General features: G+C 34.5%; 10 protein-coding genes and 1 long non-coding RNA gene across 18 annotated transcripts; 9 read left to right on the top strand and 2 right to left on the bottom strand.

Moving 5' to 3' along the window:
- The first annotated feature begins 3,360 nt into the window (after positions 1-3,360).
- On the top strand, positions 3,361-6,793 carry LOC126709140 (ABC transporter G family member 14). Its single transcript, XM_050409247.1, has 5 exons — positions 3,361-3,645; positions 3,872-4,661; positions 5,129-5,299; positions 5,492-5,679; positions 5,966-6,793. Exons 1-5 carry the CDS (start codon positions 3,361-3,363, stop codon positions 6,614-6,616), a joined length of 2,085 nt encoding a protein of 694 aa, XP_050265204.1. The 3' UTR covers positions 6,617-6,793.
- An 11,883-nt stretch (positions 6,794-18,676) lies between these two features.
- Positions 18,677-27,551, bottom strand: LOC126709672 (uncharacterized). Its single transcript, XM_050409993.1, has 11 exons — positions 27,382-27,551; positions 27,239-27,301; positions 26,353-26,487; positions 25,544-25,646; positions 23,671-23,741; positions 23,467-23,571; positions 23,103-23,136; positions 20,121-20,221; positions 19,606-19,665; positions 19,346-19,549; positions 18,677-18,981 (listed from the first exon to the last, which is right to left on the bottom strand). The coding sequence occupies exons 1-11, from the start codon at positions 27,487-27,489 to the stop codon at positions 18,892-18,894; spliced, it is 1,074 nt and encodes a 357-aa protein (XP_050265950.1). The 5' UTR covers positions 27,490-27,551; the 3' UTR covers positions 18,677-18,891.
- Positions 27,552-31,876: 4,325 nt separating this feature from the next.
- On the top strand, positions 31,877-41,385 carry LOC126708786 (uncharacterized zinc finger CCHC domain-containing protein At4g19190). Its single transcript, XM_050408720.1, has 6 exons — positions 31,877-32,182; positions 32,272-32,334; positions 32,565-32,809; positions 36,475-36,676; positions 39,795-39,909; positions 40,008-41,385. The coding sequence occupies exons 1-6, from the start codon at positions 31,964-31,966 to the stop codon at positions 40,913-40,915; spliced, it is 1,752 nt and encodes a 583-aa protein (XP_050264677.1). The 5' UTR covers positions 31,877-31,963; the 3' UTR covers positions 40,916-41,385.
- Positions 41,386-42,336: 951 nt separating this feature from the next.
- LOC126708934 (uncharacterized) lies at positions 42,337-49,566 on the top strand. Its single transcript, XM_050408951.1, has 2 exons — positions 42,337-42,665; positions 49,047-49,566. Exons 1-2 carry the CDS (start codon positions 42,411-42,413, stop codon positions 49,245-49,247), a joined length of 456 nt encoding a protein of 151 aa, XP_050264908.1. The 5' UTR covers positions 42,337-42,410; the 3' UTR covers positions 49,248-49,566.
- A 2,030-nt stretch (positions 49,567-51,596) lies between these two features.
- Positions 51,597-52,825, top strand: LOC126709880 (protein TRI1-like). The gene is made up of 2 exons (XM_050410244.1): positions 51,597-51,924; positions 52,455-52,825. Exons 1-2 carry the CDS (start codon positions 51,691-51,693, stop codon positions 52,578-52,580), a joined length of 360 nt encoding a protein of 119 aa, XP_050266201.1. The 5' UTR covers positions 51,597-51,690; the 3' UTR covers positions 52,581-52,825.
- Positions 52,826-56,106: 3,281 nt separating this feature from the next.
- On the top strand, positions 56,107-100,273 carry LOC126707910 (F-box protein SKIP31). 6 transcript variants are annotated; one of them, XR_007649162.1, is made up of 10 exons: positions 56,122-56,389; positions 56,471-56,668; positions 56,761-56,834; positions 58,212-58,287; positions 58,406-58,516; positions 59,040-59,214; positions 59,336-59,454; positions 60,025-60,250; positions 61,955-62,021; positions 62,128-62,207. XR_007649162.1 is itself a non-coding variant. In XM_050407648.1 (9 exons), the coding sequence occupies exons 1-9, from the start codon at positions 56,288-56,290 to the stop codon at positions 82,779-82,781; spliced, it is 942 nt and encodes a 313-aa protein (XP_050263605.1). In that variant the 5' UTR covers positions 56,124-56,287; the 3' UTR covers positions 82,782-82,937. The 6 variants fall into 6 exon arrangements, 5 of the variants coding, with proteins under 5 accessions (XP_050263608.1, XP_050263606.1, XP_050263607.1 ...); XM_050407648.1 differs by lacking the exons at positions 60,025-60,250; positions 62,128-62,207 and adding an exon at positions 82,762-82,937 and having other exon boundaries at positions 56,124-56,389; XM_050407647.1 differs by lacking the exon at positions 60,025-60,250 and having other exon boundaries at positions 56,126-56,389; positions 62,128-62,482.
- Positions 74,794-75,723, top strand: LOC126707913 (protein P21-like). Its single transcript, XM_050407653.1, has one exon. It carries the CDS (start codon positions 74,839-74,841, stop codon positions 75,514-75,516), a length of 678 nt encoding a protein of 225 aa, XP_050263610.1. The 5' UTR covers positions 74,794-74,838; the 3' UTR covers positions 75,517-75,723.
- On the top strand, positions 92,890-97,005 carry LOC126707914 (uncharacterized). The gene is made up of 3 exons (XR_007649163.1): positions 92,890-93,180; positions 93,951-94,023; positions 96,299-97,005. It is a non-coding gene; the product is annotated as an uncharacterized LOC126707914 (long non-coding RNA).
- An 8,086-nt stretch (positions 100,274-108,359) lies between the features above and the next one.
- Positions 108,360-109,314, bottom strand: LOC126707911 (protein P21-like). Its single transcript, XM_050407652.1, has one exon. The coding sequence runs from the start codon at positions 109,272-109,274 to the stop codon at positions 108,597-108,599; it is 678 nt and encodes a 225-aa protein (XP_050263609.1). The 5' UTR covers positions 109,275-109,314; the 3' UTR covers positions 108,360-108,596.
- A 5,999-nt stretch (positions 109,315-115,313) lies between these two features.
- On the top strand, positions 115,314-126,528 carry LOC126710382 (ethylene receptor). Of its 3 annotated transcripts, none has more exons than XM_050410806.1 (9): positions 115,314-115,435; positions 115,536-115,697; positions 115,998-116,076; positions 118,451-119,398; positions 122,174-122,542; positions 122,658-122,924; positions 123,013-123,140; positions 123,326-123,523; positions 125,910-126,528. In XM_050410806.1, the coding sequence occupies exons 4-9, from the start codon at positions 118,493-118,495 to the stop codon at positions 126,265-126,267; spliced, it is 2,226 nt and encodes a 741-aa protein (XP_050266763.1). In that variant the 5' UTR covers positions 115,314-115,435; positions 115,536-115,697; positions 115,998-116,076; positions 118,451-118,492; the 3' UTR covers positions 126,268-126,528. The 3 variants fall into 3 exon arrangements, with proteins under 3 accessions (XP_050266763.1, XP_050266764.1, XP_050266762.1); XM_050410807.1 differs by having other exon boundaries at positions 115,325-115,435; positions 115,539-115,697; XM_050410805.1 differs by lacking the exons at positions 115,314-115,435; positions 115,998-116,076 and having other exon boundaries at positions 115,475-115,697.
- Positions 126,529-132,356: 5,828 nt separating this feature from the next.
- Positions 132,357-134,592, top strand: LOC126708641 (glycine-rich protein A3-like). The gene is made up of 3 exons (XM_050408473.1): positions 132,357-132,521; positions 133,200-133,541; positions 134,241-134,592. The coding sequence occupies exons 2-3, from the start codon at positions 133,229-133,231 to the stop codon at positions 134,480-134,482; spliced, it is 555 nt and encodes a 184-aa protein (XP_050264430.1). The 5' UTR covers positions 132,357-132,521; positions 133,200-133,228; the 3' UTR covers positions 134,483-134,592.
- The last annotated feature ends 9,587 nt before the right edge of the window (positions 134,593-144,179 follow it).

Raw genomic sequence — 144,179 nt, 5'->3', positions numbered from 1 at the left:
TAATTTAATAGTAGATTTGTCAAAATTCACCTCTAATAAAAAGATATTGAATAAAATTGTAACCTTAGGCTACAACCAATTTTGTAGCTAAATTTTGTCCAAAACAAATTCCTTCTCCTTTTATTAATTTATGAAAAACAATGGCATTAGGTCCCTAATTTACATTAATATAAAATATAAGTTAAAATATTTTTTTGGTCTATAAACTTTACTAAAAGCTTTTTTTGGGTCCCTAAACTTTAAAAGGCTTTTTTTTCATCCTCAAACCGCGTAAAGAGGTTTATTCAATAGTTTATAAACAAAATAGGGATAAAAAAGAATTTTTCTAATAATTTTTTTAGAAAAACTTTTTTTTAATAGTTTAATGATGAAAAATAAGATTATTTTGAAGCTCAAGGGCATAAAATGAAACATTTATAATAGTTTAAGAACGAAAAATAAACGAAGTGGTAAAATTTAAGGAACATAATATTATTTTAGCCTAATATATATATATATATATATATATATATATTACAAGTTGGGATTGAAAGGAGTGCACTCAAATGTTATGCGCACCCAGCTTCAAGTAGCTGTAGCTCAAGACTCCTAGTCTTGGAGGAAGAAAGGCTGTCTCCACCTGGACCCATTTGCTCTTGTCTCAGTGCTTTCCCAAAAGAAGAAAAAAAAATTATTTTCATGGATAGAAATTGGAATCCGATTGATGGGTTCTCTCTTTAATCATTCCTCTCTCTCTCTCTCTTATTCAGCTTATATTTAAGAAAGAAAAAAAATAATGGGAGAGAGAGAATATTAGGGGGTGGTGACTTTAATTGTTAGCATCTTCTAACTTGGGGACCTTACTTTAAATGAATATTAGTGATTTTTTTTTTTTTTTTTTTATGGGAATGAATATTAGTGATTTAATCACATGCAATTATACGATATGAACAGTCATATGAAAGTTTGGAGATGATACGAATTTTGAAAACTACAGTGGAAAATCAATACCAACATTAGAAAGAATATAAGAATCAGTTTTCTTTACAAGGAAAAGCCATTGCTTTTAACTTTTGTTCACTTGGAAATCTATAGACAAAATCAACTCAGTTTAGCTATCTCTTCCAATTCAGGCTACCTTTTCTGCTTCCTTATATTCTTTTGAACTTATTCTTGCTTAATAAAAAGAGAGGGTTAAAATTCTCACTGTGAGGTTGGAGAGATAACACAGTAGTAATAGCATCATTTGTGGTACCCATATGTTAAAAAAATAAAATTCTCCCTATAGATATTCTTGTCCTTCATAAATGTAGAGGCAACAACCGCTCCCTCTGGATGATATTCTATTCTAGTTTTTGACTTTAAGAGGGTCTGAGGACTTGACTATAAGTATAATAAACTGACTTTGGTGATTTGTATATATAAAGAATGTGGAAATATGAAGAAAAAAAAACCTCAACTAACTAACTAACATTTTGATGGATAGTTACCCATTACACATGCTAAAAAGAAGGCAAAGAATATGGGGATACTTTACAGAACTTTCACTTCATGTCCTAGGTCTAATTACATTGAATACAGAGGCATATATAGTGTCATTGTCCTTAGAAATTCTGAAAAGTAAGTGTGAAGTCACAAAAATTTTCATTTTTTTTCTAATTTTAAATTGCTTTTGTTATTAGTTTAGTATGAGGTTTAAAATCAATCAAATTTCCCATCCCTCAGATTAAGAAAGAAATGCTTTAATAATATTAGCATGTGCTCCATAGAGAATCATTAGTACACACCATGTTACTAAATTTTATAATGACAGACATAAAAACTATAGATGTTAGGGCCCAATTAAAAAGACCAAAAAAAAAAAAAAAAAAACTGTGCTTCACTTGATTCTTTATTGATGTTGTAACATATAGTATGTTTGCTTTTTCCCCCAAAAAAATAGAAGTAAGCAACCTCTTTCTTTCACACACACGCATCCCTTAAGGTCATAAGACCCTAATGTACAAAGCTTCCACTTTTGCGGTATTTGGGAGAAGTAATTGTTAGGCAATCTTATCCCCAAATTTTTTTCTTTTTTTTTAGAGGCTAATTTCCTGACTAGAAGATGATAAATTAAGAGGTTCCATAAAATTGATAAAATAATAACTAACAAATTCTTGAATACCCTCTTCTATATTAGTATTCATATATCTAACTATTAGTAGTTAGAGGTATTACACCTTCTGTTGTGTATTTCCTGCAAATCCAGCTCTTAAGCGAATTGAATGAACATATAATGATATTTGGCTCTAAAATTTAGAGCAAAAGTATTCACAAGCAAACCAAGAGTTTGAAATTATATGCAGTTTTTTCCCACTTCCAAGGAATAGTATTGATGAGATTCAAATCTTATGAAAGAATTCTTAGGAGCAAAGGTGAAATACATCTTCTCAATGTTTGCAACTAGACTTTTCCTAAGCTTGGTCTATAACAAGCAGGGAATATGAAAATTAACCCAAGTAAATAACAGATTTAAAGTAAAATGAAGATGAAAGTGAGAACTTAGATGTTAGTTTGCAATGCAGTAACATATTAGTGGCGTACATGTTCAGAAAGACTATGAAGAGTGAATATAACTTGCGTGCTTGGGTAAAAAACTGGCAAGCGCCACTATTCATCACTAGACAGTATTCAAATATTCAACTCTTTCTATTTTCTAATGCACATAGAAAAGTATACAGTGTATAACTCTGAAGAGATTATAAGATGAAAATAATAAATCCTGCAAGAATGGCTTATGATAGTCATCAAGTCCAAGGATTAGCAAGAAGCACTAGAATTCTCTACTAGGTAGTAACCAACAATTTACTTTCTTTTTCCCAATTTTACAAGCACAAAACATATTGTCGTATTGATAGTATGTGCATCATTAATACTTAATAAACAAGAACACTATTCATTTAAAACAAAAAAACAAAACAAGAACAATGATTCAGAAAATATAGCTTTTTTAGCCCCAAAATAGTGGAGTGCTGTATTTGGCACTTTGGTACTTCATTTGCTTTGTGATATTTTTAGTGCACTGATGAGAGTTTTTTTTTTCCACACCACTGCAATATGGCTTTATCTGTAGCATATCCCATTTTCCAACTACCCTATTCTTATGTTAGCGACATGAACATCTATGCACCCATGGTCACCCTAAAAAGATGAAGCAAAGAGAGATGCTAATTAAGGGAAACTTAGGAAGAAGATTTCTATAAATAATGGCTATAAGAATTAGTGTTAGAATAATTATAAGATAAAAGAAGGTGGATCCCACCATGGAGGCTAGGGCTACATCATAGAACAATGACACACAGGGGACATCCTCGTTTATGCATCTCTCTCTGCTATATATTTATGTGCTCTCCAGTTCACTTTGGGAAGCAAGTTAAAAGGAACTCCTTAACTTCTCCCTTTCCTCAATCATCACCACCATCAACACCAACACCAAAAAGCAGTAACAACATAATTTTAGCCGTGCCCTTCAACTGCATGGAGCCAAAACCAGAAAACGGTGGCAGTGATCCTATGGAAACTCTGCCTGAGATGTCCGACCCCCAGAACACAGCTGTCCTTGCCTACCCTGTACAAGCCAATTCTCAATCTGTTTATCAACGCACCTTGTATCCTATAACTTTAAAGGTCATAATCTCTCTCTCTCCCTCTCTCTTAAAGCAAGAACATATATTGTCTGCATAATATATAGTAGTAATACAGTAGTTGCATAAACAATAAAGAATCATATTTTGTTTACTCTTAAATTACATTACCAAATATTTTCCAGCATAACAATTGTCATATATTTAACATAATGAAGAAGAATCTTTATGCTAATTTCCTGCTTTCTTTTCTATGTTTCTCTGTACAGTTTGAGGAGGTGGTGTATAAAGTGAATTTGGACCGGAAAGAATCCTGTTGGGGTAGTTGGACCAGCAGAGAAAAAACCATATTGAATGGGATAACAGGTATTGTTTCTCCAGGAGAGATACTAGCAATGTTAGGTCCATCTGGGAGTGGCAAAACCACCCTCCTTACAGCTCTCGGAGGCCGTCTAAATGGTAAATTGTCTGGAAAGATCACATACAATGGTCAGCCTTTTTCTGGTACCATAAAAAGAAGAACAGGATTTGTTGCTCAGGATGATGTTCTATATCCACATCTCACTGTGACCGAAACTCTTTTTTTCACCGCACTCTTGAGGCTACCCAACAGCTTGACTCAGGAGGAAAAAGCACAGCATGTGGAAAATGTTATCACTGAGCTGGGATTGACTAGGTGCCGGAACAGCATGATAGGGGGGCCACTCTTTAGAGGAATATCAGGTGGAGAAAAGAAGAGGGTGAGCATAGGTCAGGAAATGCTAATTAATCCAAGCCTACTATTGCTAGATGAGCCAACCTCGGGCTTGGACTCAACCACAGCTCAACGCATCCTGAACACAGTCAAAAAGCTTGCCAGTGGGGGTAGAACTGTGGTCACCACCATTCACCAGCCCTCAAGCAGGCTGTACCACATGTTTGATAAGGTAGTCTTACTCTCTGAGGGGTCCCCCATCTATTATGGTCCTGCTTCTACGGCCTTGGAATATTTTTCCTCAATCAACTTTTCCACTTCTATGACCGTCAATCCAGCTGATCTCTTACTTGATCTTGCTAACGGTAATTTCAACTTCTTTAAGCATCTAGGCTTAAATAAAAAGACTTTTTTATTTCCTTCAAAATAAAAATGCTAGTAAGAGCTAAACGGAGACGACAGCATCTGCTTTTTTATCCAACCTCAATTGATTTTTTCTCATGAGCTGGAGATGTCACTTGGCCTACTTTTGAAAGTGGAGCTATAATTTGTCTGTTTATTTAATGAAACATAAGTAATCTTCAACCTCCCATTGTGCTTAACTAATAATTATTAGTAAAAAAGTTGAGTTTTAACACACACACACACACACATCTTCACTCGCGCACGTACTCACGTGCTTCAAAGATACTAATCAAATTTTCACTTCAAACAGTAGCTCATACTGTAAGATCTAACATATCTCAAGTTTACTGTGCTGTATTTAAATTAATCTGGACGGAGAAAAAATGTATGCAATGTCATGACCATTGTGGGAAATTCAAAATTTCAGGAATCGCCCCTGATTCCAAGCAAGCAACTGAGCAAGGTGAGAATGCAGAACGAGAACAGAAGTTGGTCAAGGAAACCCTGATTTCAGCCTATGACAAGAACATTTCTACAAGGTTGAAAGCCGAGCTTTGCGATGCCAACAACTACAATTATGCAAGAGATGGTTCTAAAAGTAAATCTTCTCTCTCCTCCCTGTGATTGCTGTAACCATTAATTTATCCACTCTCAACCAGTCAACTTCATGCAGGAGCAACCCCCCACCCCCCTCCCCCTTTTCCTTTGGCTTCAAATGATCACTGTTTTTCTTTTCTTCTGAACTTTAGTTTCAACTGATATGAAGTACTGAAATTACTGAGCAATGCAGGACATGACATGAAATCAGAGCAATGGTGTACAAGCTGGTGGCATCAGTTCAAGGTACTGCTCCAGAGGGGCCTGAGGGAGAGGAGGTTTGAAGCCTTCAACAGGCTCAGGATTTTCCAAGTTATAAGTGTTGCCGTACTTGGTGGACTCTTATGGTGGCACACCCCAACATCTCACATTGAAGACCGCGTAAGAATCACTCCTAATTTAAAATTATAAATAAATTATATGATACAAGAACAACTTTTATATCATAAATCTGGTAGTAGTAACGCTAAGGTTCTACATACAAATGACTTTTGAAGTTTGTGTCGACTCTATTTCATGTCAAAAAAATATTTCTAATCTCCTATTATATCATTTCAAAATTTTGGCAGAAATGTGGAATTTGAACAGGAGTGGAGTTACTTTTGATATGAAATTTGTATCCTTAATTTCTTATATGTGCTAAACAAGGTTTGCATTGTGAATGCAGATTGCATTGCTCTTCTTCTTCTCTGTATTCTGGGGATTTTACCCACTCTACAATGCAGTTTTCACATTTCCCCAAGAAAGAAGAATGCTAATCAAGGAACGATCATCAGGAATGTATCACCTGTCTTCCTACTTCCTAGCCAGAACAGTTGGAGACCTGCCACTGGAGCTTGCGCTCCCAACTGCGTTTGTTTGCATTATCTATTGGATGGGTGGACTTAAACCCGAACCAGCGACTTTTATTTTTTCACTACTAGTTGTTCTCTACGCAGTCCTTGTCTCCCAAAGTCTTGGCTTAGCCATTGGTGCAATTCTTATGGACATAAAACAAGCCACTACTTTAGCTTCTGTGACAACCCTTGTTTTCCTCATAGCAGGAGGATACTATGTTCAACAAATTCCTCCTTTCATAGTCTGGCTCAAGTACTTAAGCTATAGCTACTACTGTTACAAGCTTCTTCTTGGGGTTCAATACAATGAGGATGACTATTATGAGTGCTCAAAAGGAGTGATGTGCCGAGTTGGAGATTTCCCTGCAGTCAAATCTATGGGTCTGAACCATTTATGGGTAGACGTGGCCATCATGGGCCTAATGTTGGTGGGTTATCGACTTGTTGCTTATTTAGCACTGCATCGAGTGCGGTTGAGATAAATTCCATAAGAGTCCCATGTCATCAACACAAGAGAGATCCAAGAGTTTTCTCCTTCTTCAACTGAGGAATAATGAATCAATGATAAATGCTTAGGTTTTAGATGGTGACCAAGTTGTGAAATTTTGATGAATTCCCCTCTGAGTTGGATGCAAAATGTTTTAGCGTTTTTGTTACAACTTTTAGAGCAATACTAACTCAGCAGCTTTAATTTGAGAATAAAAAAATTTATAACTTTCTCAATAAAGTAAATAAGCTACTTCATATGACAAGTGACAGGAAATGAACCATGCAAGATATGCATATCAATTTATAGGAAAGGTAAAAGATGTCATCCAGATCTTGAAGCTCAGTATTCTTGCGCAGAACTGAATTTTAAATCTTTGAGTGGCTTTCTAACCAAAAGAAAACTTTTGTTTAATAGATTCCTCAACAAAAAGAGAGAACACTCAGCCAGGGAGAAAAGAAAAGAATAACTAAGGTTAACACCTTACAGCCATAGACAAGAAGGATTCAAACGGGCCAGAATGAAGCTCTATTGTCACTTTTTATCTTGTTATTTCCCCTTCCTCTATTGGACTAAAAGATTTTGAATTTTTTACACATTTAAAGTTTAATCTTCCAGTCCAAAATTTGGAGGCCTTGCAGCAAGTGAGACAATTGTTAACGTCTTTGTTGAAACTGAACCAATTACGTGAAATTCTAGGTCCAATAATTTTGATTAAAAAAAAAAAAAAAAAAGCAAACAAAAGTTATGATTATTGAGATTATCAAGGAGAAGGAAAAAACTGGCACTCCAATTCATTGAGTATTTAGCTGAGTAATTAGACATAAGACCCAAACTAACACAATCTTATTTTTTCTTTTTAAAAAAAAAAAATTGTTAAGCTTCACATGCACTTAGTAGGTCTTAAACCCATGACCTCACCCTCCACGGTCCACCTAGCACTTGCAAGGGGAGAAGGTGCTGGTTGAACTCGAACTCATTGGGTTCAAACTAACGTAATCCATAGCAGAAAGAAATTTCTTTTTTAGTTAAGATTTTGATTAGATCCCATTTCCTTATAAAGCTAGAAGTGATGCTGAGTAGACCATGGAAGACTTGACAACCAAAATCACATAATTATCACCATCATAGTTCCAATAGGTAAAGTTAATGACTTATTCAGAAACAGTGACAGATTGTCTGAAAGAATTGGCCAGAGAAAACAATGAGAAGAGGAGGCCCACGTGGTGTGGACACACAAAAAGGTCACTGAAGTTTGGGTGGGGGCTCATGCAAAGAAGAAGTGACAGCCAAAATCCTTGTCATTTCCTACTTGAATGAGCACAATGCACTATCCACGCCAAACAAAATTGATCACCTGAAATCATAGAAAAGGACAAGGATCTGCATACTGGCTAGCTTCACCCTCAGCCTGTCCTTTTCTTTCCTTTATAGAATTAGAAGTTGTGGCTTTCATTCAAGAATTTAAAAGTGGTAGCCTCATTACGGTCATAGCTTCAAATGATGAAACTAAAAGAAATGAAGCACAGGAGAAGTCAAAATTATGAAGCAACTATCAACAAAAATATTGGATCTAGAAACTTACTCCACTGTACAAGCCAACTGCCAAAGCTTCCTTTTGGAGCATTTAAAGTTCAACATGGTACTTTTTTTCCTTTTCCTTTTTTAGAGATTTAAACATATGATGTCTGCTCCATAATAATATTTATTTATCATTAGATCAAGACAATAATTAATTTTTGGTGCACGCAAAATCCTATCATGATCTCTTATTCAATAAAAAGAAATTTTACCGATTAAGCTAACTAGAACCAGTACTTTTTATATGAATAACGCAAGAAAAGAAAAGCCCATAATCACACGAATGGTTGAGCAAATGAGTGAAGCCAATGCATGTCTCAGTGAGTTATAGATTTAAGCTTCTTTAGCATTAGCAGAAAAAAAGGGTATAATGAATAATGAGTAGAGTCGCCTCCTTCAGCAATGCAACCCCTTTTCTAAGTTTTCTTTTCTCTTTAATAAGTTCAACAGTCGCATATATAAAACTTAAAGATTTTCACAAGGATGATGATGATGAAGAAATAAAATAAATTACATTATACATTTCTTACCAGGAAAAAAAAAATGACAGGACCTTTGAGCAAACAGCTTTGGTGGATATATATAAATATATGTGTGTCAAAATTTCTTTCGCAAGAGTTTTCCTCTTACCATTGTAACTTCGGCATTCATGCTGTTCTTAATCTCATCCTGAGCTTGTAATAAGAGCGTGTTCATGCAAAAGTCACAAAATAAACTGTTTTATTTTTTATTTTTGGAAGGCCACAAAGTAAAATGTCGACCTATCAAGCAATGCTGCATATTAATTAGAAAGATTTACCTTTAACCATAACATTTCTCCTGTATGTAATAGATTCTGTAAGTGGTCAAAAACGAGCTAAGGAAATGTTGGGAATGTGTAGTGTGGGTAAAAGATAGAAAGCTCTAGCTGAAGCACGTAAATAAAATAAACCTTCATTCTTTGAATGTCCGCTTGGAAAGTCACCGTGAGAGAGAGAGAGAGAGAGAGAGAGATAAAAGGAGAGTAGTGTTCAGAAAAGAGAGAGAGTCTGTTTGACTTTTAAGGTGGGTTGTTGAAAATATATATATATATATATATATATAAAATGATTATTTAAAGAAAAAAATGTATAATAAATGATCCGATATAAATGTTGTATTGTTGTAGTAGCGTAAAATATAAAAAGTGGGTTCTTATACTAAAATAAATAGAAAATTTTGCATAGGATGCAATTGCTCTAAAGGTAACTGTATGGTGTGCGGCCACAAGCCCATTGTTGTTGGGCCTCAAGTTGTACGGTGTGCGGTCATAGGCCCATCACTGCTGAGACCAATGGGTATGGATTGCACGGTGGGCATGGCATAGGCTCATTCAGTCTCAGTGTCGTTATTGCTCGGATGCACCTCAGAATACATCCGCAGTATCTTGGGGATATCGTCGCCGAGCACTATTCGACATCTAACCATGGTTTTAAAAACCGGTACGGTGAAAGAACCGGAAAAGGGACTGGATATTGGTTTTCTAGTCGGACCGAGGTCCGACCGATGGTCGAACTGATGAGTCATAAATAATTTAATTAATAATTATAAAAATAAATAGATAAATAATTTTATAACCGGTCATTTTACTAAAAAATTAAATAATAACCCACAAGTCCGCTATAAAATATTTTAATTATTTTTTAACCTTTCTAATGGTAAAAAGTAAGTGCACCGATGGGTAGTAATATCATTGCCCACTTGATCTTTTTTTCCCTCCAAACATTCTACTAAGTGCACCGATGGGTAGTAATATCATTGCCCACTTGATCTTTTTTTCCCTCCAAACATTCTACTAAGTGCACCAATGGGTAACAATATCATTGCCCACTTGATATTTTTTTTTCCCTCCACACATTCTACACGTTAATATCCCGATTACTACAATATTTTCTCAATACTTTTACAACAAATCATATGTGACTATTTTTTATTAGTTCTAATTTCAACTTACCACTAAAATAACTTTTTTGCCTCCCCAATAAAAACTCATAACATTCTAAAACTTAAAACTTAAAACTTAAAACTTGTTGTGAAAGCGTTGTAAAAATAGTTTGAAGATTTTTTTTGCTACACGTATCTCAATTTTCAACCACCCTCTATCAACAAATTGTTTTTAATAACTCACTTTTTTTTACTTCCACTCATGCTCTTTTACTTTTACAATTTATCTTTCTTTATTTTTATCTTGATTTTATCTCCTCCACATGTTTACCTCCACTGAGTCTTATCTCATTGCAAATTTCAAAAAGCTTATCTTATCTCCTTCCCTTTGGTCAGTAGTCATCACATGGGCACCCAAAGCAAAACTCTTTGAGAAACAGTAAAGACATAAAAAAGCGAAGAAGATTAGAGGAACACAGACATTGCAAAGTCCACAAAGAAAAATGAAAAGCTTGGCAAAAAAGAGACCGAGATACAAGAGAGATGCATCAGATCATGAAATTTGTTGAGAAATTATCTCAGGTGAATGAAAAATTACAAAGAAATTTGTGTACTGTTTGTTCGGTTTAACCACACCGGTTTCTGGTTATGCCGGTTGAACCAGCGGTTTGTACTATTTATCTGGTTTATCTTTCATTTTCCGTTTTAACTAATAACCGGACCGGATTAGGGTCCGGTTCTCGGTTGAACCCATTGAATCGGCCGGTCCAGTCCAATTTTTAAAACCATGCGTCTAACACTAGTTCCAATATCCAAGCTCCTGTTTCTAAGGCAGGGTCCACTACTGTCAGGAATAATCCAAACGGGCCCCACCCACACGAGGATTATCAAAAAACAATCATTGCTGACCCACTAAAGGGAGGCTATAAATAGAGGAAAGGTAAGGGGGAAAGGGGTTAGACACTTGATAGAGAAACACGAAGAAGAGAGAGAAAGGGAGGACACTCAAGAGGGAAGGTGTTCGATCAGTTTGATCAACTATTTTTGTGGGCTTGAATCTTCGTCTTAGGGAACTTCCCATTGTAGGATATTCATTAACCCACAAGAAGAAGTAAGTTGTGAGCCCAACTACACGGTAGGCCCAATAGTCGCTAACTGGGCGCGCACATTAACAAACTCTCATGAGATGCATTGTCCTACACTTGGTCATCATTTGAAGATTTGGAACTCGAGTTTGTGAAGATCGAGTTTTACATGTAACTCGAGTTCCATAAACTTGAGTTATGTGCTGACTTGGCATTTTTTTAAATTAAAAAGTCCACGTGGAAATCGAGTTTGAAAAACTCAAGTTGTTTGCAATGTGGAAATCAAGCTTTGTACAATCGAGTTCTGTGAAAATTTGAACAGGGAAATAAAACTCAAGTTCCACCTATGAAACCCAACAATTATGCACTTAGTCCTCAATCAGTGCAGCTAGTTGACAAGGAACTTTCTTTCCCAAATTGGAGTCATCCACATTGGCAAGGAACTTTCTAGTACGGATCAAAACAAGAAGTCAGTAGAAACTAAACTGTATAGCATTAGTTAATGCTTTTCGAAAAACAAGAAGTTCGTGAACTCTCTACCATTACCCCTCAACTGTCAGAAACACCTGCTGCCCTGTACAACTAGTCACTATAGCATTGGTACTCTCCTGCAATTATTTTGATCTACCACTTGCACTCTCAAACTTCAATTTATTTCTATGATACAAGAAGTCCCACAAAGCATAAAATTCTTTTACATAACAAGAGCATAAAGAGCTCGAGTTTTATTTACAAGGAACTCACGTTCTCCAAACTCGAGTTCCATATGGAGTTTTTTAATTAAAAAATTCCAAGTCAGTTAGCACCATTATAGAACTCGAGTTACATGTCAAACTCGAGTTTCACAAATTCGAATTTTAAAAAAGTGGTAGATTGCTAAATATTTCTCAAATAGTGGTAGATTGTTAATAATTTTGGCCAAAGATGGTATTTCTCCATTTTGGCCTAGAAAAATTATACTTATTAGTTCTTATACTGCCCATCTCATGCATTTATGCATTTGTGCTGCCAAGTATAAGACGCAGTCAATCGCAATATGTTATGTTATGAACATTCCCCAGATTAGATATTTGGACTATACGATGAATTAGTTGGGTCATTTGGGGCAATTTGGTTGACTCAATCCCCATCTCGTTACTTTATATGCCTCTAAAGAAATGCAATTAACCCTCAGAACATGCAAAGTGATTTTAAATTTTACAAAGCTATAGGAAGGTTGGTTTTGACAATTATACAAAGTCAAATGCATTTGGACTTCATGCAATAGTGGCTCAATTAATTAGAAGCCAAATATTATGAAACTCGATTTTATAGCCTTGATTTGCCTTTCACTGCAAATAAAAAATCACTCTCAATAAGCTGCAAATACCATACTAAATCTTAATGCCCTTACTTAAAAAAAAAAAAAAAAAAAAAAAAATCTTCTTTGGCATTGCATAAAATTTAGCAAATATGATAAAATTGTCATAATTTGAGCATAGCAAAAGGCTTTATATATTGTCTACTACAAGAACCATGTTGATGCTTGCCATTAATGCAAAATCCATGCCTGCTTTTCTTTTTCTTTTTCTTTTTTTTTCTTTTTTTTAAGAGAGTTCAACCTATAACATCTACTTCTGATGATAGCTCTTTATCATCAGACCAAGATACCAATAAGTTTTTTATATAGGTGGTGATTGAACCTCAAATCTCTTATACAATTATTAGAGACTTTACCAATTGAACTAATTGGAACCTGCTTATCTAGACCACCCTGCTAATTAATGGACGACCATTGACTGAAGTTATGCAGGATAACTATTAATATCCAATTATGGTACCGTAACATTGAAAACTATAAAGTAGTTCTGCCAGATTAACATCAAGTAGTTAATAATTGTTGCTTCAAGAATCATTAAATAGTGGATGCTTGGTACCATTAAGGCATTAAATGTAACATTCAACATTTACTTTAGAGAATACGAATCTTCAGCTAAATTGAACTGGTTTATTACTCTCAGTAAATTAAGAATATTTGCATGTTATTCCAAAGCAAGCATTTCATTTCAACCCCTTTTTTGTTTTATCTTTTCCACTGGATGCATTTGATTATCAGTTACAAACAAAGTTTTAGCTTTAATATTCCAGCTCATTATAGTTCTATCAAGTATCGGCTACTAAGTTGAATTTCATTCGCCAGAGAGAAAATTTGCATCAATAGCCAAATAAAATAAGGGAAGTGCTAAATTGCTAATGAATGCCCTTAGGGCTATGGATGGCAATTTTTCCCCGACCCGCAGGTACCCGGCCCAGCCCGACCCTAATGGGCCGAGTTTTACCCGGTCCAATTAGGAATAGGGTCGGGTATGGGTTTTAAAAAAAAAAACCCAAAGCGGGTCCGGGTCAAGTCTGGGTTTTATCAAAAAAACCCGAGACCCGACCCGAAACCCGGCCCATTTAAAAACCCGGTACCCTAAATTACAAAAATACCCTATATATATATATATATATAATCTAACCCTAATCCCTCATTTCTTCAGCCTCCCTCCCTCAGTCCGACACTCTCCCTGTCTCTCTCATTTCTCTGCCTCTTTTTTGCCCATAATTTCCGATCACTCTCCTCTCTCCCATCTCAGCGGCGTAGATAAGTCTCCCTCGATGGTGATGGCAACAGCAAAGCAACGGCAACTGAAGGAGGCGGCGGCGGCTTAAACCTTGCTCATTTCTGGGTTTTGCTCGCGTGGGTCTTGGGTTTAGATCAATGGTTGTTTCTAGGTTTTTGAACACGGCAAAGGCAATGGCTCAACCCAGCCCTTTAATCTGTCCTCTTTGCACACACACTCTCTTTCTCTCTCCTAATACAGAACCTAGATTTGCTCTCTCATTTCACCCGAACCTAGCCAAGCACACTAACCCATTTCCTCCTCTTTGTTCTCATCTCAGAACTAAAGGTTATGTTGGGTGTTTGTTATTTGGTGATGGTGGTGTTTGATTGGCAGTGGTGGCTGGTGATTTGGCAGTGGGTATGGATCTTGGTGATTGTTTGTGGCTCGGTGTGTATGGAAATTTTGTTGAAGTTTTTGGGTTTGTGGTGTGTCAATGTTGTAGTGGTGGTGGTTGGTGATTTATGGGTTGTTGTGGTTCAGCAGTGGTGGTGATGGTGGTGGCTGGTGCTATTTTTTTTTTCCCCCCGATTCTGTTGTGTTTCAGTGGTGGTGGCGGTTTAGATGGATGGCTTTGGGTGGTTGGGCTGAGTTTCATTGATAGGTGGTTGCTGGCTTTGGTGGGTTGCTAGAGGTGGTGATAATTGTTGTCGGTAATTTCTTAGCCTTTTTAATCTTAATACAAAAAAATCTTAATGGGCTTGAATGGCTTGAATGGGCTTGAATTGGCTGCCATATATGGCTTGAATAGGCTTGAATCTGGCAAAAAAAATCTTAATGGGCTTAAAAAAAAAAATTTGATTGGGCCAGATTTGGGCCCACGGGGCTAAACGGGGCTCGTGGGACCCGGCGGGGCGGGTCTGGGCCCCGAAAAAAAAAAACTCGATTAATAATCTGGTCGGGTCTGGGTTGCAAGTCTTGGCCCGCGGGTCAGGTTCGGGTATGCAAAAACCCGGCCCGAACCCGACCCATTGCCATTCCTACTTAGGGCATTAGTTAATAATCCATTTAGAGAAAGTTTTTATGGGAAAATTAAAAAAAAAAATTAATGTTTTGATAGCTTTTTTCATTTTCCATAAAAGTGGTGTCAAAACTTTCCTAAAATTAACTGTTAACTAATAGTCTAAAGGCACTCGTTAGAGAATACGAATCTTCAACTAAATTGAACTTGTTTATTACTCTCAGTAAATTAAGAATGTTTGCATGTTATTCCAAAGCAAGCATTTAATTACAACCCCTTTTTGGTTTTATCTTTTCCACTAGATGCATTTGATTATCAGTTACAAACAAAGTTTTAGCTTTAATATTCCAGCTCGTTATAGTTCTATCGGCTACCAAGTTGAATTTCGTTCGCCAGAGAGAAAATTTGCATCAATAGCCAAATAAAATAAGGGAAATACTAAATTGCTAACGAATGCCCTTAAGGCATTGGTTAATAATCCATTTAAAGAAAGTTTTTATAGGAAAAGGAAAAAAAAATTAATGTTTTGACAGCTTTTTTTATTTTCCATAAAAGTGGTGTCAAAACTTTCCTAAAATGGATTGTTAACCAATAGTCTATGGGCACTCGTTAGTATGATCCATAAAATAAAGGTTTTATTATATGTTCTTTTGCATTCTAGTAGCTATTCAGATAGCAATATAACACTTTTTCTTTCTAGCATTGTATATCATCATACCACTTATATAGCAAGTAATTTATTTCATAGTAATCTACATATATCATAGCATTTATTGTTGTTAACCTCTTATTACGCCACCTCATTTCCACGTCATTGGCCACATAATTGTTATTATTATTTTTTATTTTTTAACAAAAAAATATAAATAGATTGTTGAATTTACACACTCATTTTGGGCGGTTTTAACATTACATATAATTTTACCTTTACATATTCCTCTACTTTAATTTAGATGTTTATAACTAAATTAGTCGCTAACCCGTGCGATGCACGGGAAAGCTATTGAGTATGACTTATTATTTTATATGAATGTTTTACAAATATAACTTTTGTAACCTCTTTGGTCACATATTAAGATTCCAATCTTAAAAATTCAATATGAAACATTAAATTACTAACTTTCTTTTTGTTTTAGCATTAATGTTTTCTTGGAAAATATCAATCAAACAAAAAATTAAAAATAAAAATTAGTATTCAATAATCCAATAAATGTTGCAATGTAATTTTTTTTTTTTTTTTTTTGAAAATACCAAGTATTTTAACACACACACGGGAAGAGAGGAATAGGTCTTAAAGCAACTTACAATAGTGTATATTCAAAATGGCTTAACTCTTAGATAAACAGCATAATAGTCATATATCCAAAAGTTATATATATTACTTATATATGACTATTATTAAGCCAAATGATATAGTTTAATGAATTTTATTTATTATAATATTTCAAAAAAGAAAATCATAATAAAATGATTAGATTGGTTATTGAGGAAAAAATAATTCACATTTTGGGTTTTCTTGTAAATAAACAAATATATTAGTATATTTGTAATTTTATAAATCATAAAACTTCTCCACTCCCAAGTCTAGCAACCTACCCACGTGATACCACATTCCAATGCTTTTGCCTTTTTATATTTCCAAGTCTCATTTTTAGTCATCTCACTATACCAGTTTGAAAACTCTACAGAATTACAAAGTACAAATGCAAGCCTTCAAGAACCAAGAGGAATGCTTCTTTGTCCATCCCAACCCATGGTTGAATTCTTTCTTCTACTTTTTTTTTCCTCACAAATCATTTAGTAGCAAATCTGAAGTTTTATGTTTGATCATTGATGTGAGGAAAAAGAAACACGGAACGAAATTAAGAACATTGATTTGAAAACACGAAGTGTCTCACTACTGCCACTACGTCATCAAGGTAGAGTTGAGGAAGAAGGAGACGATAAAGTTTGAGGAGCAAAGGAGTTGGACTTTCTTTTTAAAACAAATTGGAGGAAGCTGATGTAGAGAATCGTGTTTGAAGGAAGAAAAAGGGTAGAGAAGAGAGAGTAGAGAAGATTTTCAGAATTGAGGAAAAAATTTTGAGGAGTGTTGGGTTGGGGGAGCTGGTAAAAGAAGCTTAAGGTCTGCATTTTGGAGAAAGAGAAGGCAGAGCGTACATCGGGGTCGGGTTTATGTTTTTTTTTTTTTAATATTGTGCTGATGTGGAAAATTATAGAAGTTTCAGAAGTTTCGGTTTTATATATATATTGATAATGAAAACAATGAAGATTCAAAAACCAAAAACAATGTCTATACATATCTATGCTATATATAATAATGTAAGTTTTGTAATAAATTTTATAAAACTCTTCATGCACTACATCTTTAGCATCTTTTCTTATTTTTTGCTTTTTGTTTTGTTTTGTTTTGTTTTTTTTTTTTTTTTTTTTTTTTTTTTTTTTTTTTTTTTGGCAATTCTTACTTTGTTCAACTTTTCATCTTCTTTAACCATTGTCTTTTTAGTTCAATCTTTCATTCTTTCTGGTAATTTTTTTTTTTTTTTTTAAATCTTCATTCGATTCCCTTTAGATTTTTAGATATTTTTTTTCTTTTATATTTTCTTAAATTCTATAGTTCATTTTATTCAACCTTTCATCTACTTCCACCATTCCTCTTTCATCTTAATTTTCATATAAATTTCTTCTTACTTCATTTCCACCTCTCTCCCTTATTCCTCCTAAGTTTTTCAATACAAAAAAGTCAATACTCTCTCTTTCTCCAATTTTGTTTCTCTTTTGGTGGATTTTTTTTTATTGTTTCAACCACTTTTTTTCTACTACTAATAGTTCTTTTTGTTATTGTTGATTTAATTGTCATATCACATTTGTTTATCTTTTTGAAAAATTTGTGTCTACTTTTATGCATATTTAGGTAATTTGATATTTCAATTTCCGTTCACAAGTTCTTTTTCCTTATTCCATTGGTTTGATTTGATTTGAGTTAATAATTAGTTATTTTGTAAGTTAGAATTTTATTTTTTATGGTGATCAATTTAGATGTTAAACTACAAAACTTTACTAATTTTTGTTTATTTTTTAATCATTTTGAGTGAACAAAGTACTCTTAATAGTTGTATTATAAATACTCTATATACCATTTATTCAGAGAAAAGCAAAGGTTAGTCAAACGAAAATAATTAGATGAGTAACATATTTTAGTTTTTGCAATTATATTTTAATTATTATTATTATTTTATAACAATGCATATATAGAAATTTAATTCTTAGATTTTGATAATATATTTTGGGTGGGTGAAAATATAATTTCTGCAAAAAAAAAAAAAATCTTAAAAGATTATCAATAACAAATTGTTTTCCTAATTGGTCCAATTAATCATTTTTAAATTTTATTAATTATCTAGTTAAGTTTTTCTATGTTTTGGATTGTAGGGCAGAAAAAATAGGGTTTGAGAAAATTTGTTTAAAACTAAAAGAATAATTTTCAAATTTTATATTCTTTTTAATGATTCACAAAATGCTATAAATAACGTTTATTAAAAAAATGCATATTTTTGTTAACTAGCCTTTTGAATTTCTCAGAAATTTTTTATTATTTTCATTTTAGTATAACAAAATTTGTATTTATGATTTATGATTGTTCCTATAATTAAATAAAAATATGATTGTTCAAATTTATATTTATGATTTATTATTGGTCCTATGTTACATTTATGATTGTTCCAATAATAAATAAAAATATAATTATGAAATATATTACTCTTTATTAAATTAGTCCAAATTGTAAAAATAAATTTAATGAGACCACTCTAAAAAATATATCACACGCAACGCGCAGGTTTGCGGCTAGTAATATAATAAACTCAGAACAGAACAAGACAAAATAAGCTCTAAGAAAGGTTCCAATATAGCCATTGTTTAAACAAAATTAATGATTTCCTGCGGAGGAAATTTTTTGGTTAGTTGAAAATGAATTGAAAAGAATGGACAATAGCACAAACACACAAAATGACAGAGAAATGATTATACACCACAAATTTTCCTAACCTAAACCTCAACCAAAATCTTAAATGCCACCTGCAAAAAAATGATCCCTCTGTCATAACTTTTTCACCTTTTGACCTCGCAAGCCATTCCAAAAGGCAGCTGCACTAATCACCTTCTTCCCAGGAAGTTGAACTTCCAAAACCTGGAGTTATCAATGAGCCAAAATCAGGAAGTCATAACACATGCAGGTAGGCATTTGTCATATTGAAGGTCTCAACTGTGAGAAGGTTGCCCATACCCATTGGCTGTAATGGAAGACTTATAATGTATCTAAATGTTCCAAATATTAGCTTTTAAGGGCAACTGGAAAGTTAACTCTAAATGCATGGAGCAGAACAAAACACATCACCCAACAACACATTATACCCCAAATAGTATTTAATAGGAAAAAGAAAATTAGAAGAAAACATGTTCTCATAATAGACTCATATATCTATCATCGAAACAGCCAAATATATATTGAACAGAAACTTAAATTATAGGGTTATAGAAGTTATGAAGCACACCTCAAGTGTCGTGCACCCTGCACATGGAAATGCCAAGGCATCCTTGACAAAAGTAACATCATCGACTTCATTTCCCTGAACATTGTTATGGCTGCAAACTCTTGTAGTTATAATTTTAAGCTCTAAAATATTGTGGTGACCATTTTTATTGTCAATAACTACAACTTTAGCTCGAGTTCCTGGCCATCCTGCAAATGCACGAACCTAGAAAAATTTTATGTCATGACTGCATGGTTGGAATCAAAGAAGAAAATGCTTACCTTATTATGTAGAACTAAAGCTTCTTTATCAAAATATAGCCAGGATTCTTCAGGAGTTATCTGCATAAAGCAGGAAAACTTAGATGTCATGAAACATAAAATATTAAAGCAACTTGATATACAGAAGAAATACATCATGTAGATAATTTAGAAACATGTATGGCATAGTTTCTCTAAAGTTCCACCGTGTTACTTGAATATTCAAATTATTTGGATGGGGTTTGCAGATATGCTGTATACTATATCCTACAAAGTTACCAAATCCCATTTCACAGGTGGATATCGATATAAGGAACAAGACTACCTCCTGGACAGAAAAATGGGGTTTGAACAAAATGAAAAATATGAATGCACACGTACACATTGTAACCATGTTCTGCGTAACATTAAGTTAAATCATCAGCACCCAAAACAACGAAGACACCACAGCTTCATCCAATGCATGTTACACCTCAAAGTATCTCTTAAAAATGTTACAAGACAGTACACCTAGTCCTATTTCTAGTATGATGTACCTTTGGAGCTGAGGTAGCTTTAGAGTCATCTTGAGGTTTTGCTTTCACCTTAGCTGATCCATCCAATATAGACGGAAGTTCACGGATTAGAAGTTCAGATCCTGAAAGAGACAATTCAATAAATTAACCAAAACAAAACATATATTCATATGTAAAATAAAATTTTATATATATAATTATTTGCTCATTAACTTATGCTGGACAAAGGTACTCGGTCACAAATTTAATATAAATACTGGATTTCTATCACTTATCCCAAAAAAAATATATATATATTGGATTACTATCAACCAAAGCTATTGCAATCTTCATCTAGTAAACTGTAAACTTCATAATTATTAGACAAGTTTGAGGCTCACTTAACGGCAACATGGCCTTAGAATATTACCCCAAGACTTGTAAGATAAAGAATGGATCTATTTAGGCATGGAGGTGAAATTTCATTACCATTTAAACACTTTGATTCATGAGGTATAAGTCTTATCTAGCCTACTCCCTTTCCTTGATGGTGCAAAGTAACTAATTATGCCCTTAATTATTTATGGTCTAAAAGAACATCTAAATTTGGTAGGCCTGCATGTGAGAGTGGATGTTAAAGAAAGGTGTGCAACATATAAATTTTCTATTTAGTCTGTCATGTCCTTGATATACATTGTTCACTTCACCTGCTAACAATTTAAGCTTTTGAGGCTATAAGTTCACCAACAATTATGATCACCTAAAATGCCCAATAGCCATAAATTTACTATTCTATAAGTTACTTATTTTATATATAAAGAGAGAGAGAGAGAGAGAGAGATGCATCTTGATAACCCGCAGTTCACTCATAAGGGAGTAAAAATACCATCCATAACATTTTTGCTTTCAAAAAGATTTTTTAGTATTATGTTCATTTTTTTTCATTACATTAAAAGGTCTTAAATCTTCCTTAAATTCTCAGTTGTACCCCTCTTCAAACATTTCCAAAAGAATCTTTTTGCTACTTAATATAATTACACTTTTCTTACTATTAAGGTAAAGTGTTTTAATCACTAGAGCTCAAATTTTGAAAAGCTAAAGCCACAATTCCTTGAGGCAACTCCCATTAGAGATCTATTAAGAATCTCCCATTCTTGCTTCGATGAAGTTGCATTTGCAACTTTTTCAAACATGGTTTCATCCAAGCCTTGATATATTAAGGTCAAGGCTTGTTGATTTCCTTTTCATTTGGAGTAAAAGACGCTTCATCTTGTGACTCCTCATAAGCTCTCTCCATAATCTCCCATGCATCTTAGGATCCAAGTAATGTCTTCATTTGGATACTCCAATTATCAAATTTTTTTTCGTAAGTTGGGAAAATTGGAATGACACCATCTCATTGGTAATAGCCATTCTCACCATGAATTGATTGACTTTGATACCTTTTTGTTGGAAAAATTGGTGGGCCTTTCCTTACTTGCACTCCCAAACACTCACAAACCACCCAAAGAAAGTGTTTCACACACACAAAGGGAGAGAAAGTGCACTTGGAAGAGTAAGAGAACTCTTTAATACTTGTATTTCTCTTCTTCACTCTTGCCTTGAAATTGACGGATGGATGGGATATATATATTCCACATGCAACCATAACTTTCCTTGTATTATGAAATAACTCCAAAATAAAAAAATAAAAAAATAAAAAAAAAAACTCTAACATGTATTCATTACATAGAATTCCCTCAGTAACTCTTCTACTAACTCATTTCATAAATAAACTAAAGTTTATGAAATTAGTTATTTGAAGTGTCAAAAATAATGAGGGAAGTTTATGTAATATACACAAGGAAAGTTATGGTCGCATGTGGAGTATATATATCCCATGCATTCGTCAATTTCAAAGAAAGAGTGAAGAAGAGAAATACAAGTAAGCATGGGAAATTCTTAATAACTATCTAAGGGGAGTTGATAAGGTGAAGAAAGTTCACCTTCAAACATTGATAGGCAAATTTGAAAGCTTGCACATGAAAGAATCCGAATCTATTTCGAATTATTTTTCAAGGTTGTTGGCTATTACAAATCAATGAAGAAAATATAGTGAGAACTTGGATGATGCCCGTGTGGTAGAGAAAATAATTTGGCCATTAACCTCCAAGTTTGACTATATTGTTGTGGCAATTGAGGAATCAAAAAACTTGGGAGTCAATAACCATTAACTAGCTCATTGGATCTTTACAAGCCCATGAAGAAAGGTTCAACAAGAAGAAGCAAGAACCATTGGAGCAATTTCTACAATCTAAGCTCACCTTGAATGACAAAGGGTGGCATGAAAGTAGCCAAAGAGGCTGAGGACATGGACTTGGTCGAGGAAGAGGAAGAGGATTTGGAGGAAGGAACGGTCACAACTCTCCCAATTATGAAGAGAGAAGTCAAAGTTCACAATCCATAGAAGAGAGAGTGGAGATGGAAGAGTAAGACAACTCTTTAGTATTTATTTCTCTTCTTCACTCTTGCTTTGAACTTGACGGATGCAATAGGGTATATATAATCGACATGCAACCATAACGTGTGTTTATTACATGATTCCAAAAAACCTCATACATGCATTCATAACATAAACTTCCCTCATTATTTTTAATTCTTCTACTAACTCATTTCATAAATAAACTACAGTTTCATATCATAAATTAAGTTTAACCTTCAACATGACACATACATACAAACTAGCAATTTTTATTTATTTTTTCATGAACACAAACTAAACTAGCAATTCAAGTAAATTGTGTGTGAACAATTTCTATGGCACATGCAGAAAGTTAATTGGCTAAAGAACCCCTATTGATCAGGCACAACTATATCATTATCGGATTACACAAGCTCAGGCATAGATACAAAGTCACATTATACAGCAAAAGAAAAAAGATACAAAGACAAATTAGCCAAAGTAAATAATTGCATGCATATTTGACATATTAATACTAAAAGTGGAAATAACAATAAACAAAAACAAAAACAAAAATAACCAACCTTTAGAAAATAGAAACTCAAGTAAATCAGGGGCCTGTGAGCAAAGCATTTTGAGGTTAGTCAGATAATGCTTAGAAAGCACAAAGCAGTTATTGCCTTTCAAGGCTGATCAGGAGAACATTATAATCTTCATCCAGAGAGTAACAAATAATTTATAAAATGAACTCTCATAGTGCCTGAGCTAACAATGCAAGCTAAGACTAAAGCTAAATTCAGATACAGCAAATGTGTGTTAACAACTAATTGTTTTAGATCAATCCATGACACTTTGGCTAGGGCTTTGCAAACCTAAAGACTAGCTGAATCCTAAAACTTAAGCATATATATGATCCGTAACTAATGTAGTAATTCCAGAGAAGCATACCTTAATTTGATCATCAACTTCCAATCTTTCACAGGCAATGACAGGTCCAGCATCAAGTGCACGCACAGTGAATGCCAATGATACTCCTGTTTCTTTAACTCCATCCTAACGCAGAGATGTATAGGTGTCATTACAATAACTTTATAAAGAAGAACTGTAAAGTATTCAGCGCAATGAATGGTTAAACCTAAAAATAAAATGAACCTGTAATGCTCTTTGAACAGGAGCAGCACCACGGTACAGCGGCAGCAGACTAGGGTGTATATTCACTGTCCCTGAGAAAATTAAAATATGAACTTGAGAAATGTTTGTATTACATTTTTTCAGGCTTTATATTAATTTTATTATCATTACTATAATTATTGGTAAGTTACACGTGCACCCAATGAATCTTGAACCCACAACCTTACCCTCCATCCCATTATGATGGGTGAAGGAAGTGCCTGTTGAATCATGAATGCTATCATTTGAAATTTAGCATCTAGTCAGTTTTCAACTCATCATTTAAAAGTTAAAACTAGTAGGTACACATTTCAAATTAAACTTGGATGTCCAAAATTTATGTTTATATTTGAGATGCCAATAAGCTTTTGTTCAAATGGTAGTTCTTCCTCTTGTAATAATGAGATGGAGAGTGAGGTCATTGTTTCAAGATCCTTTAGGTGCATGTATAACTCACCAATAAAAAATAAAATTATATTAGCAATATGCAGCAAAAGGTTGAACGAGATACAAACTTAGCAACAATAGATAAATTCACAGATGCCAAACTGAATTCAAAATTTACCGCAACAGGATGGTATCATGAAACATAAATAATACATCTTCAAAGACAATCATAGATCACAAATACTTATCCCCCAAAAGAAAAATTCATCGATAACAAAACTGGCACGAAATTGTTTAAGATGCATGCATGCATATCCACCTCCTTGAAGCATGCCTTAAAATAACACAAGAAACATGTCACAAGATCCAAATTAAAGGAACGGGAAAGTTTTTCACCAGGTATGCTAAATGTCACAAGCCAAACATGAGAAGGGCCTTTGTGCTTGCCCATGGCCTCTAGCCTTGGCTTCCAAACACCTTTTGTAACACTCTTGTACATATTCTCAACATTGTAATTGTTCTCTTTATATGAATACAAGAAGAAACCAACCATACTATTTTGATTCTGCATTGATTTACTCTTCTAGATTCTCTTGCTTACATCATGTGGGTGCTTGTGCCTTGTGAGATACTCCTTGGCTTACTTGCTACTTGCTTGAGGATGCAAACACCACATGGTGAGCTAGCCTCTAGCTAGGACCATGGCAACAAATTTACTAGAACCCCATATGACTAAAGCATGAAATAGGGTTTCTTTACTAAGATCAAACACACACACACACAGATTTTTAAACTCAGTGCTCAGAATTAATTCTAAGACTTAACCATTCATATTGAGTGATAACAAATTGCTATCACCTAGTGGAAGATTTCCTCATGATTCCAAATAAACCTAATGCCTCTGCCACAAATAATTAAATAATGAAGGTTTATTTCTTTTTTCCATATCAGTTATCGAAGAAAAATAAATTCTTGTTTCCATATCTCCCATGTGAAGGTTAAACCTATCCGCATGACCATTTGTTCATGGGCACACAAAGGAAATACAAATTTACATTAATAAAGATATATAGTCATGCATAGATGTAAATACATATAAGGCACAAAAATTTGATGCTTGCACCTCTAACTTAAGGTCTACAGCTCACATAATCCCATATACCTTTTCCTATGATGAGTAAAGATTTTGAAATCATTTTCAAGGATCATGGATGCAATTCAGGGCATCTGTGATACCAAACCAATTGACCATATGGGAAACACTCCAATCCATAAGCAAGATATGTTATTATTCTAATATTCTCTTGCATTACTAGAGTATGTGAAAGTAATTGGGTATGCTCAAAAATTGCAAATGGCAAATTCATGTGACAAAAAAAAAATGTGGTCTCATTCATGCCCATACCATGCTTAACTCAGAATCATGCCCAATATTCTCAATTTTGTTCAAAAATAAAATGTGACTAACCCAATGGTGGAATATTGAGAAACTTTCTGGGTAAAATATTTCCGTATGCTGCTGTAATGCAGAGTTCCGGCTGTAAAGCTTTCAAATTTGACAAGAACATGTCCTGCATATAGAAAGAAAACTCAATTCTCTTCATGTGGTCTACCATTTATTCTTCATAAACATGGGGTGCCTAAATTAGGACAAAACTTTTAATGTGTTGGCATTTTATGTACGGGGCAAGTGCCAAAAGTAGGAGCAGAAATGAGTTTGGAATTTGGGTGGCAAGAGAAGAGAAGCTCTAGCCGTTAAGAACCACTTATGGTTTGGGGTATGTAAAACACACACTCACAAACATAATAAGCTTTCCTAAATTTTACAATTACAATTGATGTTCCCATTCTAGTTAAGTAAAAATGACATTTTCTAAGTGCAATATGAATGTACGATCACAACCCCCCCCCCCCCCCCCCAAAACAAAAAACAAAACAAAAAACAAATACATATAACTATTTGGACACTTACATTGTTTTGCAAAAGAATTTATGTAGTCTAAAAATTGTATTAATAAAAAAGAATTCGCCTTTTACTATAGGTTCAGTTAATGATTTGAAAACTTTAGCTAGAAAGCAAATATTATTTTCTTAAGTAGAAGTTTGTAATGCCCAGTAAAAGTTTATAACACTTCACCTTCCACCCCATGTTTATAGGATATAGGGGAAGGAAATTCCATTTGGTCAAAAATCCACTGGCTTCTATGTTGTCAAAAAACAATCATTAATTTTAACTTTTCCTTAAAGATAAGTTCAGGAGGAGAAACCATTAATTACCTCTCCAGCCTTCTCAGGTGTGAAAATGAGATCAGAAGAGAAGCCTCTGTCGAGAGCATACTGTGCCACTGGAGAAGGCATCACCTTTTTCCCCCTATCCCTTCTAGAAGGTGGTTGAGTAACAATTGCTGCAACCTAAATTGTGCCAAGTTAGTAATCCATAACCACAACTTCTCACTTTATATAACTAAAAATAATCGCGGAAACAATCTGAATGTTAAGTGGGCCTATAACCTTTTTTGCTAGCAACAAAAAATCAACTTTTACTCAAGACCATGTGCACAATGTTGCTGTAAGACCATCCCTTCAAAGACAGGTTCATGATTATCTGCAGTGTTTCTGTGTACTAGAAACAGATTTTTCAAAAGAGCTCAACTTACATGTTTATTGGATCTTAAGCCATGTCAAAATGATGTAAGGACCATGACCCACTAATCTATTTGTCATCAGCTTTTTCATTTAGCTTTTTTAGCTTATTTATTATGTATAGCCTTTTAAAGCCTTACATTTTCTAGGTACAAGTACAACCATACTTTAACCAACTTTCAACAAAAAACCAAATAAGCGGATGCCCAATGGACAATTCAATTTAAGTCCACATTTTAGTTTTTATTTTAAACATTCAATTTGAACACTGGCCATAAAATTAATCTTCGCATGGTAAGACTATAAGACTAATTAAAGGCTTAATTGTTTTTTAAGGTAAGAATCCCAATGAAATAAACCTCTAGTAACCCCAACCAAACAGATAATAATAATAATAATAATATATATATATATATATATAAATATATTTATAAATCCAAGTAGTGTAACTATATTAGATAAGAAAGTGAAAGAGAAAATTGAATTGAAGATAATGTAATGGGAGTTTAAGGTCCAATACCTGAAATAAGGAGTCTGGAGCAGTAGATACATTGAAAAGGGCATCAAGGACTGTTGTAGAGACCTACAATACAATACAATACAAGAATACCCATTTCATTACACACCCAAATACCAAAAGAAAACGAGAGAGAGAGAGAGTACCTGAGGAGAGCCCAAGAAGACAAGGGGCTTCTTCTTTGAAGAGGAGTTGAGAGAAGAAGAAGAAGTATTGAAACAGCAAAAACGACGAAGCATCAGCGAGGAATTCATTCCTCGCTCAGTCTCTCTTTCTCTTTTCAACGGCTACTCAGGCTCTTGTTTTTGCTTTGCGTTGCTGGAACCATCTTTATATGACGTGGGGTTATCTCTTTTTTTTTCTTTTTCTTTTTTTTTAATGCGTTTCTTCAAAGCTTTCAACAATAAACTAATCACAGCAAAATTTGGTATTTAGACTGTTTTCAGAAATTTTTTTTGTGAACAGCATGCACGTCAAACTATTTAGCTAGTCGGACTAATTTTGGAACTCGAGTTTGGCAAACTCGAGTTCCGACCCAAAATTCAAACTATAGTGGCGTTTTTTTTAGTGGCGTTTGTCAAAAACGCCACTATATGTATCCTATGGTGGTGTTTTCTATAAACGCTGCTATAGGAACTAAAAAAACGCCACTATAGAATTTGCTTTCCAGCCCAAAATCGAGTTTGGCAAACTCGAGTTCCAAAAACAATCCAACTAACTAATTAGTTTGACGCGCATGCTATTCTCCAAAAAAATTTCTAAATTCAGTCTAAATAGCAAATTTTGCCAACTAATCACTGGTCGCAATAGATAGGTCCATAGTGAGGCAAATCACTGACTCAGGGAATTTTTTCAAAGTGTTGTTGCCCAGACTTGAACTAGAGAGCTCCTAGTCAAACCCAAGATAACCACTTTGAGACTGAATGCCCAACCACTCAACCAACCCCATTGGGTTGGATTATCTCATATCTGCTACTACTTCTACCGCTTTATTCGGTGAAATTTACTGAATAGCACAATTTTACCAATATTTTAGGAAAAAAGTATACAAAATTATTTACTTATATTTATACTCAAATTTGACAAGTATACAAAATTATTTACTTATATTTATACTCAAATTTGACAAACTCCAATTCTAAGTAATAAGGAGCTCCACAATATGGGGCTCCACTGCTTGGCGGGCTTCGTGATGCTTGAAATTCGAGTTTCAATTAAATCTCTACTTTGTTAAACTCGAGTTCCAATAATGTGCTATTAAAATTTGTGCTATTTGGCAAATTTAGCCGCTTTATGTTAGGAGTACTTTAAATCACCTGGGTTTTAAGGAGGAGGAGGACAAGGACAGATCGAGGTATGTAGGATAAGGAGAGAGAGGGGAGAGGCAAGCCAAGGGGGGTTGTCGGTGGGGTGGAGAATAAGAAGGACGAGGAGGAGGGAGATGGTCAGAGTGAGGGGGTGAGGGGGTGAGGCGGCGGAGATGAGGGAGAGCCGATGAAGAGGGAGGGTGGGGCTTGCCAGTGGTGAGGTGAGGGAAAGCTAATGAAGAGGGAGGTAGGGCTTGGCAGCGGCGATGTGAGGGAGGTCCAAAACGGTGGTGATGAGTTGAGGGAGGTCCGGCGATGGCGGCAAGGTGAGGGAGGGAGAGAGAACAGCAAGGGATTGAGAAGATAAGATAAGATTATCCTAAGATTAAAGTAGTGCTACTGCTGCCTGCAATTGGAGGGTAGAATATTTTATCAACAATTTTACAATAAAGCCTAAGAACATTCACATTGGGAATGGCATATGCCATATATAGAGAAAATATAGCATAAAAACCCAAACCCCCCTACATTCGAACTTGTAAAAGTCAACTATTACAAAAAAATTTGTAATAATGTTACAGTGTGGTTCTAAATGTAGAACCGCACTGTAGCAATATTACAAAACCAAAAATATTATTTTATTCTTTTTCTCTCTCCATTCTATCTCCCTGACTCTCCCACTCTCTCAAGTTTGTCTCCCACGCCTCTCTCTCTCTTAGATTTCTCCCTCTCCCTTTGCTCTCTCTCAATGATTTCTTCCTCTCCCTTTGCTTTCCCTTAGGGCACCATCGCCCAACAACGCCAAGCCTAAACCACGTCTCACCCAACGACGCACAAGCCCAGGCCGTTGTTGGCCACTGTCTCACCTGGCATGGTCTGATAGGTCTCTCACGGCGTGGGCTAGTTTAATGGGTCTTTCCAACCCTAAACTCTTAGCCTCTCTCTTCGATCTAGTGGGTTTGTGGTGGAGATTGTGGCGGATCAGTGGTGGGTTTCTTTGGAGGTGTGGGTTTCTTTGGCGGCGTGGTTCAGGTGGTGGGTGTGGTGGCTGTTGTTGGCTCCGATTGGTTTGATGGTTTGTGTGTGTGTGGCTCTATTAATGGTTTGTGTTTGTGTGTGTGTGGTTATGTGTATGTAGTGATGGGTTTGGATAGGTGGATCGGTGTATCATGGGTCTATGTGTGTGTGTGGCTCTATGTGTTCAACTGGTGCTAAAGGTTGAGGGAGAGAGAGGAAAAGGAAGAGAAAAAGAGAAATAGTAAAAAAGGGAATTGTACGGTACTGGGTTATCCAGGCCCATTTGGGCCTTGAGCTCCAACCCGATAGTATGGCCTATACCGCCCTTAGGCCCAGGCCTCAGGCCACCTTAAAGCCCATTGGGCAAATGATCTTCATCAGTACATACCATGCTACGTCACTTGGATCACGCCTGGTGAACCACTTCCCAAGCAAAGAGACAACTGCCCAGGGGTACCATCTCTCGGCTGCCCGGTAATGCCTTAGGGCATATCGCTGCCGAGTAACTCTCCGGAGGTGGGAATCAGTTCTAAGGCCACTTGTACCACACCCCACTCCTACCAAAACACCCACTTAGGGTTAGCGACATTGGACCTCCCTTGCCATTAACCATGAAAGTAATCATAACTCCCCACTACTTATTAGGCTATAAATATGAGAAGCTAAAGAGGAAAAAAGGGGGAAAAAAGGAAAGAGGCTCATAAGGAAACTAAGAATAGAGAGAGAGTAAGAAAGAATAAAGCCAATGCAGTAGTAGGATAGAGAGAGGAAAGCAGTTCAAAGGGAAAGGTAGCTCCGTTGGGTCTCTGTACTGAGAAAGATTCAAAATAGGAAATCCTAAACCCACTTCACGAATAAGTTGTGAGCCCAAGTGAGGTCCAGCTCATTAGCCTCATTCTTGGTGCACATAAGAATAAAATAGAATATTTAAATAAAATGGGGAAAAAAAAATAGAATTTTGGGATCTTGGGTGTATTGTAAAATAGTATGATATAATTGATAAAGTAGCTTTTTAGGATGGTAAAATAGAATGTGATAGAATTTTGAGATGTGAATACTCTAAGTGTAAGCTGTTATTGATTCTCGTTTAGAAAACTGTTTTTTTTATTTACAAGATAGAAATTATACTTTAATTTAATTTAAATGTATAGACATGTGTAGTTATCTATATATATATATATATATATATATATATATATAAAACCGAAGCCTCCAAAACTCCCACAATTTTCCACGTCACCACTTTTTATTTTATTTTAGATTCTTTTTATTTTAGGTTTTATATCTTATATATTTATTATTTCTCTTCAACCTGTAATGTTACAATAGTTTAGTTTAAATAAAACTCTACTAGATATATGTTTTAAGAGCTTGAAAATTCTACTTCAACTAAAATTCTATAACAAAAATTTCAACAAATATATAATATAAAATCATTATCTATATATATATATATATATATATTAAACCATATGGATCTTGTGTAAAGTCAAGTTGCTCAGGCTTTTACGACATTTGGATATTGTTGAAATTAAGCGCATCATGTTGCTAATGATGACTTGACTTGTGAGCATCACCAGTTTTTTCTTTATCATATGCTACGTGCATTGAAATATATGCATACAGGTAATTTTCTTAATATCTTATCTTTTTTTTTTTTTGTGTTTTTCTTTAGTTTTAGTTTTTGTTTAGCTCCCGTGAAATTTGTGGTACAAAGTATATAGCATCATAGGTAATACTTAGCCTCTAATTCAAATTTGAGAGAGTCTTCAATGTCAGTTTTGATTATTTTTATTATCAAGTTGAGATTTTAATTGGTTTATCAAGCATGGGTTAGTTGAGAAATCCGATCCTCATATGCAATTGACAGATGATTAATAAGAGAGACAATAACTTATTATAAATAGAGGTTGAGGAGTTTAACAAGGTTTTGGGGCGTGTGGAAAGCATGGCTTAATGAGTAGCAACATGAGAGAAGTCGATGGAGGGGAGGAGACTGGAGAGTTTTTGGACTCTTTTTTTTTTTGGTGAGAATTTTGTAGTGTATTATTTAACATTTGTTAATTATCCCGTGCATCGCACGGGTTAGCGACTAGTTTTTTATAAACTTGAATTACAGCTCTTGTCCCTCACACCCTACAACTACTCATATTTGTGGAGTGACCGCACTAAGAGCGCGAAACCATTAACATTTTTTTTATCAACCATTAAAAAAAAAAAAAAAAAAAAAGTAAAGGAGGTGGATGGTTGGGCTGGGCTGGGGTCTAAGATGAAGGCCCAATAAGGAGAGAGAAGATGGGTGTGTTTAGTTGAGAGTCAGAGAGTGTAGAGAGAGAATCTGGGTAGGGAGGAGAGAGGAGAGAGGAGAGAGGAGAGAAGGTGTAAGAAAGAAAAAGGAGGAGAAATGGAAGGAGAAGAGGGAGGAATAAGGCTGAGCAAGAGATTTTCAGATAAAGACAAAGGTGAAGTTGATTACAAGACGAAAGCAGGAACAGCGTGGAGCCACTCTTACCTAAACCAAAAGCCATGGCATCCTCTCTCTTATCCCAACCAACGCCGCAAGTGGATCGCCGAACAGACCCACGCCAACCGCGAGCGCCGTGCCGAAGAAGTCGCTCGCGAGGCATTCATTCATCAATCCCTCCTTCCTTCTTTGGATTCAGTGTTTTTGGCCATTTTTTGTTAATTTGGGTAATGTTTCAAAACGTGCAGTATGCTCAGGAGCAGGAATTCTTTCGCCAAACTGCTCTCATCTCCAAGAAAGAAAAAGAAAAGGTCTCTTTCCTCTCTTTCTATTATTTTCCATATTTACATTACTTTTTCTTATATGATTAGAAATGGGTTTTCGTAGTTTCGGTTAGCTTAACTGTTAAAGTTTCTGATGATTGAATAAGAAATTGGGTTCAATCTTTGTCTATACCAAAAACTGAACGGTGACACCATAGGTTGAAATGGGGTTTTATAATTAATTAATTAATTATTTGAATCCAATCAAATCATCACAGGTGGAGATGATGAAAGCTGTTAGCTTCATGTATGTTCGGCCACCCGGTTACAACCCAGAAAGTGCCAAAGCTGCAGAGCTTGCTGATGCTGATGCTGATGATAACAAAACCCAACACCACCCACCTGAATCTGTGCCCATTAGAGACCGTTCTGGGGAAGAAAAGAAGAAACCGAGGCCAAAGGATGTTTTTGGCCGGCATTTACCAACTGAAGAGGAATTTGAAGTTTTGAAAAATGCTCCGCGGTATGTTTCATTGTGCCTCCTCATTCATGACATTAACTGACATGATGTTGTTTGCCGTTACGTCAACACGTGTTTTGCTATTTCATCCAGTGATGTGATGTGCTTTTTTGCTGCTTACAGTCATGAACTTGTGTCAATATAAGTGGAATTAACTTAACTACCATTGTTTCAGTGTTATAGTATGAGATAGAATTGACTTTATGCATAAATTGTAGTGATAGGAGTTTAAATCAGTATTGCAGGATTATTTGATGTTCTTAGTTGAATGAGTGGTGGTGTATAATGATTTCTCTAGATATTAGGATCTTTTGACTGAAAAGTTTGATTGGAAGTGTTTATAAGCTCTTAACAAAGGTTTTGGGAATATATTAAAAAGGGTTCCAGGGAAATTGGTGTCAGATTCTCATAATGCTTTTATTGGACAGTGACAGAATTTTTATTATTTAGTTCTCATAGCTAATGAGTGCCTCAATTGTAGGATTAATGGTTAAGCACTAGTTTGGAAACTAGATACTAAGAAATCTTATGACCATGTGAACTGGGACTGTATAATCTATATGCAGGGTAGATTTAGTTTCGGCTAGAATTGGAAAAAAATGATATTTTTTTCCCCCTATCTTGCATTTCAATGGTTAGATTTTCATTTTTGGCTGAGGGCACTCCATTTGGCTTTAGTAGCTCTAGAGGGTTTGCAGCAAGGAGTTTTTGTGTTTTTTTTTTTTTTAAGTAAAGTAATTCTTATTAATATAAACAATAGTCACCCAAGTAAGGAGAACTTCTTTCACCATGATTATTTAGAGCCTGTTTGGATGAGGGTGTTTTTGGATCATATCACTCAATTTTCACAACTGAGTTCTCAAAACATGTGGGTCCCACAAAAAAATTCTTGTTTGGCTTGGTTTTCAACCCTTGTTTCCATCACTCAAAACTCAAAAATTTGAGTTAGAGTGATGGAAATAGGAAACAACAAATGGGTGTTTTCAAAAACTGAGATAAGAAACTCAATGGCACCAACGTAAATATTTGGACTCTGTGGGGCCCATAACTTGTGTGTTGTCATGTCAGTTCAAAGCCTGCTTGGTATTACCGTTGCAAGCACCACTACAACAAACCCAGTGCCGCCAAAAATCACTGTGAAATTGAAACTCAGCCACTGCCAGAACACCAAAATCAACCCACAAAACCAACCGCCGATCCACACCACCGAAACACAAAACCAGCCCCAACTGATTTAACCTAGCCCCAACCGATTCAAGCCACGCCTCCACCACTCTCCATATCGACCACCATTGGAACTGAAATACAAGAACTGAGATCGAGAAACAACTGAAACCCAAAAACCCAATCTCAAACTTGATCTCCACCGTTACCCATAACCCAATCTCCATCGTGACTTAAACTAGATCTCTACCGTGAAACCTAGCCAACACCCAAATGACCACCACCGAAACCCACCATCACCAATCCGAACCTAGCAACCACTGAAACAACCCACCACTTTAAACCCAATAACCACCGATTTAAACCAACCAAAAACAGCTGAGAAAGAAACAAAGAAGAGAAAAAAAAAAAAAAATCAAATACAGATTGAAGAGGGGAGATACAGAGAAAATTGAGGGTACGAAACTGAAACTGAAACTGAAATTGAAAAAAGAAAGAAGATCAAACAGAAGAAGAGAACCTGTTGTGCGTGTGCGTTGATGTGAGAGGCGAGGGAAGAACGGCATGGTTTTCACTGCTTTGTGCTCACTGCCCCTGACCACAATCCCAGTTTAGCAGAGGGTTTTGGCGTAAAATCATGGTTTAGAAAGAGTTGTGTTAAATGGGTATTGTGGGTAAGAAACTGAAATTGAAAAAATGAAGGAAGATCAAAAAGAAGAAGGGGCCATGTTCTGTTGTGCTTGTGCGTTGATGTGGGAGGCGAGAGAAGAAGAATGTGGTTTTCTGATGGGTTAAAATGAGGGAGAGGAAAAAAAGAAAAGAAGAAAAGCATGTTCATGTGGGTAGGAAACAGTTTCACCACTGTGTAATGTTAGTGGGTGGGGTCCACAACTTTGGCAAAAGTTGAGTTAAAAAGATGAGATATGTGATTGAGTTTTTAAGCCAAACAGGAGTTTTGGGGTTTTTCAGTGAAAGTGGGATTTGAGTTATGATTGATGAATTTTGAAAATTGAGTTAAGAAAACTGAGTGATGGGAAAACCAAACGGGCCCTTATTCTTGTTACGGAGATCATAAATAGAGTGTGAACTAAATCTGTAGAGGGTGGTTTTCTTTCTAGTTTTTGAGTTGGGAGCGATTCTAGAGGAATTGTGACAGTCTCCCATTTGTTGTTTGCGGATGACACTGTTATTTTTGGTGATGCTGATGCTGAACTCCTTTCTTATATCTGGTCTGTTATTTTGTACTTCAAAGCGGTGTTGTGTTTGAGAGTGAATTTGTTCCAGTGGGATGTTGGAGAGACTGAGGAGCTGACAGGTCTTTCTGTTGTAAAGTAGGGTTCACCATGAACAATTTGGGCATGTATTACAAAAGTATACATACTTTTGTAATTCTTCCATGTTTTGGGAACTTTCCTACAGGCTTTTTAGAAATATGGAGAGTAGTTCTCTATAATTTTATATATGTAAGTACTAAAGTTTATTAAAAGAAAGAAAAGTGTGAGCCTTATTTCACGGGAAGTATACAAGAGCTACACAACAGCTTAAATCCTAAAGTTACAAAGATTAAAACCTCCAAAAAAGAAAAAACAATTATCTTCTCTAACAGCAATCTAAGAAAAAATAACAATTGGAGCAATGAAGATTCAACCCCTTCAAAGACCTAGAATTACTCCTTTTTTTTTTTTTTATATATATGAAAGAATAATTTTATTAAAAGAAGAATACTTCCTGCAGAGGGGGCAGGAAGTAGCCAAAGAACCTAGAATTGCACTCCTTCTAAATGCACCACATAAGACAAAGGGGAATAGTGTTCCATACCTTCATGCTTTGATGGCCCTTGAACCCACCTCTTCAACAAGCTAGAAGACTTTTCTTTGAGTAAGGAATGACTCTAGAAAAACCAAATAAGGAGAAAAACATAGACCATAGGTCCCTTGCAATAGCTCAATGTAAAATATAACAATACACAAATAATGTTGTGCAACTTTTAAAGTTTGGCACAATTGCAGCATGCAGCATGGATTTCTCTACAATTGAGTTTTCTGTGGTGTAACTGGTAAGTAATCATAAACTTCTATGTTGATTTTTAACTCCGCAGTTTTTAAAGATTTTCTGATTTTGATTCCCCTCCACATGAAATCGAGTATTTTTACATGGTTGAAAGGAGTCCTTAGCTTATATTTAGTTGCTTTATTTAAAAGGGAGGCTTGAATATGTAGTCGTCTATTTTGAGTGTGTTGAAAGTGCTTGTGGTAGGTATATTATACATTACAACTTTTAGGTCATAATATTATAAGCCTTCTTCAGGCTTCTGTTGTTCATCCTTTAGAAATGAAATATCAAGCGAAATGAACTCTTACTTGGTGCTCCCCTCTGGTTATGTACAAACAAGTCGTCTTTGAATTGCTATTATTTTTGCAGTTGTTTTTAGTATAGCATATATGCTGTTGTGATTGGTGAACACTGATTTAGATGTCAATTTTATCCATGATTAATTTTTCCAGGTTGGAAACTGGAGTTGCTGGAAGGGTGAAACCATTTGGAGTTGAAGTGCGCAATGTGAAATGTCTAAGATGTGGAACTTATGGTCATCAAAGTGGCGATCGTGAATGTCCATTGAAAGATGCTATAATGCCTAACGAAGAGAGTCGATTGAAAAGAGATGACCCCTTAAATGCCATCATTGCCCAAACAGATCCCAGTGAGGTCAGTCATATTATCCCATTGCTAGTCTTGAAACTCTGATTAGCGATTGTTAGGAGTCAATTTTTCCTTGTTGCTTACAGAAGTCTACTTATCATTGTTTACTTGGTCAGTGAATGTGTAAGATTCTGTTGGTTGTTTAGGCATTTTTTCTTTTTACTTGATTCGTGTATGACCTTTTCTAGGTATCAATGTTATGACTAGGGACACATTAGCCATGTCTGCATGATATCTCAAAAGGACATGTAACAATTAGGATTCCCATACCCACTTTTATGTTTAAATCAATTTAGTTGACACCTAATGTGGAACTTAGCATATGCTCACCATGATGGGGTGTGAAGGATTCATAAATGAAATTCCTAGATCTATGTGATGCAAAAATAGAGAAAAATGTGTTAGAAAATAATCACACAAGACAATATTTACATGGTTCGGAAATTTTCCTATGACAATGATTTCATTTTTCAGGGAAAAATACAAGATGCGGCAGTATAAATTTTTTTCTCTCAAAACAACACACCAAACCCTAATTTGACAAACATCGGTATTTACATCTTGCACTGCGAATTCAGAATGGGCCAAGCCTTCGCTCCATGAACTAAGCCTTAGAAAATCTCCCATTTAAAACATTAGCACTTTTATATCAGGTCGGGTCATAATCTAGATCAAACACAACTAGGCTTTACATAGCCCAACAGGGTAACACAATCTACACATTTATATATAGTGCATCTTTGCTCTCTTACCTTTTCCTATTATGCTAACCTATCTTGATATATGCTACCTTCGCATATTCGTAATCCATCATTTTTTTTTTAATTTTTTTTTAATGATATCCCTCACCAATCCCCTTTGTTGGATATAGACTCGACTAACTAAACCTTAATCCCAATTTGTTTGGATAGCTAATTGGATCCTTTTTCAACAAGGGTTGGCAATGATAATGGGATTTAACTCAAATGGCACTACCTCCTCTTGTGAGTGCAAGGTGGAGGTGAGGTTGTTGGTTCAAGGCCCATCAGGTGTGTGTAATTATCAAGAAAAAAAGAAAAAATAGGTTTGGTCACATGTACCTTTTTTTTCCCCCTAGAGTTATTTTGCTCTATTTAAGGTCATACTCTCTGTCACCTCTCTATCTATGATATCCTTCTTCTTAACTTTATTCCAAGTAATTTTTAACCTCATAGACCTTTTCACTCAAAGTTTATTTAAATAAACTTTATTTACTGGTAAATTTCATTGGCCTTCAAGCCACATATGAAATCATTTTAGATTACTCAGTGAACAAAGTTTGGCTTCAAACTTAGCCTACTCCTTTGAAGTAATTATACCCGGAATTGTTTGCATGTGTTGTGGTTAAGGAAGCTCTGATTTTTGACATGTTAATCTTTGCACCAGACGGGGGAGGTAGGAGTTGGAACTTTCGTTTCCGACGTAATTTTACTGAAGGGGAGTTGAGGAGGTTTTATTCTTTCTATGGGCTTGTTTCTGCCAGGATTCCTGGTGGGGAGGGGGAGGACATTTTGATCTGGCAATTGAATCGTAATGGTGTTTTTGATGTGCGATCCTTTTATATTGCTTTATTGAAAGCCCCTTCTGTTTCTTTCCCTTGGCAGAGCATTTGGTGTGTAAAGGTACCTAAAATGGTCTCTTTCTTTTTATGGACTGCTGCTAGGGGTGGGATTCTCACTATTGATAATCTGGTTAAGAAGACCTTGCCCCTTGTCAACTGGTGTTGTTTATGTAGGTGTGATGAGGAGACTGTGGATCACCTTTTGATCCATTGTAAGTTTGCATCTGCTTTGTGGAGTGAGGTCCATAGTATGTTTGGGGTTCAGTGGGTGATGCCGGACACTATTGTTTCTCTTCTTTTTGCTTGGAGGAATTGGTTGGGAACTTACTCTTCAAAGGTTTGGAATTTGGTACCAGCTTGCCTTATGTGGTTAGTATGGAAGGAACGCAATGCTCGAACTTTTAAGGACGTTGAGAGTCCTATAGATAAGTTGAAAACCTTGCTTGCTAGGACTTTGTTTGAGTGGTCTCGTATTTGGAGGCTTACGCATTGTAGTGCCTTGTTTGATTTCCTTAACTCTATTAGTCTTTCCTTATGATTTGACTGTATCTGTTTCAAGGGCAGCGTGTTTACAATCGTAAACAGATTGTTCTTTTTCATCAATAAAACTCTTATTATCTATAAAAAAAAAAAAAACTAACGATAGGAAGATGACATGTGTCCCTGATGCAGGATAACCAGAACAAAATTGAAACAACAATAAAATAAAGGCATATGACCTAGTAGTCAGCACCTAGGCCTTAGTTGGAGTTAGCATCAAGTGGGGAAATCACTAGGAGTCAACACCTAGGGTAGACCTAGAGTCAACACCAGACCAAAGAAAGACCAAACGGCCATTTTTTTTCATTCATCAAAATATCAATTATCTCTCAAGGAGTACAATAGGTTGCTTATAAAGGATTGCTAAACCCTAGTTCTAATTGGTCAAGAAATCCTAATTGCCTTATTACAAAAATAACCTTACTTCTAAATTAAAATACTAAAAGCCCAATAAACTAATAGGACCTAAAACATAAAAATACAATTGACTTGCAAACATAAATAATACTAAATAATAATCTTCTTGCATCTCCCACATCAATCCCTCTCATGTGCAATGCACATAACTTACAAAACCACACTTGAGTGATTGTAATCATTTTAAATGAGTCATGTGCATTGCACATGATAGAGACACATATCATCTTCCTATTATTGGTTGTAGCCTTAGGCTACAATGAAGTTTGTAGCCAAATTTTGTCCCTACTTAATTTGTTTATTTTATTTATTTTTTCCTCATGGGTGCCACTACCACCCTTGAATATAAATCTTCATTCCTTGTTTTGGTGAGAGATGTCCTCATTTTGCACCTGTAATTATTGTTTGCAAAATTATATATTGTTTCAGAATCAAATCAGTAAAGGTCATTTTGAATCTTTTTTTACTTAAGACTTTTGTCTGAAATGATCACCCTGGAAGCAGGCATCCTTATTCACTTGCTTTGTAAAAATGTCTTGCGGTCAGAGCTAACATCAATTGTCTCCTGTTCTTTGGCTTATATCACAGCCTCTAAAGTGGGAGCTCAAGCAAAAACCGGGAATTAGTCCTCCTCGCGGAGGATTTAAACCAGATGATCCTAACCAGCAAATAGTTGCTGAGGACATATTTGATGAGTATGGAGGTATATGGTTTTTCTATTCCAGTAATTTCTATGACAATTTTTACCTTTTGTATATTTGGATGCTGGTGTGATGACTGTCATCCCCATCCATTTTGTAGGGTTCCTCGGTGGGGGTGATATCCCCAAGTTGCTGTCAAACTTCTCTAGCAAACCCAAGAAGTCCAAAAAGAAGCATAAGCAAAAAAAGCAGCAGTCACCATCTGGTAGAGAATCGAAGGACCCATATGAAAATGAGTTTTCTGAGGATGTGGAGAGGACAAAGAATAAAAAACATAGGGTGAAGGAAAAAAAGCGAAATAATTCTGAATCAAGTTCATCAGACAGTTCAGAGTTTGATAGACCTAAACAGAGCAGACACAAGCATTCTTATTTATCTGAAGATTCGGATGCTGACAGAAATTGTAGAAGTAAAAAGAGCAGAGACAAGCATCCTTACTCATCTGAAGATTCTGACTTTGATAGGCGTCATAGAAGTGACAAGAGTAGACATGAGCGTTCTTGTTTATCTGAGAGGCATCATAGAAATGACAAGAGCATACACAAGGGTTCATATTTATCTGAAGATTCTGACTTTGAGAGGCATCATGGAATTGACAAGAGCAGACACAAGCATTCCTATTCATCTGATGATGCTGACCCAGAGAAGCATCATAGAGGTGACAAGAGTAGACACAAGCTTACGCATTCATCTAAAGATTCTGATTCTGAGAGGCATCATAGAAGTAAAAGGAGCAGGCAAAAGCAGTCTTATTCATCTGAAGATTCTTACCCTGAGAAGCATCGTAGAAGCAAAAGGAGTGGGCAAAAGCAGTCTTATTCGTCCGAAGATTCTGACCCTAGGAAGCATTGTAGAAGTAAAAGGAGCAGGCAAAAGCAATCATATTCATCCGAAGATTCTGACCCTAGGAGACATCATAGAATTGACAAGAGCAGAAACAAGAGTTCTCTTTCACATTCAATTGAAGATTCTGATAAAGGGCATCGTAGAAGTAAATATCATCGTTAATAGCAGCACGATCACTGTCATCAGTCTAATCCTTCAGCAGAATGAGATTCCAAAATTCCTTTATATAATGAGCGGGCTGGATTAGTTTTATCTCATTGCAAATTAACAATCTTTGCCATCAAAAGCAAAAACTATTGTAAAGGAATAGATTCTCTTGGGTTGTTTTGTATGGAATGAGCAGGCTGGATAAGTTCGGATGGGGGGAGATAAGAGAGGAGAGGGGAAGGGTGGCAGAATACTATCTCTGCTGGAAACATATTGTAAAGGAATCAACTCTCTTGGGTTGTTTTTGTATGGATCAAGGATGCTGATTATTTATGTTACTATAAGATGCTTGGTTCCTGTCAAACCTTGTTGTCTTACATTTGGATTGTTAAATCCATTAGTCATGTTGCCCTCATTGTAGAAACATCAGTTCATCATTTACCTAGTGTTCCACATTAGTAATAATACTTGAATGAGCTTCTTTTTGTGTGTGTGTGTGTGTGTGTGTGTGTGTGTTGCTTGGGATTTCTTCATGGATTGTAAATGGGGCTAGGTTTGGCTTGTGAATGTGTAGACCTTAATTTCATACGTGTAGAGAATGAGTGCTTGAATGAGGTAATTTTGACTTTTGAGTATCTTGACATGTTCTTTTCAATTAGTTCTGTGTCTCTATTTGCTATTTTAGTTTTCCTTATTTGTGATTTTAGTTTTTCATAATACCATCATTCTTGTTGGTAATTTTGATGAGAGAGAGAATTGGAGAAAAAAATTACAATGTATTTTAAGTTTAATTAAAATTACGTTGTTTTCTTTCTCCAAAAAAAAAAAAAAACAAAACAAAACAAAACGTTGTTTTGAGTTAAATAATACTTTAAGTTATTTATGGAAATAGAGAGGATTATATTGAAAACAATTTTAATATTTATGGAAATAAAGAGGATTATATTGAAAACGATATTTAATATTAGGAGCTAAAATAAAAACATTCCAAACATTAAGTTGGTTAAATTTTAATCTTAAAAGAAAAGAAAAAAAAAAGACTAGAGTATTCTTTTTTGGCCTTTAAAGTTTGATTTTTTTTTTTTTTTTGGCTTTTATGTTTTCAAAAATTTCTTTTTTGCTCTTCATGCTTAATTCTATTTTAGTATTGGTCATGTCATCCTTTTTTGTTAGTAATTTGACAATTAAGTACTATTCAATTTTAACTATTTTATAAAATATAACTAAAATACTGTAAAATTCCCGAGAAAAAAAAATGAATAAAACAGGATTAGGCTAAAATAAAAATTTTGAAACGTAAATGATTAAATTAAAAATAATCATAAACTTTAAGACCCAAAATGCATTTTAATATTTAAAAATAAAAAAATAAAAAATTTGACTAAAGATAATAAAGAATAGGAAAAAAAAAAAATTTCTCTAGAGGAGTAATGGTACAGAGTAGAGACACGTCAAAGGGGCGTGAATCGTGAGTGTGAACAAGTAAAGTAGGTGGTGAAAACGAAAAAGGATGGGCAAGGCGATGGCTATGGCTATGGCGATGAGGAGCGTGGGTACAGCCTTTAGAATAGTAGGAAGCAGAAGCATGAGCACCAAAGTCCCTCATTCTCACTATTCCAATCGTCCCATTCCCAAAGGGGTACTCAAAGCCATCAGACCTTCTTCTTCTTCTTCTGAGTTCCGCAAGTTCCTCAACATTCCCGGCACCTCTCGCTCTGAAAACGCCTTGTTGATCTCCAAGTTCCTCAAGCTCTACACTGCCCAGGTCTCTCTCTCTCTCTCTGGAACAATGATTTTTCTGTTAGTAATTTGATTTTTCTTCATATGCCTTGCAACTGTTCGATGAAATTCCCCTTACAAACCGTCTGCAATAATTTATTCACAATTCATTAAGTGTCATTTAAATTAACGCCCATTTTCATTTTTCTTACTCTCCTCCATTCAAATGAATTGGGTTTTCCATTGAGTATAGTAATTTAAATTTTCTTCATATGCCTTGCAACTGTTTGATGAGATTTCCCTTACAAACTGTCCGCAATCATTCACTCACAATTCATTAATTACCGTTCAATATTCTTTTTTCTTTACTCTTCTCCATTGAAATGAATTGGGTTTTTTTTAGTTTTCATAAATGATGTCACTTTTGTGTTAGTGCTGCCTATGTTTATGTCCTATGTTATGGTTGTGCAACCAGGTTGCACAGCGTTTGTGTGTTAAACAATTAAGCATGTGGGAATTAACTAGTTGGTCAGAGGGTTGGTAGTTAGTTAGCCAAGTTGTTAGCCAATCTTGGCCTTTGTGTGTCAAGGTACTCGACTAGTATAAAAAGCTGGAATGTAATTGTAATCATTCATTCAGAATGTTAACCAAATTATTTTCCTAACTCTTTTCTTTTCTCTCAGTTCTCCCTCTCTTCTCCTGGAGATCTGGCTACCTTGAATTAGTCATACAAATTTCTAACCACAAGCAATTAGGTTCTTAACAACTGATATTAGAGCAGTGAGATTATGCCATGGCTGAAGGAACTCAAGTTGCACAGATGAATGAAGCCATCATTGACCTGAGACAAACTCAGGATCATCATACTAGAACCCTGAAGGTCCTAACTCAGCAAGTAGGCCAGATCAATGAGGCCATGAAGAGTCTAATTGAAGCACAAGAAAGGAGACAAGAACCAGCTTGAGGGCAAGGACCTGCAATGGATGTATATATACTCCCTCCGCCCCAAATATTTAGTCATCTATTCTGTTGTTAATAAATAAATTTCCTAACTTTCCCTTTATTTTAATTAACAAAAACCTAATGCCCCTCTTTTATTAGAGTTGAATTCAATTAGGCTAGTTTTGGAATCTCGTACCTTTTTATTTAAAAGACACTGCATTAATGATATTCCTTTAAAAATTTGGATTTTCTATAAGTGACAAATAATCTGGGACGGAAGGAGTATATATATATATACACACACTAATATTTTAAAGCTAGAGTAGTCATAATTTATAAGTAAATTATGAACAAAATTATTTACTTGGTGTATATATAGAACTTATCAATTTTTAAATTCCAAAAGTTATCTAATTTGATTCTAGACATGTCCCAAAAAAAATGGTGCACTGCCTATTTGTGTGAGACCTTATAGGTATCCATATTATTAGAAGAATGAGATCAAAATAAATGTGAAGCTATTGTTAGATGCAGGGTCCATTAGAGCTAGTCAAAGTCCATTCTCCTCACCTGTTCTTTTGGTTAGGAAGGATGATGGTAGCTGGAGAATGTGTGCGGATCATAGGGCTTTGAAAAAAGAGAATAAAAGGTATATATCCAATTCTTGTAGTAGATAAGTTGGAGGGGGCAAGGATCTTCTCCAAACTTGACTTGAGGTCAGGTTATTATTAAATAAGGATGAGCAAGGAGGACATTCCAAAGAGAGAACTTAGGATTCATGACTGACACTAAAAAAAGGGCAGGGTCTTCTTTCTGAGGACACTATGAGTTCCTAGTGATGCCCTTTGGATTAACAAATGCCCCATCAACCATTCAAGCCCTTTTGAAGAAGGTTTTTTCTTGTGTTTCTATGACATAATTGTGTTTAGCAAGACCCTTGCAGAGCATTCGAAGCACTTAAGAGTTGTCATGGAGGTCATGCAAAAGAATTAGCTTTATGCCAAGAAGTCTAAGTGTAAATTTAGGTGCCAAGAAGTTAAGTATCTTGGCTAGATTTTCTTAGGGCAGGGAGTGAAGGCAGATCCCAATAATTTAACAAGTGTTTAGTTAAGTATTTGTGTTGTTAACAGGTGTTGTATGTGTAAAATGATTGGGAATGGGTGGGCCACCTGCTAACTCTCTGTCCTTTTGCCTCTGATTTATGGTCCTTTTTATTTAGCTTGTTTGGAATTTCCTGGGTTATGCCTAAACAAGTGTTTGAGCTGCTTGCTTGTTGGTTTAGAGGTGTTGGGTGACATAGGTCAGCATCTGCTTGGGATGTTATTCCGCATTTTATTATGTAGAACATATGGTGAGAACGGAATAACAGAATCTTCAAAGGGGAGGAGCGTTCTATCATCGAGTTGAAGCACATTTTCCTTATTTCTTGTTTGAATGGAGGACTGCTTTGAGTGGTCTTGACATGCCTCTGTTTTAGATTTTGTAGATTTATGTAATTTTGGGTAGACTTTTGCTTTCCTTGTACACATCTGCTTGGGATGTTATTCCGCATTTTATTATGTAGAACATATGGTGAGAACGGAATAACAGAATCTTCAAAGGGGAGGAGCGTTCTATCATCGAGTTGAAGCACATTTTCCTTATTTCTTGTTTGAATGGAGGACTGCTTTGAGTGGTCTTGACATGCCTCTGTTTTAGATTTTGTAGATTTATGTAATTTTGGGTAGACTTTTGCTTTCCTTGTACACATCCTGTGTACCAAGGAATTTGATTCTTTTCTTGTTTTTTTCAATAAAGTTTTTATTTACCGATCAAAAAAAAAAAGTTCCTTGAAGGCCTTGAGGAGCTTTTTAGGTCTCATAGGATACTATAGGAAATTCGTAAGAGGTTTTGGGCAAATTGTAGCCCCATTGACAGCTCTACTAAAGAAGAATGCTTCCATGTGGAGAGATCAAGCATAAGAGCCCTTCAACAAACTCAAGGAAGTTGTGTCTATTACTCCTGCTTGCCTTGCTATATTTCATCAAGGCATTCACCATTGAGTGTGATGCCTATGGCCAAGGGCTTGGAGCAGCCTTCATGCAGGAGCAGAGGCTTATAGCTCCTTGAAGATTGGGTGTACTCTAGGTTTCAGCCTTACAGGCAAAAATCTTTGGGCCTAAGAGGGCATTTGAATTTGTCCCCTAGGTTCTTTGGTTCTTTCTAGGTAATCCAAAGAATTGGAGAGGTAGCCTACAAGTTGGATCTGCCCCCCAATTCACGGATTCATCTTGTGTTTCATTTTTTCTTTTTTGATAGGTAAGAATAATTTTATTGAAAAGAGACTACTTCATGACGAAAGATGTGAAGTACCCTTAAGAATTACAATCGGAAAAAATATTTACATATGAATTGACTTTATGAAATTTTGAACAAAAATAAGACCCAAAGCAAAGGACCACTCATAAAGAGAACTAATGAAAGATGCTAACAATTGAGTTGATGTGGAGTGACATTCACTCCACATCTTCAAAGTATGTTGATTTGTTTCCCTCTAGATAGTCCATAAGCCATAGCACACATAAAGGAACAAGGTTCCAAACAGCTGAAAAAAGATTAGATCCCCTAATCCGCCATCCACATAATGAATCAAGAACCTTCTCCGGTAATACCCATTGAATCCCAAACATTTGAAAAACATGACTCCATAAGTCAAAAGCCACACTACAATGTATCAAAAGGTGGACCTCAGTCTTCCCATTGCATCGACACATACAACACCAACTGACCATTGCATAACCCCTCTTAATAAGGTTATCACAAGTAAGAATTTTCCCCTAAGCCGCTGTCCACACAACAAAAGGAAACTCTACGAGGAGCCTTAACCCTCCATATGGCTTTCCAAGGGAAAGACATAGAAGATGAACCCCGAAGGTCTCATAAAAAGATCTCACAGTGAAATCCCCATTTCTCCTTAGTTTACATCTCATCTGATCTTCCCCTTCCCTAGTGGGAATATAAGATTCTAGCAAATGGAGGAATGAATCCACCCCATAAATCTCCCAGTCATTAATATTTCTCATGAATCCCGCACTCAAATTCCTCTTCCCCCACCTCCTGTCTCTCCAACAAAGATTCCACAGATGCATCCTTATCCAATGCAGTTTCAAATAGCACCTCCCGTGTTTCATGTGTCATGCCTCAAGCCTGAGTTGGGCCAACACAACCCCATACCCACACTGCCTCCTGTTGACAAAGAAGGAGATCTGTCAACTGAGCTTATTGCCATCTTGCAAAGGAGAATGATCAAGCTTGGAAAAGAGGCTGCAATTGAGGTGTTAGTTCAATGGCAAGGTGTTTCTAAAGAAGATGATACCTAGGAATTGCTCCACAGATTGGGGCTTTAATTCCCTCACCTTGTGGGCTAGGTGCTTGGAAGGGGAGGGGTATGTTAAGCATCTAGAGCAAGACTAACACATGTGCTGCTTATGTCCTAGTTACGTTGTGCAACCGGGTTGTTTTATAAGAGCATGTGTGCGAAGAGATTAGCTATGCCAAGCATAAAAATTCTAGCATGTGATTAAATAATTATGCATGTGTTTTAAACAATTAAGCATGTGTAAATTAACTAGTTGGTTAAGGGCTGCTAGTTACTGCTTAGTTGGCAATTAGTTAGCCAAGTTGCTAGCCAGTCTTGGCCCTTGTGTGTCAAGACACTTGACTAAGCCTTAGTATAAAAGCTGGAATGTAATTGTAATCATTCATTCAGAATATTAAGCAAAGTCTTTTCCTAACTTCTTATCTTTCTCTCAATTCTTCCTCTTTTCTCTTGTAAGCCTGGCTACCTTGAATTAGCCACACAAATTTCTAACTACAAGCAATTAGGTCCTTAACATTATGCCTGTGTGACGTAGGACAAGGGGGAACAAACAAAATCTGATTTAGAACTGTTGGGGCAGATCTGGTAGCACTTGAGCTTTGAGGGTTTAGGGTTAGGTTTTGGTGGGGAAAAGGCTGGAAAATAAGAGGGATAATAGGGTTTCCAAAGGGTACAAGGATTAGTAGGGTTTGGGAATGAAACAAAGGAGAGCTGTGAACAGAGATACGTGAACTGTAAATCACACCTAGACTCCTAAGCATCACACCTAGGGTTCCTTGGCATCACACCTCGGAGAAGGTTGCATCACACAAACCACAAAGAAAGCTTCATATCTCTTAAATTCTGAAAACATTAATCTTCTCAATAGAAAGCATTACAACTCTTTAAATAGAAGTCTAATATCTATTCCTAATTGAACTAGGATTTCTTAAAACGCTACTAAGACTTGAACTGTTTGCTACTAAGCCCAACTAAATAGCCAAACTTAAATAAAACACAAAAGAAGTTCTAATGAACTGTTTGCACAGCCCATTCTAAAATATTATGAAATTACAAAATTGCCCTTGATACATAAAATCAAATAAAATATAATGAATATGTTTTCCCATTGCCTCCTGCATCACTATGTTATCATAAAACTTTAACACTTCGTATTTTATTTTTTCCCATTGACTGAGTTTATTTGAGATACAAATACATATGGCCAATCCTAATTAGATGAAAAGTATCCTCAATGCTGACCTGAGTTTAATTGGGACTAATGCCAATGAGGCTCTGTCTCAAATGGCATGTCCTCCTATTGTAAAGTGAAAGGTGGAGGATGAAGTTGTGGGTTCAAGACCTACCGGATGTGTGTAATTATTTTTAAAAATATATATTAATTGGGACCAAGGTTAAGGAGTGAGTTGGATTTCAGCTTCATATGTGCCCAATCTATCATGGGATTAAAGTACTCCTTTTTGGGTGGGCTTGGGGCTCAGGCTATAGGGCTTTTATCCATTCCCTGTCTCAACTTACATAACAAAAAAGGTGAGAGAATCAATTTCATTTACGATGTTTTTACTTCATTTGCAGCTGTTTACTTTTTTCCTTTCTCTACATGTTCAGTGATATTGTGATCTGGAATCTTCTTGATTTGCATTTTCTAGCATGGTAAATAGGCATTCAGTGATGTTGTAATGTGGAATCTTCTTGATTTGCAACGTATAACATGGTTAATAGGCATTCAGTCGCTACACTTTCTGTTTGGGATCAATCTTGTTAGTTGTTATAACCTCCTAATTCCAGTGACCAACTTGTCAACTGACAGAACACATAAAGCAATCATTACAAAATAAATAAACAAATAATTACCATAAAAGAAAATTCAGAACAAGTGATGAGGTTTTTGTTTATGAAGTCCCTGAACAGCATTGCCAAATGGTGATTGTCTAAACCGAATTAAAGATTTGTTTGAAAATGTAGTTGACCCATTGTTTTCCTTGTTATCTTTGCTGAATGGTGAAAAGGCTTGCATCCCATACCATTTTAGTCTATTCTTCTACGAGTAACACATTATTATTTATTTATTAAAACAATGAATTTGATTGTCTTTGGTGGCTTGACATAGCTATTTTACCTATGTAGAGCCCTGGGATAAAAAAGGACAAAATTTGGGAGGATAACTTGAATAAATTATTACATGGGAAAGACAGAGCTGGGTTACCAGAGATTGCTAAATTGCTGTCTCCACAATTCAACCAACAAGGAGGCATGAACTCAGAGTCAAAAACTGATGACAACAAACACCAAAGGGGCTCAAAAGCAAAAGGAAGGAAGAAGAAGTAGGACACTATTCCAGCATTTTCTGCATGGACTCGAAGAGTTGAATCTTTTGAATGCTTATGTTCCTATCCAGATTCTTGTCTATTGCATTTGAACATTGGTTACAATCCTCTTTCTTGAGCATCTTTATTCAATTCCATAATATTAACTAGCACATGTTTTATGTACACCAGTTTATGTGTCAGATGTAGGATAATCGTTTAAGGTAATCCTGTGGAGATGCTTAGAATTCTTAGCCAGGTTAAGTTGAGAACTCCAAGAGCTTGGGCTATAAATTTTTACTTGCTGAGTTTATGGCATTAGAGGTTGGACCTTGATTGAATGACGAGTGTCCTCTGCCTATACAATGTGTAGCAGGTTTATGTTTGGGAATCTACATTTTCAAAAATTGAGGGTAAGGTTGTCTACCAACTACATCTTCTAGACCTTGCAAAAGCAGGGGCCTAGAGCACTGTGTACAACCTTTGAGTTCGTGACATTACTTGGTTGACATAGTTTGATTATGGATATAATTATTCTTTGTGAAAGGATTTATTTGTTTTTGTGTTTTCAATCTTCTTGCCAAAGATGCAACTTTATCTTATTTTCCCTCTCTTATGGTCCGTTTGAATTGAGGGGGAGAGAGGGGCAGTAGAGGGAAGTGAGTAGAGTTGGCATATTTTCAGCCAACTCTGCTCTATTCCTCTATAGTCCCCTTCCCTATCTCTTTAATTCAAACAAACCATTATAATCTTGTACCTTTTTTTTGGGTTCATGGATTCAAATGTCATTAAAACCAGTGGCAATAGGCAAATAGCTATACCCCTGACCCTTTGAACGTCTCCTATCTTTTTAGTTTGCACTTGTGGAAGCCTCTGTTTATAGTGCTCTCAAAATGCATGTACTGTATATATTGGGAAAAAAATATTAAAAATAGAAAAATAAAATAAATTAAAAAAAGGCCATCTCCATTGGCTTTATATGCGTGCGAGAACCTTCGTAATGATCAAGGTTGATGAACAATTTGTTTAGCAAAAAAGGGTTGATGGGCAGTTTAAGGATTTGTTTAACGAAACCATTTAGTGATCTTAATAAGTCCAATGACATAAGTGAAAGTAAAGTTACATTTATTATAACTTGTCACACTTTGGAAAGTTGTGTTTTTAACATTATTTATCAGTAATTGTATGACTTTTATATATATATATATATATATATATATATATGTATATATATAGCTTCAATACTTTTGTTGGTTATATTAAGTTACTATCAGCTCTAATAGTCTCGCGTTTTTTAATGAATGGGTGAAGAGACATGGTACACAAATTTTCTAATAAATCTCAAAGTGATTATAGAAGATTCAACCAAATACATATATATATATATATATATATATATATATATATATATGGAACTTTGATACTCTTTTTTTTTTTTTTTTTGAAGAAAGACCTTGCATTTCAATTAAGGGAGGCTGTTCAAATCAGCCTAGAGTACATTAATAATATCTGGTAGTACGTCTTTCATCTAGACATGTAAAAGAGGGGAAGAAACTGCTCGTCTTGCAATTGGTTATATGAAGTTGCTAGCAACTTTAATAATATGAGTTTTATCATGAAAGAAGGAGTGAAGCATGGTAGACAGATTTTAACCTAATAGACATTGAGAATGAAAAATCTTAATTTAGCCTTAGTCAACTTGAAGATTGGCCAAGTAGACTTTGATTGTTAAGTTAGTAGACTAGTGGAAGAAAAAAAAGTGAAAAATGGTAGAGTAACAACTCCAAAGTTTGTATACCTAATTCAAGGGATAAAAAGGGTATTTATAGGTGTGTGAGGAGCTGATTTTGGGCCTTTAGACTAGAAAACCCATTTTTCAAGATTTGTCAGCTAGTCGTCCCTTCAATTGTGATGATATATTGTGGGGCATAATAAATGTTGATATGAAAGGAGTTAGAGAAAACTGTTTTTAAGGATAATTTTAATTATAATGGGCAAACAATTGAGGTAATGAATCTGTAAGTAAATAACCAAGTCAATCAAACTTATTCCACTTGCCCAAAATAAGAAAAGAAAAGAAATCATGGTTATCATGTTAGAATCCCATGGTTTTTGATACTTAAAATCGGAAAAAGAGAATGAATAGGAAGCAGGAATGATTGCATTTTTTTTTTTTTTTCAATTTGCATTATTATTATTATTATTTATTATCAAGGAAAATTAATAATGGAGAAAAATATTTTTAAAAAGAAAGAAAAAAAAGGTGGTTGAAGAAGTACCCTGAAGAAGGTCGGGTTTGGTCTGGGCCTGAGTCATGCGGGCCCAGCTCAAATTTTAAATTTAAATTGAAATGAAGAACACTTGTCTCTGTGGTGTGAGAGAGAGAGAGAGAGAGAGAGAGAGAGAGAGAGAGGGTTTAGGGTTTTAGAAAGAAAGGAGCAGTGGGCAGTGACAGTCTCAGAGAAATGGCATCATCATCATCGCGTTGGAGGGCAGTGTTTGGGGGAACTACGACGCTTATGAGCGCCGCAAAAGAAAAAGCAAAGACGACGACTACCAAAGCTCGTTCCAACATCGGCATTCAGAAGGTGCTTCAGATCTCTCCTCAACTCGGCAAATTCCTCGATGGTGCCACCGAGTCCTCTCGCACCCACGCCGTCAAGAAGGTCTGGGAACACATCAAGCTCCAACACCTCCAGGTCTCTCCCTCTCCCTTTTCTATAATCATTTACATGTTATGAGTTTTTAATTTTTTAGACTCTTTTTCTATTGATTGTTCAAATCTTTATCTTTAACAAGTAATAATGATAAACTTGTGGAAATATGATAAACCCATATAAATTATTTTAGTAAATGGCCATTGTTTACTTTGTTCTAACAGTTTCTCCCTCCCTATTGATGTTTGTGATGCTTGGAGGAAAGACTCTGTGTTTGTTTATGCTCTTTTTAATAAAGACTCTGTTTAGGTTCATGAATGGTTGGAACATAATTTGAGAAGATCCGTGAGCTCGGCCAACACACAGAGGAACTCTTAAGCTGTTAAATTGTCTCACTTTATAATGATTCACAGATATACACTTCACTTGTCTCTACTTCTGCTTATCAGTGGCTTTATTTTTAGATTTGTATCTAGTGTTTATCACCATGGCCTACAACATTTGTTTCTTGTCGATTCTTTAGTGTTTGTTATTGTCATATCTAATGCATGACAAGCTATGGTGTTTTGCAGAACCCTGCAAACAGAAAGGAAATCTTTTGTGATGAGAAGCTGAAGTCCATTTTCGATGGGAAAGAGAAGGTTCAGTTCCAAGAAATCGCCAAGTTCCTGTCCAACCATTTTGTGAAGTCCAGTTAATGCTTGCCCTTCTGATGCTCTCTATATCATTGTCTAGTAGTGACTTGAAAGATCTTTTTGTTTCTTCATTTTGCTAACCTGTGGAGCTCTGTTTAGAAAACCCAGTTTGACTTACAATTGGGGAAATGATGTGGGAAAATGTGTGATAGGTCTTGTATGTAAAGGAATCTTGGGTTCACTCTGGTGGCATTTTGGTTGGTTAACCATGAAAGCTCTATGAATGGAAAAAACTTTATTTGTTCTTCTCTACTATCTTTAGACTGATATTGTGTGATGCCGGATTAACTTGTCACTAGAATTGTTTATATACATTGTTTAAGGATACTTCACATTTAACTCAGAATCATCAAACAAGTGAGGAAAGGTTTATGAAAGGCTAGACAAACAAATCACAATCACCTTCACTGGATCAAATCCCTGCAAAAACAGTCACCCTTCAAAAGCCTTTAAACAGTGTATATAAACCATTCTAGGGACTTCCTATTTGAACCTCAACTCACACCCGTTCACCCTTCAAAAGCATCAAACACTACACTACAGTTTCAAAGCCTCAGAATTAGGATGTCCTTTAATGCCATTAATCCAAATCTGAGTTCATTCATGTTTCATAATATGCTTGATTAACCCCTCACTTCTCCCAACTCCATGAACCCAGGCATTTCTATCAATCCATAGAAAGCACCGACGCGGCATCCGGCGTCCGACATGCCGACTCTCCCCTTCTTTTTTTTTTTTTTGATTCGCGCTGATTTGGCCAGATTCGAGTTGATTTGGGTGGAAACGGCAACCGATACGGCCGAAATGGCCATTGAAACATACCGATTCCGGCTGAAACAGCCGTTGAAATAAGCAGCAGCTGCCATTCTTTTGCTTCATGTGGCCTTGTGAGAGGAAAAAAAAAAAAAAAAGAAGAAGAAGAAGGAAGAAGAAGATGAGAAGATACAAAAAAAATGGATAGAAGGAGAATAAAGGTATGTAACAAAAGAATATAAATTAAGTAGGTGGAAAAGTCAATTATTTAATGTGGGTGAGCTCGGGAATTGGAAGATGAGTAAAAGAACCTTCTTGAAATGTGGTTTTTTGTTTACAATTACAAAAAATATTGATTTTATTAAAAACAAATCATAAATAATTGTTTTTTAATAATAAATTCCACCATTTATTTGAATTTTTTTATATAAAAATATTAAATTCACTATATAAAAATATTTTTAATAATTTTTTAATCGTTGCACCCGCACCCAAATCCGAAAACACACCTGTGCTTCATAGGTTATTCATGGAAAACAATTGTATCATTGATTATGGTTTCTTGATTCTGATGAACTTGATTTTGCTATCCTAATCCCCTAGCTTCCCATTAAACAATTCTGGTTATTAATGGTATTATTGATTATAGTTTCTTGATTTTGATGAACTTGATTTTGTTATCCTCATCCCCTAGCTTCTCCCATTAAAGAAATCTGGTTATTGAGCTGCTATTAATCCAAAATATGATAAATTAAGGTTACAATACTGTCTCCAGGGAGTGCAGCCATAATGCCTTTGCATAAACAAATATGAGCCAACTCAGAGAGAGAGAGAGAGAGTAACAAAATTGTCGTTGATAACTTTAATTCCATATACAACTACTGCGGGTGGTTGGTGGTAGAGCCACTATGAATAGTGGTCGTAAAGGGGAGAGAGAGAGAGAGAGAGTGAAATTGAAATAAATTACTTTGTTTTCCTTTTTGATGATGCTCAATTGAAAGGAATCAAGCTTGAGAGAAATTAGAATTGAAATGAATTTGTGTGGGTGAAAATGAAATTGAAAGAAATTATTGAAAGTTTGGGGGTCTTGTTCAAATTTTGGAAATTTAGAATTTTATAAGAGTTCAGGTCAAAATGTAATTTTGGAAAGTTTTAGGGTTTGTTTGGTTGGAAGAGTGAAAAAGTGGGAGGATGGAAAAATGGGAGGATAGAAAAGATTTGGTTTTCCCTTATGTGTGTTTGGTTGGAGGGATGGAAAGGTGAAAGGGTAGAAAACTTTCTTGTTTGGCTGAAGAGAAAAAGGAAAGGATGGAAAATATAGTTTATATAAATTGACTATTATGTCCTTGTTATATAATATATAAGAAATAGATATATTTACACTCATTTAATAATATAAAAATTAACACAAATACATGTAAATTTATATTAATTCTTTTATTATTATAATAATTTAAAATTTATGGCTCTTGCTTATTACCTAGGAAGACAATTTCAACCAAAAAAAATAAAAAATAAAAAACAAAACGGAATGACATAACAAACAACTATTGATTTGCACTTTTTGTGTCTATTGTTTAGTTATATTATATACATGTTGTGTGAAGACTTCTGGGAATAATGGAAAAAATATAATAATAATAATTCATAGGTGAGATGAATAAAGTGAGGGTATTTGTGTAAAATACATTATTCAACACTTTTTCTTCTCCATTTTCCTCTCAAATTGGGAGGATAAAAAATTGTGGCATCGGAGGGAAAATTTTCCTCCCCATTTTCTGTCTCTCTTGTTTTCTCTCCTGAACCAAACAGTGAAAAATGTCATTTTTCACCATATTTTTCTCTCCCTATTTTCCATCCTCCCTGTTTTCACCCCAACCAAACAAACTCTTAAGGACAAAATATAATTTTGAAGAAGTTTGGGGATCAAAGTGTAATTTTGGGAAAGGTTTATATGCTGGTGGGCTTTTCAGTTTATTTATTTTTAAGTTGGGCTCGAGAGGAAAATTTGATTTTGGGTTTGGCAAGATTTCAGGTTGGGCCTAAATTTTGATGTGGGCTTGACATACTTTGTTTAATAAAAAGTTGTGTGTGGGCTAACTTATTAATGGGCTAAAGTTTTTTTTTGGTTGTAGTTGCTGTGTTCGTGTGAGCTTGTTTTGAAATTTGAATTTAATGTTAGTCTTGGTTTAGTTTGGATTGGGCTTAATCTCTTTGTGCTTGTTGGGTTTAAAATAATGGGTTTCATATTGGATTTTTTTTATATTTTTTATTTTTTAAATCTAGATAGGATACCATTTAAATTATGTGTCCACTGTATGATAATTGTTTTTTATTATGAGGATAAAAAACAGCAATTAATTTACAACGTAAACGGCAAACTTCGATATTTTATTGAAAATTCTGGTGTCACAAATTAGTGCACAATTTTGTTCACAACTCGCTTATGTGGCGAGTTGTGGTTGGTGAAAGGGTGACCAAGTTGTGGTTGGTAGAAGAGTGACTCACCATTACCCCTCCACCAACTACAACTCGCCACATGGGCGAGTTATGAGTAAAATTGTGCACTAATTTGTGGGACAAGAACTTCTCTATTTTATTTGCCAACAAAAGACTTGCCAAGTAAGTTTTTTTCCTTTTTTTTTTGGATGGAAACTTGCCAGGTAAGTTTTTCTTTTGATGGAAACTCTCTTGCCGCCAGGTAAGTTAATTGGACTTGAACAGTGCTGGGAAAGAATATATATAGTCTATAGAAGGGGGGCGCGTGAAAGTGAATAAAATAGGGCGCGCGTGGAGGAGTGAAAGAGAAATGTAAACCGAGGCTTGGGAATCGGACAAGTCTAGTTCGTGATCGTTGATTATTATAAGATTTTTTTTCATTTTTAGGTAATAGGAGTTTTGCGGTGGTGGTGTTTGGTTACGAGGGTAAAGGCGTCCTGTATCTGTAATAGCAGAAGATGACGACGACGACGACGACGACGACGACAGTGGTGTTAGACGAGGAAGACGAGAACTTAGCTCACTTCCTCGAATCCGAGGTTCTTTCTGTCTCCGACCAGGTTTGTCTTTTCCCTTTTCCTTGAAATTGATTTCCTTTTCTCAACAAAATTTCGAATTCCCATTTGGAATTTGTATTTCAGGAAGATGGGAAAACAGTAGAGGAAGAGCCAAACGCAAAAAGAGCGAAGCTTGTTGATAAAGATAAGGAGGAGGAGGAGGACGACAACAACAACAACAACAAGCGAAACAACGTTGTTCCAAAGAGGATAGAGAGTGGGATTTTCAGCAAAGTCCCATCAGAACTCTTTCCTCACATCCTTAAATTCCTGTCTTCCGAGGTTTTTACTATTAACAAAATCTTCATTTCTTTATTTATTTATTATGATTATTAATATAAATTTGGTTGCTTTATTTATTTGGGTTTGTTCAGGATCTTGTAGCTTGCTCACTTGTCTGCCGTTTCTTGAATTATGCGGCATCTGATGAGTTTTTGTGGCGTCGCTTGTCAGTATTCTTTCATTTCCTTTCTTCTTCATTTCTTATTCTGCTGCTATATATATATATTGTAAAAGTTTGCATGAGTTTGTTTTTTGTCGCGAAACTATTGAAAGCATTACACTTTCTTGTCTAACTACAAAGTAAGACACTATGTTTTGGCATTGGAGAATGGAAATTACTAAAATTTACATAACCTTTACAAACAAATCCCCCCACCCCCAACTATTGAATTATAAAGAAAAAAAATTGACAAGGCAACGAATGCAATTGATGGATATTAATTGAGAGAGCAGTCAATGGGATTAATAACATTTTAATGGCTATATAGTAAAACTTGTAGTATCCATCGCCCTTAGGTAATCTGACATGTTTAACTTCGATTATATATATAAAGATACACTAGGTGGATAGGTGGCACGAAAGAGTTGGTCACACGTTGCACCTTATTGCAATGGCGAGTGCCTTCCACCAAAAGCCACATGTCTTTAAGTTTTGGGTCCAAGAGTCAGTCTTTTTTAAAAAAAAAAAAAAAAAAAAGGTAAGGTTGTCTACTAATCATCACTCCCAAACCTCAAAAAAAGTTGGAGCTTTGTGCATTGGGTATGAGTACAAATTTTTTAGTTTAGGGATGAAAAAAAGAATTTTTTTCCCCCCAAGTTCTATAACCTTTTTGATGCTTATGAACAAAAAAAGAATTTTTTAAAGTTTAGGGATGAAAAGAGGTTTTTTTTTCAAGTTCTATAACATTTTTTATGGTTAGGAACAGAAAAAGAACTTTTTTATTATATTTTTTTTTAGAAACATAATTTTTTAAAGATTAGGGATGAAAAAAGATTTTTTTTTCCATTTTCTATAATGTTTTCAATAGTTAGGAACAAAAAAAAAAATGAAAATTTTTAAAGTTTAGGGACAAAAAATGAACTTTATACTATATGAACTTTGGGGATGTAAGCAGTATTTTTTCCTGTATATATTTGAACTACCAATGTTTCTTTCTTTTGTTTCTCCTGTTAAATGTTGCTTATGGCTCTGGATGTAATTCGTCTATAGCAAGTCACTGGTGTGTAGGGTGCCTTAATCTTTAATTATATGGCTTCAATGTACACTTTCTTCTTCACCTATATTCTTTACTATATGTAAATTTGTTGTTTTACAGAAATGTTATGAAATGTTTAGGTTTTTTTTTGATAGGTAATAAGACTTTTATTGAAAAAAATTGAACATCATGTTCATGATGGTGAACACTTTGAACACTTTGAACAATGAAACAAATACAAGAAGATCAAGAACTAAAGGAAATATTAGTTTGATTTTTTTTTTTTTTTTGGTTCGTAGGTAATACTTGAATGTGTATCTAAGCTAGTTCATCCAACATGAGTGCAGGTACTGTATGAGATGGGGTCTGTTGCCCCCTACAAAAAAGTTACGGCAATGTCCTTGGAAACAGCTTTATATTCAGGTACTCTTAGTTCTGGCCACTATTCTCCTCTCCTCTCCATCCAAACATACATATAGTTGAAGCTATGAGCTATAGTTAATTGATGCTTACTTTTTTTTTTTTTTTTCCCTTTCTTCAGCGCGATGAAGAGGACATGATTGAACTTGTTAGAGATTGCCAACCTGAGTTTAAAGAGTACTACATTCAAATGCAAGCGGCCAAGAGAAGCCAAGCACCTCTTCCTTCACAGGTAACACTTACTGCCTGTCACCTTTTCTATGGGGTAATGTGGAGAGACAAAAAATACCCGGTTCCCATTCCTATCAGCCTCCACTGTACATTGTAGATTTTTATGGTGCTTGAAATCTATGGATTTTTTTTGAGAATTTCTCTGTATCTGTAGGATTTATTTGCTGATATTTATCTTTTTATAATTTATAAAGTTTTGGTAAATTAGTTACATGCACCCAATGGGTTTTGAACCCAGGATCTCACTCCCCATCCTTTCTTATGGGAGGAGGAAGTTCAATTTGAGCCAAAGTTCATTGGCGTTTTCGCGTTTTGTTCTTTATTTATTATTTGCCACGTAGTCTGTTTAATGGGCAACTGGAGTCTCTCTTTTTTATTTATTTAGTTTTATTTCTTTGAATAAGAACTGGAGACTCTTATTTAAGAGAAACATCTATTGGAAAATTGAGCTTTTGATTCAATGTGCATTCACTCAAATAAACACTATTTCATGCCGCCTCGATATGTCTGTTTTATCTGTGAAGGTGAATGATGACCGAATAATTCTTGATAAGACAGTGGCTGATCAAGTGTCTATGTGGAAAAGCAGCAGGGGCCTGACTGATAAGGTGGTCACTGACCATGCTTGTTCTGGAGAAACATGTTCTTACTACCATATTGGAGATGTATTTATTTGTGAGAAGACTGGACTTGTACACGGTAGAGAACACTTTTCAGGAAATCAACCTTTTTATGTATTGATATATTCAAGTATTTAGCACATGTTTAATGCATGGACTTTGGAGCTTATTGGTTAATTTTTTTATGTTTTATTTTCCAGTCTGTGATGATGCATGCAGAGAAATTGTTATGGATCCCACCGATGAGATTTTGGTCTGTAAAATATCTGGGCATTGTTTTGATAGGCTACTTTCAGCAGCTGAAATGGATCCAGATAATGTGAGTATAAATTTCCTGTATCTTATTTTGCCTCATTCTTGAGTTTAGTCAATTACTTTCAAATCTCAATTGTTTTTCTTGCCATGAAACTTTTCTTTACAAAGTTGGCCCCCCCTGTTAATCAAATTTTAAGATTGTATCAGATGGGTGGAGGATTACTTGTGTTGGACAGAACTAGGGTTCTGTGTTTCAATTTTCTCCTGTAAAATAATCTTGTGAATTTCCGATCCTTTCTTTCCCTTGTGTCCGTAAATGTTCTTGTTCTTATAGTTGATACCATAAATTACATACTTGTCATGGATGAGGTTCAATGATTCTTTGCAGCTAGTTTTATGTAGCTGTATTTCCTAACATGTTTGATTCTGGAATATAATTTATGATATGATGTCTTGTGTTTGGACCATCTTTTTGAATTTTGCACCAACACACCCTAATCTTTTATGCTATTGCACTAAGACCCCTTGAACTTTTTGCCCACTAATTTGGTAGAGTAACTTGGATACTATGCCCAATAGGTCCGTGTTAATTCTTCATCTATTTTCTAACAAAGAGAACACGTGAATCTCACAGAAAGTACACGTGGGTGTCACATGGCCAAGAATGCTGCTCAATTCAATAGCTAGATGCCCTGTTTTCTAGTGCCAAAAACTGGGCATTAAGCCTTCTTATTCATATAGTGTTTGACTGGATCATCAACTTCATGATCAAGTCCGCCATGTTTTCCACCAATTTCTTTGTATGGCTCAACAGTTCAACTTCAACTGGATTGTGGTATGTGGGACCCTTTTGGTAGAAGGTAAGAAGGTTGAAGCACGCTAGCCTAACATATTGTTTATTTATTTCAGCACATGCATTAACTTATCCTTGAAACCTCTTAAAACTCTCAAAATATTTGTTCACTTTTCTGGTAGGATTTCTGGATAACTGACCTGTTTGGCAAGCCATCTCAAACACAAAACTACACATTTTAAACAACATTACACACATTTCCACGCACTTTTTCACTCACACGTATATCAAAAACACCCAAACAACATAACTCAAACTACTCTCCCAAACACCCCCTTGAATCTTCATGGTTTTGCCAAGAGCTTTGTAGCTCAATTGGCACCTCCTTGTGTTTCCAATGGAGACGTCTAAGGTTCAAATCTCCCCACCCCTATTGTAACTATCAAAATTGAACCTTCATGGTTTGAAATTGTATTCCTCCGTAAACTTGTGGAGAATTCCATGACCCCCAACAACAGACCAATGTGTCTGTGTCCCTGTTTATCAAGGATGCAAGAAGTTTGAATCATAAATCATTGTATGTTGGAGACTCCAAAACAATGCATGATAAACAAAGATGTTTGATGCACACATCACCTTGTTACATAAGCACTAGCTACATATCAAATGGGGCATGTTCTGGTCTAACATAATTTTTTTACACTAAAGCAGACATTACATCATCCAAATAATTAGGCATTGCAAACATCCTAATCTATGAGTTTCTCTTATGTAAATTCAATTCTGTAATTCAAAGGCAATGTGAATAAGATGGCTTTTATTATTATTATTACTTTTTTTTTTTTTTTGGGGAAAAGAATAAGAGGGTTATATGCCTGTAGTTGCCTGTAGAAAACAGGCAAGGCCATGACTATTTTCTTGCACAACTTTCATTTATTTACTTTTGTTTTGTGAGCTTCTGTTTAACTTTACATAGTAGATCTGATTTGGGCTTTTGAGATTGTTTTATTTAAGGTTCTCTCTCTCTCTCTCTCTCTCTCCACAAGTTAGCACCAAAATTTTAGTTGCAGGTGCTCTGTCCATTTTCTCCCCATTAGAAAATGGACAGAGCATTGACAGAAGGGCCCTATTTGATACAGTATCAAAGCTGCTGTACCAAATTAGTAAAAAGAAAAAAGTTCAGGGGGTCTTAGTGCAACCCTATAAAATTTTAGGGTTATTAATACAATGTTACCTCATGAATATGAATATCTTTAGCATGCTTCATTTCTTGCCTAGCCAAGTTGAAATGTACAGCAGTTGGTCTACATTTGGTAGAGACAAGCACACAGATAAAACAATTCCATTCATTCTAATACTAGCCTGAGGGAAAGAAAACAGAAACATGCATGCCAATGTGCTATGGCTCAGCTGGCATTTCTTCCTCTCATAACAATGGGATGGAGGGTGAGGTTATGGGTTCAAGGCCCATTGAGTGTGTGTGTAATAGGAAGAGTTTTTTTTGGGGGGGGGGGGGGGGCATGCATTTTTTCTAGTGTTAGTGTCCAAATGATTTTGTTCCTTACAATGATAATAAGTAAATTCTCTGAGCTGCATGATCAGTTGCAATTTGTGGATGGCAATAGTATCTTTTGCCTTTCATGTATCATCATCAAACACACTGATCTGGTTGTTTGATTAGCAGTTTTTCATTAGGGAACTTCTTAGCATGTTTACTTTTGATTCTAATGCTCCAACCTCCCCTTCTTATTTCCAAAAAAAAAAAATTCAGGAACAGGAACAGCAACAATGTGGTGTTACCGATGAAGCAGAGCCATTCATGGGCTCCGGTCGTTTTGGTAATCTCAATCTTCTCTCTTTTATCCCCTTCTATCATCTCTTTTATATGTTTATGATCTTCCGAAACTCTTTCCATATCATCTCATTGTGATGTATATGTGGCAGCACGAGCTTATCTGTTGGGATATAATTGTGCTGATGAAAAGGAGCTGGAAGCTGCTTTGAGGTTTTGCTGAACCAAATACTGCTCATATTCTAGTGGATGCTTTTACTGGCAGCAAGTGTCAAAATTTTACTTTTTGAATGTTCAAGGTTGCTTGATTCAGACTATTATGTTTTATGTAATCTAGTGTTAGATTGAATTACAGAATGTGTTCTTACTTTTATTGCTCTTGTTGCGTATTTGTCTTTGTGTTGTTTTGTTTGCATCGATTCATTAAAAAATTGCAGGTTGGCCTGAGCTCTCAAGTAATATATCTAATTTATACTGGAGATTGTTCTTCTTCTCCTTTGATTTTAATGCACCAAGTCCAATGTAACCTTAATCAAGAATGGAACGAAAATTTTCTCATTGGGGAAGCTGAAGTGAGACCTCACAATGAGAGATTTTAGAGAATTGTCTGAAATTGCATCTAGCAGAAAGATTCCGGAAAAATTTGTAGTTACGACACCATCCTTTATGCTAGATTTTTTGCGACTAGTGTGACTGAGAAACTTCTCCCATTACCAGCCCAAAAAATCTCACCGGAAACTAGCAGCACTGGCAAATGAACACTATTAGTCCAAACAATTTTCAATTTTTCTGCCTCCGACAGTAAAATTGGGTGATTTGATCAATAACAAAATCTAAACCAGAACATGGCAACTTTCTTTTTTTAGGACGTGGCAACTGATTGTCATTAACCAACTGATTTACTAATTTGGCCAAGTGGCCCTATTATTATGTCTATTAGCTTTTATATATATGGTAAGAGCAGTTTGGAATTATGAGTTGGGTTTAAGTTACATCTGGTGTAATTTCATAAGAGTTACACTTTTTTTTTTTGGATCATTAATTATTATTAGATCTAAGGGTGAAAAAACACTCATAGTAATGTCATTATTATTTTCTAAAAATTAGGAATTTAGGTATTAACTCTTCTTATTAAAGGAAAAAAAAAAAAAAAAAAAAACAATATTAATTCCCACTTTCCTCCACATCATCACCTTCTTCCTCTCATCCTCTCTCGTGTCTTTTTTCTTGTAGTATGTACTTTCAGGTCACTACCATTGATTTCTTAACAATATTGTCTTGAGATATTGGAAAATTTTAGAAATAGTCAAAATCGTTTTAGAGAAAAATTGTTGAGGATGAGTATTTCTAAGGATAAAAAGAACTCATGGCCAAAGTCAATTTAAAAAATTAGTGCTCTAACAATGTAACACTATCTCTCAGCCATACCATCATCTCCCACTATGGTCCTTGAATGATCTTAAAAAAGACGGGCTCTCTTACATCAATATATGCAAAGCATCATGATTTATGGCAAAATAGGCTAGTATTTTCTTAGTGTTATTTGTCTTTGTATAATCAACAAACACTCCAAGGACCACCACCTTGGAGTTGAACCTTAATATCCTCTATGATATGGCCCCACAATCTCTAGTGCTTGACATACTCCAAAATAACCTCTGTAGGGGTAAGGGCCCAAGATCATATATTGGGTTTTGGACTTTACCCGGGACAATTAACAAGTCTGAGGAGAGGCAAATGGTTGTTAAGGAATCTCCAGTTAAAGTCTCATAAGCAAGGAATAAATGGAAGATGATCCGAGGAGGAATATCTCAATGGATGCGATGAATGTAGCTCAAATGTATACTCTAGCAATTAGAGGGCCCCTCCAAAAGGCTTTGGCGATAGGAATGTGCCTCATAAACATATGGGAATGAAGGAAACACAAAATATCTAAGGAAAAGCTGCTACCACCACATTAAATGCATTGCAGCTATTTTTCTGACCGCATTTATGTGGAGAAGACCTCTGAATAGTGCTGTCTTGGCTATCACAACTCACAAAATGCTGAAAGGGGGTGTCTGATGGGACAGGCACTCAAGTAGGGATTCAGATGATCAACAAGTGTATGATCAAAATGGCCTAAAAGGGGCTATATAATGTGAGAGACCCTCCATGAGAAGGGGATCGAAAGCAAGGGAGAAAAAAGAGTATAGCAATCTGAACCATTCTGAGATTCTAGAGCGATCATTATATACAGATTTAACCTCCTCGGACTGAAAGTTTATTGATACTAGCATCCTTTATTTGTGTTTGATCGCCATGCAATTCAATACTAACCGTTGTTCAACTCATTAGGACCTAGTTCTTTGACCCATTCTTTACAAATTCATTGTATTGAGCTCATTGAACCAAGACTCTATACGTTTTGGGCTTGAGCCTCAAATTGTGACCCTACAACCTTTATAGTGAAAGTCACGGCAAACCTAAGTAGCTAAATATACAGTCAACATTTCTCTAAATATATATATATATAGTCAACATTTGTCTTACTTCCTTACGATTTGTTTGCACGAGTGCAAGAAGATTATGTGAGAGAGGAAGAAGATGATGGTGTGGAGAGGGAGAGTTAATGCATTTTTTTTTCCTTTGATAAGGAGAGTTACGGCCTAGAGATAGTAATTTGGCCCGCCTCGCTTGATCCGCCTCTCCCCGCTTCACCCCGCGTGGGTTTTCCTTGTCCTGCAAAGGTGGTGGGGCAGGAATGAGGCAAGATTTTAAACCTGCACCATGGGATGGGGTGAGGATGGGTTTACACTTTTTAGATCCACTCCGCCCCATCCCTACCCTCCCTGCGTTAATAAGGGTTAAATTGTAAATTTTTCATATCCTAAAACTCTACTATTTAAACAAATATATCATTAGCTTATTTTATTCTAACTAACGTGGCTCTCTACCTCTTTTTTCTCTCCAGCAAAATTGGAGATAGGAAATTGTTGGGAAATTTAGACCCTGGTTGATAGAATTAACAAGTTTTAAATCCAAATTGTTAATTAGATTTATTATTAATAAAACTTGTTAATTCAAACAAACATCAATATCATGTCAAAATCATGCAGCGGAAAAATAAATAAAACAAGATATGATGACTCAGGAAAACCAATGAAACAAACTAGTTTCATAGTAAAAAAACCTAGGGGGAAACCTTCCCGAAAAGCAATCCACTATAGTAAAGAGAAGTTTCAGATCTAGTACAAAACCTTTGTCCCTAGACTCTACAATTCTCGTAGATAAACTCACAGCAGAAACCTTCTACCACTTTAGAACCTTTGAACTCTTCAATATATGAACGCCACCCTTTTTGATGCACGAATCTCAGTACGTGACTTATTCACCAACTAGAAGAAGATGTTGGCTGCAAAGTTCTTCACTTCATCAACAATGAAGATCAAGAAGCACTTGATTACAAAACCTTAAGGCGTAAAAGATGCAGTAACTTCTTTCAGAGAGAATAAAGCATTGGTCACCTTTTGCATATTTTCTCCTTGTATTCTTTCATGTGACAACCTTTAAAATAAGCCTTATATAGGTCTAGGGTTCTGAGAAAAGAAACCCTACACAAATACAAAAACTTGGGCTGAAAATCAGATCTGGAAATCTGAATTCCCGTAACCTCGATTGATCGGGAGGTGTCGAGTTTTAAATTTCGACAGATACAGCTATCAAGAAGCTATCGAGGAGCTGTCGAGGAAACAGAAGCTTTCTCGATCGATCTACCAGCTATTGAGAGGTGTCGAGATTGCGATAACAATCAACTGAAGAGCTCGATAGATAGCCTAGCTGTCGAGAGGTGTCGAGCTATCTGTTCGCAGCTGTCGAGCTATTTGTCCAGCTTTAGTGAACAACTTTTCTTCACTTGTTTCTTGGTCTAATCTTCCTGGCTTTAATACTAGACTTGAACAACATGTTTCTTGAAGTATTAAACACATCCTAAATCTACCCAAATACAAGTAAAATGCATTTTGTCAAAGGATTAGCCAATTACATAAAATAATGACATATGTTCTTAACAAGTGAAACACATATGTCCTAAAAGAAACAATTTTAACGTTTTCTTTCGTTTTTATTAGAAAAAAAATTTATATACTATTGAATCATTGTTTCCATTCAACGTCTTTCTCAACATAGTTTTCATCATGAACATAATAGAATGTTTTTTGCTTTTATGAGTTATGGGTCTGAAACTCTGAATGTTTGTGTAGTTATTTCTATCATGAACATTGGAACAACATAATAGCTTGTCCTATGAGGTACATATCTATACATACATCTATATATATATTAGAAAAAATAAAAGCTCTAGATTAGTTTCACTCATAAGAATACTCATAAGAATAATAGATATACATACGTGCATATATATATATATATATATATATATGTTAGAAAAAATAAAGAAAAAAGATGTTGTAAAAAAATTAAAGACAGAAAAATGCATTAAATATTATTAAAAAATAGGCAAAAATGCACTTTTGGTCCCTATATTTTGGGTCAATTCTCATTTTGGTCCCAAAATTAATTTCGCTACTAATGTAGTCCCTAAAGAATGAAAATCATTTCTATTTTGGTCTCTACTGTCAACCCATTAACAGAAACCTCTTACGAGGCAAACAGAATACCTTGCTTGCTGATGTGACGTTGATGTGGCCATTAAAAATTTATTTAGCATTTTTTAAGTGCCACATCATCATTTTAATTAAAAAAAAAAACCATGTCAAAAAATTTAAAAAATTAAATTAAATTAAAAAAACTTAAATCTAATTTAATTAAAAATTTTAACTAAAAAAAATTTCTTAATGTTCTTCAACTTGTTCTTCATTTTACAACTTGTTCTTCATATTCTTCCCAAATCAAACCCAACAACCAAGAACTCAAATCCATCACAAAAACACAAACCCAGCAACCTAAGAACTCAAACCCAGATCACTAAGACATAAATGAAAACAAGGAGAAAAAACCCAAATTCTACACCTCAGAGATCATCAAACCCAGCACCATCAGATCTACTACAAATCAGGACCATCAAATTCTTCATGTTCTTCCCCTAATTCTAACACAATCAACACTGAATTCTCAGCAAATCAAACCCATAAACCTAGTTAACAAACCAACCCAGATCAAACCTAGATCAAGAAACCAATCGCAACAAACCCAAATCAACACAATCAAACCCAGACCAACACAATCAAACCCAGATCCCACCACTACTAACTGACACAATCAAGCCACCACCACCCCGCCGATCAAAAACATTTCTCCATAACATGAACTTCAGCTCAAAACCCACAAAAATTCCAGAACATGACCACCACTGACCGACACAATCAAGCCACCATCACCCCACCAATTAAAAACATTTCTCCATAACATGAATTTCAGCTTAAAAACCCACAAAAATTCTAGAACATGACCACCACTGCCACCGAAAAAGTCACTAAACCCGCCAATCAGTCAACAAACCCACGCCAAGACGGTGGTCAAGATTGGCGAGCTCCATTATGGCCGAGACGGTGGCTAAGACGGAGGCCGAGATCGAGTTCCTTTCTCTCTAAACCACCACTGGCCCCTTCCTCTGGATTTGCTCCAAACCGTCGGACTCATCTCTTTCTCTCTCTCTCTCTTCTTGGTAGAGTTCTCTCTAAACTCAGATCATGGTTTAAAATGGTTTGATAATAAAAAAAAAAATCATTTGATGCTTTTGACTAACTCACTTAAAGAAAAGTAAATACACTTAAAACTAAAATGATCTAATGATAACTTTTTTTTGAATTTTCTAATTAATTTAATTAGATTAATAAAAAATCGTTTAAAACTAAAAAAGTAAAATTCTTGTTTGTTTTTTTATTTTTTAAAATCAAAATTAAAATTGAGGAATTAAATTTTTTTTTTGTTTTAATTTTTCATTAATTAAAATGGTGAGCTGGCATTTAAAAAATGCCAAATAATGTTTTTAATAGTGTTTTAATGGCCACATCAGTGTCACGTCAGCGCCACGTCAGCAAGCAGGCTATTCCGTTTGCCATATAGGAGGTTTCCGTTAGTGGGTTGATGACAAGGACCAAAAGAGAAACAATTTTCTTTTTTTAGAAACTACATTAGTAGCGAAATCAATTTTGGGACTAAAATGAGAATTGACCCAAAATGTAGGGGCCAAAAGTGCATTTTCGCCTAAAAAATAAACAAAATATTTTCTTGAAAGTTAACTAACTGTACCTATTGGTGTGTTTGGTTTTGTATCTTGAAGCATTTCTTTTGGGGATTTGAATATACAAGTGATAGCTTTGGATCATTGGGTGTATTTTAATGTTTTTATTTTTTATTTTTTAGTTTTTATTTTATTATTAGAACAGCTGCTTCAAATATTTGGCTTGGAAGTTTAAAACTCATTGTTTCATTTTATTTATGTAATTTTTTCTTTCTTTCCCATTATTCTATATTATCTTTGTTGGAGAAATATAGTTTGTCCATTACTAAGTTGCTAAATTACACCAGGAAAAAAAATGGCTTCACATGATAACATTGGTAGCTCCAATCCATCTGCACCTATTGGTAGCAATCAATTTCTTTTGATAGTAGATGGAGATAATGCAACCCTGTCATCACCTCTGTTGGATAGGCCAAAAGGTTTCTAGCCTAACAATGAGATAATTGAAGAAGAGGGGAAGTACAAATCAATTGTTTGGAATCGCTTTAAGAGAGAGAGAGTTGATGAGAAAGACAAGGCTAAGTGCAATTATTGTAAGATATTGCTAGTAAGGGGATCCAATTATGGCACTAAACATTTGCATGACCATGTGAAAATATGTCCAAGGAGAAAGTTTCAAGGCATTAGGGATATGAATCAAAATTTTTTGGTGAGGGATCAAAATAAAGTGGATTCAATGGCGGGTGTGAATGCTGATCATTTTGATCAAAATGTATCAAGAAATGAACTTGCTCGTATGATCACCTTGCATGAGTATCCCCTTTCTATAGTTGAGCACATTGGTTTTAGAAAATATTCAAATTCTCTTCAACCATTTTTTAGGATGGTTTTTAGGAACGCAATCAAGAAGGACATTTTAAGCATCTATGAGAATGAAAGGGAGAAATCAAAGCATGAAATTTATAAGAATCAAGGTAGAATTTCTATTACTAATTATATGCGGACTTCACAAAACAAAAAGCGAGGGTTTATGGTTGTAAAAGCACACTTCATTAATGGTTTGTGAAGATTACAAAGCCGAGTTATGAGATACTTTTTTTAAAAGTATATATATTCATTTTTTGTTTTAATTAAATTCTTTTCAAATGTTTTATGAACTTATATAATTGTTAGTTCTAATTATTTAAATTTCTCATTTAAGGTTTATTTATGTGTCATCTCCACGTACAAAATAAGTGCTTTTTGGTGTCCTTCCAGACACTTTATTGGAGTGGAAAATTGATAGGAAGTTATCTACTGTGACTATGGACAATTGCAGTACCAATGTTGCAATTATAAAAATCATCTTAGATAAGCTTCAACGTGGTACACTTATTATGAATGGATCAGTGTTGCATATGCGCTATGCAGCACATGTTCTTAATTTCATTATTTAGGATGGTTTGGATGTAATTGGATCATGCATTGAAAAGGAATGAAAAAGTGTGGGATTTTGGACTGTATCAACAAAGAGAAGGCAAAAGTTTGAAGAGACAACCCAACAAGCACATGTTGAATGTACCAAAGAACTAGCCCTTGATTGTAAGATTCGCTGGAACTCTACCTATCTCATGCTCTCTATTGCTATAAAGTATCAAAATGTCTTTTATTGATTGAACATATGTGAGTCATCTTATAAGTGCATTCCACCAGAGGAAGAATGGGAGATAGCAAGTAGTATATGTGAGAGATTGGCAGTGTTTCACAAGGTAATAGAGCTATTCTCAGGTACCCCATACCCTACAACTAATCTTTTCTTTCCTAAGATGTGTGAAATAAAAATAGCTTTGAATTCTTGGTTTACAAGTGCAAGTGATGTGATTAGGAGTATGGCATTTAAAATGTTGGAAAATTTTGATTGTTATTGGAATGTGATTCATGGTGTTATGGTCGTGGCAACCATTTTAGACCTAAGATATAAGATTGAATTGTTAGAATATTATTTTCCAATAATTTATGGTGATGAAGCTGATAATGAAATTCAAAGGGTTAGAGATATTTGTTATAAAATGATTCGTAACTACAGTTTTGGGAGAATGGGTAGGGAAGGTACTCGTAGCCCTTGTGTGGTAGAGGATCTGTGAGCTGATGACTCCCTTAGGGACTTTGAAGGATATCTTATTTAGAAAGAAAAGGGTGGGAATATTAAATTGGAGTTGGACCATTACCTTAAGGATGATTTAATGCCAAGAACTATGGATTTTGATATTTTGGCATAATGGAAATCTAATGGCCCTAAGTATCCTACTTTGCAACATATTGCAAGGGATATCATTACCATTCTAGTGTCAACTACTGCCTCAGAGTCATCATTTAGCACAAGCGGTCAATTGTTAAGTCCACATCATAGAAAACTTCATCAAAAGATCGTGGAGGCAATAATGTGTGCTCAAAATTGGTTATGAGCTGAAATTAATGTTAATTGAATTTATGTAATGATTTATGTTGCTGTATTCTTTATTATATTTTTCAATTGTTTAATAAAATTATTTTTACCTTTTTTTAGGCTCTTCATCTACTGTAGATGGAATTGAAGATATATTCCAAAACATTTTGTATGATTATGATGATGAAGAAGAAAGTGGTGTCATAGTGATGGAAGAAAGTAAGAACTAGGCCATTTTTATTTTGTTATGTATTAGGAGTTTAGATTATTTTGTTGTGTCAAACTATGAGATTTTTGTTTTTGTCGTGGTATTGTCTTGTTAAACATTTAGATAATATTATTAAGTTTTTGCTAAAAATTAGTTTGTGTAAAGTTGTGATTTCCAACTATATTGTGTTGACTTTAATTCCGTGTCAAATTTGATTGTAATTTTTTCAATCATTTTTCCCTGTATGTATGTGAGTTTTAATTGTAAGGGATGAGTGTGAGAGATCAGTGAAGAATCAAGATTCAAAAGTTGAACAAGTGGATTTTGCGACTAGCTCGCGACTGTCTCAAAAGAGCCACGTGTAAAGCACATGACTAAAAGATGAAGAGTCGTGTCAGGCTGGATTTTTTGCAACTATCTCACGGGTAAGGCCAACCCGCGAAGGACCCGCAAAACTTTTGGTTTGGAAAAAAGTTGTGTTTTGTTTTATCAAGTCTTTACCCACACTATATATACCCACATTACCCACAAATTGTAAGAAGTACTTTTTAGAGAGAAAACCCTAGAAAATACACTTGAGAGTTAGAGATTGTTATACCCACAATCATCTACACATTTCCTTGTGTTTTTCCTCAACTCCTACCTCTCCATCTCTATATCTTTGAGAGGTTGCTAGCCCAAACACTTACCACACCCATTCTGAGTGTAAAATGAGATTTTGGTACTGCTAGGAAGCATTGGAAGAAGCCATTCATTGGCGGATGCAATCGGACTGAATTGCGGGATTAGGGAAGACAAGGCTCTGAGAAGTCAGTTAGTAGCAAGAGCTTAGAGGGCTCAAGTACATAGGGTAGACTAGGCTTAGAGGGTCTTTTGTTATTTGTGTACTCTAACTTTATTCTCTAGTGGATCAACTTCGACTTGGAAGGTCGCGGAGAGATTTTTCACTGAGTTCTTCAATTCCTCTTTGATAACACCTCTTGGTGTTATCTTGTGTTTGCATCTCTCTTCCCTACTCTTTAAGCTTTCATTTTATTGATGATAATGGATGAATATGGCTTAGGGTAGTGTTATCGGTTTTTTGCATTTATTTACTCTTGTTCCACACTTAGAATAAGTTAGAGTAAAAGTTATCTAGCCATAATTTTTAATTAGAGGTCTGAACAAGCTCTTATGTTTTAACACAAATTCGAGCTTTCAGTTTGATTTGATGGGATAAATTTATTTGTAATTTCAAGTATATTTTACAGGGTGGGGTAGGGCCCTCAGGGGTGGAGATGGGGCAAGAAAATTTTCTTTGTCATGTGAGGCGGGGCAGGAATGGGGCAAGATAAAGGTCTTTGCCAACACCCCGCCTCGCCCCATTGCCATCCCTAGTGAGGAAGAAGAACCGTCTTTTAGGTGAAGAAGAGACAAGATGGTGAGTGGAGGAAAAGAAAAGATATTTGATGGGAATGGGGAAGAAATGGGTGGATGAGAAAAAAGTGAAGGAAATAAAATAAAAGGTAGTTTGAGTGGGATATGTGTCCATCATGTAAGGAAATTTACTAAATAAAAATTACAATTGTGTTAAAACACAACAAAATTTTACAAAATTTTCACAACAGTTGAGGTGTCAAATCTTTCATATGCCAAAATAAAATTAAATAAATTTAAAAATATTACTCTAGGATTGACTACAACTAAAAACAAAGAGTATTATAAAAATATTGTGACATTTTATTATATCCTTAAACTTTTTAAATTTGTGCTATTTTTCTTTTAAAAAAATAGTTTTATTGACAGAATATTTTTATAACAATTACATAACAAAGTTTACACAGTAAGTTATTATTGGTTCTGAAAGATATCTTAGTCAGAAAAAAGGGGTGGGAATATTAAATTGGAGTTAGACCATTACCTTAAGGATGATTTAATGCCAAGAATTATGAATTTTGATATTTTGGCATGGTGGAAATATATGGCCCTAAGTATCCTACTTTGCAACGTATTGCAAGGGATATAATTGCCACTCCAGTGTCAACTATTGCCTCAGAGTCATCATTTAGCACAAGTGGTCAATTGTTAAGTCCACATTGCAGTAAACTTCATCAAAAGTCCGTGGAGGCATTAATGTGTGCTCAAAATTGGTTATGAGCTGAAATTAATGGTAATTAAACTTACTAGTTTAATTAGGCAAAGATTTATGTTGCTGCATTCTTTATTATATTTTTCAATTTTTTGATTAAATTTATTTTACATTTTTTCAGGCTCTTCATCTACTGTAGATGGAACTGAAGATACATTCCAAAACATTCTGTATGATTATGATGATGAAGAAGAGAGTGGTGTCACAATGATGGAAGAAAGTGGAGATTATTTTTGAAGAACTAGGCAATTTTTATTTTGTTTTGTATTAGGAGTTTAGATTATTTTGTTGTGTCACACTATGAGGTTTTTGTTTTTGTTGTGATATTGTCTTGTTAAACATTTAGATAATATTATTAAGTTTTTGCTAAAAATTAGTTTGATTTAATGGGATAAATTTATTTGTAATTTCAACTTTCAAGTATATTTTACGGGGTGGGGTAGGGCCCTAAGGGGCAGAGATGGGGCAAGACAAAGTTCTTTGCCACTGCCTCGCTCCACCCTATTGCCATTCCTAGTGAGGAAGAAAAATTATCTTTTGGGTGAAGAAGAGACAAGATGGTGAGTGGAGGAAAAGAAAAGATATTTGATGGGAATGGGGAAGATAAGGTGGATGAGAAAAAAGTGAAGGAAATAAAATAAAAGGTAGTTTGAGTGGAATACATGTCCATGATGTCTACCCTTTGTGTCTATTTTGCCACTGTGATAGGCTAATAGTGCAATTTGTTTTGTGTGTGTGAGTTTACTGTGTACTTTTTAAGAAGTCATCATTTGTAATAATAATTGAGTCTTGACTCTTGAATTTGAAAAAAGAGATGTCAGATAAGGACAAATGAGATAATTTTTTTTTAAAAAAAATAGTAGAAAAACTAGAAACTGGCAATCAAAAAGTGAAGCATGTGGGAACTATGAATCAAATGTGTGCAGTGATTAGTAATAAATATTATTAATTGATAACGCTTGTTTGTTGGTTTATTTTATGAATTATTAACTATTTTTAGAAAATAACTTATTAACATTAATGTAGTTGTAGCTTGTGGGGTATGTTTGTTTGGTTTATTTTTTGGACTAAAATTTGAAACTATAGAGCTATATAATATGGAAATAATGAAACTTTTATTTGAATGGTTGATGATGGGAAAATTATCTATAATATTTGATTTTTTAAAGAGAAAAAATTTCAAGTAATTTGAAGCTGATAATGTAGCATTGCCTTTAGTGTTGATGTCCCAATTCATGAAAATTTTCAAACAAAACTCCAAAAAATTACCATCGATTAAATCAGAATCAATCCAAATTGTGAAAATATGATATTATAATGTTAATAAATGGGGTGAAATTCGACAAAGCTTGAGTAGATGTTAGTTTTGATTTTCATAAACTTTTTTGTGTTTATACTTTGGCCCCTCCCAACTTCGAATTCTGATTCCGTCCCTGATGGTGTTGACAAATATATGGAGGAAACTTATTCCGGAAATATTGATTATAGATAAATGTTATCTTTCACAAATAAAATAATGAAGTTATTATTATTATTTCCTTACACTGAATGATGTTATTGAGCCACTTACACATACTTTTTTGGCCATGATTCACCAAATCCCAAAACAACCACTTAGCAATAACCATTTATTATTTTCTTAGGGTTAGGCCGGATGGCGTTAGATTGCTGGAGCCTGGACTCATTGGTTGTCTCATGTTCAAGTGAAGCCACCTACCACAAACACAACCAAATTTTCTAACAAAAAAATTAATTGGGTTGTGAAAATTCCAGTAGGCACTAACTCGGTTGGACGTCCCCCAGCATAACGTGATTAACATCCCATAGTCAACCCTAATGCCTATATAAACCCTCACCCATTTCCTAACACAGCACAAGCCCACTAAATCTTGTTGCTAATCTCTTATTAATCCCCAAAATGAGCCTCTCCAAACACCTACCCATTTTCTTCTTCCTCTTAATAACTCTTTTAAGTGCCTTAGCCCATGCAGCCAGATTTGATATAAGCAACAATTGTCCCTTCACAGTCTGGGCAGCAGCCGTGCCCGGTGGTGGCGGGCAGCTCAACCCAGGCGAGTCTTGGCCCCTTGACGTCAATGCTGGCACAGCAGGGGCCCGCATTTGGGCTCGAACTGGGTGCGATTTCGATGATTCTGGGCGTGGCCAATGTGAAACCGGTGACTGTGGTGGACTTCTTCAATGCCAAGCCTATGGTGCACCTCCAAACACCCTTGCGGAATTTGGGCTAAACCAATGGCAAAACTTGGATTTCTTTGACATCTCTCTTGTTGATGGGTTTAATATTCCTATGGAATTTAGTCCCACCTCCGGTGGGTGCACCAATGGAATAATATGCGCCGCTGATATCAATGGACAGTGCCCAGATGAATTGAATGCTCCTGGTGGGTGTAACAATCCTTGTACTGTATTCAGGACCGATGAATATTGTTGCAATTCTGGAAACTGTGGACCTACATATTATTCCAATTTTTTCAAGGATCAGTGCCCGAGTGCTTACAGTTACCCTCAGGATGATCAAACAAGCTTATTTACTTGCGATGGTGGGACTAACTATAAGGTGGTGTTCTGCCCTTAAGCAGAACTTTGCTTTCGTATATGAGGCATAGAACTAGTAGCAAGTATGCAAATAAGAGGCATGCGTAATTAGTGTTGCGCTGTTGCGCAGACGCTATGAAACGTATTCACTTTGACGTACGTTGTCAGGGGCGGCCCAACATAATTTGGGGCCTAAGGCGAAAAATTTATGCGGGACCTTTAATAGATAAATATTAATTAAACAAAATTATTTAATACTAATCAAATTAAGGTTAATTTGATACATTAAATACATAAATAATACCAACTAGACTAATGTTAATTTCATATAGAGAATTGAATATCATAGTTGAATTATAAATATTAATAAAAAGAAATAAAAATATATTGCAATTGGAAAAGATACTTTATTTTGGATATAAGACGATGCATAGTTAAATAAAGTTGTAATCTAATTTTTAATTTTATATTTTGATTTTAAGAGAGAGAGAGAGAGATATTATTTGGTGTATGGTTTTGTAGGATATTAGTTTACAAAAATCAAAGTCTCAAACTATTAGGGGAGATTAATCTATAATTGATGATTTAACACATTTGCAACATCTTTTTGCAATATTTTAGGGTTTCAATTGAGTTAAGGTTGTCTCGTACTTTGAGAGTTTTAATAGAAATGAAAAAGAAAAATGCGCTAATTAAAAGTACTATAAAATGTTCAAAATATAATGTGATATTGTTTATCATTGATGAATTTCATCAATTTAACTAATGAATGTTTATATCACATTTTTTGTGATTAATAACATGACAATTTGTAAGCTAATAGTAAAATTTGTACATCACTAATAAAAAAAATGTACAACCTTTAGAAAATATATATAATTTTATAAAAATTTGGGCCTTTAACTATAAAAAATGGGACCTTTTTTCTCAAGAAAAATTTTGTTTTTTAGTGGGGCCTTAGGCCTAGGCCTAACTTGCCTAGGCCTTGAGCCGGCCCTGTACGTTGTATTAAAATATCAATGTAAGCTTGTGCCAAAAAACAATAATAATAAAAGATCTCCATGAAAGATGGAAGAACTTAACGTTCATAAGTCATAACCTCCTTGTTTAGCAAAAAAAAAAAGTCATAACCACCTTAATGTCTGTTTTTATTAACTTTTTTTTTGGTGAATTATAATTTTATTTTTCAGCATAACGTAACAACTAACAATGCTTAGTTTTGATTTTCAACTATGGTTAGCAACTCTTTATGTCGGTGCTTTTGTACATGTTTGACTGCCAAAATAGGCATTTGCCCCTTTCTCACAAATTTTCCAGTATTTTGCCCATTTTCTCAAACTATTTAGGGAAATACCCCTATTTTGAAACTCAATAATGTTAGGGTCGATTTTTCATATAAAACTCGATTATCCTATAAGCGAGTTACTAAAAAACTTGATATTCATATGGTCGAGTTAGTATGAGCGTTGTGCCACGCTGGCAAAGCAGACGTGGCTTTTTCCAATAAAAAAAAATGCTTGTGTGAAAATGTATAACTCAGTAAATAGAAAATTGAGTTTGCCTTCAACAATTTGAATCCTTAACGACTCACAATGCCTGTTCACTCTCTCCCTGTACACTCTCCCACGCTTTCTGCCATCACTCTCCCTCCACACTCTCCCTCGCTCTCTACTCTGTAGTCACTCTTCCCCACTCTCCCCCACTGTCCATTAGTCTCACTCTCCCTATCTAGTCTCCCTCACCCTCTTAATTTGATCAATCGTCATTGCCGGAACCCTAGTGCTTCCTTTGAACCCTCATCGTACCCGCTGCCGTTGATTACAGATACGTTGCTCTCCTTTGATATCTTTTCTGATTTTGGGTAATATTAGGTTGTGTTTTATGTGGGATTTTGATTATTTTGTTGAAACTTACTTAAAAGTAGTAAATTTACTACGCAAGATAAGAATTTTGTTGTCTTTTATATGCTGCAATGATGATGATCTAAAGTATTTTTTGATATATGGTTATGTTTGTGTGTTATTTTCTCATTAATGAGTTTAAATGTACCTGTGATATTGTTGGAATTGGGGTTTTGATGGGGGGTTTTGGCAAATCGATTGGTGGTGTTGTGGTGATATTTTTGGGTTTGTGTAAAATGTGTCTTATCTGATTTTGGTTAATATGGGGCTGTGTTTTGTGTGAGATTTTGATGATTTTGTTGAATCTTAGTTAAAATTAGTAAATTTACTAATCAAGAAGACATTTTATTGGGTTCTGTGGACATTTTGTATCAAATCAATGGATTGATTAAAATGCCAAAACCCACAAATAGATGCCAAAACCCACAAATAATGTGTATAGTGTGTAAAAATTAACTTGTTAAGGGTTGGTTTAATAGTTTTTAAGATCTCATGATATCCATGAGGTTCTAGCTAGCATATTAGAGCCACTTACAAGGAATTTCTCCCTATAATAACTTGGTATTTGTGAGACCGAGAGACTACTTCAAGAGATTAGTTTAATGCTCAAAGAGCTCTAAATGCCCTCATATCTTAACAAGGAAAAAAAAAAAAAAAGGTCCTGCACAAAAATTACTAGTTTTTGTAAGTGATAATATATATACACAATAAAATTGTAAGTGCCATAAGACATAAAATAGAAGTTTGTTTGATCAAATGCTTATGTTCACAATATATCCAATATCAATGATACTAGAAAAGAAACTTTTAAGGTAAACTCTCAAATCCAAGACACTAAGCACTAATAAAGTTTTGTCTTTAAACTCTTTACGTACCAAAGCAATTCAAAGTTGCACTATCCTTCTAAACCTTTGGTTCTTTTTCTTCTCAATATGGGATTACTATTTTTAATAAAAATCATTATACCTTTGTACTATTTCTTTCTAATCAATGTGGGATTTTCAAAACCAACAAGTCTATGCATATTAACACTTATCCTTTCATGAATTGGGCTCAACAAATTTCAACCATAGAAGTGCTTTACAATGTTCTTAACAAATGGAACAATTAATGAGTACAAAGTAATTCATGAACTTCTTTGTTGGATTTGGCTTTTCAATCATATCACTTAATTTTTTTCAAAAATCTTTATCTCTTTCATCTATTACTATCTTCCATTTGTGGTGTTATAATTAAAACACTTCTCTTTGTCTTGTGCTCCACCATAAAAATTATGATATGATCCACCTTTAATTGTATCACTGATTGACCTATACAAATTAATTCTTAAAAGTTTTCTATCCTTTTATCATAACCATATGACCTTTATTAACTTTCATAACTCCACCATATACAAATAGAATTAATAAGTCATTAAGAGGAAAAGAAATCCAAAAAATGACATATAAACACTAAAAGAACCTTCATCTAACTTTCGACATGTAACAATAAAGGGTTATGCTAGCCAATGCCCTTAGGGCAATGGTTAACAATCTATTTTAGGAATGTTTTGACACCACTTTCATGGGAAATAAAAAAAGTTGTCAAAACATTAATTACTTTTTTTTCCCCATAAATTTTTTTTTTTTAAATGGACTGTTTATCATTGCTCAAAGGGCATTTGTTAACATTTCCCAATAATAAAAAATCTATTCGAAATTTTTATGAAATCATAAAATTATACATGATTATGGTGTTTTTCAACCCACATGATGATACTAATCGCATCAAGTTCACATGTAGAATGTTGGATGCTCCTTCCTTCTTCCACCTTCTGTCTTTGCATTATGGTAGGAGACCCCAACATATAGTAGGGATAAGACACTCGGACAATTTTTAGAAAGTAAAGCAAAAATACTAACACTGTATATTAATATTTTACAACATAACTAAGCTCAACCATGAAGATAGCTTCTCCTCCAATTCCTCAAGCCCTGTCTTCCCTATCTTCAGCACTACCAGACACTACAATAATAACCACCAGATTGATAACCTCTTAACAACTACTCTCTCCATGACCACCCTAAATCTCTTTCACACTATGCTGCCAGCACTGCAATGACATCCACCACCCCTAACTCTTATCACCAAAGCTATTATCATTAATGTAATTAAGGCTTCTCTTATTTACGTATGTGCTGACTAACTATGATTTGTTTTACGCATTAAAACAAAAGGCAAACAAATAAATATTTGAAGTAATAATATAAACTTTCAAAAGGGTTAACTAATTGGTGCCTTTTGTTCTTTATTTATTATTCACCACGTAGTCTGTTTAATGGGCAACTGGAGTCTCTCTTTTTTGTTTTATTTTATATTTTTTATATTTTATTTCTTTGAATAAGAGACTCTTATTTAAGAGAAACATCTATTTGAAAATTGAGCTTTTTATTCAATGTGCATTCACTCGAATAAACACTATTTCATGCCGCCTCGATATGTCTGTTTTGCCTGTGAAGGTGAATGATGACCGAATAATTCTTGATAAGACAGTGGCTGATCAAGTGTCTATGTGGAAAAGCAGCAGAGGCCTGACTGACATATTGGAGATGTATTTATTTGTGAGAAGACTGGACTTGTACACGGTAGAGAACACTTTTCAGGAAGTCAACCTTTTTACGTATTGATATATTCAAGTATTTAGCACATGTTAATGCATGGACTTTGGAGCTTATTGCTTAATTTTTTTATGTTTTATTTTCCAGTCTGTGATGATGCATGCAGAGAAATTGTTATGGATCCCAAAGATGAGATTTTGGTCTGTAAAATATCTAGGCATTGTTTTGATAGGCTACTTTCAGCGGCTGAAATGGAGCCAGATACTGTGAGTATAAATTTCCTGTATCTTATTTTGCCTCATTCTTGAGTTTAGTCAATTACTTTCAAATCTCAATTGTTTTTCTTGCCGTGAAATTTTTCTTTACAAAGTTGGCCCCCTCTGTCCATCAAATTTTAAGATTGTATCAGATGGGTTGAGGATTACTTGTGTTGGACAGAACTAGGGTTCTCTGTTTCAATTTTTCTCCTGTAAAATAATCTTGTGAATTTCTGATCCTTTCTTTCCCTTGTGTCCTTAAATGTTCTTGTTCTTATTGTTGATACCATAAATTACATACTTGTCATGGATGAGGTTCAATGATTCTATGCAGCTAGGTTTATGTAGCTGTATTTCCTAACATATTTAATTCTGGAATATAATTTATGATATGATGTCTTGTGTTTGGACCATCTTTTTGAATTTTGCACCAACACCGCCTAATCTTTTATGCTATTGCACTAAGACCCCTTGAACTTTTTGCCCACTAATTTGGTACAGTAACTTGGATACTATGCCCAGTAGGCCCGTGTTAATTCTTCATCTATTTTCTAACAAAGAGAACACGTGAAAGTACACGTGGGTGTCACATGGCCAAGAATGCTGCACAATTCAATGGCTAGATGCCCTGTTTTCTAGTGCCAAAAACGAGGCATTAAGCCTTCTTAATCATATAGCGTTTGACTGGATCATCGACTTCATGATCAAGTCCGCCATGTTTTCCACCAATTTCTTTGTATGGCTCAACAGTTCAACTTCAACTGGATTGTGGTATGTGGGACCCTTTTGGTAGAAGGTAAGAAGGTTGAAGCACGCTAGCCTAACATATTGTTTATTTATTTCAGCACATGCATTAACTTATCCTTGAAACCTCTTAAAACTCTCAAAATTTTTGTTCACTTTTCTGGTAGGATTTCTGCTTCTGGATAACTGAATCTTCATGGTTTTGCCTAGAGCTTTGTAGCTCAATTGGCACCTCCTTGTGTTTCCAATAGAGATGTCTAAGGTTCAAATCCCCCCACCCCTATTGTAACTATCAAAATTGAACCTTCATGGTTTGAAATTGTATTCCTCCGTAAACTAGTGGAGAATTTCATAACCCCCAACAACAGACCAATGTGTCTGTGTCCCTGTTTATCAAGGATGCAAGAAGTTTGAATCATAAATCATTGTATGTTGGAGACTCCAAAACAAAGCATGATAAACAAAGACGTTTGATGCACACATCACCTTGTTACATAAGCACTAGCTACATAGCAAATGGGGCATGTTCTGGTCTAACATAATTTTTTTACTCTAAAGCAGACATTACATCATCCAAATAATTAGGCATTGCAAACATCCTAATCTATGAGTTTTTCTTATGTAAATTCAATTCTGTAATTCAAAGGCAATGTGAATAAGATGGCTTTTATTATTATTATTATTACTTTTTTTTGGGGAAAAGAATAAGAGGGTTAAATACCTGTAGTTGGCAGTAGAATACAGGCAAGGCCATGACTATTTTCTTGCACAACTTTCATTTATTTAATTTTGTTTTGTGAGCTTCAGTTTAACTTCACATAGTAGATCTGATTTGGGCTTTTGAGATTGTTTTATTTAAGGTTCTCTCTCTCTCCACAAGTTAGCACCAAAATTTTAGGTCCAGGTGCTCTCCCCATTAGAAAATAGACAGAGCATTGACAGAAGGGCCCTATTTGATACAGTATCAAAGCTGCTGTACCAAATTAGTGAAAAGAAAATAGTTCAGGGGGTCTTAGTGTAACCCTATAAAAGTTTAGGGTTGTTAATACAATGTTACCTCATGAATATGAATATCTTTAGCGTGCTTCATTTCTTGCCTAGCCAAGTTGAAATGTACAGCAGTTGGTCTACATTTGGTAGAGACATGCACACAGATAAACAATTCCATTCATTCTAATACTAGCCTGAGGAAAAAAAAGAAAAAAGAAACATGCATGCCAATGAGCTATGGCTCAACTGGCATTTCTTCCTCTCATAATAATGGGATGGAGGGTGAGGTTATGGGTTCAAGGCCTATTGAGTGAGTGTGTAAAAGGAAGAGTTGGGGGGGGGGGGGGGGGGGGGGCATGCATTTTTTCTAGTGTTAATGTCCAAATGATTCTGTTTCTTACAAAGATAATAAGTAAATTCTCTGAGCAACATGATCAGTTGCAATTTGTGGATGGCAATAGTATCTTTTGCCTTTCATGTATCATCATCAAACACACTGATCTGGTTGTTTGATTAGCAGTTTTTCATTAGGGAACTTCTTAGCATGTTTACTTTTGATTCTAATGCTCCAACCTCCCCTTCTTATTTCCAAAAAAAAAAAAAAAAAATTCAGGAATAGGAACAGCAACAATGTGGTGTTACCGATGAAGCAGAGCCATTCATGGGCTCCGGCCGTTTTGGTAATCATAATCTTCTCTATTTTTCTCTCTTTTATCCCCTTCTGCCATCTCTTTTATATGTTTATGATCTTCCGAAACTCTTTCTATATCATGTCATTGAGATGTATCTGTGGCAGCACGAGCTTATCTGTTGTGATATAATTGTGCTGATGAAAAGGAGCTGGAAGCTGCTTTGAGGTTTTGCTGAACCAAATACTGCTCATATTCTAGTGGATGCTTTTACTGGCAGCAAGTGTCAAAATTTTACTTTTTGAATGTTCAAGGTTGCTTGATTCAGACTATTATGTTTTATTTATTCTAGTGTTAGATTGAATTACAGAATGTGTTCTTACTTATATTGCTCTTGTTGCATATTTGTCTTCGTGTTGTTTTGTTTGCATCAATTCATTAAAAAATTGCAGGTTGGCCTGAGCTCTCAAGTAATATATCTAATTTATACTGGAGATTTTTCTTCTTCTCCTTTGATTTTAAAGCACCAAGTCCAATGTAACCTTAATCAAGAATGGAACGAAAATTTTCTCATTGGGGAAGCTGAAGTGAGACCTCACAATGAGAGATTTGAGAGAATTGTCTGAAATTGCATCTAGAAGAAAGATACCAGAAAAATCTGTAGTTACGACACCATCCTTTATGCTAGATTTTTTGCAACTAGGACGGTGTGACCGAGAAACTTCTCCCATTACCAGCCCAAAAAATCTCACCGGAAACCAGCAGCACTGGCAAATGAACACTCTTAGTCCAAACAATTTTCAATTTTTCTGCCTCCAACAGTAAAATTCGGGGATTTGATCAATAGCAAAAAGTAAACCGGGACATGGCAACTTTCTTTTTTAGGACGCGGCAACTGATTGTGATTAACAACTGATTTACTAATTTGACCAAGTGGCCCTATTATTATGTCTATTAGCTTTTATATATATAGAGAGAGATACTACGTTTACAACATTTTCACAATAAATCATGCCGTTGCTGCCCTAAATGGTTTTTTTTTTTTTTAAATAACATTTTTTTCTTGGGTTTTGGAGGATCGGGGGTCGGGGTGATTCGTGGGTTTCAATGGCGGTGGGTTGGGAGTGAGTTTAAGTGTTGATGGTGGCCAATTGCCAATTGGGGGTGGTGGATCGATGGCTAGGGTGGTTTGTGAGTTTCAATGGTGGTGGCTTGTGGGTTTTGGTAGATGGGTTTTGATATTGATTTTGAGGTAGTTGATGGTGGCTATTGGTGGTTGGGTTTGTAGTGGCCTAGTGGTGGTTGGTCTAAGGTTGTAAACAAGCCAAGCTTTGTCGAGTAGTGCATGTTCAAGTTTGGCTTGTCAAGAAAAGTTAAAAGCTCAATCTTGGCTTGAGCTCATGACAAGCCTAAAAATAGTGTTTAAACTTGAGCTTGTGGGAAAGCTAAAAAGCTTGAGCTTGGCTTGGCTTGGCTTGATTAATTAGTCAAGCCAAGCTCAAGTTTAAACTCGAGTTTAGGTCAAGCTTTTGAGCTTGAGATCTAAAAAAATTACATTATCATATGCTTAAATCAATAAAATTAAGAAAAAAAAATAGCATACTTATTTTATCATACGTCTAGTTCTACTTATGATTAGCTATTATTTAAATTAAAATTTTACATAATTAAATTCATTCATTCACCACTCATTGTTTACAACTTCAGCAAATATTTAAAATACAAAATTTACATTCACGTTAGATGGTGAAGAATTAGAAAAATACTTATTTGTAACTATTATGAATGAGAAAATACTAACATGTTTCATAACTTTACATGATTGATGGGAAATGATCATATGTGGCCCACTTAAATAACTAATATATTTTTAAATATAACTATAGTTTATAGTAGTTCTTGGTCAGTTTAGAAGGAAGGAAAAAATTAAGGTAGTGGGTAGTTCCCATATTGGCCATGTTATTATTAAGATATATGTAATGAGTATATTTAGCTAACATATATAAACTTATAAATGATTTTATGCTTGAATTGTTATGTATGAAGCCTAATAGCTCACGAGCTTGTTCATGAACAAATATTTTTGTTTGGGCTTAGCTTGTTTAATAAACGAGCCTAAAAATAAGGCTCAAGTTTGGCTTATTTATAAATAAACATGAACAAGCTTTTTATCGAGTTGAGCTCGAGTTGTTCATGATTGGCTTGGTTTATTTACAATCCTATGATTGGGTTTATGGTGGTGACTGTGGTGGTTGGGTTGTCTGAAAATATGTTCTTACATGCAATACCAAACACTGAAAATAATTTTTTGGCAAAATTTTCAAAACACAAAAAAAAAAAAACTGAATATATTTTCCTTTTCGTAAAATATTTTCAACTGAAAATATTTTAAACTCAGAAAACATTTTACATATTGCCAAACACCTCCTAAAACTTATTATGTATTGATTTATTTTTCTTATAAAATAACTGAATTTAAAAAAAAAAAAAAACAAACACATAATTGGTTATTATTGGTAAAACATAAAGTAGTACACAAACAGAGGTACATAAAATTTATATTAAAAAAAGAGACAGGAAGTTTTAGAGTCTATTTAGGAAAAACTTATTTAACTGAAATTGAAAACTTTTTATTAAAAGTATTGTAGATAAAACTAAAAGATAATCAAAATAGTACAGTGAGACTCACGAATAGTACTAAAAAATGTAATAGGACCATAAATAGTAATAAAAATAAATTAAATAGTAAAAAAATAGCAAGACAATGTGCGTTTGGATACCGTTTATTTTGCTGAAAATTGAAAACACTATAGCAAAATAATTTTTAAATGTGTGAATAGTGTCATTGACCCATTTTTAATGAGAGTTTTTGTGAAAAAAGAGGTTTGTGGGTCCCATGAACAGTGCACAAAACCCGCTAACAGACACATTTTAGTGGAGGTGGAAGCTTGTCAAAGAGGTAGTGGGTCCCGTGCACAGTACATGGGACCCATTGACAGACAACATCCCACGTGACAGAATAATAATAATAAAAAAAAATAAAATAAAAAAAGAAGAAGAAGAAGGAAAACGCAGAAATGTGAAATGTTGGATGCATCATCCATATCCAAACGTAGGCATAGTTTAAAGCTATGTTTGGATTGCATTTTTGGCTCATGCGTCTACGTTTGCTGCCTCTTTTTTTTATAAATTTTTTAATTTTTAACTAACGTCTCTTGCATTGTTCATGGGATATGAACAATGCATTAAGGCTTATCTACAGTGTTTTTGTGTGAACAGTAACTCAGAAATTATTTTTTTATTGTTTTCAGTTTTTAGTTTTCAGCAAAATAAGCGGTATCTAAATACACACTAAAAAGGCTTGATGAGGATCTTGGACTTTATTTCGAATTTTTTTTTTTACCATATTTTAAGTTTTAGTTTTAACCGACGAATCTAGTTATAAATTCCCTTCCGTATATTAGGGATGAAACCCACGAATCTAGTAGTATGTAATAAGGGAAAGTGAAATGACCAGCAAGTAAGCTGTCACTCTCACTCATACTGATATAGAAAATGGTAAAGGATATGGGTAGTTTTGTCACTGCACCTTTTACTTTTTCCACTCCTTTGGCTTTGATCATGTGTCTTCTTCTTCTGGCTTCTGCAGCAGCAGGAGATAAGCTAAGCTAAACCACCGCCAATGCAACAATGGCGGAGCCAAGAATTTATTTTTGGAGGGTCATGTATAATTATTTTTTTGTGTGAGTATGAAATGTAAAATAGTAATGTACAATAGTTCATAACTGAATATGTATAAACCAAAGTACATTTAATTAAGATTAAACAATCATGAGATTTTAACCAAATTATCACTTATCTATATTCTATATATTAATACTAAAAGTTGAAGTGTATCATTTAATGTTGCTACGCTCACGTTGAGCCACATCAACAGCCATGTCATTTCCTTCATCTTTTCTGAATTTGTCCTATAATTTTAAAATAGTTTTTATCAATTTTAAAATACTAATACATAGAAAATAATTTCCAACTCTATGTCTCTATCTCTATCATAAAGTCCACTTCTTACATATTTAATTCCACCATAAAGCCCAATCCCAAAGCTTTTCAACTGAAACCTTTGTGAAACCCTTTGTTTTCTTCCTTTCTTTTTGTTGCAAGCACGTCACTTTTTTTTTTTTTGTAATCTTTATTGATTGTTTATTTGAAAATTAATTCTTAGTGGCAAATTTGATGCAAACGTTTGAGTTTCACCGTCTGCTAACCATTTGGCATAGGATAAAAAAAAAATTTAAAAAAAAAAAAACCTGCTAGAAAAAGAGATATAATCCACAAACGTTTAAGTTCCACTATCTGCTAAACTTTTGGCACAGGATATATATTAAAAAAAAAAAAAACTGCCAGAGAAAGAGATATAAACAAACATATATCAATAGAGATTAGGGAGCATCCATGATTCACAGAGAGAGAATCCGATATGATGCAGAGAGAGTTGGAGAAAGATCTAAGGGAGGCCTCTTCACTACTGTCAGACTAGTCTCCCTCCATCTTCCGGTTCCACACAGTTGTCTGTAAGTTTTAATTTCTTGAAAACTTAAGAATGGTGCTAGGGTACAATCATGGGTGTAATCTTTTTCAATATCCGACCTAGGCTTGATGTCAAACCATTTTTCTCGGTAATTTTCAACAAATATCTTATCATACTGTCTTCAACTAATCTCTTATCCTATTGTCTTCATATAGGTTTGTTGTCAATTTAGGGATTTGTTGAAACCAGGGAAACAACCTAGATGATCAAATTCTACTTGAATTGTTTCTAGGTTTTGTTCCTTTGCTTTCATGAGTTTCAGTTTCATGTTTTTTTTTTTTTTTTTTTTTTTTTGGCTTGCTATTTTGGTTATTAGAGAAGAAGAGAAGGCAGTGGAGCAAACATAGGCCAAGAAGGTAAAAAAATTTTTCAAATCCACAATGATTACAAGGTTTCATTCCTCAATAGGTATTTCCCAAAAAAACTAAAAAAATTTGCTAGTATTTTCATGCTATGAGAATTCCTTGCTTTTATGAATACAGGTACATGATGTTTAGTGCTTCCTCCAACTTTATAACTGAACACTTCTCTTCACTTGTGTCAAATCCACATGTTAGGGGCTTGAGTGAGTTTGGTTGATTCCATGATGTTATATTATTCTACAACAAATTTGAAACTATAACCTTGATTTTGACACTGAGAAGAAATGCAAGCCTTTTGTTGTAAAATTAGTCTCTGTCACATTCCAAAGTTGGTGATGATAAATACCTATAAGCCATTACTTTTAGTTGCAGAGAAATTATTAATCTATCAACTATCAAACTATTTGACTAAGGCAAATAACATTTGAGCTGATAATGGCTTTTTCTTTGCATGTTTCCCTCATTAGGCACATCTCTTAGGCCTGTTTAGTTGCCCACGAATCAAAACCATTCATATTTTGTATAATACTACATTCACAAATTGTCACTATAGTGGATAGAATGACTTATTTGTGCAAATTCATGAAATGCCACTCCAATTTTTTTCATTGAAATAAGTTATATGGTCTCACATTTGGCTATGTTTTATGCTACATCATTTGTTGTTTGAAATAAGTTAATGGTTTTTTGTTTTACTATAATGTGGATTTTAGCAAAAGATATTTAATTTTGTTTTGAGAAAATTGGAATATGTTTGAATTCAAAAATGGCTTGAGAGAGAGGTTACGATTAGTTCAAAAACCCTTTTATGATTGTCCAACCCTATATGCATATAAGCATGCAAGGTTGTGTGTATATTTCTAATTGGGAGTAATTAATTTCATTAAATGTCTTTCTTATAATTGGAGGGTATTTTTTAAAATTGTAGGTTTGGAGAATTGACGGGTTTTTACTTGAGTTCTTCTATGACGTAGAAGGTACATTTTTTGATGTACCATAGTATGCATTCTTTGGCAAAGATGTTGTTGAGTTGGGGGATTGCCATTCTTTGTCGCTTGGAGTTTTTGAAATGGTTAATGATGTTTTTACTTTAATTTTAGGAGTTTCCTCTTACCTATTTTCTTTATTTGGCCCTTTGTCTTACTAATCTATATATATATATATATATATATATATATATATATATATATATAAAACCGAATCCTTTGCTAGCACCACAATTTTTCACGTCAGCACAACACAATATTTAAAAAATAAAAAATTAAATTAAAAACACTATTTTTCTCTCCAAAACCTGATACTTATCTTCTATTTTTATTTTTCTTTTTTTCGGATAAAATCTGATATTTTAAGCTAACTTTAATCTAAAGATTATTATTTTAAAAAAAAATTATTTTTCTTTTTTTGGATAAAATCTAATATTTTAAGCTGACTTTAATCTAAAGATTTTTTTTTTTTTTTTTTAAATCTGCAATAAAAGGATAAGTGTCTGCTTTATTGCAATAAACCCAAAAACAAAGTTAACTAATTTTTTAGAAACCCTACAACCAAACTTCTTGAACCCTACGTTATAGAATATAATTTTTTTATTTCAAAATCTTTTGATTATGCGTTAATTTATTTTTTGCTATTATATATTAGATAACAACAAAAAATTATATATGCCACAAAGATGATTATTAAAAAAAAAAAAAATCTGCAATAAAAAGATAAGTATCGGCTTTATTGCAATAAACCCAAAAAAAAAAGTTAATTAATTTTTTAAAAACCCTACAACCAAACTTCTTGAACTCTACGTTATAGAATATAATTTGTTTATTTCAAAATCTTTTGATTATGCGTTAATTTATTTTTTGCTATTATATATTAGATAACAACAAAAAATTAAATATATATCACCATATGCCACAAAGATGATTATTTATAAAAAAAAATAATAATAATAAAAATAAAAAACTGCAATAAAAGGATAAGTATCGGCTTTATTGCAATAAACCCAAAAAAAAAAGTTAATTAATTTTTTAAAAACCCTACCAAACTTCTTGAACTCTGCGTTATAGAATATAATTTTTTTTATTTCAAAATCTTTTGATTATGCGTTTATTTATTTTTTTTGCTATTATATATTAGATAACAACAAAAAATTTAAAAATGCATTTTTGCATTAGTTATTGCAATAACTGAACATGTTTAGCAGATTTCAACGGTTATACCATGAATTATATATTCTTTTAAAGATAACCTATTTTTCTCTTGTATTTCTCTATTGTGTAGTCATAAATATATATTTTTTGTTTCAAAATTTTCTAGGCAATGAATCTTCTTATTCTTTAATATTTTTTGGCATTTCGAGAATTTTAATATCTGAAATCAATTGGTAGATTTTTCACAAGATATTGCACGTTCAAACAATGACTTCTTTATCAAATCGTAATAAAAATTGAAGTGAAACAGGAGAAATTCATGAAATAGTATAGTTTCATAATCAATTTTAAATTTTATATAATTATTTTAGTCTATTAAACAAACAAGTAGGTTTCCGTGCATAGCACGGGTTTGCGATTAGTCTACTTAAAATTTGTTCTTTTAATTTAAGGTTTTTTGAGCCAGGTTTGATCTTATTGAAATAAAAAAAAAGTTTCTGAGTAGGGTATGCTTCTTTAGTTTTAGATATTAGTTTCAGCATGTCAATGTTTTTTAATTACTGTTTTGTTTGTATATTTTGCTTCTATAGTTTCTTTTTTCTTTTTTTGGGTTTCTTCATTGCATGTTATATAATTTATTTGGAGTTTGATATTAGAATTCATGTTTATTTTATGAAATTTTAACATTATGTTTGAATATTTAATTTATTTTATTTTATTTCTGGAGCCTAATTAATTTAGTTTTGCATATAATTCTAAACATAAAAAGCCAATTAGGACTAGACGTGGTGCATCATTGAACATAAGTATAGGATTTAGAGGTCGGCTTGGTACAATTATATTTAGCTTCCACAAAACAAGTCACTATGGTAGTTGTAAATACTATAGTATGGCCCATCTTTTTTTGGTTTCAAGTAGTCACAAATCACATAAACCCCAAAAAAATTTTGATTCCATTCTTTTTTGGCAAAATCTTTTTGTTGATAACAATATATTCCTATGAAACTAAAGCCCCAGTTGTTTCCAATTGATGATGGCACTCAAAACAAAAAATTAATTTTTTGATAAGTGAGATTTAAAGTAAATAAAAACCTTATGAGTGTAGTATGAGATTTTAGTAGCACAATCATTTTCAATACATAAAATTAAATTCATTGCTTTCCATATGATTTAATTTTCACAGCATAATTAAGCATAATCCTCACATGAAGCTTTTTGTGTGTGTGTGTGTGTGTGTGTGCATTGTTAATTTTTAATTGTCATGGTTGTTTGTAGTTCTTTTGGGTACTAATATATATTTGTCTCAATTTCGTGATAATTTGATGAGCATTTTCTTTCAATGTTGCTTTTAATTTTTTTTTTTATAGGTTTGGGAAGAATTTTAGATTTGCATTTTCTTTTTCTTTTTCTTTTCCAGCTAAAAGGAATTGCTTCTTTTAAATTTTTCAATAAAAAGCTGAGGTTTTGGTTTTTCTTTCATCAAGCCATTGACTTAGGCTGCTTAGATTTTGTGCAAAATGTGACTTTTACTTGAAACCACCAACTAACAACTTTCAATCTACAAAATTTTTGATACACATGAGATGGGATATAGAAGAAGGATGCTTGGGTCAAACCATTAGGTGGAATGCTGTCATGGCATCGAGCAATCGTGGTAATTCTTGCTGCTACTATTGGCTTGCAAGAAGTAATGGGAGGACATGCACTGTTATAGCAGTGATTTATCTAGAGAGTTTAGTTTGATTTGCATTCTGGTTATTGAAATGTTCTCTCAAACATCACTATGTTAGCTTTTGAAGTTACTATTTCTATATAAATTTTTTTTCTTCTTTCAAATGGCCTATTGTAGTAATTGTGGAAATTGTTATCAGATGAATAAAAGTATCCAGGGTGTGCAACGATTTGCTATTCAAGATCTGATGATTAGTAAGTATTTGGTTCCAAGAATACTAAAGCCAAGAGTGGGAAGTAGTTGCAGAATTTTTTGGGACTGTTTGCTTTTGTGGCCAAATGTCAATTGGGCAAGAGCTTTTTATGTGATGTTATGCATCTAAGTACACATTGAAAAGGTGTTTGGCATGGTAGCAGCATGAAATTGAGACAACTAATAATGAAATTGAAAATTGGGAAATGATTTGTTTGCGCTTTAGAAGCAAGTTGAATCTAGATTGGCTCTTTAGTTAAAGGATCATGTAGAATAATTGTTCAACTTTTTCTTTACATTTTTTTTTTTTTTTTTTTTGTGTTGAAAAATGTGATGCAAACGTCAATTGGTGTATAATGTCATTTTGGTAAACTCTGTTGACAGTAACCCCTCTAATTGGCCATTGAAACGAAAGTGCATAAATATTAACCATAAGCACATTCAATCCAAATAAACTACACTCTTAAGAACTTATCACGGTTGGTTTTACACTCTCTTTTGGACCCAAACACATTATACCATTAAAAAAAGTTTAAAATGTGATTAAAGTATAGCTTTACAACTCAAAATGATGTTATACCTCTTTTCTTCTTTTTAATTTGTAATTTTAATTTTAATTTTCAATAGAATGTAATTTATGGTGTCCACTACACAATGATTACTCTTTATAGAATAAAAGAAAGATTAAATCTATCTTTCAATAGCTTTTCTATGCATCGCATGGGTTAGCGACTAGTTAAATAAAATGACTGAGATTTAAAAAAAAAAAATACTAATAGTCCAAAGATTGCTAAATAAAAGACAAATAATTATTTAAATGTCAATACATAAAAAAAAAAAAAATATATATATATATATATATATATATAATAAACAACAACTAAATACATATGTATATATTGTTTATAATATATTGATTATTATAATAATAAATAATATATTATAAGAAATTTAAAAAAGAAAGCAATTAAAAAAAAAAACTAAACAAAGAAAATACAAATACCTGGAGCACACAGCACAAGCACAAAAGCTTCACAAAATTGAGGGGCCCACAACAATAAGTTATTGACAATGATAATGAGAAATGGACAAAATTAATCGCTCTTTATTGTCTAAATTCAACACATAGTACGTTTACCAAAGAAAAATTGAACACATAATACATACATTACACTATTGCAATTCTGGAAAGTGCAAAACCTTTACTTTTAAACAAAGAGACAAAACTTTTACTTTTAAACAGAGGGATGAAAAGCAAAGAAAAAAAAACGTATCCAAAAAAAAAAAAAGATAAAAAAAGAAAGAAGAAGAGGGCAAAGACAGTGCAGTGGCGAGAAGGACTGAAGGAGGCTGAAGGCAAAGAGAAAGAACTAAAAGAAGAAAAAGAAGAAGAATGCAAAGCCCAAGTCCTCAACGGAGGCAGAGAGAGTGAGAGAGAGAGAGAGAGAGTCACCTGTGTAAGTCTGTAAGAAAGATTTTTTTTCTGTTCTGCAAGACTGCTGCAACTGTGTGGCCGTGTGGGAGAGACAAAGTTTCAGACTTTTCAATATTTTTGCTGTGTACAAGTAAGCCTTAGATGTATTGGGATGAAAATTAGAATTTTTTTTCCCTTTTATTTGTTGAGGTAGTTGTTAAAATACTTATGTTCATTTTAAAGATGCTATATGTATAATTATTGAAATTTTTTGACATGTATTTGTGGATTGTATTTTATTTAAATGAAAATTGTATTTATTTTTAGACTTTATATAGGTATATTATCAGGGATGGGGCCAAAATGACAAGATTATTTAAGAATTTTCAAATTATTTAAGATATTTTAAAAAAAAAAATTTATAAATTTTTTCAAAAATTTTGGGGGCGCCAAGGCCCCCTTTGGTTCTCAAGTGGCTCCGCCACTGCAATGCAGTGCCATCATGAGTCATGACCACCCTTTCTTTAGATCTGATGAGTTTTTCATGGCCAAAACCAACTCCACCCTCACATAATAGCTTCTTCACAACTACACGTGCCACGTCACCCACACTCTTGGAAAGAATTTTATCTTTTTTTCTTATTTAATTACTTTATCAGATTGTGACCCAGTTGTTGTTGTTTCCTTAAATGGATGGTTCAAATATGGAATTCAGTTTATAACTTTAACTGGGTCAGAATTTTTTTTTTTTCCTTTTGGGGTTAAATTAATAATTGGTGTTGATATGTTTGTTTGCTTTTTTGGGTGATTTGCACTGTCACAAAATGGATATGGTGATTTGTTTGAATAGTTATAAAAGAAGAGTAGTTTAGTTGATGGTATTAGCTATTCTAGTTTTTTATTTTTTATTTTCATTTGTAGGCTAGCTCCAGTGAAAACAGATTGTACTGAAAAGAAACCCAAAGCTGCTTCCAACAACAACAAAAAAAATCAGGTGCTTTTCCTTTTCTTAAACTTATCTTATAAAAATCCCAGCAACCAAAAATCAGATTCTTCAATTCCCATTTCCTGTTTCTGTAATTTGACTGTTAGGATGTACTCTATTTCTTGGCTTTTCAAAATATATTGTTAGGCAAAGATATATGAATGATCTACACTGATTGCCTTTTGCCTTTTTTTTTTTTCCCTATATATCTGTTTATGTGCTAATAGTTCTAGTTAAATGGCACATCTTCCCTTTAGAAGTAAGGTAGAGGGTGAGGTTGTGAGTTTACGACCTATTAGGTTCGTGTGTAATTACTGATAATATATCATACATCGTTTTATGAATTGTTATGTTTCTAGAGTTTTGTGTAGGTGGAGTAGATGATTGGGGAAATAGTTATGAAGATTTGGCATAATTTAGTAGTGAGGTCTTGATGGTCCAATAATTTTTTTTGGTGAATCTTGGAGAAAGTTGATTTGACGTAGGTTTTTTTAGAAATTCAACACTAAATTAGTATTCTTGGTAAGATCTTGAAGGGTTTATGTATAGGATTTAATGTTTAAGGGCTTAAGTAAATAAAATATTAGATTTTGAATGGACATGGAGGGAATTGATGGTTGTTTACGGAAGAGTTGAACAGAGAAACAAAGAAGAATAAAACCTAGGTTTCCTAAGAAATCACAATCAGGAATGAGAAGGCAATCACACCCTCAAAGTTTAAAATAAACTGCTCCAATTTTATTAAATTCAATCTCTCTATATATTTTTATTGATAACATAAAGAATCTTATATAGGCTATTGCTAATCCTACTCCTAGAAAGACTAGACTAAAAAATAACTAAGGAAAAGTATTTAAAAGACTTTTACAAGAAGTAGGAAATTAAACAAAATTGAAAGGACTCCAAAACATAAAGGAAGACTCATGGGCCCTTAAGATTCTTTGCTCTAATAATGCATTAGAATAAACAAAGTCTATTATGAATTCCTTTTGTAATGATCATCGTATTATTCATCAAAGTAATTGTGCTCACACCTTTTAACAAAATAGTGTTTTTGAGTGCAAGCACCGTCACTGATTTGTTGGATGTTGCTCGCACCTTGTTATTCAATATAAAGTGCCATCTAATTAATCATATGCCTTCTGGAATTATAAGTCTCAATTTTTTCTTTTATATCCTAATCGTTAATTAAGGAAATAATATAGAGTATGATTTCAGATAGAATAGCATAACAAAAAAGAATATATGTGGCTGACACTAACTAGTTTGTTAAGGATTTATGGTCAACCTCAAAATTTTGGGACTAAAATGTGTGGTTGTTGTATCCTAATGGTCCTTTTTCCTCCCTGCTTACTCCTCATATGTTTGCTTCTGTTGCCTTTGTTTATGTCTTTGATTTCGATCAAGATAAATTATCTCCTTAGGCTCGTGTGTTTTCCTTTGGTACTCAATACTCAGAATTGTTATCATTGTTATAGTCGTGAGTCTCATGGATACTTCGTAAATGCTGCTGTTAACTTTTTGGGTCAACCCCATTCTTTTCTTCACCAGATCAGAATTTGTCTCTTGATGTCTTCTCCAATCATAATGGGGAGTCTCCCTTCCCTTCCCTTACTCTTCCAATATCTCTATTGAGTATAAACATGTTAGACATAGGGGTGTCAAATAGATGGATTTGAGGTGCGTATAATTAGGTTGGGTATACAAAACCCATTTACTCATCATTACCCATATAATTATTGATAGAATCCCTTTTTTTTTTTTTTCTATGACATGAAACTGTACCTGCATTTTGATCATATCCTATCTCCTTTGTCTTCAGCTTCTTATTCCAAAAATTATTTTCCTCTTTTTCTTGGATAAGTTTTTCACTTAAATTCTGTTGGCTGAAAAAAATGAAATATATTCAGCATAATGACGTTGGGTGGTCCCTTGCTTCTCTCTCTTTTCCCTCCCTTTGCCTTGTATTTGATTTGGGTGCAAAAGGTATACCCTTTTACACTGTAAATAGACGGTTAAGGATTTACATCAACTCTCTGGAAACTCTCCACTGTCATAAGGCAGACAAAACAATACAAATTCCTTACAATTCTATCTAAAATTTCAATGCTCAAGTACCTTCTTATACCAGAAAGTCCCCCCTCCCCCTCCCACCCCTAAAAGAATCTCGAAAACAATTTTCCTTGTATAAGTTTTTTGGGAAAACATTTTTCTAGGAATATATTTGTACTGTGTCTTCTGCTTTGTATTATACTATTATAAGTTTCTTTACTATCTGTTGTAGGCACGTGAAAGAGGAAGTATCTGCTGAGGTGGTTCAATCACTATGGAGTCATGTAATTGCATTGAGCCGAAATGGCCGGCTGATGAATTGTTGATGAAGTACCAATATATTTCAGATTTCTTCATTGCACTTGCTTATTTCTCTATCGCTCTAAAACTGATCTACTTTGTCAAGAAATCGGCAGTGTTTCCATATAGATGGCCGGCCCTTGTTCAGTTTGGTGCTTTCATAGTGTTGTGTGGGGCAACGCACCTCATTAATTTATTGACTTATACCATGCATTCGAAAACTGTGGCGATAGTAATGACCACTGCAAAGGTTTTGACTGCTGTGGTTTCATGTGCAACTGCCCTCATGCTTGTGCGTATTATTCCTGATTAAACCAGAGAACTGTTCTTGAAAAACAAGGCTGCAGAGCTTGATAGAGAAATGGGCTTGATTCGTACACAAGAAGAAACAGGCCGTCATGTGGTTCACCCATGAGATCAGAAGCACCCTGGATAGGCATACTATACTGAAAACCACTCTTGTTGAACTGGGTAGAACTTTGATGTATGCATGCGCTATACATTTTCAGATGGGAAAACATATCAGCTATGAATATCTTATGTGATGTTTTCATATAATGGTAAAGAAGCTGAGTCCTAGACATCCTGAATGACCCTTGATGCTAGATGTGTGAATGGAACTAAGAATTGCTTTTGAAAGGGTGGAAGCAGATATATATTTGTAGGAAATAGCTATAATCTATACTTGCTTCATGTCATATAGGGAATGTATGAAGTTTAACGAATGAGTCTTGCAGAAGGAGGCTTGATTAGGTTGCAAAGTGTTTTTTATGTTGCTCTTTGTAATATTCATAATGACCCTACAATGAGTTTGAAACCACCATGCGCACTTACGATTATCTAACTTTGATAACCAAACCCTTGCCCTTCTATAACACTTGCTCAGTAAAATAACCTATATATATGGGCAAAACTTTTTTTTTTTTTTTTTTTTTTGAGAATACTAAATATTTTTAACACACACACGGGGGAGAGGGGAGAAGGTCTTAAAGAAACTTATAGTGGTGTATATTCAAAAGGGCCTATATATGGGCAAAACTTAGATACAATATTTATGTGTTGTTTCTTAGGTTCTCCTCTTAAAATTTTGTTATGTAGATTTTTTTTCATGGGAAGAAAGAATATTTTTTAGTTAAGTAATCACATGACAGAATCTTAAGAGAGGAACCTAAGAAACAACACTTAAGGTACTGTACCTAAGTTTTGTTCTATATATGGATATATAGATTATAGATTATAGGTACACACACATAGGGTTAGGTTTAAATTACACCTGGTGTAATTCTAAACTATATTACACCACTCAATATGTTTTTATTGGATGAGAATTTTGATGAATCCACTGTTGGATTAAATTTTCTTCTACTTTACATACTTGCAAAATTTCAAAATGATTTGAGATCTATATCATTGATCAAATGTTTAAATTTCAACTACTTGTATTTAAAATTGTGTATAAAATATGGGTTTCTAAAACGAAAAGTAATTGGCATCCAATCGGCATGAAACTTGGTATTTTCAAAATATAAACCCAATAAAAAGTTACTTTGCATTGTAACATAGCTTAAAATTATAACAGGTGCAATTAGAACACACACACACACTTAAAGATCAAAAGCCCATGCCCTAGTACAGAGAATGTGTATAAGAGAAAACACAATAGTAGGTGATTGCATATAGTTGTACACATAACTGACTATTGTCTTAGAGAAGCTGATTTCTATGTTTTCGCATTAGAGAACGGAAATTACTAAAAGTTACATAACCTTTACAAACAAATCCCCTCACCTCCAACTATTGAATTATAAAGAAAAAAAAATTGACAAGGCAATGAATGCGATTGATGGACAGTAATTGAGAGAGCAGTCAATGGAATTAATAACATTTTAATGGCTATATAGTAAAACTTGTAGTATCCATCGCCCTTAGATAATAACTTTGATTATATATATAAAGATACACTAGGTGGATAGGTGGCACGAAAGAGTTGGTCACATGTTGCACCTTATTGCAATGGCGAGTGTCTTCCACCAAAAACCACATGTCTTTAAGTTTTGGGTCCAAGAGTTAGTCTTTCCACACACAAAAAAAAAAAAAAAAAAAAAGGGCAAGGTTGTCTACTAATCATCACTCCCAAACCTCAAAAAAAAATTGGAGCTTTGTGCATTGGATATGAGTATAGCTTTTTTAGTTTAGGGATGAAAAAAAGAAATCCACCCCCCCCCCCCCCAAGTTCTATAACCTTTTTGATGCTTATGAACAAAAAAATAATTTTTTAAAGTTTAGGGATGAAAAAAGATTTTATTTTTCAAGTTCTATAACATTTTTTATGGTTAGGAACAGAAAATAAAAATTATTATTATTTATTTTTAGAAACATAATTTTTTAAAGATTAGGGATGAAAAAAGATTTTTTTTTTCCAAGTTCTATAACGTTTTCAATAGTTAGGAACCAAAAAAAAATGAAAAATTTTAAAGTTTAGGGATAAAAAATGACTTTATACTATATGATCTTTGGGGATGTAAGCAATATTTTTTCTTGTATATATTTGATCTACCAAAGTTTCTTTCTTTTGTTTCTTCTGTTAAATGTTGCTTATGGCTCTGGATGTAATTCATCTATAGCAAGTCACCGGTGTGTAGGGTGCCTTAATCTTTAATTATATGGCTTCAATGTACACTTTCTTCTTAGCCTATATTATTTACTGTATGTAAATTTGTTGTTTTACAGAAATGTTATGAAATGTTTATGTTACTGATAATATTAGTTTGAACTTTTTTTTTTGGTTCGTAGGTAATACTTGAATGTGTATCTAAGCTAGTTCATCCAACATGAGTGCAGGTACTGTATGAGATGGGGTCTGTTGCCCCCTACAAAAAAGTTACGGCAATGTCCTTGGAAACAGCTTTATATTCAGGTACTCTTAGTTCTGGCCACTATTCTCCTCTTCTCTCCATCCAAACATACATATAGTTGAAGATATGAGCTATAGTTAATTGATGCTTACTTTTTTTTTTTTTCCTTTCTTCAGCGCGATGAAGAGGACATGATTGAACTTGTTAGAGATTGCCAACCTGAGTTTAAAGAGTACTACATTCAAATGCAAGCGGCCAAGAGAAGCCAAGCACCTCTTCCTTCACAGGTAACACTTAACTGCCTGTCACCTTTTCTTTGGGGTAATGTGGAGAGAAAAAATACCCGGCTCCCATTCCTATCAGCCTCCACTATATATTGTAGATTCTTATGGTGCTTGAAACCTAGGGATTTTTTTTTGAGAATTTCTCTATATCTGTAGGATTTATTTGCTGATATTTATCTTTTTATAAAGTTTTGGTAAGTTAGTTACATGCACCCAATGGGTTTTGAACCCAGGATCTCACTCCCCATCCTTTCTTATGGGAGGAGGAAGTTCAACTTGAGCCAAAGTTCATTGGTGTTTTCGCCTTTTGTTCTTTATTTATTATTCGCCACGTAGTCTGTTTAATGGGCAACGGGAGTCTCTCTTTTTTGTTTTTTGTTTTTTATTTCTTTGAATAAGAACTGGAGACTCTTATTTAAGAGAAACATCTATTTGAAAATTGAGCTTTTGATTCAATGTGCATTCACTCAAATAAACACTATTTCATGCTGCCTCGATATGTCTGTTTTATCTGTGAAGGTGAATGATGACCGAATAATTCTTGATAAGACAGTGGCTGATCAAGTGTCTATGTGGAAAAGCAGCAGGGGCCTGACTGATAAGGTGGTCACTGACCATGCTTGTTCTGGAGAAACATGTTCTTACTACCATATTGGAGATGTATTTATTTGTGAGAAGACTGGACTTGTACACAGTAGAGAACACTTTTCAGGAAATCAACCTTTTTATGTATTGATATATTCAAGTATTTAGCACATGTTTAGCACTGTGATGATGCATGCAGAGAAATTGTTATGGATCCCACCGATGAGATTTTGGTCTGTAAAATATCTGGGCATTGTTTTGATAGGCTACTTTCAGCGGCTGAAATGGAGCTAGATACTGTGAGTATAAATTTCCTCTATCTTATTTTGCCTCATTCTTGAGTTTAGTCAATTACTTTCAAATCTCAATTGTTTTTCTTGCCGTGAAATTTTTCTTTACAAAGTTGGCCCCCTCTGTCCATCAAATTTTATGATTGTATCAGACGGGTTGAGGTTTACTTGTGTTGGACAGAACTAGGGTTCTGTGTTTCAATTTTTCTCCTGTAAAATAATCTTGTGAATTTCTGATCCTTTCTTTCCCTTGTGTCCTTAAATGTTCTTGTTCTTATGGTTGATACCATAAATTACATACTTGTCATGGATGAGGTTCAATGATTCTATGCAGCTAGGTTTATGTAGCTGTATTTCCTAACATGTTTAATTCTGGAATATAACCATCTTTTTGAATTTTGCACCAACAGCCCCTAATCTTTTATGCTATTGCACTAAGACCCCTTGAACTTTTTGCCCACTAATTTGGTACAGTAACTTGGATACTATGCCCAATAGGCCCGTGTTAATTCTTCATCTATTTTCTAACAAAGAGAACACGTGAATCTCACAGAAAGTACACGTGTGGCCAAGAATGCTGCCCAATTCAATGGCTAGATGCCCTGTTTTCTAGTGCCAAAAACTGGGCATTAAGCCTTCTTATTCATATAGCGTTTGACTGGATCATCAACTTCATGATCAAGTCCGCCATTTTTTCCACCAATTTCTTTGTATGGCTCAACAGTTCAACTTCAACTGGATTGTGGTATGTGGGACCCTTTTGGTAGAAGGTAAGAAGGTTGAAGCACGCTAGCCTAACATATTGTTTATTTATTTCAGCACATGCATTAACTTATCCTTGAAACATCTTAAAACTCTCAATTTTTGTTCACTTTTCTGGTAGGATTTCTGCTTCTGGATAACTGAATCTTCATGGTTTTGCCAAGAGCTTTGTAGCTCAATTGGCACCTCCTTGTGTTTCCAATGGAGATGTCTAAGGTTCAAATCCCCCCACCCCTATTGTAACTATCAAAATGGAACCTTCATGGTTTGAAATTGTATTCCTCAAAACTAGTGGAGAATTTCATAACCCCCAACAACAGACCAATGTGTCTGTGTCCCTGTTTATCAAGGATTCAAGAAGTTTGAATCATAAATCATTGTATGTTGGAGACTCCAAAACAAAGCATGATAAACAAAGATGTTTGATGCACACATCACCTTGTTACATAAGCACTAGCTACATAGCAAATGGGGCATGTTCTGGTCTAACATAATTTTTTTACTCTAAAGCAGACATTACATCATCCAAATAGGCATTGCAAACATCCTAATCTATGAGTTTCTCTTATGTAAATTCAATTCTGTAATTCAAAGGCAATGTGAATAAGATGGCTTTTATTATTATTACTTTTTTTTTGGGGGGGGAAAAGAATAATAGGGTTAAATACCTGTAGTTGGCAGTAGAATACAGGCAAGGCCATGACTATTTTCTTGCACAACTTTCATTGATTTACTTTTGTTTTGTGAGCTTCTGTTTAACTTCACATAGTAGATCTGATTTGGGCTTTTGAGATTGTTTTATTTAAGGTTCTCTCTCTCTCTCTCTCTCCACAAGTTAGCACCAAAATTTTAGTTCCAGGTGCTCTCCCCATTAGAAAATAGACACAGCATTGACAGAAGGGCTCTATTTGATACCGTATCAAAGCTGCTGTACCAAATTAGTGAAAGGAAAATAGTTCAGGGGGTCTTAGTGCAACCTTATAAAAGATTAGGGTTATTAATACAATGTTACCTCATGAATATGAATATCTTTAGCGTGCTTCATAAAACATAATAGTCTGAATCAAGCAACCTTGAACATTCAAAAAGTAAAATTTTGACACTTGCTGCCAGTAAAAGCATCCACTAGTGTTAGATTGAATTACAGAATGTGTTCTTACTTTTATTGTTCTTGTTGCGTATTTGTATTCGTGTTGTTTTGTTTGCATCGATTCATTAAAAAATTGCAGGTTGGCCTGAGCTCTCAAGTAATATATCTAATTTATACTGGAGATTGTTCTTCTTCTCCTTTGATTTTAAAGCACCAAGTCCAATGTAACCTTAATCAAGAATGGAACGAAAATTTTCTCATTGGGGAAGCTGAAGTGAGACCTCACAATGAGAGATTTTAGAGAGTTGTCTGAAATTGCATCTAGCAGAAAGATTCCAGAAAAATCTGTAGTTACGACACCATCCTTTATGCTAGATTTTTTGCGACTAGTGTGACCGAGAAACCGGAAACTAGCAGCACTGGCAAATGAACGCTCTTAGTCCAAACAATTTTCAATTTTTCTGCCTCCAACAGTAAAATTGGGTGATTTGATCCTTAGCAAAAACTAAACCAGGACATGGCAACTTTCTTTTTTTAGGACGTGGCAACTGATTGTGATTAACCAACTGATTTACTAATTTGGCCAAGTGGCCCTATTAGTATGTCTATTAGCTTTTATACATATGGTAAGAGTGGTTTGGAATTATGATTTGAATTTAAGTTACACCTAATATAATTTTATAAGAGTTACATATTTTTTTTGGACCATTAATTATTATTAGATCTAATGGTGAAAAAACACTCATATTAATGTTATTATTATTCTCTAGAAATTAGAATTTATTTATTTATTTATACAAGATAGTATTTCTATTTTAACCTAATTTAAGTGTATATATGTGTGAAGCTCCCTCATGAAGACTTAAATCCCGGCTCTTACCCCCCACACCTCACAAGCATTTATACTTATGGGATGACCACCGCATCAAGGGTACGCGGTAGTTAAAAATTAGAAATTTAAGCATTATCACTTCTTATTAAAAAAATTAAAAAAAAAACACACACACACACACACACACACACAACATTAACTCCCACTTTCCTCCACATCATCATCTTCTTCCTCTCATCCTCTCTCACATCTTTTTTCTTGCAGTATGTACATTCAGGTCATCACCATTGCTTTCTTAACAAAATTGTCTTGAGATACTGGAAAAATTTAGAAATAGTCAAAATCGTTTTAGAGAAAAATTGTTGAGGATGAGTATTTCTATGGATAAAAAGAACTCATGGCCAAAGTCAATTTAAAAAATTAGTGCTCTATCAATGTAACACTATCTCTTAGCCATATCATCATCTCCCACTATGGTCCTTGAATGATTTTAAAAAAGATGGGCTCTCTTACTTCAATATATGCAAAGCATCATGATTTATGGCAAAATAGGCTAGTATTTTCATGACGTTATTTGTCTTTGTATAATCAACAAACACTCCAAGGACCACCACCTTGGAGTTGAACCTTAGGGTATGTTTGTTTAGAGGTGAAACAGAGTTGATGGAAAACTTTGGAGAGAAAATAGGAAGGAAAAATTTTTTAGAGTGTGTTTGGTTAGGTGAGGAGGAAGGAAAATAAATAGTGGGGTCCAAGTATTTTCTCCCCTGACCCACCAAAATGTTTTCTCTCCAAAATAAAGAGAAAACTGAGTGAGGATGAATTTTTTCTTGATTGACAAAAATGCCAAGTACATGCACACACTTCTTCAAGTTGCCTTTTTTTTTCCCCTCTCTCTCTTAGTAACATTGCTTTGGCTTATGTTTTTTTTTTCACACGTTGCCTCTTCCTTCTTTTCTTTTAATTTTCTAGGCCTGCCCATTTTTTTTTTTTTTTTAAACTAGAAGTGATTTTTTTTTTGAGACAATTTTTTTTTTTTTTTTAAATTTGGGTGATTGCTCTTTTTTTGTGGTCATTTGTCACTTTTTTTGTTTCAATTGGGCATCATTCTTTAATAAGGGTATATGAGTAAATTTATTTAAACTCATTTTTTCCATATTTCTACTTTTCCACTCCCAACCAATCAAATAGGAGAGAAAACAAAATTTTTTCTATCCTCCCACCATTTTCTATCTTCCCACTTTTCCACTATTCCAACCAAACGAACCCAATGTCCTCCATGATATGGCCCCACAGTCTCTAATGCTTGTCATACTCCAAAATAACCTCTACAGTGAAAGTCATGGCAAACCTAAGTAGCTAAATATACAATCAACATTTCTCTCAATATATATATAGTCAACATTTGTCTTGCTTCCTTACGATTTGTTTGCACGAGAGAAAGAAGATTATGTGAGAGAGGAAGAAGATGATGGCGTGGAGAGGGAGAGTTAATGCATTTTTTTTCCTTTGATAAGAAGAGTTACTGCTTAGGGATGGCAATTTTGTCCTGCCTCGCTTGACCTGCCTCTCCCCGCTTCGCCCCATACGAGTTTTCCCTGCCTTACAAAGGTGGTGGAGCGGGGATGAGGCAAGATTTTAAACTTGCACCACGAGGCGGGCGAGGATGAGTTTACACTTTTTAGACCCACCTCGCCCCATCCCCGCCTTCCCCGCGTTAATAAGGGTTAAATTGTAAATTTCTCATATTCTAAAACCCTACTTTTTAAACAAATATATCATCAGCTTATTTTATTCTACCCAACGTGACTCTCTACCTCTTTTTTCTCTCTAGCAAAGTTGGAAATAGGGAACAATTTTAATGTTTTCTTTTGTCTTTATTAGAAACAAATTTATATACTATTGAATTTTTGTTTCCATTCAATGTCTTTCTCAACATAGTTTTCATCATGAACATAATAGAATGTTTTTTGCTTTTATGAGTTACGGGTTTGAAACTCTGAATGTTTGTGTAGTTATTTCTATCATGAAAATTGGAACAACATAATAGCTTGTCCTATGAGGTACGGATCTATACATATACATACATACATATATATATATATATATATATATATATATATATATTTATTTATTTATTTATTTATTTATGTTAGAAAAAATAAAAGCTCCAGATTAGTTTCACTAATAAGAATAATAGATATTCATACATACATACATACATACATACATATATATGTTAGAAAAAATATGCTATAAAAAAAATAAAGACAAAGAAAAAAGATGTTATAAAAAAATTAAAGACAGAAAAATGCATTAAGTATTATTTAAAAAATAAACAAAATATTTTCTTGAAAGTTAACTCACTGTACCTATCGGTGTTTTTGGTTTTGTATCTTGAAGCATTTCTTTTGGGGATTTGAATATAAAAGTGATAGCTTTGGATCATTGGGTGTATTTTAGCGTTTTTGTTTTTATTTTTATTATTAGAACAGCTACTTCAAATATTTGGCTTGGAAGTTTAAAAATCATTGTTTCATTTTATTCATTTTATTTTATTTTTTCTTTCCCATTATTCTATATTATCTTTGTTGGTGAAATATAGTTTGTCCATTACTAAGTTGCTAAATTACATTAGGAAAAAAAATGACTGCACATGATAACATTGGTAGCTCCAATCCATCTGCACCTATTGGCAACAATCAATTTCCTTTGATAGTAGATGAAGATAATGCAACCTCGTCATCACCTCTGTTGGATAGGCCAAAAGATGTCTAGCCTAACAATGAGATAATTGAAGAGGAGGGGAAGTACAATTCAATTGTTTGGAATCATTTTAAGAGAAAGAGAGTTGATGAGAAAGACAAGGCTAAGTGCAATTATTGTAAGATATTGCTAGTAAGGGGATCCCATGATGGCACTAAACATTTGTATGACCACGTGAAAATATGTCCAAGGAGAAAGTTTCAAGACATTAGAGATATGAATCAAAAAAATTTGGTGAGGGATCAAAATAAAGTGGATTCAATGGCAGGTGTGAATGCTTATCATTTTGATCAAAATGTATCAAGAAATGAACTTGCTCGTATGATCATCTTGCATGAGTATCCCCTTTCTATAGTTGACCACATTGGTTTTAGAAAATATTCAAATTCTCTTCAACCATTGTTTAGGATGGTTTCTAAGAATGCAATCAAGAAGGATATTTTGAGCATCTATGAGAATGAAAGGGAGAAATCAAAGCATGAAATTGATAAGAATCAGGGTAGAATTTCTATTACCAATTATATGTGGACTTCACAAAACAAAAAGTGAGGGTTTACAATTGTAAAAGCACACTTCATTGATGGTTTGTGGAGATTACAAAGCCGAGTTATGAGGTACTTTTTTTAAAGTATATATTCATTTTATGTTTTAGTTAAATTATTTTCAAATGTTTTATGAACTTATATCATTGTTAGTTCTAATTATTTAAATTTCTCATTTAAGGTTTATTTATGTGCCATCTCCACATACAAAAGAAGTGTTTTATGGGGTATTCGCCCCCACCCCGCATGGTTTTGTCTTACCCCATCCCCGCCCCGCCTCGCATAACGGGGAAACTTTTTTTACCCCGCCCATGCCCTTTAGGGCCCCGCGAAGCCTCGCCCCACCCCGTAAAATATACTTGAAATTACAAATAAATTTATCCCATCAAATCAAACTAATTTTTAGCAAAAACTTAATAATATTATCTAAGTGTTTAACAAGACAATACCACAACAAAAACAAAAATCTCATAGTATGACACAACAAAATAATCTAAACTCCTAATACATAACAAAATAAAAATTGCCTAGTTCTTCAAAAATAATCTCCACTTTCTTCCATCATTGTGACAACTTTCTTCTTCATAATCATCCAGAATGTTTTGGAATGTATCTTCAGTTCCATCTACAGTAGATGAAGAGCCTAAAAAAAGGTAAAATAAATTCAATCAAACAATTGAAAAATATAATAAAGAATGCAGCAACATAACTAATTGCATAATTAAACTAGTAAATTTAATTACCATTAATTTTAGCCCATAACCAATTTTGAGTTAATGCCTCCATAGTCTTTTGATAAAGTTTACTGCGATGTGTATTTAACAATCAACCACTTGTGCTAAATGATGACCTTGAGGCAACAATTGACATTGGAATGGCAAGGATATCCCTTGCAATACGTCGCAAAGTAGGATATTTAGGGCCATTAGATTTCCACCATACTAAAATATCAAAATGGTCCAACTCCAATTTAATATTCCCACCCCTTTTTTTTTCTAACTAAGATATCTTTCAAAATCCATAAGGGAGTCATCAATTTGCGGATCCTCTCGCACACAAGGGCCACAAGTGTTTTTCCATCCAACAATTCACGAAACATCATGGCAATGGACTGTTGATCAACCACACAGAATAAATAAGAATGACTTTTCCAGACGGGATTTCTAGTAATTTGATATTTTTTGGGGTACCATATATATTGATTTCTACATATTATTTGATAATTAAGTTAATATAATTTAATTCTATATAATCAATGAGAAAATATATTGTATATGGAAACAAATTACTGATCATCTTATTAATCTTCTTTTTTCTTCTGGCTAAGATATAACAACAATAACAGCAAGCCTTAATTCCAAATTTTTGGGGTCCATTATGAATTCTTGACAAATCAATTAACGTTGGCTATATGTACTTTTTTCATCAATTCTATCTAAAGTTATATTCTTAATTTGTTACTTTCTTAATTCATAATTTTTTTTTAAAAATTTCTACTAATGTTAATTTGGGTCTTTCTTTTCTTTTTTTAATTCCCTCAACTCGGATCTAACTCACTTTTTATTACCAGTGTATTAATTGATATCCTCTAAACATGATTAAACTATATATCTCAAGAGGCTCTCTTGTCCTTTCATCAATAAGAGTTATCCCTATATTCAAGTGGATTTTCTCATTAGATGTATCTTCAGTTCCATCTACAGTATATAAGGCGCTCAATTAAATTTTCAACAACCTTTTAGTGTCAATAGTTTGTTCATTCAACCTTATATGGGCGCACTTTGATTACTTCCCCCATAGGCCAATACTTGATATATCAGCGAATGAGTGAATTAGTCAAAAATGTACAGAAGCACCGACAAAAAGAGTTGCTAACCATAGTTGAAAATCAAAACTAAGCATTGTTAGTTGTTAGGTTAAGCTGAAAAATAAAATTATAATTCACCAAAAAAAAAAAAAAAGTTAATAAAAACAGACATTAAGGAGGTTATGACTTATGAACGTTAAGTTCTTCCATCTTTCATAGAGATCTTTTATTATTATTGTTTTTCGGCACAAGCTTACATAGATATTTTAATACAACGTACGTCAAAGTGAATACGTTTCATAGAGTCTGCGCAACACTAATTACGCATGCTCACAAAGCTTCAAAGCTTCTATTACAACTCTTATTTGCGTACTTGCTACTAGTTCTAGGCCTCATGTACGAAAGCAAAGTTCTGCTTCAAGGGCAGAACACCACCTTATAGTTAGTCCCACCATTGCAAGTAAATGTGCTTGTCGCATCATCCTTAGGGTAACTGTAAGCACTCGGGCACCGATCCTTGAAAAACTTGGAATAATTTGTAGGTCCACAGTTTCCAGAATTGCAACAATATTCATCGGTCTTGAATACAGTACAAGGATTGTTACACCCACCAGGAGCTTTCAATTGAGTTGGGCACTGTCCATTGATATCAGCGGTGCATCTTATTCCTTTGGTGCACCCACCAGATGTGGGACTAAATTCCATAGGAACATTAAACCCATCAACAAGAGAGATGTCAAAGAAATCCAAGTTTTGATATTGGTTTAGCGCATATTCGGCAAGGGTGTTTGGAGGTGCACCATAGGCTCGGCATTGAAGAAGTCCACCACAGTCACCGGTTTGACATTTGCCACGCCCAGAACCATCGAAATTGCACCCAGTTCGAGCCCAAATGCGGGCCCCTTTTGTGCCAGCATTGACGTCAAGGGGCCAAGACTCGCGTGGGTTGAGCCGCCTGCCACCACCGGGCACGGCTGCTGCCCAGACTGTGAAGGGACAATTGTTGCTTATATCAAATCTGGCTGCATGGGCTAAGGCACTTAAAAAAGTTATTAAGAGAAAGAAGAAAATGGGTAGGTGTTTGGAGAGGCTCATTTTGTGGATTAGTAAGAGATTAGCAATAAGATTTAGTGGGCTTGTGCTGTGTTAGGAAATGGGTGAGGGTTTATATAGGCATTAGGGTTGACTATGGGATGTTAATCACGTTATGCAGGGGGACCTAGCTACCGAGTTAGTGCTTACTGGAATTTTCACAACCCAATTAATTTTTTTGTTAGAAAATTTGGCTGTGTTTAAGGCAGTTGGCTTGACTTGAACACGAGGCAACAAATGAGTCCAGGCTCCAGCAATCTAACGCCATCCCACCTAACCCTAAGAAAAGAAAAAATGGCCATTGCTTAGTGGTTGTTTTGGGATTTAGCGAATCATGGCCAAAAAAGGCCAAAAAAGTATGTGTAAGTGGCTCAATAACATCATTCAGTTCTTTGTGTAGGATAACTTGAATTCAAATCTCTCTTCACTCATCCAATGTAAGGAAATAATAAAAATAATAATAATAACTTCAATATGTTATTTGTGAAAGATTCCTTTTATCTATAATCAATATTTGCGGAATAAGTTTCCTCCATATATTTGTCAACACCATAATTTTTTTGGCTCAACCACTAGGCAAGTTAGGATGAGTTTGGTTTAGCTTTTTCAAACTTTGTTTTTTGAAGAAGTGGTGATTTTAAAAAGTGCGGTACAAAATTGGGTTTTTTTTTTAAGAGTGTTTGGAAAAAACTACCAAAAAGTGTTTTTTGAAAAAACTCGTGAGTGTTTGGTTAACACTTACAAAAGTGGCAGTTTGAGTTGTAAATTACCAAAAATGACAAGATATATATGTGTGTGTGTGTGTGGGGGGGGGGGGGACGGGGGGCTACGAGGATCCCAAATCTAATTTAAATAGGCAGTCAAGTTTATTTCCGATGATGCACCTCAGACCTTGGGGATGAGCACTAGTTATGTGAGGTACATAAAGTTAAAACATCAAAAAGGAAAGGAAGCAGACTTGACACGGAATAAGAGAAAGATGAAGAAAGAAGGGTATAGAAGCCATCCTCTCCACATTAATGCAAGGCAACCACTCCTCTGGCCGCATTAATGAGGAAATGACAATGAATAGTGGTGGCACAGCTAAGATTATAGGGTAAAGTTTGTCAGTATGTTCTGGAGGGGACCAAAGTTTTAGGAGGGCAATCTCAGCCCTCCAAGTGTAAGATCCGGATAAGTTGTAGCTAGATATAAAAGCAAGAGGAAGGTCCAGATAGTAAAAAAAAAGGAAAAAGAAAAAAAAAAAAAAAAGGAGAAAGAAGAAAGAAAATAATCTATTCATTTGTAAACCCAACCTCGGACTAGACCCAAGGACCAACACTTGTATTTTTTTCTTAACTAGTTCTTAAACTGTGAATTAATAGAAGTGGCACCCTTTCTTATTGAACTCTATGATATAAACATTCTAATTTCGCACACAAGATATCATAATAAGATTTGACTTCCCATCTCTAAACAAATTTATTATGACTGCAAGCAGTAAAACCTTCATTTATTTCCATTTGTTGACTAACTGCTTTTTCGCCATTACAATTGGCGTCATCTGTGGGGAATTTTCTTTGAAATATCCTTGTGCAACTTCATGTGCATTTATTTACTTTTGTTTTGTGAGCTTCTGTTTAACTTCCCATAGCAAATTTGATATGGGCTTTTGAGATTGTTTTATATAAGGTTCTCTCTCTCTCACTCTCTCTTTCCCCACAAGTTAGCACCAAAATTTTAGGTCCACGTGTTCTCCCCATTAGAAAATAGACAGAGCATTGACATAAGGGCCCTATTTGATACAGTATCAAAGCTGCTGTACCAAATTAGTGAAAATTAAAGAAAAAAGTTCAGGGGGTCTTAGTGCAGCCTTATACAAGTTTTGGGTTATTAATACAATGTACCCTCACGAATATGAATATCTTTAGTGTGCTTCATTTCTTGCCTAGCCAAGTTGAAATGTATAGCAGTTGGTCTACATTTGGTAGAGACATGCACACAAATAAACAATTCCATTCTTCTAATACTAGCCTGAGAAAAAAAAAAAAAAAAAAACAGAAACATGCATGCCAATGAGCTATGGCTCAACTGGCATTTCTTCCTCTCATAACAATGGGATGGAGGGTGAGGTTATGGGTTCAAGGCCCATCGAGTGAGTGTGTAAAAGGAAGAGTTGGGGGGGGGGGGGGGGGGGAGGGGGATGCATTTTTTCTAGTGTTAATGTCCAAATGGTTCTATTCCTTACAATGATAATAAGTAAATTCTCTAAGCTGCATGATCAATTGCAATTTGTGGATGGCAATAGTATCTTTTGCCTTTCATGTATCATCATCAAACACACTGATCTAGTTGTTTAATTAGCAATTTTTTATTAGGGAACTTCTTAGCATGTTTACTTTTGATTCTAATGCTCCAACCTCCCCTTCTTATTTCAAAAAAAAAAAAAAAATTCAAGAACAGGAACAGTAACAATGTGGTGTTACCGATGAAGCAGAGCCATTCATGGGCTCTGGCCGTTTTGGTAATCTTAATCTTCTCTATTTTTCTCTCTTTTATCCCCTTCTGTCATCTCTTTTATATGTTTATGAGGTTGAAATGGGTAATTAGCCATAATTTCCCAACCATTTAGTTAGTAGTTCTAGTTACAAAACTATATTATTTACTAGCATCTCGAGTCTTTTAGACTTGATTTTGGCCTATAAATCGAGCATCAAAGACTCGATTTCTATGCTCTAATTACTTCCGATGTGGCATATTTTTCCACGTGGCGACTACATGGAAATCGAGTCTCTAAGACTCGATTTCTAACCCTTATAAATAAAAACAAATCAGAGAGGAACACCAGAACATCAGAGAAGAAAGCAGAGAGAAAAAAAAAACCAAAAACAGAAAGAGAGATCGAGATCGGAGTGGGTGGCTTTAGATCGGCTTCAAACCACCGTGCGCGACCCAGGCAGACCTAGGCCGCGGCGGCCCAAGCCGCACGCGACCCAAGCCGCGCGAGCCCAGGCCGCGTGAGCCAGCTCTTTCTCTCCCTCTGATCTGAGTCTTTCTCTGCCTCTGAGCTCTTTATCTCCCTCTGATCTGAGTCTTTGTGATTGGGATTGGGATAGATGTGTTTGAGATTTCTTAAATTTGTTTTTGGGCATTTCGGCTTGTCCATGATGAGACTTAAAATTTTTTGGGTTAGAAATCGAGTCTTAGAGACTCGATTTCCAGGTAGGCGCCATGTGAAAAAAAAACCACATCGGACGTTATCAATCCATAAAAATCGAGTCCCAAAAACTCGATTTATAGGCCATAAATCGAGTCTTTTAGACTCGAGATGCTAGTAAAAAATATAGTTTTGAAACCTTAACTACTAACTAGATAGTTGGGAAAATTAAATTAGTTACCTAGATTCCCCTGTTTATGACCTTCCGAAACTCTTTCTATATCATCTCATTGTGATGTATATGTGGCAGCATAAGCTTTGGCAAGACATTCTAGAATCTAAAAGATTTTGATTAAGTATGATTAAAGCAGAGTACATGGAATGTAAGTTTAAATAAGAATACAGACTGAGTGGAGAAGTGTATCAAGGGTATTGTATGATTGTAGATTACCTATTAAGTTAAAATGAAAATTTTATAGGATTACTATATGACCAACTATGCTCTATTGTACCAAATGTTGGGTTGTTAAGAAGCAGCATATTCATAAGATGAGTATAATTGAAATGAGAATATGAACATGGATAAATGGAGATAGATGAAAATGTAGATTTGAAACAAGGAAATTCACTTAATTATAGGGGTTGCTCCTATTGACGAAAATACGAGAAAGTCACTTAAGATGGTTTGATCATGTTCAGATGATACCAATTAATGTACAGGTAAGAAAGAGTGAGTTAGATCCAAGTTAAGGGAATTAAAAAAAAAAAAAAAGAGTAAATTTTTAAAGGATATCAATATTAGTAAAGGAAGACCCAAATTAATATTAGTTAAAAAAAAAATGACTTATGAATTAAGAAAGTAATAGAAAATATAACTTCAGATAAGATTCAAAATGAGGAAATCCACTTAAATATAGGGATAGCTCTTATTGATGAAAGGACAAGAGAGTCTCTTGAGATATATATAGTTTAATCATGTTTAGAGGATATCAATTAATACACCGGTAATAAAAAGTGAGTTAGATCCGAGTTGAGGGAATTAAAAAAAATAAAAGAAAGATCCAAATTAACATTAGTAGAAATTAAAAAAAAATTATGAATTAAGAAAGTAACAAATTAAGAATATGACTTTAGATAGAATCATAGAATAGAATTGATGAAAAAAGTACATATAGCCAACGTTAATTGATTTGTTAAGAATTCATAGTTGACCCCACAAATTTGGAATTAAAACTTGTTGTTATTGTTGTTGTATCTTAGCAAAAAGAAAAAAAAAAGATTAATAAGATGATCAGTAATTTGTTTCCATATACAATATATTTTCTCATTGATTATATAGAATTAAATTATATTAATTTAATTATCAAATAATATGTAGAAATCAATATATATGGTACCCCAAAAAATATCCAATTACTAGAAATCCTGTTTGGAAAAGTCATTCTTATTTATTCCATGTGGTTGATCAACAGTCCATTGCCATGATGTTTCGTGAATTGCTGTATGGAAAAACACTTGTGGCCCTTGTGTGGGAGAGGATCCGCAAGTTGATGACTCCCATATGGACTTTGAAAGATATCTTAGTTAGAAAAAAATAGGTGGGAATATTAAATTTAGCAACTTAGTAATGGACAAATTATATTTCTCCAACAAAGATAATATAGAATAATGGGAAAGAAAAAAAAATTACATGAAGAAAATAAAACAATGAGTTTTAAACTTCCAAGCCAAATATTTGAAGTAGCTGTTCTAATAATAAAAAATAAAAATAAAAAACGTTAAAATACACCCAATGATCCAAAGCTGTCACTTGTGTATTCAAATCCCCAAAAGAAATGTTTCAAGATACAAAACCAAACACACTGATAGGCCCAGTGAGTTATTTCAAGAAAATATTTTGTTTATATTTTAATAATTCGTAATGCATTTTTTTGTCTTTAATTTTTTTATAACATCTTTTTTCTTTATTTTTTCTAACATTTATATATATATATATATATGTGTGTATATGTATAGATCCGTACCTCACAGGATAAGCTATTATGTTGTTCCAATATTCAGGATAAAAATAACTCCACAAACATTCAGAGTTTCAGACCTGTAATTCATAGAAGCAGAAAACATTCTATTATGTTCATGATGATAACTATGTTGAGAAAGACGTTGAATGGAAACAATGATTCAATAGTATATAAATTTGTTTCTAATAAAGACAAAAGAAAATATTAAAATTGTTCCCTATCTCCAACTTTGCTAGAAAGAAAAAAGAGATAGAGAGTCACGTTGGGTAAAATAAAATAAGCCGATTATATATTTGTTTAAATAGTAAGATTTTAGGATATGAAAAATTTACAATTTAACTCTTATTGCAGGGAGGGCAGGGATGGGGTAGGGTAGGTATAAAAAGTGTAAACTCATCCTCATCTCGCCCCATGGTGCAGGTTTAAAATCTCGTCTTATCCCTGTCCCACCACCTTTACTGGGTGGGAAAAAACCCACATGGGATGAAGCGATGAGAGACGAGTCAAGCGGGACGGGGCAAAATTGCCATTCCTAACATGTGAATCCATGTTAGACCCACATATCATTATGACCTAAGCATCATGAGACGGTTTCATATAATTATTACTCGTTCGAGAGATGGCTAAAAAGAGGCAGATCGGAAAGAAAGATAGAAAGAAAGAAAGACCCAAAAAATTGGAATGTGGGCCGGACCCAGAAAAAAGCATTCACATAAGTCACTCAAGCTATAATTTTATTGAAAAGTTAGTTTAAAGAGGCTGAAGAGGATCTTGGGCTTTATTTCGATTTTTTTTTTTTTTAAACCATATTTTTAGTTTTAGTTTTAACCCACGAATCTAGTTGTAAATTCCCTTCCGTATATTTATATTAGGGATGAAATTGAAACCCACGAATCTTTTTTTTTTTTGAGTTAGAAACCCACGAATCTAGCTGTATGTAAGAAGGGAAAGTGAAATGACCACTGAGCGTGCAAGCTAAGCTGTCACTCATACTGATATAGAAAATGGTAAAGGATATGGGTAGTTTTGTAATTGCACTTTTCACTTTTTCCTCTCCTTTGGCTTTGATCATGATCATGATCATGTTTTTTCTTCTTCTGGCTTCAGCAGCAGTAGCAGGAGATAAGCTAAGCTGAACCACCACCAATGCAATGCCATCATGAGACCACCCTTTCTTTAGATCTGATGAGTTTTTCATGGCCAAAAACAACTCCACCCTCACATAGTAGCTTCTTCACAACTACACGTGCCACGTCACCCACACTCTTGGTAAGAATTTTTTCTTTTTTTCTTATTTAATTACTTTATCAGATTGTGACCCAGTTGTTGTTGTTTCCTTAAATTGATGGTTCAAATATGGAATTCAGTTTATAACTTTAACTGGGTCAGATTTTTTTTTTTCCTTATGGGGTTAAATTAATAATTGGTGTTGTTATGTTCGTTTGTTTTTTTGGGTGATTTTCACTGTCACAAAATGGATATGGTGATTTGTTTGATTAGTTATAAAAGAAGAGTAGTTTAGTTGATGATATTAGCTATTCTAGTTTTTTATTTTATTTTCATTTGTAGGCTAGCTCTAGTGAAAACTGATTGTACTGAAAAGAAACCCAAAGCTGCTTCCAACAACAACAACAACCACAAAAATCAGGTGCTTTTCCTTTTCTTTTACTTATCTTATGAAAATCCCAGCAACCAAAAATCAGATTCTTCAATTCCCATTTCCTATTTCCGTAATTTGACTGTTAGGATGTACTCTATTTCTTGGCTTTTCAAAATTTTTTGTTAGGCAAAGATATATGAATGATCTACACTGATTGCCTTTTGCATTTTGCCTTTTTTTTCCCTATATATCTGTTTATGTGCTAATAGCTCTAGTTAAATGGCACATCTTCCCTTTAGAAGTAAGGTAGAGGGTGAGGTTGTGAGTTCACGACCTATTAGTTTCGGGTGTAATTACTGATAATATATCATACATGGTTTTATGAATTTTTATGTTTCTAGAGTTTTGTGTAGGCGGAGTAGATGATTGGGGAAATAGTTATGAAGATTTGGCTTAATTTAGTAGCGAGGTCTGGATGGTCCAATAATTTTTTTTGTTGAATCTTGGAGAAAGTTGATTTGATGTAGGTTTTTTAGAAATTCAACTCTAAATTAGTATTCTTGGTAAGATCTTGAAGGGTTTATGTATAGGATTTGATGTTTAAGGGCTTAAGTAAATAAAATATTAGATTTTGAATGGACATGGAGGGAATTTGATGGTTGTTTACGGAAGAGTTGAACAGAGAAACAAAGAAGAATAAACCCTAGGTTTCCTAAGAAATCACAATCAGGAATGAGAAGGCAATCACACCCTCAAAGTTTAAAATAAACTGCTCCAATTTTATTAAATTCAATCTCTCTATATATTTTTATTGATAACATAAAGAATCTTATATAGGCTATCGCTAATCCTACTCCTAGAAAGACTAGACTAAAAAATAACAAAGGAAAAGTATTTAAAAGACTTTTACAACAAGTAGGAAATTAAACAAAATTGAAAGGACTCCAAAACATAAAGGAAGACTCATGGGCCCTTAAGATTCTTTGCTCTAATAAAGCATTAGAATAAACAAAGTCTATTATGAATTCCTTTTGTACTGATCATCGTATTATTCATCAAAGTAATTGTGCTCACACCTCTCAACAAAATAGTGTTTCTGAGCGCAAGCATCGTCACTCATTTGTTGGATGTTGCTCGCACCTTGTTATTCAATATACAGTACCATCTAATTAATCATATGCCTTCTGGAATCATAAGTCTCAATTTTTTCTTTTATATCCTAATTGTTAATTGAGGAAATAATATAGAGTATGATTTCAGATAGAATAGCATAGCAAAAAAGTATACATGTGGCTGACACTAACTAGTTTGTTAAGGATTCATGGTCAACCTCAAAATTTTGGGACTACTACGTGTGGTTGTCGTATCCTAATGGTCCTATTTTTTACCCTGCTTACTCCTCATGTGTTTGCTTCTGTTGCCTTTGTTTATGTCTTTGATTTTGATCAAGATAAATTATCTCCTTAGGCTCGTGTGTTTTCCTTTGGTACTTAGTACTCAGAATTGTTATCATTGTTATAGTTGTGAGTCTCATAGATACTTCGTAAATGTTGATGTTAACTTTTTGAGTCAACCCCATTCTTTTCTTCACCAGATCAGAGTTTGCCTCTTGATGTCTTCTCCAATCATAAGGGGGAGTCTCCCTTCCCTTCTCTTACTCTTCCAATATCTTTACTTTCTCCACCTTCTCCTTTGGTAACTTGGGCTCCCAACCTAATCCTCCTTTGTAGGTTGTAGAGGCAAGTTGAACATAGGCACATTGTTTCATAAAGTCCCGCCAATATATCTTCCCCTAGGAAAAAAACAGTTGGTTGTCGTTAGGTTTACACTGTTAAGTACCTTCCTGATAGTTCTGTGCGGTTGTAGTTATGGCGTTAATTATCTGAAGACCTTCTCCCTTGTGGCACATCTCAAATCTGTTCAGATCGTTCCTGCATCTTGATCATATCCTATCACCTATGTTTTCAGCTTCTTATTCCAAAAATTATTTTCCTCTTTTTCTTGGATAAGTTTTTCCCTTAAATTCTGTTTGCTGAAAAAAATGACATATATTCAGCATAATGACGTTGGGTGGTCCATTGCTTCTCTCTCTTTTCCCTCCCTTTGCTTTGTATTTGATTTGGGTGCAAAATGTATACCCTTTTACACTGTAAATAGACGGTTAAGGATTTACATCAACTCTCTGGAAACTCTTCATTGTCATAAGGCAGACAAAACAATACAAATTCCTTGCAATTCTATCTAAAGTTTCAATGCTCAAGTACCTTCTTATACCAGAAAGTCCCCCCTCCCCCTCCCACCCCTAAAAGAATCTCGAAAACAATTTTCCTTGTATAAGTTTTTTGGGAAAACATTTTTTTACGAATATATTTGTACTGTGTCTTCTGCTTTGTATTATAAGTTTCTTTACTATCTGTTGTAGGCACGTGAAAGAGGAAGTATCTGCTGAGGTGGTTCAATCACTATGGAGTCATGTAATTGCATTGAGCCGCAATGGCCGGCTGATGAATTGTTGATGAAGTACCAATATATTTCAGATTTCTTCATTGCAATTGCTTATTTCTCTATCCCTCTAGAACTGATCTACTTTGTCAAGAAATCGGCAGTGTTTCCATATAGATGGGTCCTTGTTCAGTTTGGTGCTTTCATAGTGTTGTGTGGGGCAACACACCTCATTAATTTATGGACTTTTACCATGCATTCGAGAACTGTGGCGATAGTAATGACCACTGCAAAAGTTTTGACTGCTGTGGTTTCATGTGCAACTGCCCTCATGCTTGTGCATATTATTCCTGATTTATTGAGTGTTAAAACCAGAGAACTGTTCTTGAAAAACAAGGCTGCAGAGCTTGATAGAGAAATGGGCTTGATTCGTACACAAGAAGAAACAGGTCGTCATGTGAGGATGTTGACCCATGAGATCAGAAGCACCCTGGATAGGCATACTATACTGAAAACCACTCTTGTTGAACTGGGTAGAACTTTGGCATTGGAAGAGTGTGCCCTGTGGATGCCAACACGTACTGGATTGGAGCTTCAACTCTCTTACACTCTCCGTCAGCAGAATCCAGTTGGATATACAGTGCCCAGTCATCTTCCTGTGATCAATCAAGTTTTCAGTAGTAACCGTGCAGTAAAAATATCCCCAAATTGTCCAGTGGCAAGAATAAGACCTCTTGCAGGAAAATACATGCCTGGGGAGGTTGTTGCTGTTCGTGTCCCTCTGCTACATCTCTCTAACTTCCAAATCAATGACTGGCCTGAGCTCCCAGCAAAACGTTATGCTCTGATGGTCTTGATGTTGCCCTCAGATAGTGCAAGGCAATGGCATGTCCATGAGTTAGAGTTGGTTGAAGTAGTTGCGGATCAGGTCTGAATTTATACTTGCTTATTTTTCTGACATTGCACTTTACTTCTTTTTATTGAATAAAGTAAAAATGCTAAACTACATTTCCTTCCTTTTCCGTTTTCATTTATATTTATTTTTCCACTAGGGTATTTTCTAAGAACCACATTTGATTAGAAAAATCATAAGATGTGTGAAAGACATTGATTTTTTTTTTTTTGGATAGGTATGTGAAAGACATTGTTGTTACATTGAATTTTTCTCTTCTAGGCATAAACCATCAACAATTCCCCCTTATCTCTTGCCATCTCTTTCCATCACAGAATTCGGAAAATTTTAACACCTGGCCTATTCATCTTCAAACTTGTAGAAAAATTTGAATGATTTGATGCTAACTAGATACTGTCTAGCAGTCTAGTGGTTTATCTATGCCAAGCATAACTTTAATTTAGATAGCATACATTTCTCAAACTATCAAGCCCCTATACTTACTAATTGACGTCCAAAGCCTGAATCCTCTACTCATTGATTACCCTGGTTATTTTGACATACTCCATATTTGAGATCTTATACAATGATTGTTGTCTGATGTATGCATGCGCTATACATTTTCAGATAGGAAAACATATCAGCTATAAATGTCTTATGTGATGTTTTCATATAATGGTAAAGAAGCTGAGTCCTAGACATCCTGAATGACCCTTGATGCTAGATGTGTGAATGGAACTAAGAATTGCTTTTGAAAGGGTGGAAGCAGATATATATTTGTAGCAAATAGCTACAATCTATAGTTGCTCAATGTCATATAGGGCATGTGTGAAGTTTAATGAATGAGACTTGCAGAAGGAGGCTTGATTAGGTTGCAAAGTGTTTTTTATGTTGCTCTTTGTAATATTCATAATGACCCTACAATGAGTTTCAAAACCATCATGCGCACTTAAGATTATCTAACTTTGATAACCAAACCCCTGCCCTTCTATAACACATGCTCAGTAAAATAACCTATATATATATATATATATATATAGATTATAGATTATAGATTTTATATACACACACATAGGGTTGAGTTCAAATTACACCTGGTGTAACTCTAAACTATGTTACACCACTCAATATCTTTTTATTGGATGAGAATTTTGATGAATCCACTCTTGGATTAGATTTTCTTCTACTTTACATGCTTGCAAAACTTCAAGATGATCTGAGATCTATAACTATATCATTGATCAAATGTTTAAATTTCAACTTTTTGCATTTAAAATTGTGTATAAAATATGGGTTTCTAGATCGAAAAGTAATTGGCATCCAATTGGCATGAAACTTGGTATTTTCAAAATATAAACCCAATAAAAAGTTACTTAGCATTGTAACATGGCTTAGAATTACAATAGGTGCAACTAGAACCCCCCCACACACACACATATATATATTGTATTAAACACCAAAAGCCCGTGCCCTAGTACAGAGAATGTGTATAAGAGAAAACACAATAGTAGATGATTGCATATAGTTGTACACATAACTGACTATTATCTTAGAGAAGCTGATTTCCTCAAGTTCCTGTTCCTACAAATTGTAGCGTAATTGTTCTAAATTCTGTAAATCCACTAAACTGTATATTTATGAGTTATAATCTAAGAAGCATGAACACGGGTACGACACAGCACGGGTACGACACAGCGACACATCAAATTTTGAAAAAATGGGACAAAGGTACGGCAGGACACGTCTCTTAAATTAATTATATTTTCACTTATATTTTCTATATATTATTAAGCATTTATTTATCATATAATGTTAAATGTATATCAAATTAAGAGTAATAATGGATAATAAAGCAAATCCATGACTACTAAAGGGTGTTTAGAAATTAGAATACAAACCAAGAATAAATATATTTTTTCATTTTTTTTTTATAAGTATATTTATTAATTTTCAAATGCACTATTACTATTCAAAGCATGAATGCTCTCATGTGAAAGGGTATTCAATTCCTCTTGTTCTCATGTCCCGACCATGTCCTACATTTTTATTTTTATTTTTAAAAAGGACATTTTTTTATTTAAGGACATGACTGGGACATGCATGCAGAAGTTTCCCAAGCATGTCAAGTGTCCAACACGGGTACAGCACCCCAAATGAAGTGTCCGTGCTTCCTAGGTTATAATGGGATCTGGCACACATTGAAATTATATTAACTATCAAGCAACTCCTACATGACTTGTGGTATGGTAGTTATGAACATGAATCCTGATTCTTGAATACTATGCATTTCTAAGATACCAATAATATAGTTAGAAAATATATTAAGAAAGAGATATTCTATAGATATTGGATAATTATTTGCAACTAAAAGAAGGCTTGCGTATCCTATGGGGAGAAACACATGCAAATTGTTTTATGGTAAGAATCTTAAAATACTCCACATAAGTTCAACTATCAAATCCAGGAGGTTGTGTTTGTTTTGGATTTTTATACCTACAATTGACCCAAATGTGTATGTGTGTGTGTGTGTACTTGTCAGTGCTTTACTGTTTGCTAAAGTAGTATGGGGATTAGCAAATCATCGTAGGATGCTTGCATAAGAAAAAAAAAGGCAGTAAAGTAGAGGGGGGGTGGGAAATAAATATAAAAAAATCTTACTTGATGAATAAGGTGTCCTTTAGCCATGTGTTGGCTTGCTACTAATTCATGTTCATATCTGTAATACGGGTGGCTCACAGAATGATTTTTTACTTTTATATAATATAATACTGTTAGAAAGTGTTAATTTATAGAAACTTTCTGTTGGTCCAGGTGGCAGTTGCTCTCTCTCATGCGGCAATCTTAGAAGAGTCAATGAGGGCAAGGGATCTTCTTATGGAGCAGAATGTTGCTCTAGATCTGGCCAGGAGAGAAGCTGAAACTGCAATTCGAGCTCGCAATGATTTCTTGGCAGTTATGAACCACGAGATGAGAACTCCCATGCATGCAATTATTGCACTTTCTTCCTTATTGCAGGAAACTGAGCTGACACCTGAGCAACGCCTGATGGTTGAAACAATATTAAAGAGTAGTAATCTTTTGGCTACTCTCATTAATGATGTATTAGATCTTTCAAGGCTTGAAGATGGCAGTCTTCAACTGGACATTGGAACTTTTAATCTTCATTTTGTATTCAAAGAGGTAGGGCTATCCCTTCCTGCCGAATATTAGCTCTTTTAGATTGCTTTGTAGCATTAGGATGTACATGGATTTCTTTAGATGCTTGTTGTAGTAACATTAATTTTCCTCTTCTTAGGTCCTTAACCTGATCAAGCCTGTAGCATCTGTCAAGAAGTTGTCCGTCACGTTAAATTTAGCACAAGATTTGCCAGTGTATGCTGTAGGTGATGAAAAGCGCCTAATGCAAACTATGCTAAATGTTGTTGGTAATGCTGTGAAGTTCTCTAAAGAGGGCAGCATCTCAATCATTGCTTTTGTTGCAAAATCAGAATCTTTAAGAGATTCTCGAGCACCTGACTTTTTTCCTATGCCAAGTGATAACCACTTTTATTTGCGCGTACAGGTTTGTCAATATGCAATCGAAATCCTTCAATCTCAGGATGCTTTTTAAAAGTTAGCTTTGTAGATTTACCTTTTCTCTTCTATTGTAGGTGAAAGATTCAGGATCAGGAATCAATCCCCAGGAGATTCCTAAGCTGTTTACGAAGTTCTCTCAAAGTCAATCATCAGCAACTAGAAATTCTGGTGGCAGCGGACTTGGCCTTGCAATTTGTAAGAGGTACTTAAATCTTTTGTTGTTAGATGTTTAGCTTTGGTTTGGTTTTGTTAGGCTATACATTCAGTATATGCAGGTGTCTCTGCCTGTTTTTTTTGTATTGCAGTTTTTGTGGACTAGATTTGAAAAGACTATTTTCATATAAAGATGCAGCTGTAATTCTTTTTCCTTTCCTATGATGTGATCAGGTTTGTAAATCTTATGGAGGGACATATCTGGCTTGAAAGTGACGGCCTTGCCAAGGGATGTACTGCCACTTTCATTGTAAAACTTGGAATTCCAGAGCGATCAAATGAATCTAAGCTTCCCTTCACACCTAAAGTACCAGCAAATCATGGTCAGACAAATTTTTCAGGGCTGAAAGTTCTTGTCATGGATGATAACGGGTCAGTAACTTTGCCATCTTTTGTACTTAGTCCTGGAATTGTATCTATGGTTGCGAAATAATACCAAACAAAATGTCATTTAATTGGTTCTAAGATCATTAGACCACGTAATCCTGGATTTTGATAAGGACATAATGCATACCTCTCTTAGCAATCGAAGTGCGTTGTCTCCCAATGTATTTATGTTACTCTTTCTCTTTTTCTTTAGTGTTTTGTGGATAGGTGCAGTTCCCCAAAATAGTTTTGGTGGCCAACTAGGTTGTGGTTTGTCTTATTTATAAGACTTTAGGTAAAAACCTTATAGAGAGATTGAATGTGGGATCCTTAGTGATATTAATCTTTAGCTATAAAAATTAATCATTTCCTTTAAAAGGCTATTGACATAAACTTGTAAACTCTTTTCCGTAATCAAATCATTCAATTGACCCTTGAAGATTTGAAAATTACAAGTGAGGCCTGCACCTACAATTTCTCATATTTTTCCTTCCACCATTCAATATTCCACATGAGCCTCTACTTCAAAACAATTTCTAAAAACTCTTAATACATGTGTATATATGTAGTTTGAAAAATGTCACCAGCCAAGTTTCATTTAAGTCCAACCCCCATAGAAATTTTTGCTATATACTATCTCCTTTTAGAGACTATTGGGTTCCTTGCCTTTGGTTCATTAACCACCGGTATGATTTTTCTAAATTGATGCCCTCACAAAATCTATGTCAACATCATATATCTCACTTTATCAATAATTATACCCATAATAATCATGCATGCGAATATGACGTTTATTATTAAATAATAAATTCTTATACTTGGTTGTTGAGTGTTCAATTACCATTTCTCCCAAAAGCTTCAAGTTATTAGAAAATGGTAAATTTAATCATTTAACAATAGTTTTAACCCCCCCCCCCCCCTCCCCCTTCTCTCGTATGAGTCTAAACTCCCCCTTAATAAATGGGGCCCAACAAGTGGGATTTTTAACATTTTAAATAGAAGGTAGAATCAGAATCTCCTGCCATGATACCATGTTAAATTGCCAGTTCTCCCCAAAACTTAAGCTATTAGAAAATGGTGAATTTAATCATTTAACCATAGTTCTTATATTGAAGGTATAGGAGTCTTATACGAAATTTTTAAAAAAAAAAAATTTCTAACATGTACCACTATCTTATTAGGGGTTTATAAATTATTTACTCACTTAGTGAGGTATAGACAGGCTGGAATACAACAACGTTTAATCTATGGTTACAATCCTTGAAACAGTTAATAAAAATGGCTCTTTTTTTTTTTTTTGATGAGTAGAAACAGCTTGGGAAATGAGAGGCTGGGATTTAATCTGATTTTGAGAATTAAGCAAAATGCATTGGTTTAATATTTGCCAAAATTTGTGAAATTTCTTGGAGATACTGAAATGATGTCTTTTTGTCTCCAAAACATTTCCCATGGCATTTCTGTTAGTTCATCTATGTTTCTGTTTGACTTTGAACACACTATAAACAGAATCACACTTGAGATCAGATGTTCTGGTAACTGGGCTCTAACTAATCCTGAATCACTTGGGATGTGTCATATTTGACCTCTAGCTCAGGCCTTGAGCTTGCAAAATGTCTCCAACCAAGGCAAGGCGGGCATCTAAAGAACATGAAATCCAAGTTAGCTCAGACTTTGAGTTAACAAAATGTCTCCAATGAAGTTAGCCTAACCTCTTCCTTTTGCAGCTGGACATCTGGCAGGTAAGGCAGGTCATCTAAAGAACATAAATTCCAAGTTGCCACCAGGCAAACTGATAGAAGTCATAATATAAACAACAACAATTGGCAAAACCTGGCATCTCAAACATTGACAAGGGAGAAGGCTTTAATAAGGATGGCATTCTTTTTAGGGCAAGGCTTGCTAATTAGGTTAAGGAAAATATAGTTACCATTTACCACTTTCCAAATTTCCATTAATATCAGCTCTCTCTCTCTCTCTCTCTCTCTTGTTGTGTATGTAAGTCTTTATTTACTTAATTACACCACTGATCGTGCATAAAAATTTGGACTTAAAGCCCTGGCACTTGAAATGCTTAAAAACAGCTACAATTTGCTTTAGTCTACGGCTTTATTGTGTTGTGTTGGTTGAAGTTCTTGAAAACTGGGATTTTAATTTAAGTAATCTTGACAAAGTCTGAACTAGACAACTTGTCTACATTGGACTTAGACTGTAAGAAGTCTAAATTGTATATTGAAATTACAAACAATGGGATGGTGTGGCACTTCTAGTTTAAAATGTGTTTATATTTAGTGATAATTACTATCATTTCAATATTTCATTTCAAGTTCAATGGAACTACTGTTAGCAATTTCAATCACATTACTGAATGTTGAATTTTATTTGTGTTATACAGGGTTAGCAGGATGGTGACAAAGGGGCTACTTGAGCACTTGGGATGTGATGTGTCAACTGTAAGCTCAAGCGAGGAGTGCTTGCATGTTGTTTCTCATGAACACCAGGTGGTGTTCTTGGATGTGTGCATGCCTGGTATAGATGGTTTTGAGCTTGCTGTCACTATACGTGAAAAATTCGCAAGACGTCATGAAAAGCCACTTATAGTAGCACTTACTGGAAACACAGACAAGGTTACCAAGGAGAACTGTATGAGGGTTGGTATAAATGGAGTAATACAGAAACCCATTTCAGTTGATAAAATGAGGAGCATTTTATCAGAACTTTTGGAGCACCGAGTTCTATACGAGGCCCTATAAGCAGCAGAAATATGCAGCACCATTTGAGTGGTTTCAGTCTTGTGTATATACCACGTGTATTGGAAACTTACATTAAAAATGAAGCAATGATGCAAATAACTTGACATTGTATAAACGGTTTTATGTATTCTTTCTGTGCAATTTGCTAAAAAACGTTGGCAAGAAAGAATGATGACGGCTTGCTGCCATTTTTTTTTGTAAACGAGTTGGTTCTTATTCGAATCAAAAAGGAAATTGTCATTTGGTAACTTTTACAATGAATTGCTCTTCTATTAATTTGAAATTTTATTTTGAGTTTTAATATAGAAACATCCAATGTTCCATTCTCTATGCTATCAGTCCATGGGAATTCTGAGGTGTCCTATTAATTGGGAGTGGAATAGTCCGATAAAGGCTGGGAGATTACTTCCTTATATGGAAATTTTTATGAAAAGTTCTCAAATACCTAGTTTTTATAAATCTTGTCAACACACACTTTGTATAACATCTATCATCACTTTTCATTTTGTTACTAGCATTCTCTTCAAATGCCATTTTTAGCTAAAATTTTTTAGTACGGTTCATAAAAACTACAAAAAAAATCTAGTCTCATCAGATCAATTCAGCAGAGGTGAACAGTAGATTCCTTTTTTTGTTTAATTTGGTAGCTGTGAAATGTGGTGAACGATTTCAATTTGCTGGATTTTAGGTTTTTTTTTTTTTTTGGGATTCGCCTTGTAGTATTTGATTATTAGCACACTAGCTAGTATCATCAATTTTATATTTACAACTTAAAAAAAGTTGTAAAAGAAATTTTTTGATAATTTGATAGTTGAGTGAGGGGACAACTGGAGGTTTCAACAAAATGAGTTACAAGATCCTTGACAAAATTTTTTTAAAAAAAAAATGTAAAGAAATTGTCACTAGACTCTCTCTTCTTCTTTTTTCCCCCTTAAAATTGAGCAATAACAATTAGCCACGTGAGTCGATATGTTTAATAAAATCAAGTATTCACTTAGCATAATTAATTTTTTAGGATTAAAATGAAATTATATCTGAATATAATTGAACATAAATTTTTTTTTTTTTTGGGTCATAAATAAAATAATCTTTTAATAAGTAATTAAGGAAAAGGAGAGAAATAGATGAAAGTCATGTAGGTGCAAGCTGTTCATTTCTCCTAAAAGCAAAAAGTATGTTATGTCTTAGCCATATGGAGCATCGCATATATATTGTATAGACTCGATCCACCTACAGAGATAATATCTAGTGTTTCAGATGTATATAACATCACACTTACAACATTTGAATCTCAGAAGTGGGTGTGACAAATAACTAATCACAATCTGTCATATACGACAATTGTAGGAACAAATATTCTTTAATCATAAAAAAGTGTGTGGTACATCATCATTTTTCTTTTTTTGGTTAAAAATATTCTTTCCTTTTCTAGATACTAAGGTTGCGTTTGGATTGGGATGAAAACTTCTGCGTCTGCGTTTACGTTTTTTTTTTTTTTTTTTTTTTTTTCACGCGTTTTGGAGCGTTTTGGGTGTTGCGGCTACTGTTCATGCACTGTTCAATGAACAGTAGCCGCAAACTTTGACTTTTCAAATTTTTTTGGACCAATCACAGCACATCGTGTACTGTTCACGGACCCACAAATTTCACTTTTCAGCAACTTTTTCATTAAAAATGGGTCCCACGATACTATTCACACATTTAAAAATTATTTCGCTACAGTGTTTTTCAGTTTTCAGTTTCAGTTTTCAGTTTTCAGCTGTATCCAAACGGACCCTAAGTACAATTTTTTCTCTTCTCTAACATTACGTCTCTTTCTCTATTTCATCTTCTTTTTCTCTTTTTTCTCTCTTTAATAGTGCACTCCTGTAACTTTCGCATCTCATCTTTCTCATCTTCTTTTTATTTTTTATTTTAATGCCCATCTCTATCCTTTTCGTTCTTCTTCTTCTCCTTCTTCTTTTTACCTTTTTTTTTTTTTAACTTATTTACACTTAGCATTTTCTGATGCTTTCAATCCCTCTCCTTTGCAAATCCATTGATTTTCTTTGGTACTCGGCCATTAACAAAACCCACTTTTCATTTTGCTTAGAATCAATACAATAGTTTTACCTTGGCCCTCTCAAATACGAATTTTTGACTCTGCCCCTGCATATATCATGGGTGTAAGATATTGCACTCATTTGAAACATTAGTAGCATTGCTATTTTGTTATTCGGTTACATATTCTTTAGGAAGTAATAGAAAATATGTCCTATATTCTACAACATTTTTACAACAAATCACAGGTGGTTAGTTGTTATTAGTTCAAATTTCAAACTAACGCTAAGATTACTTTTTTGTCCCAACAATAACAACTTGCCACTTAGAATTTATTGTAAAAATGTTGTAGACGTATCATTTCTCTTTGTAATTAGCATTACAGTGCATCAAATATGCCTAGATATTTTCCCTACCTTATAAAGCCAACTGATTACGGTTTTGAAAACAAAACGTGTAGAGAAAAGAGATTAGAAGAAACGGGAGCACAGGGGATCGAAGGTGGAGGATGTACCCCCAGCAAGGGTTCAGTTACTTATAAAATTATTTGTTGATTCTAATTAATAGTATCTCAATACTTTGTATTGAAGTACCTTGGTGCAAACCAATTTTAGATAAGTATTGACACAGTTAGTACAATTTTTACTATATTATACTTATAAAGTAAAGTGTAATCAATCACGACAAAAAAATTCAAATATAAATTAATGAGATAATCACAATCATTACCACGTTAGTTTGTAAGTTTTATGAAATAAAATTTGTAATGCAATACCTTTAATTAGTGACGGAACTATAAAATTTTTCCAGTGAGCCAAGGTAAACACAATAAAGTTCTTATGTATAAAAAAATGACTAAAAAAATCTTAATTTCACAAATTAATTCAACTTAAATACTTTGCGTTTTACACTCTTTCGTGACACTTAAATCACTTATAATTGATTTTGAACTAAATTAGTGCACACAACATGAAAGGTCATTTTTGCATCAATTGTAAATCTTTTCCCCATAAATTATTGCAAAATATGAAAATTAAATTTTATAAACTCAATACCTCAAATTGATAGAATAAACAAGTTTATAATGATAATTTAATTTAATTATCTAAGCCACTAATATCAATTGAACAAACAATTATCAAATTACTATTATCAAATTATAGTAAATTTAATTTAAGTACTAAATGAGCGTTTGGATAGTTGAAAAGGTTTCAGTGTTTTATGTTTAGGCTTTTTTTTTTTTTTTTTTTTGGGAGAAGCATTTCTTTTTGACTTTGTCTGTCAATACACTGTTCACACCAACAAAATAAGCAGTGGACAGTGCACACCAGTGGGCCCCATGCACTATTCACGGAATCCACAAACCTCTTTTTCAACAATTTTTTTTTATCAAAAATGGGTCCCACGGCACTATTCACACATTTAAAAATTATTTTACTACATTGTTTTTCAGTTTTCAGCAAAATAAACGGTATCCAAACGGATCTAAACTACTTAGCCATGCTAAGGACCTACGGCTATAGTACTCTATTCTAGTCATAGGCTTGTAGTTACTTTAGTTTTCTTTTTTTCTTTTTTTCTTTTTCACTCAAATAATGCTTGGTTGGAAACCACAAAAATGAGCCCATTGTAGGCACTCTAGTCTAAAGAGTACAGTAACAGATGAACATTAGGACACGGACAGATGGTTTTAACTTACCACAAAAAAAAAAAAAAAAAAAAAATCCTTTACTTTTCTTCTATCTAAAGGAAGTTCAATGACTGAGCTTGTTTTAAAAATATGTAGTTGCAGAACATATATATTAGATAGACAGAGACAGAGAACCTTCGGAAATTTGCCATTTAACATGATTTTATCAATTATTTCGTTATTTGTTTTAGCAAACTAGTATCTCGAACCTCAGAAGCTCAAGTTTAGTGAAAAAAATCAAGCCTAAGATGAGTTCCAAGCTGATGTGGATAAATAATCCACGTGGAACTCGAGCCTCTAAGTCTCAAGTTCCATAGAGCGTACGGCAACAAATGCAGAAGAAGAAGAAACTAGAATATGATGAAGAAAAAGAACCCAGAAGAAGACCCACAGCACACATAAACCTAGTCTCGGTCAAGCACATCCCGATCGTTGATCTACAATATAGTTCACGATCTCCGTCACCACACATAATCTGAACCCCACACACACACACACTCATAAAGATGTGAATGATTTGAAGGAAAAAGCTAAGGAAGAGAGATGAAATTGAATAAGATTTGAGAGGTTACAAATGGTTTTGTTTGGGTCTTCTTTGGTAGGAAAGACTTGGGTTCCACGTGAATTTTTTGTTCCTCATCAAATTGCCACAACTTGGAAATCGAGGCTTAGAGATGAGTTCCTTCACTGAACTCGAGTTTCAGAGCCTCGAGATGCTAATTTGCAAAATAGTTTTGCAAACTTAACAACTAACTAAATTGTTCCAAAAATAATGCTAAATGGCAAATTTTCCCAACTCTAAGAGAGAGTGTTAAAACTCATACCATAAGTCCACACCAGAGATAGATCAAGGCGGCCAGCGTAAGAGCAATTTTTTGTTGTTGATATATTCAGATTTTATTTTGGTAATATACGATTGTGACTTATGAAGTTTGGATCTTTGGGGTTGAAAAGTTTGGGTTGTGTTTTGTGAAGTTTAATGTTGCGATTTGTGTATTTATTTGGATTTTGGAATCCTAATTTAATTAGGACTAGGAATTCTGACTAACAAGGAATTTTTTTTTTTTTTTTTTTAGCAAAATTGTTTATGGTCCAGAGAATGGGTTGGGTTTTTAGGATTCGAAATATATATACATATATATATATATATATTTTTTTTTTTTCTGAAAGGGAGGATTGGAATTGTTATATGTATTTTTTGTCAAAAATGTTAGGAGGGTCCACAGTGATTAAATTCTTTCTATTTTAGTATTTATTACTAACCTCTGAGCACGCGCGTTATAATTTAGGATTTCTACTTCTTCCAATCATAAAAAAATAAAATAAAATAAAATAAAATACGTGGTGTGAGTTTTTTAGATTAAACGAGTTTTAAAACTAACAAAAGAGTGATCCTATTTTGTAGGGAGTTAGTGAGTAGAAGTAGGAATTTAAATTAGAGAGATGCTACGTCTACAACATTTTTACAACATTTTTACAACAAATCATGGGTGGTTAGTTGTTATTGGTTCAAATTTAAAACTAACACTAAGATTACTTTTTTGCCCCAACAAAAACAACCAGTAACAACTTGCCACTTAGGATTTGTTGTAAAAATGTTGTAGAAATGTTGTAGACATAGCATTTCTCTTTAAATTAACGTAAAAGTATAAGTTTATTAGAAGCATGAAGGCATTTCAACGTAGAAGTAGAAATTTATTCTTTTTGTCAATTTACTATTTTAACCCCATTTTTAAGTTTTAGGTAAGGGTATTTTTTACAGTAAAAAAAATAATAACTAACTTTCTTTTGTCTATTTACTATTTTAATCCCATTTTTAAGTTGTTGGTTAATTAATTTAAGGGTATTTTTGACAAGAAAAAAAAGCAATAACTAACTTTATGAATATATACAGATTAAGAGAAATTTTCAAAATTGAGGGGCCAGGGGCCCCGAGCTCCGCCAGTGCCCTTGAAATTCTTCATTTTGGATAATTTTAGCTATATTTTATGTTAGATGACTTTAGATATATTTTTTGTAGTAAAATTTAGAAATATGTTATATCTATAATATTTTCACAATAAATTATAAGTAGCCGTTGTTATTAGTAGCCAAAAAAAATCGATGATAAATTTAAATTAGAACTAATAACAACTTTTCACTAATAATTTATTGTAAAAATATTATAAACAACGGTACTCTAAAAATTTAAGTCGGTTAAAAGCGTGAGAGAAGTTCATGACCACACGGGTGTTTGTTTTTTTTTTTTTTTTTTTTTTGTTGAGTATTGATTCAAAACGCGTAGTATGGGAATGGGAATATGAAACGTTACTTAATGAGCGAATGCAGAGCAACCCACGTGTCCTTTGGCCCCTGAGGCGCGCAATTGCATGCCTCTTACGCGTTTATTACGCGTTCGATCTTATCAACTAGTCTATGTTTCACGATTTCTTATAAATAAACATTCTTCTTATTATCTTCTTTGACAATTACAAATCTCTCTCTCTCTCTCTGTCTCTTTTGTGATCGGATCGAACAACTTTCGGTGAGAACCTCTTTTTGTTTATTTCTGTGTCTCTGTCTCTGTTTGTGCGTGTTTTATCTATGAAATTGAAGAACATCAAAGTATCTTGCTTTTGTCATTTTCTTAAGCGCTTATTTGGGATTGAAAATTGTCGCCTTTTTCCTTAATTTCATGAAATGAAAGCAAACTCAAAATTAAATGGATTTCACGACATGGGTATAACAGGATTCATCAAATTAATATATGGTCAACTATATCTATATACCAATATCACCCAAATTTTGTTTATACGATTGTGAATTAATTAATTCAGATCTGGGTATTTTGCTGCTCAATTTGATTTCTCATTCTTGATACTCAGTTTTTGTTATAATTTTCTTTGATCCTCTGAGATGCTCAACTTTTTAGATCAATGTCTTCTTCTCATTTAATCGAATTATCTTGTCATATTTAGTTGTTATCTTAAGATAAATGTCAGACTAGCATAAACAATAAAACATGTAATAATATATTGTGGGTTGAGGTTCCAATTGGTTCAACGAATTGGTATGTTGGTGTGATGATGGAGTGGATGCTATAGTCTAGAAGGATCATAGTTTGCATTTTTGTTTGATATGTGTCTGTGTATGTCTCTTTTTCTTTTTCTTTTTTTGTTGCAATAAGTTCATTATTAATCTCTAATTTCATTTTTTTTTTCAGACATTTGCTAGAAGAAGGAAAAAAAAATCATGGGGGGTGGAAAAGATAAGCATGATGAATCTGACAAAGGGTTATTCTCACAACTGGCTCATGCCGCACAGAGTGGTCATGGAGGCCATGGATATCCTCCAGGAGGTCAGTACCCTGGAGCATATCCTCCACAACAACATGGTTATCCACAACAACATGGTTATCCGCCACAAGGATACCCACCACAAGGATACCCACCACAAGGATACCCACCACAGGGATACCCTCAACAAGGCTACCCACAGCAAGGCTACCCACAGCAAGGCTACCCTCCATCTGGCTATCCTGGCCCATCTGCTCCACATCAGTCAGGTATATATTACTTATGACACCCAACCCCGATTTTTCTCATATATAATTTCAATCAAATTCTAGTGGCTTAGACTAAACAAGCTAGACTTAACTAATCTCAACTATTGGGGGGGTTTGAGTGGTGGCGCATGTGGTATTGTATTGACACCCTTTGGGGTAGCTATTTGCAACATTTTACCTCCTTGTTTTGACTGTTTATATATGATCCTAATGTTGTTTATTTCGTCTCCTCATGATTCCCATAAAATATTGGTGAATTGGTTGAAAGGTTCTGAAAGATAGGGATTGGAACCCTTGTTAAACAAAAGCCTACATATTAGTTTCAATGCTGCACTTTTAATAACTCAGCCATCTCTCCCACATGATGATTATGGCTATGAATTTTCTGTTTTTATTGGGATAGATGAATTTTTTATATGCCCATCCCCTGATGGAATCCGACATGACAGTTTTCATCATCTGGCTCGAGCATAAATCAAACGAATGCAAGGAATTAGAGAGGAGTTAGGCGCTGTTTAGGCTCCTGATATTGGAGCTTAGCTTTGTTTTGTTTTATCAAATTACTTTTTTGCTGCCTTGCTTAAGTGGAAAGCTTTTCTGACTCTTTGTTATTGATTTTTCTGGAAGTTGTTGTATTCTTCTATTCCTGCTTATCAAAAAATAAAAAATAAAGGTTGTTGAATTCTTCTTTTTCTTCAGGACATGGCGGCGGCATGGGAGGATTGCTAGCTGGGGGTGCTGCGGCTGCTGCTGCTGCTTATGGTGCTCATCAAATCTCTCATGGCTCACATGGCTCACATGGCTCACATGGCTATGGCACACAGGGCTATGGCTCACTTGGCGGCTTTTCACATGGTGGTATGGGTCATGGCAAGTTCAAGCATGGAAAGCATGGCAAGTTCAAGCACGGCAAGCATGGCAAGTTCAAGAAGTGGAAGTGATATTGTTTGTCTCGGTGATTTTGATTTTAGTCATGTTGACTCTATATGTATATCATGGATAATTGCTGATCCTGGTTTTCTAAACTATAAATAAACATCAGTTTATGATATCTGTTAGGGTGGGCAAGGCAAGCATTGTTTTGGCTTTTGACATTCTCTGGATACATGTTACTTATGACATATGTCACATACAGATCATCTAGGCCTGTTGAGCTGTATAACTTTGGTTTTCTCTTCTTCTGCCATGCTTCTTTAACCTTCCATTGGTGAATTTGTGTAGCTGTTACAGATATACTGTTCATATTTTATTGTACACTAATTGATTTCTTCATTTCCAGTGCTTTTGACACCTTCAAACTTTGTCTACGCCATCTTATTAGAAAAATTCTTTGTTAGGGTTGTTCTGTTCTCACTTCCAGCCTTTTCCATTTGAACATGATCTGAGATTCATTTATTTTTTCTTTTAAGAAATAATAAAATAATGAAGTGATACATTATTATGAACATGAGCCTTTGTCAACCTTTGTCTGCGCCATCTTATTAGATTTCAGAATTGTTCAGTTCTCACTTCCTGCCTTTTCCATTTGAGCATGAAAATAATGAACCGATAACTGATTTGGAGCCTTTAATTGTGGGGGCTGTATGGGGGAGGGGGGATTTTTTCAAATCGTGATTCTTTCAACCTTCATTAACCTACATTGCGATTTATAAAACCATGAATGCAATTTATAAAACCATGAATGTGTATTAACATACGCTTTATTAAATCATTTAAATAAGTCACGTGACTATTAAGTAGGTCATGAGACAAAAATTACGACGAGTAAATAATCTTTTAAGTTGTTATGTTATGAGTTGGGGGAATTTTTCTCCAAACTTGAAGAAAAACTGTTCTGGTTACTTGTTTCCTGGATTTGGGGATTGAGGAAACAGAATGAAGGACAAAAGCATGTTGAGGGAAAATCCTTGTAGGCCTACAGTGGATGGGCCCTCGTGTGGGCCCATAGGCCCAACCTTGGTCTGACCCAAGGCTATTTTATTTGGGCAACTTTGGTACCTTTACAAGACTATGGCGGTATGGCCACCATTCCGATCAAGGTCTCATCAATCCCCATTGTGAGAAATCGTGCCCTTGGGATCTCAAGTGAGCATATTGTTTCTACAAAAATGAAGGTTTGATGTTAATATGTTCCTCATAAATCAGAGGTTTTACACTTGAAGTTCGCCATTTATTCTTAATTTTTTTTTTTTTTAAAACCATAAATAAATGAAATAATGTTTCGTTTCCCATGTACCCTAAGAAATTATGTTACTTTGGTTCATAGCTACATAATGTCAAGAACCCATTGGTTCCTAGGGGGAATAAATGAGAATTAAATTGAAACCATCAAAAAATACTCCGAACCTACAAAATAACAATCTCCACAATACCTTCAAAACCTCAAATATGATTGAATAAACCATAAAACTAACAAAATGACAAAAATATTCCAAGTGACCATGATATACCTCAAAACTTTGGGGGAATCGTTACTAAACTTTTAAAAATCACACAAAAGCAACTTTCAAGTGTCTGACATTTCAGTATTTCTAATTACTTATGTGAATATGTAATTAGATAAATTGGTGGATTGGCTCCTATAAAAAACTAATGGGTTAGTGGTAATGGATATTATTATTTAGCTTATAACTTTTATTACTTTTTTTTAGTTGTTGCACTCTTATTTTGATAAAGTGATTGTGCATATAAATCTAATTTTCATATAAATTATTTTTAAGGTTGGTTTTAGTTGCATTATATTAATATTTTGGGTAAATTTCAGTAAACTACTCTGAGATTTAGGCTAATGTTAATCAAGTCCAAAACTTTTCAAAGTGAACAATTTGGTCCCCCAACACAATTTAGTCCTTAAAATCGTAAGTCACCGTTACTTATTCTCAACCTTTCTTCTCTCTCATACCTCTATGATTCTTTCAAACCATTCTCTTCTCTCTCTCTCAAACCTTTCTGATTCTCCCTCTCTCTCATGCTCTCTCTCACCCATGGTAGCTGAAGACTCCCTCTCTCAAGCATTAGCCATGGCCGAAACTCATGTTTTGCCACTACCATCTTGCACTCTCTTTTCAAATTAGTAGCCATGGAGACAGTTGGCTAGGGATTTTCAAGCTTCGCTTCACCACTGATGCTATTGTTGCTTGTTGACAACTTTGATTGAGTGCTACTAGCGTTAGTTTTTGGTGCTTCATAGCCATGGAAGAGAAAGTTTGCATTTGTGTTTCTATTTGGGTTTGAATTTTCTTTTGTGTTTAGGTTTGTGTGCCAAACGTTAAGGGAGCATTTGGCCAAGACCCACGAACTCCACCACCACCATAAGCTAGGAATCGCATTAGCGTCATTCTCTCTTCTTTTTCTGTTCTATTTTTTGTCTTTTTTATATATTTATTTATCTTTTGGTTTGATTCTTTGTTGGTTTGTGTCTTGGTTGATTTAGGGATTGAGTTTTCTTATGGTGATAAGGATTTGGTGATTTTTTATTTAGGTTTGAAAGGTGGGGTTTGGGTATGGTCATTTACAGCTCTATTGGTATTTTATGATTTGAGATTTGTCTCAAAATAGGTCTAATATGGTGATCTTGTTGATCTATGTATGATTATGAATTTGTGTGTATGCTTTGTAGTCTAGGATTTTTGGGGGATTTGGATTTCATATGGCTGTGTGTGTGTGTGTTTGTGTTTTATGACATGGTGCTGCCATGTAGTGTGATGTGTGCTTAAAATACATGTTCATATCAGTGTAATCACAACAAATAGAACTCAAAGATCTTAGCATGAACATTTAGTAGAGAAGAGAGAGTTTGAGAGAGAAGAGACATAAGAGAGACTGAGAATAAATAATGAAACTAACGGTGTTTAAGGACCAAATTGTGTGGAGGGACAAAGTTGGTCACTTTTGAAAAGTCTTAGACCTAGTTGACATTAGCCCAAACCTCATGGTTGTTTACTGAAAGTTACCATAATATTTTAAAATGGTGAATTAAAGTTGTTATTAAATATTTTTTATATAAAATTATAAGAAAATTTGTGAATTTTTGTTCAAGCCAAATTTCAAAAAATGTTCTCACAACAGTTTTAGGGAGACAACTAAATTATAAAACAAACAATTCCCTTAAAATTTCTTTCAACAAAACAAAAGGCATTTTGCATAAAAAGAAATAGAGCCTAAGTATTATAATATTATAAAAGAGGGCTTTAAGTAATAATCTAGTGAAATTATAATCTATTATGATGCCATAACTTTATTATCATATTATCCGTATCAAAATTCAATAAATAAGAGACGTGTGTGTAAAAATAACTATCCACTAACACAAAAGTCTTTCATTTGTTTATGAGGTGGTTATTTTTTGTAAAAATGTCTCTCATTTATTGAATTTTGATATCGCTAATATGGTATCATTTAATACCAAATACCTTCTCATGGTTTAAACCCTAACTCCTCCATTATTTACTTATTAATGAATTAATGAATACACCTATTTTCACACTAAATTTCACAACTTATTGAGTTAGGTGATTATGTGTGGTTGACACTTTTAGGCCACTACTGATTTCATGGACTCACAACTTTTCACTATCACACAAAGTTAGCAAGTTGTGAAATTTGATGTATTCGTAATATTGTTGCTTACCTATTTCAAGAAAAAAAATTCCCCACTAAGTAAAAAATAAAAATTGATTGGTGGATAGTATTATTAAGGAAAAAGGAAAATAGGAACAATAAAGAAAGTTAAAATATTATTTTCATCTCTAAAGTTTGCATGATTTTGCTTTTCATTCCTAAACTTTTAAATACATGCTTGGCTAAATTGCAAAATACACCCCTAAAATTTGGGAGTCTTTAAATTTTACACTCTTAAATTCCAAAATTTGAATTTTACTCCTAACGTTTCATATTGTTGGATCATTAGCCTCTCAATTCGGGCCTGTTTGGTTAAGCCATCATTCATAACTCGTCACCCATAACCCATATCTCATATCCCATAACTCAGTTTTCAGTTTTTGAAAACTCCTAAAAGTTGTTTTTAGTTTTCATGACTCTAACTCACTTTTTTTAGTAATGAGTCATGAGAATTGAGAAAAAAAAAATTGAACCAAACAAGCATCATTAAGGGGGGGCCCACAAAATTTGAGAATTGAGTAATGAAAAATGAGAATTCAGTGATGAAAATTCCTAAACCAAACACCCTTCATTTTTCACTGACATGATTATTAAATGCCACATCAGCTTGTCATATGTGTTAGTTGATCCAATTGAATTATGACATGTGTATTTACTCGTTACTAGTAATCAAATAACTTAAAACAACTATTTAAAATTATTAGATTAATTTTCTCATTTTCAAAAATTATGATATAAACCGATTAATTGTTTTCCCAAAAAAATAAAAACTTTCTTTAGAAACAAACACTAAAGAAAGCAATCACACCCTACCTCAGTAGTGATCCATCCAAAGAAATTAGAACATGAAAATGAAATTTCAAATCTATGAAAATGAAGAAAAGTTTTAACATGAAGACCATCTCATGATCTCAATGTAACACATAGATAAATAATTGATACACACGGCTTGAATCCAAGTAAAGAAGTGTTAGTTAACATACTATAAAATCGAAGAAAAGGTGGAAATCGAAGAAAGTGAAGGATTTAGAAGAATCAAACTCCACAAAGTTAAGATGAGTACCATATGAGTGAGAATATCGCCAATCATATAGGTAGGGGTGTCAATATTTATATATATTTACATACATGTGTATATATACACATGTATATATATATATATATATATATGTATGTATATGTGTGTATAAAGGGGGTAAGTTACAGACAGAGGAGGAGACCGACCAGGGTCATGCGGAAGGGTAAGTTACAGACAGAGGGGGAGACTGACCAGGGTCATGCGGAAATACAAAGATAAAAGGCCGACTGAGGCAACCTGGTTACAAATGTAAAACCGACTGGGTTGTTAGAAGTGTTTAATGGGATTCCATCTGATTACAAGACTAAGGGTTGTAAAAAGAAGGGAGGTATTCTGCTGAATTAGACCTCTGAGGTAGTTTGCCTAAACTGGACCTACCTAAGATTGGAACTTGAGCTTCCTTTTATAGACTGGAGGAGAGCTTTGGATCCTTTGTCTTAACTGCTGATATTCCGGAAGTTTAATTGCTTTTACCAGAGGTGAAAACCTTTTCCACTGAAAGTAAACAGTGCTTTTGAAAAGTAGCACCTGGTACTGCTCATGAATAGTAATCGTTACTATTCACGAATAGTGTTCTGTCTGTTGGCCTTATTAGGCTGCTGGTGCGGGTACTGTTCATCAAACAGTGACTAGTGCTGTAGATGAATAGTAACCTCTTTGGGGAACTATTCTCCTCAGTGACTGGTTCTATAACTTAATCTTCTGAAGAGGCAGGAGAAGTCTTTTCTTCTAGCTCTAAAAGATCTGTCTGGAGGAAGGAAGTCCTAAACTGGCAAATGATGTCCGGATCATTCTTAGGGCTTGCAATCCTTATGGCTGGGCGAATGCTAGTCCGTATCATAAGCATCAGAAGAATAACCATCATAGGGATCCCATGGTGGATTATCGTTACATTCATGCTCATGTTAATGGCATACTAGTTGCAGAAACCACAATATATTAATGCTTCATATTATGGGTTCCTTTTTATGAACCTCATGGGGTTACTGTTACCAATCCTTTGGAGGTTGGGGATGGAAGAGGTGTAGGGTCTGGTGGTGAACACTGAAATACTTCCTGTATTCCCTATGAAATGGTAGTTCGTCCATAGGTCTTGGGAAGTATCAAGAATTTCATTGTTGAAGTAATTCCTCCAGCAATTTGCGAGATCATACGGATCTCTGTAGGATAAGTAGGAATTTCCTTCATACTAGGGGCTTTTCAAGGGAAGGGACAGGTTTACCAGAGTTTCCTAGCTGGAGGATAATCTTGTTCTCTACCTGTTCTTCTATCGTATCAAGCTGCTTACCTATGACAGGTAGGCACTGGTTGGTGTAGTTGTTTTGTGCTATGACCCTCTTGACTGTGGTCTCCTCATTGTTAAGAACCTGGAAAGGTGAAGCAACTACATTTGCATTCTTATGCTTGAAAGTTATCTTACCCAAGGGTGGGTGACTGGACCTCACTACTTCCTTGGTTTCTTCCTTCATCCAATTGGTTTTGGTGATAACACAAGACTTTTTGTGCTATTCAAAATGGTTCTCAAAGTATTCAAAGAAAGGGACACTGCTGGATATCTCTTTCATGAATTCTTTCCATTTTTTAAGCACCTCAACCTTTTGCTCTCTAGTGTGGTTGGCTTTATAGGCTTCTCTTTTGACTCGGTTCTTTTCTAAGTCAAATTATTTGTCTTAGGCTACTAGATCAGGAGTGAATTCTTTCCTAATAATCATGAGCTGGTATTCTAGGGGTTCAGGCTGGTATGGATCTTCCATATCAATTCCTGATGGGGATGGTTGCTTTTGACTGTTGTCGTCATCTTGATCGACAACTGAGTCTTGCTTGGCTGTGTAGCATGGGGTGCTAACCTGGGACTGGGTCTTGACACCTTGAAGATCAACACCGAGATCTCTCCTAGACCTAGGGAAGGGTGCCATGGGTCAAGATGAGCTGCACTAGGATGCAGACTTATCTCTGAGAAGAATAGGGGACGACCTGATGGGTTGGTGAAGATCTATTGGGGATCTAAACCTAGACTCATCATAAACTGGTGTCCTTAACCTAGACTGGTTAAAACTGGGCCTAACAGTACCATCTGCCAGTTGCTGGACAAAGTCTAAGTCTGGATTCTGGTTTGGGGCTTGGATCTAGAGAGGATAATTCTCGTTCTCTAGAGTCCAATCTGTGGGGAAGTTAACCTCAGACCATTTCAGGGTTCTGGGTACCTGGATCTTGGATCTGGGGTCTATTGTCTGGATGAGAGTGGTTTCTCCCATCTTTCTCTTGTTGAGTGCTTGGACATTCATGTTAGTCCTGATGCACTTGTAGTTTATCCTATAAATCAAGGCTATCTACTGGGTTCCCTGCACCATAAGGGTTTCATGTGTCTTGATATTTAGGGTAAGGGCTTTCATGATATGCGGGTCATGAAGGCTAACTGTGAAGTTGGGAAAACAGTTGAAATGGACTGGTCCAAAACTGAGACCGGTTTCAATGGTTCATAGGAGGTTGTCATCAAACCTTATGTGACGAGAATCTAGAAGGGCCATTAGGACTGAACAATTCAATCCTTCTCTGATCAAAGGTTTAACTCCAACCTAGACTAAACCTATGTGAAAATAGTTGTGTCCATCTTTCTTGTGCGCTAACAAGGCGGATGGTGTCAACAAGTAGCACATCTCGTACTCCTTGTTAAGACTATAAACTTGTTCTATAGTCTTAACATGGTAGTCTGTCTTGAATGCTTTCTTCAAGGACCATGAGGACCTATAGATCTGATTGGTGGGGACCTATATGTATATACACATATATACATACACATGTGTATATATATTTACATACATGTGTATATATATATTCATACATGTGTATATAAAAATATGTATACATATATGTGTATATACATATGTATACATATGTATATGTGTATATATATATATATATATATATACATACATGTGTATACATATGTATGTGTACATACACATGTATATGTATACATATACGTACATACACATATGTATGTATGTGTGTATATATATATGTATACATACATGTGTATACATATGTGTATATAAACATGTATATGTATACATATACGTACATACACATATGTATATATGTGTGTATATATATATGTATACATACATGTGTATACATATGTATGTGTACATACACATGTATATGTATACACATACATATATAAACATGTATATGTATACATATACGTACATACACATATGTATGTGTATATATATACACAATTCTGGGAAAATTACAACCTTAACGCGCTTATTTCATGCAAGCTAACGGATGATAACTATAAACCCTATCGGCCTTTAACCCCAAACTCTAAACCCTCACTCTCATCAATCAAAAAAAGGTCATTACCTCATTTCTACACTCTCCGGCCATCTCTCATGGCTCCAGCTTTCGTTTTCGAAACCTCTAGCGACGAAGAACACGATGATTTTCAACTCGTAAACGAAGAAGAAGAAAAAGAAGAAGAAGTAGAAGACGAAGACGAAGACAAAGAAGAACAACACTTGAATAAGAAAACAGAATCTCCATGGGACTTTGCTCCCTACCATGAATCAGTAGCAGAAGAACACGCCCGTAAAAGCACAACCTCCATCGATTTCAAAATCACCAAAGCACTCCAAAATCGCACCATTCCTATCATTCCCAACTACGATGAATCTGAATCCAATTCCAACAAACAAGAAGTTAGTACCAATCTTCTCTCTCTTTTAATCCCTAAATTTGATAAATCTATTATATCAACTTGACTCCCTCTGTGCTTGTGCATTTAGGAAGAGGATAGGATTGAAGATGAGGATGAAAAGGCCGGTGATGTTGTCGACATTAAATCATTCTATGTACCTTCCGACAGAGCGTCGTTCAGTGCCATTTCATTCATTGAGCTGAATTTATCGCGGTCTTTGCTTCGTACTTGCGAGGCTTTGGAGTATAGTAAGCCCACACCAATCCAGGTTTCTCTTTAATTAGTTATTCCATTTCTTATTTATTCATATGCGCTTGTATGTATGCCATTTAGGTTTGCTGAATTTTATGGTTTTGATGATTGTAGTTGGCGGTTACACCGCTAGCAATGAATGGGAGTGATATATGTGGAAGTGCCGTTACTGGTTTCGGGAAGGTAAATTTTTCTTTCTATGCCCTAATTTGCATAGGATGGAATTTCAATACAAATACAAACTCGTCGAGTGAAATTTGATGTTAGTGTATAGTTCAATTGAAGTTATGGTTTAGCAATTGTTCCATATGCAGACGGTTGCCTTTGCGCTGCCTACTTTGGAGAGATTACTGTTCCGTCCAAAACGTGTGCCAGCGATAAGGGTTCTTATTCTTACCCCAACCAGAGAGTTGGCAGTTCAGTAAGTGTTATTTTGTCCTATTTGTTATTCATTTTTCATATAGCAAGCTATTTTATAAGAAAACTTATAGTCTTGTTTCTTCCATTTTGGTCATGCTTTTAAGTATGAATAATCCATTATATAGATGTTCAAATTTTATGCTTTGCTTTTTAAGTATGCATAATAGCATATGGTTTTGTAAGTGAAGTTTGCTGAGTATGGTGTTGTGTGTACTTGTTGTCATGCTAGGAAATCTTGATAATATTTTTTTTTTCTCATTCTTGGTGACTTGTTTCTCGTAGTTATGTGCAAAAATGGTGTATGAAGTTCAGTTTGGCTGTGGCAGCTTCAGATTATGTCTCCAAATCATCCATTTGGTTACAATTGGGACCAAATTTTTTATTTTTTATTTCTAAAAATGAGAGGCAATTTTTAATCTTAAATTCTTGTATGCTAATGATGTAATATTAATTAATAAACCTGAAACAATGGTTTACATTAGACTGTGTACTGGTGATTTGGAAGCTAAAGGGTTAGTGGGTTTAGAATTGGGATGAATTATATCATGTCAAGTTTAATTTTAAT

Source organism: Quercus robur, chromosome 12, assembly GCF_932294415.1.
Source record: "Quercus robur chromosome 12, dhQueRobu3.1, whole genome shotgun sequence".
Lineage (NCBI taxonomy): Eukaryota > Viridiplantae > Streptophyta > Magnoliopsida > Fagales > Fagaceae > Quercus > Quercus robur.
The sequence above is the reverse complement of the archived record's forward strand: the minus strand, read 5'-3'. Positions and strand labels throughout refer to the sequence as shown.

Bases quoted from the DNA above. Each gene is read 5' to 3' on its own strand.
- LOC126709140 (XM_050409247.1), top strand. From the start codon at position 3,361: ATGTGCTCTCCAGTTCACTTTGGGAAGCAAGTTAAAAGGAACTCCTTA. The intron at 3,646-3,871 runs GTCATAATCTCT...TTCTCTGTACAG, and splicing joins TGTATCCTATAACTTTAAAG to TTTGAGGAGGTGGTGTATAA. The intron at 5,300-5,491 runs GTAAATCTTCTC...TGAGCAATGCAG, and splicing joins TGCAAGAGATGGTTCTAAAA to GACATGACATGAAATCAGAG.
- LOC126709672 (XM_050409993.1), bottom strand. From the start codon at position 27,489: ATGAATTCCTCGCTGATGCTTCGTCGTTTTTGCTGTTTCAATACTTCT. The intron at 23,572-23,670 runs GTTCATTTTATT...TCTCTGCGTTAG, and splicing joins CTGTTCAAAGAGCATTACAG to GATGGAGTTAAAGAAACAGG. The intron at 23,137-23,466 runs GTATGCTTCTCT...CTTTGCTCACAG, and splicing joins AAGTTGATGATCAAATTAAG to GCCCCTGATTTACTTGAGTT.
- LOC126708786 (XM_050408720.1), top strand. From the start codon at position 31,964: ATGGAAGGAGAAGAGGGAGGAATAAGGCTGAGCAAGAGATTTTCAGAT. The intron at 32,335-32,564 runs GTCTCTTTCCTC...AAATCATCACAG, and splicing joins CCAAGAAAGAAAAAGAAAAG to GTGGAGATGATGAAAGCTGT. The intron at 32,810-36,474 runs GTATGTTTCATT...TAATTTTTCCAG, and splicing joins GTTTTGAAAAATGCTCCGCG to GTTGGAAACTGGAGTTGCTG.
- LOC126708934 (XM_050408951.1), top strand. From the start codon at position 42,411: ATGGGCAAGGCGATGGCTATGGCTATGGCGATGAGGAGCGTGGGTACA. The intron at 42,666-49,046 runs GTCTCTCTCTCT...TTACCTATGTAG, and splicing joins TCAAGCTCTACACTGCCCAG to AGCCCTGGGATAAAAAAGGA.
- LOC126709880 (XM_050410244.1), top strand. From the start codon at position 51,691: ATGGCATCATCATCATCGCGTTGGAGGGCAGTGTTTGGGGGAACTACG. The intron at 51,925-52,454 runs GTCTCTCCCTCT...GGTGTTTTGCAG, and splicing joins TCAAGCTCCAACACCTCCAG to AACCCTGCAAACAGAAAGGA.
- LOC126707910 (XM_050407647.1), top strand. From the start codon at position 56,288: ATGACGACGACGACGACGACGACGACGACAGTGGTGTTAGACGAGGAA. The intron at 58,517-59,039 runs GTAACACTTACT...TTATCTGTGAAG, and splicing joins AAGCACCTCTTCCTTCACAG to GTGAATGATGACCGAATAAT. The intron at 59,215-59,335 runs GTAGAGAACACT...TTTATTTTCCAG, and splicing joins GAAGACTGGACTTGTACACG to TCTGTGATGATGCATGCAGA.
- LOC126707913 (XM_050407653.1), top strand. From the start codon at position 74,839: ATGAGCCTCTCCAAACACCTACCCATTTTCTTCTTCCTCTTAATAACT.
- LOC126707911 (XM_050407652.1), bottom strand. From the start codon at position 109,274: ATGAGCCTCTCCAAACACCTACCCATTTTCTTCTTTCTCTTAATAACT.
- LOC126710382 (XM_050410806.1), top strand. From the start codon at position 118,493: ATGGAGTCATGTAATTGCATTGAGCCGCAATGGCCGGCTGATGAATTG. The intron at 122,543-122,657 runs GTAGGGCTATCC...TCCTCTTCTTAG, and splicing joins TTCATTTTGTATTCAAAGAG to GTCCTTAACCTGATCAAGCC. The intron at 122,925-123,012 runs GTTTGTCAATAT...CTTCTATTGTAG, and splicing joins ACTTTTATTTGCGCGTACAG to GTGAAAGATTCAGGATCAGG.
- LOC126708641 (XM_050408473.1), top strand. From the start codon at position 133,229: ATGGGGGGTGGAAAAGATAAGCATGATGAATCTGACAAAGGGTTATTC. The intron at 133,542-134,240 runs GTATATATTACT...CTTTTTCTTCAG, and splicing joins ATCTGCTCCACATCAGTCAG to GACATGGCGGCGGCATGGGA.